Source organism: Python bivittatus, unplaced genomic scaffold (assembly GCF_059951505.1).
Source record: "Python bivittatus isolate LINGU-HERP-01145 unplaced genomic scaffold, Pbiv_v1 ctg000070_np1212, whole genome shotgun sequence".
Lineage (NCBI taxonomy): Eukaryota > Metazoa > Chordata > Lepidosauria > Squamata > Pythonidae > Python > Python bivittatus.
This window is the reverse complement of record NW_028277034.1, coordinates 30,056,166-30,200,344: the sequence shown is the minus strand read 5'-3', so window position 1 is coordinate 30,200,344 and position 144,179 is coordinate 30,056,166. Positions and strand designations below refer to the sequence as shown.

General features: G+C 37.0%; 3 protein-coding genes across 6 annotated transcripts; all 3 read left to right on the top strand.

Moving 5' to 3' along the window:
• Window positions 1-29,879: 29,879 nt before the first annotated feature.
• On the top strand, window positions 29,880-68,655 carry INTU (inturned planar cell polarity protein). Of its 4 annotated transcripts, none has more exons than XM_088132871.1 (16): window positions 29,880-30,077; window positions 36,152-36,738; window positions 40,681-40,766; window positions 41,970-42,170; window positions 48,181-48,299; window positions 50,633-50,722; window positions 51,050-51,127; window positions 52,189-52,366; window positions 54,590-54,643; window positions 57,256-57,318; window positions 60,391-60,609; window positions 63,614-63,904; window positions 64,807-64,904; window positions 66,746-66,935; window positions 67,171-67,319; window positions 67,682-68,655. In XM_088132871.1, the coding sequence occupies exons 1-16, from the start codon at window positions 29,941-29,943 to the stop codon at window positions 67,791-67,793; spliced, it is 2,652 nt and encodes an 883-aa protein (XP_087988997.1). In that variant the 5' UTR covers window positions 29,880-29,940; the 3' UTR covers window positions 67,794-68,655. The 4 variants fall into 4 exon arrangements, with proteins under 4 accessions (XP_087988997.1, XP_087988995.1, XP_087988999.1 ...); XM_088132869.1 differs by having other exon boundaries at window positions 63,611-63,904; XM_088132872.1 differs by lacking the exon at window positions 29,880-30,077 and adding an exon at window positions 30,127-30,435 and having other exon boundaries at window positions 63,611-63,904.
• A 4,573-nt stretch (window positions 68,656-73,228) lies between these two features.
• SLC25A31 (solute carrier family 25 member 31) lies at window positions 73,229-89,105 on the top strand. The gene is made up of 6 exons (XM_088133261.1): window positions 73,229-73,445; window positions 76,644-76,771; window positions 81,571-81,688; window positions 83,232-83,386; window positions 87,617-87,742; window positions 88,905-89,105. The coding sequence occupies exons 1-6, from the start codon at window positions 73,229-73,231 to the stop codon at window positions 89,103-89,105; spliced, it is 945 nt and encodes a 314-aa protein (XP_087989387.1).
• A 10,190-nt stretch (window positions 89,106-99,295) lies between these two features.
• On the top strand, window positions 99,296-142,351 carry HSPA4L (heat shock protein family A (Hsp70) member 4 like). The gene is made up of 19 exons (XM_088132868.1): window positions 99,296-99,538; window positions 102,193-102,250; window positions 102,586-102,726; window positions 102,927-103,049; window positions 103,971-104,070; window positions 105,667-105,800; window positions 106,130-106,374; window positions 106,460-106,536; window positions 108,699-108,850; window positions 109,274-109,380; window positions 111,967-112,100; window positions 121,544-121,743; window positions 125,571-125,672; window positions 126,184-126,321; window positions 126,509-126,634; window positions 128,579-128,686; window positions 131,055-131,174; window positions 135,841-136,002; window positions 136,785-142,351. Exons 1-19 carry the CDS (start codon window positions 99,432-99,434, stop codon window positions 136,968-136,970), a joined length of 2,520 nt encoding a protein of 839 aa, XP_087988994.1. The 5' UTR covers window positions 99,296-99,431; the 3' UTR covers window positions 136,971-142,351.
• The last annotated feature ends 1,828 nt before the right edge of the window (window positions 142,352-144,179 follow it).

The window sequence follows — 144,179 nt, the reverse complement described above, 5'->3', positions numbered from 1 at the left end:
TAAGGATAAATTGATTAAATTATGATAGATTGGGTTGTGCATCAGAATTCTAGTCTCTTCATATTATTCACTGGAAACTTCTGAAATCAAGTACGTTTTGCCATTTTTATTTGGCTTATAAGAATAATTGCAACTAGAAGAATATGGTAGAGTTTAAGAGTTTGTGAACCCTTTTGAATTTTCAATATTTCTGCATAAATATGACCTAAAATTTGATCTGTTCTCCACGCAAGTCCTAAGGCTAGAAAAAGAGAACACAATTAAACAAATGAGTCAAAAATATTATACTTGTTCATTTATTTGTTGAGGAAAATGATCCAAGCTAATGAATTCAAACAACCTTCAGCCCTAATATGAAGTTCTGCCACAAATTATCTGTTAGGAAATTCATGTATAGAACAGGAAAAATCATGTTTATAGCCCAATTCTATACATATTTACTTAAAACTATGTCTTAGTGAATCTCATGAATTAACTTTCAAGTAATTTTTTATGTATTTATTAATTTAACTGGGCATAGCATGTAAAATATTTCTTTTTCTTCAGCTGCCTTTTTGCACACGTACTGTAGGACAAAATCCAATGGATATGATCTAAACATGGGCCATGTTTCTCTACATTTCTCCCTGATTGCAATTACATGGAAGTTTAATATGCTTAGCATCTGCATGTAATAATGACTGAGTGCAAAACAGCTTGATCACCAGCAGTGAAAATATACCTTCATAACAAAAATAACTAAAACTCCTTGGGGAAGTAGTGAATATTCTTCATGTGACATTCCAGAATAAATACAGTTCCTACAGTGTTGCAGTGAGATCAGTGTTTACCTCATACTGAGTTCTCAATCTGTTTTTCCTGGATTTTTATACAAGGCTAAAAGTTTTATTGCTAAAGACATTAAAGTTACTTAAGCTGAACATTCCTTCCCCTACACTTACAAGAATACTGTGAAATAGTTACAATAAGGAGGAAAATTTGATGTAGTCTACACTGGAAGCCTTTCCATTTCTGAAATACCAACTACTCTGTTGATACTTTTGTCAGATATAGTAGCTCCTCAATAGGCCTGCACAAAAGGATGGCATAGTGTATGCCTTGCTTAAAAGATGTTTAGGTGCACAGAAGAATAAACAATATTGCAATTACAGGAAATCATAACTATTGCATATAGCAAAAAGTAGTACGTCAGTGCTTTTGCTATAGATGAAATGATTGTTCATATAATGAAATGCATACACAGCTGTACAACTGCATTGAACTGGAGATGTTATTACAAAATATAAGGTGTCAATAGATATAATGCTATCAAACATGATTCAGCATTATTGTGTTGCTGTGTATAATGCTTATCAACTATCACCAATTTAAAAGAATGATAATGTGGTGCGATGTGCAAGATGACAGGTTTTAATTAAATGAAAATACTCATTCATAGCTGCACTGTGTAGAGACGTACACTGATATGTGGCCTTATTGAGCTACCGGTTGCCCTGTTGCATGTGCAGGCCAACCACTAATTTTGGAAAGCAGGAATGGCTGACAGTGCCCCCATACTCACCTATTGTAAACATAATCTCCGGGGTAGGGTTTTTTTGCTCCACTTATTTTCCTGCTTCTATCAGTTCAGGCACTGCTCTCCAGTTTGCCTGATATGTTTCACTTTCTTACAGGCTAACCCCTACACTTTGAATCTATTTAATAATGGCAGAAATGCTCCCTTACCTCAAGTCTTCTGCAGCTCCTATTACAGCTCTCACTGCAGGTAGTCCTTGCTTAACAACCCTAATTGGGACTGGAATTTCTGTCGCTAAGCAAAGTGGTCATTAGGCAAAACATCACATGACTACACCACTTAGTGACAGCAGTTCTGGTAGTCCTGCTTGCAGTTGTGAGACCTCACAAAGGGCCAGCAGCTGCCTTGGCTGGGCAAGCCTCGTTAGCAGCGGGAGGAAGAAGATGGTGAAGGTCAGCTGTGGGCAGTGGGGGTAGCAGAGTACAGAGCAGCCAAAAGGGCAGATATGGGAGGGGGTGGGGGGAGTTGAAGTGTATGCTCCAGTTGTAAAAGCAGGCAGGCTGCCAAGTTTCCAAATTTTGATCATATGACTGTGGGGGCACTGCAACGGCCATAACTTCGAGGACAGTCGTAACTATCATTCATTCAGCACCATCATAACTTTGGTCACTGAATGAATGGTTGTTAAGTGAAGACTACCTGTAACATAATAGTTATAACACTTGTTTTAACATGAAGAATATCTCTAGTTCAAAACAAGGTTTGGGTTTTTTAATTACTATTTTTCTTTTCTTAAACTATCTACTTTTCAGCTGGGATTTTTTAATAATTCACTGGTGCACCATTTTGTTGTTTTTCTCATCACTTGAAGGACTGGGTAAATGATGAAATTATGTTGTTGTTTAGTCGTTAAGTCGTGTCCGACTCTTCGTGACCCCATGAACCATATTGCGCCAGGCCTTCCTGTCCTTCACTGCCTCCCTGAGTTTGCTCAGTTTCATGCTCATTGGTTCAGTGATGCTATCTAACCATCTCATCCTCTGCCGTCCTCTTCTCCTTTTGCCTTCAATCTTTCCCAGCATCAGGGTCTTCTCCAAAGAGATCTCTCTTCGCATTAGGTGACCAAAGTATCTGAGCTTGAGCTTCATTATCGATCCTTCCAATGAGCAATCAGGATTGATTTCCTTTAAGATTGACTGGTTTGACCTCCTAGCAGTCCAGGGGACTCTCAAGAGTCTTCTCCAGCACCACAGTTCAAAGGCATCAATTCTTCGGCGCTCAGCCTTCTTTATGGTTCAGCTCTCACAGCCATACATTACTACTGGAAAAACCATAGCTTTGACTATGCAGATCTTTGTCAGCAAGGTGACGTCTCTGCTTTTTAATATGCTATCTAGGCTTGCCATAGCTTTCCTCCCAAGGAGCAAGCGTCTTTTAATTTCATGGCTGCAGTCTCCGTCTGCGGTGATCTTGGAGCCCAAATAAATGAAGTCTGTCACTGCTTCCATTTCTACCCCTTCTATTTGCCAGGAATTGATGGGTCCAGATGCCATGATCTTAGTTTTTTTAATGTTGAGTTTCAAGCCAGCTTTCGCACTCTCCTCTTTCACCCTCATCAAGAGGCTCTTTAGTTCTTCTTCACTTTCTGCCATTAGGGTGGTATCGTCTGCATACCTGAGGTTGTTGATGATTCTCCCTGCAATCTTAATTCCAGCTTGTGATTCTTCCAGCCTGGCATTTCTCATGATGTACTCTGCATATAGGTTAAATAAGCAGGGTGACAGTATACAGCCTTGTCGTACACCTTTCCCTATTTTGAACCAATCGGTTGTTCCATGACCGGTTCTAACTGTTGCTTCTTGGCCTGCATACAGATTTCTCAGGAGACAGGTAAGGTGGTCTGGTACTCCCATCTCTTTAAGAATTTGCCACAGTTTGTTGTGATCCACACAATCAAAGGCTTTTGCATAGTCAATGAAGCAGAAGTAGATATTTTTTTGGAACTCTCGTGCTTTCTCCATGATCCAGCGAATGTTGGCGATTTGATCTCTAGTTCCTCTGCCTCTTCGAAACCCAGCTTGTACATCCGGTAGTTCTCGGTTCATGTATTGCTGAAGCCTAGCTTGTAGGATTTTGAGCATAACCTTGCTAGCATGTGAAATGAGTGCAATTGTGCGATAGTTTGAGCATTCTTTGGCATTGCCCTTCTTTGGAATTGGAACGTAAACTGACCTTTTCCAATCCCGTGGCCACTGTTGCATTTTCCAAACTTGCTGGCATATTGAGTGCAGCACTTTAACACCACCGTCTTTTAGTATTTTAAATAACTCAGCTGGATGAAATTATACATCAGTACATTTACAAAATAATACATGCTGCTGGGCGAACTAGCATCAATGGCAATATGGACCATTACACCCAATTAAGATGGCTTATAGCCATAGTTCATGTATGTCAGGCATGTATCAGATCCATTATGCTAGTAAGAAAAAGCTATTGTAGGAGATGTTGCAGCAGACTTTATTCAAGAAATGATGAGGAACTGCAAGAAAGGATTCTTTTATTTTAAAATGGGTTGTTGTTCCTGCATATGTATGCATTTTATTGCCTTAACTTTGTATATAAATATGTATAAAATATATACATATACAGTTCTGTTTTCCAGTTACACACATAGCCACCTTCTGATAACAAACTCAACATATTTATTGCTGTTGTTAATCATTCACTAAAGTAGCACAAAGCATACTGCAAGCTCAATGTTTTCTGCATAGAAAACAGGCACAAGAGTTATTTTAGAAAACAAGTCCAGAGAGAAAAATCTCAAGTTCAGGAAATTCCATTTTCAGTTCAAGGTTCTAGGTACCCCAACGATAGCATACAGGCAGAGTAATAAGTAGGAAATTCAAATGTTACTTGCCGTAGAGATAGTCACAAAAGCATGTAGTTTGGACTGATAAATAGATATTTTTATTTTGATCCAAGACTTGAGATGTAAAAAGAAAAATATTATAAATACAACACCAAACAACAACTTGCGTAAAGGAAATTATAATATTTAAAATAGAGAAGCAGAATTGGACTGAAACTTATGGATCAACCTTTATATCACTTGCAGTGCCATTTGCCACAGAAACAGATTTCAACCACCAAGTAAGTAATGTCTGGATCTGAATCTGTTAAAAGGAGAGTGTAAAATGTGTCTGATCTATCTTGGTAGTTACTTAAAAGAGGTATAAAGTAATGATGGAAAACTTTATAAAGGAACAATATGATCAAATGTGTGACAGACCCTAAAAGGAAGGGACATTGCCTTTCTGAATATCGGACACCTAGAAATCTGCCTTGCATAAATGCAGAAGGTATAGCATTTAGTTGGGATACTAAAGATATGCAGTAGAGAGGTTAATCACTGAAAAGTAAGAAGCCGGTGTGGTGGTTAAAGGTATCCCCCCCCCCCATACACATGTGAGTTGCTTAAAGTGCCCTACCAAACCTATGAGATGCACCTCCGCCCCCCTGCCCAATACATGTGAATTGCTTAAAATGCCCTTGTAGGAAAACATTCACAGCAAGCTGAATTGACCCTAAGTGGTAACAGGGAGAAGAATCAATCAGGAATCTGTGGCCAAGTAAATGAAATTGTTTATATTCACTGACCATATCACAGAGCTGCCATGTTGACCTAGTAGGAAGGGATAAATAATAAGATCACCCAGATGGGTTTATCAAAAACATTTCAATCTCATGCTGTAATTTACACTGCTTTTTTTTTTTTTTGTCTTGCCTTTGCATTGTAGTAGGCCAAGGGTATATAAACTATGGTTCTGCCTTTGCTCAGGGCTGCCCAACAAGCTGCTGATGCTTTGCTGGGAGCCCAGCATATACTGTTTTATTGTTTTCATGCTAATAAAATTATGTTGTATCTTCAAAATAATTTGGTTGCCTTAGGTAAGCCAGGTTTTGCCACAACACCAGGTTGGAGAAATATGATTTGTGGTACCACATGGGTTAACTACTGCAATTAATTCACTTGTATAAAATATAAAATAAAACAAAATTGTGCTGGACTATAGAATAAACAGGTCTACAAAACTCAATATATACTTACCAAATGCAGCTACTTCTATATATAATACCTATTTCAGACTGAGAAAACACAGTGGGACTTTGAAGGCACTATTTACATTTAGCAAGTTGTTTGGGTTTTATGGATCAGAGGTTTTGTAGGTTTCGTATATACAGTCACACATACAAATGTGTACACACACACCCCAATAATTCTTCTGTCCTTCAAGGAGAACTTTTACTAAATATTTTGAAATAAGCAGGAAGCTTACGACAAATTGATATCTGTTTGCAAGCTGTATTCTATGGAAGCTCCACCCTATGTGAAGTTAGTTGAAAAAAGTTGAAAATATTCTTAAAATTATAATGTTACAGATTTATATTCATGAAGCTGAAACCCCAAGATGTGAATTTTAAAATAGTAGGTAAAACACTCATCAGAACCAATTTTAATTTCTTTCTTTCCTGTCCTGCAGCACCACAATGTGATAAAACACGATTGTACTTGCCAAACCTCAACTTCACCAAAGCTTCATTAAGTTTTAAGAGCTGTATATACAGTAAATATTCCAAGGCTAAAGCAGTGGTAGATATATATCCAAGAACTATTCTGAAATCTTTGATTACCATGAATCTGTAAGTTGTGGTAACCCACAGTACAGACTGAATACCTGGCAAGCTGTCGCCAAAGTGTCTCATTCTGGATAGGATTTTCTTAAGACTGGTTAGAATCAAACCAGCATTAGCACAGGACAGAAGCAGTTTAAAAGGCAAGTGCAGACATATCCTTCCTCAGAGAATCCACCATAAAAACAGATTATTTAGTACCGTATGAGGTATCATGAAGACAGCAGATGCAAGACAGCAAGAAGCAAGAAGAAACAGGAATTCAGGAAAGGGAAGACAACATTAAAGCCCAGAAGGCAATTTACAGTTAGCCAGTAGGATGTGTACTATAAAGCAAATGGTTCTTTGCTTTACTGTTGAGCTAAAATGTGTGAATTCAAGTTTTTTCAAAAACTCAGATACTTTAACATCCTCTTGACCTCTTTTTCTGACATGTTCTTTTATGTTATCCTCTTTTCCAAACAAACTTTGCTTTCCCTTGATTTGTGTCCAAATATATTCTGGGTGTTGATCTTTGTCGGCAACAGTCACATTCTGGTGTTATCTTTTTGTGTTGTTTTCTTGAATTTCCTGATTCTTAGTGCATAGGTCTGGGATCAAATAGCTGTGCAGACTTCAGCACCTAAAACCACATGTGGTTCCTGCTGAGATACGGCCACATCCAAGATGGCATTCATCGGGGGGGGGGGGCTGAGCAGTATTTGAGCCCAAATATATTTATTCCAAGCAAACTTCATATACCCTTAATTCTTGCTCCACACTGCTCCCATAGCACAGCCAAGAATAGTGTAGAAATGTGTACTCAAATGTTGAAAGGGAGTTACATAGCTGTAAAGAAAATTGTGTTTAAATAGGGGTTTAAGCAAAGCTTGAGCCACACTGGCACACAATAGTATTATGGCTTCTTCCGATTAGAATATGTGTTATAACTATTCTTTTGACAGAAAATAACACCATCAGCACCAGTGGAATTTTTAAGAAGCCACATTCACACAAGAGTCTCCTTAGTTTCTAAAGAAGACCTGGGATGAAGGCTAAACTCACCCACAATCAATGGTTCCAAACTCACTTGAATCATGATGCATTTATATTAGAGTAAAATTGAAATAGAAGTGCAGCTACACAATCTGTGCTTTATATATCATGCAGATTATTACAAAGAACCTAGAAATTTAGCTAAATAGGCCAATGCATTACTTTCTGCTCCACCTACTGCTTTGAGTATTTGGCTTTTGGGAGACAAGAGGTGTCTCTGACAGGAAATAAAACTTCTAAAATCCTGCAAGAGACTGTATGACTGCATAAAGAATAAGAATAAACAAAGTAGTTGAAAAACCTTTCATTTTCAAAGGAAAAACAAAGTGATTATATTTCATTATAATGACCTTACAAAGCATAAACCAAACAATATATTAGTAACAGAGCTAGGCTATCTTCTCAAGTGCCAGGAAGAGGGAATGTTCTATAGCTGGGAAATTAATCACTGGAAATATTAAGAGATTATGAAAATAGATTAAAAGATTAAAGGGAAAGACAAAAGGAATCTGGATTTATGTATTATGTCCAGATGACAATATATAAGAGCAGGGGATTGGTTTTCTGCACACATAAATCACATGGCTGTACAAGCTGTGTATTAACTATAAAAGTTCTAAGAACACTTAACTAGAAATACAAGTAGCCATCATTCATTTATATGCCTTAATGCAGTTTGAAGCATGAAAGGTACACTGAACTAAGTGGGGAAAGATACAGTTTAACTACTCTCTTATTTACTCTGTGACCTTATTTAAAGGAAGGCAGACTTGGAGGTCCCAAAGACTTTCATCAGCATATCACTGGAAGGAACAGTTTTTTTTTAAATTCAAGGATACAGTCCCAGCCAAAACCATCACATTTCTTCTCCAAAGGTAGGGGGGGAAACCCCAAGTTTTATTTGACACCACTCCAAAGCCCAGAATTTTATCAGGAATGAAACTCTACCAGATTCTGTCTTAAGTGGAGGTGATGGAGAATATAATCCAATACATCATACAATACAATACAAAATACTTTCATGACCAAGTATAAAATATATACAAGGAATTTGTCTTCGGTGACGAACAGCAAGATCAACAGTCCGTTTGGATAGCAACAGAAAAATAATAAACAATAACACTACACAGTAAAATAACTTTTTCAAAGGGAGAAACCACTGTCCAGCACATATCGAGTCATGTAGTGTTTAACAGAGCAATGGCACAAGGGAAAAAACTATTCTGATATCTAGATGTTTTAACATATGGTGCTCTGTAGCGCCGTCCTAAAGGAAGAAGTTGGAGCAGTTTATATCTAGGATGGGAAGAGTCTGCAGATATCCTCTCTGCCCTCCTTTTGACCCTCACAGTATACAGTTCTTCAATAAAAGGCAGGCGGGTTGCAATTATCCTTTCTGCAGACTTAACTATCCGTTGGAGTCTGAGTCTGTCCTGTTTGGCTGCAGAATCAAACCAGACAGTTATAGAGGAAGAATAACAGACTCAATGATTCCCCTGTAAAACTGTACCAAGAGCTCCTGGGATAATTTAAACTTCCTAAGTTGCCACAGGAAGAACATCCTTTGCTGTGCCTTTTTAATTATGATGGCTGTAATGTTAAGCGTCCATTTCAGGTCTTGGGAAAGTATAGAACCCAGGAACTTGAAGGACTCTACCACTGATACTGGGCTGTCAAGTATGGTAAGGGGAGGAGTATTAGAAGGATTCTTCCTAAAGTCCACAATCATCTCCACGGTTTTAAGTGTATTCAATTCCAAGTTGTTATGACTGCACCACAAGACTAGTTGTTGAACCTCCCGTCTATATGCTAACTCATGAGAGCAACACAGCCAATAATTATTTTCCAGCATGTGAACACTGAATATGGATGAGTCAAGGACAAATGTATATTTTTGTCAAAATTATAACATATAAGTACCTTCTAGCAAGCTGTTATTTATGCAAACAGAGTCCTTTTTGCAGTTTGCACAGGAACATTTCCTATTTGGTTATCTTATTAAATATCTCCTTAGAAAAAAGGTCTGTTTATTTAAATGCATGATTTAAGCATACATCTCTTCATACATAAAAATGAATGAGAATGAACCAAAAAGAAGGATTGATTTGATTGTTTATGGTAGAATACTGAGAGAATTTGCAAAGAATACAACCAAGATGAGAAGGGCAGACCATTATCTGATAGTGTCCAAAGTGGATCTTGGGGGAAAAAAGGACATGGAAGAAGTGAAACATATTAGACAAAAGAAGAATGACTACGGGAAGAGAAATCTGCCAGTACAATTAATGCAAAGTAGACCTAAAGAAGATACAGAAACTACTTAGAACAGAAGGAAAAGAATTATGTTTCAGGGTGATACAGAAGGATGTGGAGTTATGCTAATGGAAAGTATTTTATTGTTGTTTTATTTAATAAAATAGAAGAGAGAGAGAGAATAAAATTTTTAAAATAAAAAAGAAGATGAAAAGAAGCAATGTAATTGCAAGGTAAATTGTATACATAACAGCTTCTCATGCATATATAGATCATATACATGATTTTTTTTTTACATAAAAGTTTCAATAAAAGACAACCATGTTTTGTTGCAATTGTCCATGTATCATCTATGATTATAGCAATTCATTTGTAGGAAGCAAGTAATATCAGATCTTCAATCTATTGGATAATTGGGGCCACAAATTTGTATTTCATTTATATATATATATATATATATATATATATATATATATATATAATAATTTTTATTGAAATTTACAGATACAAACATAAAAAACTAATACAAACTAAGGAAAATATAAAAGTAAAAGAAAAAGAAAAAGTGCAGAGAAAAAAATTAAAAGAAAAATAAAAAATTGTAAATTGTAAAGAAAAAAGATGTATAAAGAAATTACCTTTCCCTTCATCAAGACAAGTACAAACAATTTAAAAACTTATCACTTTCTCTAATGTTACAACAAAAGATCTCTTCTTCACATATCTCATATCTATAAACAGAATTTAAAGCCTTGTCATTCAATCCTGATCAGCAAAAGTCCCATTGAGTTGCCAGAAATAACAACATATATATTTTAATCTTAATCAAATAAACCAACTTTGTATTCCTTTACTTTTAACACCATAACTTATCACTTTCTCTGAAAATACAACAACAATCTTTTCTTCCCATATCTTGTTATCTATAAACAAATCTTTAAAACCTTGTCATTCAGTCCTAGTCAAGAAAAATCCATTAATTGCTACCAGAAACAACATATATATCTTAACCTTGATCAAATTTATTCCTCTTACATTTCAAGTTGCAAACTTCTATATACCATGGTCTTTACCAGATAAATATTGAGCTCTGCTGACCATCCTGGTTTTAGTCAATCATGGTTTTCACCTAACACTTTTAGTAAGACAGAAAAGGAACAGACTGTGTTACCAGCCACAATCATATACATGCCACATGTAGCTAATGATAATGATTATATCAGTCAGTTTACAAAAGCTCATCACAAGCCAGTTTTGGGCCAAGTAAGCTTATACTATTCTGTTCAAACTAAGAATTCTAATCTAAACACTACTTTGCATCCAATATACTGCAATCCAACATACCATTTATCTTTTTATAAATGAGTGCTTTGTGACTGGCCATACCCATCATGGATGCCATTCTGAGAGAACATCCACACTATACTCTTAAAATCTGAACTGTACCCACCTTTCCTGAAAGGTCATTTACTCCTTATGTGACTCCTAAAAAGATTTTCACTTTTTTCTGAATCAGAACCACAGATTAGAGAAACTATTCCTAGTTTCTTATGCCTCACAAATGGACAGTGGTACCTCTACTTACGAACTTAATCCGTTCCATGACTCTGATCACAAGTCGAGTTGGTCACAAGTCGAGGTAAATTTTCCCATAAGGTTCAATGTAAATACAGTTAATCCGAATTTGGTCGCACCACGAGGCAAATATCCCCATAAGATTCAATGTAAATACGGCTAATCCGCCCTCCAAATTTGGTCGCAAGTCGAGGCACATTTCCCCCATAAGGTTCAATGTAAATACATACGGTTAAACAGTTCTGAAACATATGCATTTTATTTTTAAACCACAAAAACATGAAAAAAAGCACAGTATGAAGAGGGAGAATGGGGTGGGGAGGCAGTTATTGTTTGGAGGGAGAGTCCCCCTCCAAAGGGACATCCGGGAGATCTCCTTCAGGGGTTTCCTCTCTTCTTTGCCTCTTAGCTGCAGGCTCAGTTCTGGGAAAAAACCTGTCTAAAGTCAGTTGCTTTTTCCTGTGCTGCATAACCCTCCGGAAATGAGAGAACACGTTGTCGTTCATCATGTTCAACGCTCTGTTTGTCACAGTTCTGTTGGGGTGGTGCTTCTCAATGAAATCCTGGCACTCATTCCATTTCTGCATGATGGATTTTATCGCATCACTGCTCACCTCCTCCCCCTCCTCCTCTTCCTCAGTGGAATGCTCCTCGCCAAGTGCTTTCTGTTGCTCACTCTGGAGCTCAGCAAGTTCTTCCGTGGTCAGCTCCTCCTTATGGTCCTCAACAAGCTCCTCTATGTCCGCATCATCCACAACCAGACCCATGCTCTTGCCCATGGACACAATCTCCTCCATTACCTCTGCATCACACCCTTCAAACTCACATTCAGCGACACATTCTGGCCACAGTTTCCTCCAGGCTGAGTTTAAGGTCCGGCAGGTGACATCTTCCCAGGCTTTGTCAATTAGGCTGATGCAGTGGAGAACATTGAAATGTTTTTTCCAAAACTCTTTGAGAGTCAAGGATGTTTCTTCGGTGACATTGAAACACCTGGTGAAGAGCGCCTTTGTGTACAACTTCTTAAAGTTGCAGATCACTTGCTGGTCCATGGGCTGCAGAAGAGGTGTCATGTTGGGGGGGAGGAACTTGACCTTTATGAAGTCGTACTCGGCATCCATGTCATCCATCAAGGCTGGAGGGTGTGCCGGGGCATTGTCCATCAGGAGAAGGCACCTTTCAGGCAGCTGGTTGCCGGACAGGTATTTTTTAACGCTGGGTGTGAACACCTCGTGCAGCCATTCCATGAACAACTGCCTTGTGACCCACGCTCTTGCATTGGCCCTCCACTCCACAAGGCAGTCTAGCCTTGTTCACATTGTGTTCCCTGAATGCACGAGGGGTCTGGGAATGGTACACGAGCAGCAGCTTAATCTTCAGGTTGCCGCTTGCGTTCGCACACAGCAAAAGGGTCAATCTGTCCTTCATGGGCTTGTGCCCTGGCAGTGCCTTTTCCTCCTGTGTGATGTAGGTTCTGTTTGGCATCTTCTTCCAGAAGAGCCCTGTCTCATCACAGGTGAACACCTGCTGAGCGACGTAACCTTCCGCCTTCATGAAGTCCTCAAAGTCTTTCTGGTAGGCTTCTGCAGCAGCCTTGTCAGAACTGGAAGCCTCACCATGTCTTGCCACACTGTGGATGCCACTTCTCTTTCGGAATTTCTCAAACCAGCCTCTGCTGGCTTTAAATTCCTCACTTGCTGTGCTGGTAGAGGGGTTTTCCTGCAGTAAATCACTGTGCAGCTTTCTGTCTTTTTCACAGATGATAGCTTCACTCACACTATCACCTGCCAGCTGTTTCTCATTCAGCCACACCAACAACAGCTTTTCCACCTCTTCCACCACTTGTGTCCTCTTCCTCGTTAAGATCGTTACTCCTTTTGCCACATCAGCTCCTCTGATGGCCTCTTTATTCTTCAAAATAGTCGAGATGGTCGACTTCGCCATCTTGTACTCCGAGGCCAGATCAGTCACACGAATACCACGATCATGCTTTTCTATAATGTCCTTCTTCAGTTCAATCGTCACTTTTTTCTTCAAAGCCTTATTCTTGCCAAGCCTGCTCTGCATTTTCTTTGGAGCCATGCTGACAAGCACACCAAACACCTTCCAAAACCTTCCAAAATGCCACAAAACACACCACAAGCCTCACCGAACGTCTCCTTGCTACCACGATCTTGCCCACAGGAAGCCGCAACCGCGTGGCAGCAGGGAAAATGGCCGCGGATCCGGTTCGTAAGTCAAGGCGAGTTCACAAGTAGAGGTAAATTTTGGGGGCCGGAGCTGGTCATATCTCGAAAAATTCGTAAGTAGGGGCATTCGTAAGTAGAAGTACCACTGTATTTTGTTGAATCAGAAAAAGGAACCCAATTTATAAAATCCAGTACAAGCACATTTAGCAGTAACATACTGGGAATCATGTAAACTGGCAATGTAATCTGGACAAAGAAGAAAACCAATTCCCACTGACATAATCTAGGCAAAAAGTAAAAATAAATATTCAAATTTTTTAATGTTCAAATCCTTATCCTAAAATAATCACTGAAGAGCAAATCCCATTGAGTCTTTGCACCTACGTCCAAACAGTGTGAAAAAGCAGGATGTGATTGTTGTAAATGTGATAATAATACAGTTAAATTATTGTCTGTATTCCTTCAATGCTAGCTAATAATGTACTGAATAGTTATTCCAGGCCGATATATGTAAATTGTTATTTGGCCAGCATCCCAGATTCTAGACAGTTTTTCTTGGTTTACAGAAAAGATATGAATACACAACAAGAAATTGTGAAAGGGTAATATCTCAACTCACTCCATAAAATGCAGTCCATCTTAGGAAGTAATTGGTGCTTATCATCTGATAGGACACCAGACAGTTGTGCTTCATCAATATATTTATATTTAGATAGATGATAAAACATCTTTTAAAAGGTTTTGCTGCTGTAACTCACTTTAGGACAGAAGGAAAAGGAAGTTCTTTGTAGTTTGTGAAAAAAATATGTAATTGTTTTCAGGAGAGATCATCTGATTACTTCCATAAGGTTTTGAAATTTATTATTTAAAAATTAAAAAAATATAATGTGTTGATATCTGATGAGATACTGCTTTATTCCTAAGAAAATAGAAATGAATTAGTTATTTCTCATTTGCTTCTTTATTAATATTTCTGTTTCTACTTTGCTATTTCCTTCTAATTGTCTCCTTCTCTAAGGATTCAAAGGAAATCTTCTGAAGTGGTTTCCTGAGTTGACTATATTTCTAGTCCTGACTCTCAGCACTCTGTCCTCTCTCAGCTGGAACAATTGCTAGCCTGTGGCATATTTCTTGATTTCTGGTTCCTTTACTACTGAAAGTCAATCCTAAGAGACAGAAGCTATCCACTATGTCAATATCTTCATTGTTAATTCTAAGGCTGGTTGCTATAACTGTTGTCATTAGTTTGGCCTTCTTTATATTTAATCTTAACCCTAGTTTGTTTGTTTTTTTAAGTTGCTCCTTGACTTTCATTACTAGAGCTTGCAGATCATTTACATTTTCAACTATCAGAGTAATGTTATCAGCATAGGGCAGGTTATTGACGTTTCTTCCTCCAGTTTTAAAATCATGCTTATCTTTCTCCAGCCTTCCTCAGTATAAATTCAGCATATAGGTTGAATGAATATATAAGGAAAAAGCATACAACTTTGCCTCACTCCTTTGTCAATTTGGAGCATAGCTGGCTGGAGAATTCTGGGAGTTGAAGTCCACACATCTTCAAGTGGCCAAAGTTGAGAAACACTGATCTAATGTATAAATTTCTCATGAGGATAATGAGATGCTCTGGGTTTCCCATTTTCCTAAGGACCTCCACAATCTGACATGGCCAACACAATCAAAGGCCTTTCTATCAATGAAGCACATGCTGTCTTATTTTGGGGATTCTTTGGCTTTCTCAATTATCCAGCATGGATCAGCAATATCTCTTGTTCCTTAGCCTTTTCTAAAACCAGCTTGAACAGCTGGGATAACTCTAACTGTAATAATGGTGGCTTATAACATAAAGTAAAATTGCCATATAATACTTAAAACAATCTGCACTTGCAAAACAAAATTATATCAAATGCTACAACAGGAATATCAACATTCATTGCCCAGTTCACTAACAACATTCCATCTAAGCAACATGCAATTCACATTTAGTATTATTATTATTTATAATTAATGAATAGCAATTTCTTTCTTTTTTTTAGCAATTGAGGGGTGGGGAAACTCTAAGGATCATTCCACTTTTTTAAACAACTGGTTATTTCCATAATTAGAGATATCACACAATATAATTCAAGCAATCACTAGCTCTCAAGTAGATATATTAATCCTATGTCTAATTCATTATTAAGGAAACAATAGACCACTAACTTTTCAGTTATAATGATGAAACCATACAGTAATAAATCTAACTGTACTCCTTTTGCAATCTGGAATCTAAACTTAACTGTTATATTTTCTGTTCCATCACTAGGTGGAGCTGATTCACTTTAAAAATACAGAGAAAACTCACTATGCATTTGTTAAGAGTAATACATTAATACACAAAAGAGTAAATTTCAATTTCCTACATGTGTTTATGATTCTGCAATCAACTTTGCATGGAATTAGAAATACATGACTTTATCCCAAGTCATAGCTGGATAGTGGAAGTATTTCAAATGTGTCGAAATGTGGGTCCAAAGGGGCTTACTTTCTACAAAGTGTGTACTGGGTTGTATCTTTTCATTGTAAAAGTCCCTTTTGAGTTGAGTATTGCTTCAGATATAGTGAAGCAATAATGCTTAGTCCCAGCCAGTGTAAATAAATTGCAGTTTTGGCTCTTCAGAAAAAAAGCAGAGCAAATCTTTTAAATGTGTAGATTAATTGCTTTGGATTTACTTTTAGCACTTTTGAGACATTCATTCTAAATAATATATATTGTTTTAGGAGTCCAGACAGCACATTTCTGCTGAACAGGTAATATTAAAATAACTTCTAATTAAAAAGAAAAATTACCCAAAAAGTCATTTGCTTTGGAAACATATAGGAGGAAAAAATATATATAACTCTTTAATATGCTCTATACTGTACAAAGAGTACTGCCTACATTTAGCAAAAGACAAGTATTTTCTCTTGTGATGCTAATAACTGTAGAAGAGAATTTTTCTTCAGGATCATAGCAAGTCAAAGATTAGACTTTCCCTTTCTTCCTCTGACCTTCCAGTCCCTCCATACAAGCTAATGGGGTCATATAAACTAATGGGATCAGAGCTAGCCTTGACTGATGAAGAAAGAGATCTTGGAATAATGGTAAAAAGTTCAATGAAGGTGTCAGCACAGTGTGCCTCTGCTGTGAAAGAGGTCAACAGCATGTTAGGGATAATAAGAAATGGTACTGAAAATAGAGGTGCCAACATCATAATGGGCTTATATAAATCAATGGTGTGACTGCATCTGGAATATGGTGTGCAGTTCTAGTCACCACACCTCAAAAAGGACATAGTGGGAGAAGATTCAGGGAAGGGCAATTAAGATGATCAAGGAGATGAAGCAGTTTCCTTGTGAAGAAAGGTTGTGACATTTGGAGCTTTTTAATCAAGAAAGGAGACTGAGATGTACAAAAGATGTACTTTTGTACATCTCTATCATGTTCACATGAGAGTGAACATGATAGAGATGTACAAAATTTATCCATGGTGTAGATAAAGTGGGCAATGAGAAGCTATTTTTCCCTTCCTAAAACACTAGAATCGGAAGTCACCCAATGAAACTGAATCTTGGAATGATCAGGACAGACAAAAGGAAATCTTTTTTATACAACGTGTAATTAAATTTTAGAATTTGCTACTATGAGATATGGGGCTGACCACCAACTTGGCTGACTTCCAAAAAGGTTTGGACCAATTCATGGATGTCATGGAGATCAATGGCTATTAGCCTTGATGGCAGTGTGACTGCCTCTGCTGGGAGACTAGTGGGCTTCCATCTGCAGTTGGTTGGCCATTGTGAGAACAGACTGCTGGACCAGACGGTCTTATGTACTTTTTAGCCTTTTTAGCTCAATTGTGGCTTATGTTTTATACAACATACTTGGAATTTGCATTCAGGTAACAGAAGTTATTTGCAGTTTTGCCATGGAAGGGGGGGGGGGAGAGAATGTACCAAAACAGTCAAAGTGGCAGGCACAATCGTGTAATCAAAGCCCTAACTGCAAGTGCCTTCCTGAGTGCCTTGCTCAGCTTAATGTCCTCTACCACACTGATTCAATAGTACTTACTCCTGACAGTGCTGATAAACCCACATGAAGTAGAAAACAAAATTAGATGTTGTCTGTGTTAATATTAAAATGATTTTAAAATCTTGTTATATTAATCTGTAAGCTCCCAGAAAATGCTTATTTTGGGACAGATTTAAAATGTAGCAATAAATAAATCTATCCTGCATTAATTAGGTTCACTCTATTAAAACAGAAGCTCAAAGGCATATATTTATCTTTTGAATATACCTAAACAATATTAGTGTACAGACCCTTCTGTACTTCTGTACTTGTAACATTGCTATTTTTTACCCTGAGTTCACTACCAGGAACTCCAGTTCTACATATTATTACAGTTGGCTGAAACTCTTTCTTGCTTGTTATCTATTTACTTTTTAAGAACCAATTCTGAAAAAAACAGGACTGTCAATCTAGAGTATTTGTTTTCTTTTCCCAATTTTTATAATAATTTTACTTCAGAACTATGTATACATAAATATTTCAGAAGATATGTTTTTATTACATCACATGCTTTAATTTTTCACAGGATTTCTGCAATTCTTTTGGTGATGAATTTTCAATTACTTTTTAATTCTTATACTTGGGCACTTTGTACCAAAGCTGTAGGGAAACCCTTTTCAAATATGTAACATTGAGCTTTAACTTTTCTTCCTGGTACACTTCACTGTATTTAGTGTACAGATAAACACTGAACCAAAACAATGTATTACATAAACCCTGCAGATAGAATTTTTATATATATTTTAATTTTTATTAGGTTGTTTTATTATTACACTAGTTCTATCTACATAAGAGCTTCTGACCAAACTTCTGTAGTATGTTAGAAGATCACCTTAAATGAAAGAATTGCCATTTTACTTTACACTTCCCCAACATAACACTGAATAAGTGTCAAATAAGAAAAAAACAAAACAAAACAATCTGACTAAAGTACCATCTATGGAGTATTTTTTATGCATTTCTGGTACTTCTGCTTATGATTAAATATGAAATATTCCTCCACATTGTGAAAACTACATTTTTTTTCCTAGATAGTTTCTAAGTTCATATTTCCCATGCTGACGTAACTGTTCTTTACTATTTAGTACTGCAGTATAGCTATCATAACTGTGCTACAAAAATCCTGATCACCACTAATTGACAGCACAATGATACAGAAAAGTATAATTTTGCTATAATTTTTACAGCCCAGATATGGTAGCACAAAGTAGCAGCCGATATAAACCTGCTATAGTGGCTTTGGGTACCGCCAAATAAGAATTAATTATTTACTCAAGGATTTTTTTCCCCACACTAGAACACAGTTCTTTTTTTAAAAAAAGTTCATTCAAATGTGTTGCTTTATTGACTCCTAGATATCTTGTCTTAAAAGGTAAGAGAAAGTCCATTAAATTAGATAAAGACATTTATATATTGCAGGATGTATGAACATATAGTAACTCTGATTTCTTATCATTAACAGACACCAATTCAAAACTTTTTTTTTTCAAAATTGGAGCTTGTAGGGCTTTAGCTATAATGATGATAATTTCATCTGCAATGAGCTTTAAGAGATATTCTGCTTCATTTATATTAATACTTTTAATTTCCTTGTTTGGACATAAGGTAATTGCCAAATATTATTCATATATATAGCAATGGTAACCAGGGTCATGCTTTGTTCTTTGTTCTTGTTATTATTACTTTATCTGACTCTACGTTACTGCTGAGTGCATCAGAAAGTTCATATATACACATTCTATAGAATATAGAACCAAATCTATATATGTTTGGAATTTTTAAAAAATTATATATATGGTAGTCCTTCAGGTTCAAAGAAGACACGCTGTCATGCAGTTCATCTGTGGACACGGAGGTGGCTCTACAATCCCAGTCTGGAAGTGCAGAGTCTAGCACAATGGGGGCACTGGAAGTCCATTGTTGTAGTAACTGTGGGTGTTATTCTGTGATGCACTCATGGTTTTCTATCAGTTTTTGGTGGTGCCTGTCTTCAAAGCCGATGGAGGCTTCATAGCACAGGGCTCACCAGCAGGTTCTGTCACCAGCCGCAGCTTCTAGTTCCCTTGGCTGGATGTCACAGTGGCATAGGATTTCCTTCACAGCATCTTCGTAGCTCTTGCATGGATGACCTTGAGGTCTCTTCCCAGTCTCCACTATACCATAGAGCAAGTGGCGAGACATACAGTATTCATCCATTCTGATGACGTGACCCACCCAACGCATCTGGGCTCTGCTAAACAGGGACTCAAAGCTGGTGGATTCCAAGTGATTGAAGACCTCCATGTTGGAGACATGATCTTGCCAATGAATGCCGAGGATGGAGCAGAAAGTGTGCATGTGAAATTTTTCCAGTTGTTTGATGTGCCTTTGGTATAGAGTCCAGGCCTCACATCCATATAGGAGAGAAAGGATAACCACAGCTCTGTAGACTTTCAGCTTTGTGGAAATATGGATGTTGTGTGGATTGAGCACTCTAGTATGCAGCTGCCCCAGTGCCTGTCTGGCCTTGCTGATCCTGGAGTCAATTTCTTTGTCCAAAGACCCATTGCTCGAGATGATGCTTCCCAAGTATTTGAAACTGTTTACATTTTTCAGCTGGGTGCATCCAGTGATTTTTGGTTCTATGGGGTTGGTATTTGGCACAGGCTGAAAGTTCTTCAGTCTTGTTCAGGCTGATAGCCAAGCCAAAGAGCATAGCAGGGTCTGAGAATTTGTTCAGCATCAACGGTAGATCATTGTCTTTGTGTGCCATGAGCACACAGCCATCAGCAAAGAGGGTTTCTTGGATGACTGTATGGAGGTACTTCATCCGTGCATTCAGGTCAAAAAGAGAGCTGTCCAATCAGTGCCTGATGTACACTCCCTTCTTCAGACCCTGGACAGCATGTGACAACATGCAAGCAAAGAACAAATTGAACAAGATTGGGGCTAGCACACAACCCTTCTTCACCCCATTGGAAACCCTAATCATGTTGTAAAGAACCTGTCCTGTCATTCCGTCATGGAGTAGCTGAATCAAATTCATGAATTTCCTTGAGCATCCATAATATCTCAGGATGATCCAGAGAGTCTTCCTGTTTACAGTGTCAAATGCCTTTGTCGTGTCAATGAAGACAGAATAAAGAGGTTTATTCTGCTTGATGCACTTCTCCTGGACTTGTCTCACAGCAAATATCATGTCTGGTGTATTCCATTCTGGCTGAAAGCCACACTGCGCCTCTGTGAAGTTCCTTTCTGAGACAGTGACAAGTCTCTTCAGGAGAATGCTGGCAAAGATCTTGCCTGCAATGGATAGCAGTGAGATACCCCTGTAGTTTTTGCAGTCTGATTTGCTTCTCTTATTTTTGTAGAGAGACACAATGAGAGCATTGCAGAAGTCATCAGGCATCTCCTCTGTGGACCAAATGTCTTCTAAGATGTATTGGAATGCCTGTAAGGCATTTGGGCCTAGTGCTTTGTAGATCTCAGCAGGAATGCCATCCTGTCCTGTTGTTTTATTTGAGTTCATTTGCAAGATCACTTTCTTAATCTCATCAGTAGAGGGAGGCAGGTCTAGGGCATCCAAGACTGGCAGCTAAGGAATCTGCTCTAAGACATCAGGATCAGCTGTGGACAGCCTATTGAGTAGGTTGGAAAAGTGTTCAGCCCAGCGTTTTTTCAGCCCTTCCTGATCTTTGATCAGGCTTGATGCATCAGATGACAGCAGGGGAGAGCATTCTGATTTAGAAATACCATAAACTGACTTTAAGGTGCTGAAGAACTCTCTGGTGACATGCATGACTGCATAGCATGCCACCTGCTCAGACTTTCTCTGCCACCACTTGTCCTGCATTTCTCACAGTTTCATCTGTACTTTGGACTGCAGGTGCTTAAACTTGGGTTTCTTTGAGATAGATGCTGGATCATTCTGCCAGTCTGAATAGGCCTTGTTCTTGGCTTGAGCGCTACTGAAATGGTCTCGTAGTTATCATCAAACCAGTCTTGATGTGCCTAGGTTTTCAGTCCGAGTACAGTTGTTGCAGTCTGTGTGATGACATCTTTAAACTGCACCCATTTTTCAGAACAAGTTCCGACAAATGGTAAATTGCTGGAGAGTTTTTCATTAAGTATACATCTTGGAAATGTTGGACTTGGCCTGGGTCTTGCAGTCTGCTGATGCTGAATGACTTTCTGACAGCCATTGGTTGCTTACTATGTAAAAGGGCTATGTGCAGGTTGAGGACTAACTGGACCTGCCTGTGATCTCTCCAACAATCAGTACTTTGCATGGCTCAGGTGATGGTGACATATTTAAGATTGTGCTGACATACTGTGACATAGTCAAGTAGGTGCCAGTGTTTGAATCTGGGATGCCTCCAGGTAGTTTTGTACTTGTTTGCAAGTCTGAACATTGTGTTAGGGATGCACAGATTGTGCTTGGCATATTTGCTCAGAAGCAGCAGGCCACTGCTATTTAGTTTTCCCACTCCATGTCTCCCAAGGACTCCATCACGGTTGTCACTGTCTGTTCCCACCCAATCGCTGAAGTCACCCAGAACAATGAGTTTGTCACTGGTCAGGGTTCTTCGAATAATCTGGTCCAGGTCCTCATAGAAACTTTCCTTGACTTCATCTGGACTCATAAGAGTTGGTGCATAGGTGCTGACAATGGAGATATGCTGAGACTTGCTGAGAGGAAAGCAGAACTTCATAATGTGTTCTTTTATTCCAGTGGGTAGAATAGAGATGTTCTTCAGCAGAGCAGTTTTGATTGCAAAACCTCCTCCGTGAGTCCTATTGTCAGTCTCTGGTTTCCCTTTCCAAAAGAATGTATATCCACTTGCTGCTTCCTGTAATGAACCAATGAACCCTCATTTCAACTGAGTGCAGCAATGTCAATGCTATAATGGCAAAGTTCAGCTGCTATGAGTGCTGTCCACCTTTCAGGCCTTGACACCTTGTCTCTATCCAGCAAGGTGCGGACATTCCAGGTTCCTTTCTTTTTCTTGATGCTCGACTGGTAAGGAGATAATCTGCCAGCTGCAGTTAGCTAGCCAGATGTTCTGGGGCAGGCAATGTTTAATGTACCTTTTCTAACCCCCTCCCTCATGCAAGGGTGAGCAGTGCTATCTTAGAAGGGCTGCCCAGTTCCCAGTTGCCCTGGATGTGCCAGACAGCTCTGCTGCCCTGGATACTGAGATGAACGACTGCTGGTCCAAGGGCCACCCACGTGCAGGTTTGTGACTACAATTGCCAGTGGTCATCTCCACCTGTTGCTTTGCCGCTCCCCCGTCGCCACAGGCTCAATGAATTAGGTTTGGACTGAGACAATTTGCAAATGAGTTGTAGATAAACATGAATTGTACAACGGAAACCTGTGCATGATGGAGTTTTAAGTGGAACAGGAGTTGCACGGGGTAGTCCCACTCTTTTGGCATAAGAGACTTTAATCCAGTGGCATGGAGAACATTTACAGCTGGAGACTTCTCCTGCTGCAGTGGATGACCAGGACATCTAAGTGTCTTGTGCTCTTAGTGCCCCACAACACCTGCTGGGCCTGCCTTCTTGACCATTGAATTGTTGATCAGTCTACTCTGCTCAATATGCCAGGGCCAGACTTCACATGCTAGGATAGACAAACCCCCTATCTCACCAAGAGCCAAAGACTACCCTTACCTGGTTTGGCCCATTTTCCAAGACTGTTTACTGGGGTGTGGCCGCTGTGCATGTTACAGCTACTTGGAACCACAGGTAAGAGGTGAGCACCAGGTGGAGACCAAAGGTGAATGAGCAGCCCTAGAAAGGGCACAGTGCTACCCCTTCCTGGACACCCCATACACCCCATTTAATATATATATACATATATACCATTTAAGAAATTACCATTCAGTTAAATCTCTCTCTCCCCCATATAGATAGATAGATAGATAGATAGATAGATAGATAGATAGATAGATAGATAGATAGATAGATAGACAGACAGACAGACAGACAGACAGACAGACAGGTCGATCTCCAAAGGGCAGACTGTCAGAAAGAGTGATTGGTAAACTGGGCTAAAATATTTATTTTAGGAATAAACCCAGGTTTCTCTAGATGCACTTTTGACCCTAATTTTAATTGATTAGCTGTTGATTTTGTGTAATTCTTAAAATCTCTGTTTAGTAATGAGATTGCTTTTTAAATAAAGAGAACATCCATAATAAACCAAAGTAATTTTAGATTTTTTCTGCAACTTGGGAATTGAAGCCCTCTCTCATTTGCTCTCACATAGGTAGAAATTATTGAACGAGACTATCCTTAAAAGCCTGGTATAACTCTCCTTAGAAGCAAGTTCTGACAAATGGCTAAACCTGCAGGCTTTACTTTTTGCCAGAACTATGCAGGATGGTTTTCCCTCTACAGACTTCCCTGTAGAGAAAACAAGTGCTTCATTGTCTAGCCGCAGGACAGATCAGAAGTATCTGAAATTGGCAATAGGGACAGAAGAATCTATGCTGGTTTAGTATTTTGTTGGCTCACAGATGGGAAGACAGCCCTTTAACTGGCCCATAGAGAAGACCCCAAAGACTTCCACATGAGTTGGAACCTTCCACCGTGGTGTGGAAGTCTTTGCAGCCAGTTGCACTACATTCATGGAATACAATATTCCTGAAGACCAAGTCTTCATTGCATCAGCAATATGACTTGCATATGAGAGTTAGTATCCCACACTGTTCACATGTACGTTCCTAAATGTGAATGCATCACCTGGATAAGGCTTCTGATGGTATGGAATGTGAGAGGGTTATTTTTAAGAGCAAAAGAAAAAAACCTTGTTGAATTAGAATTTTTAAAAATCTAATCCAGCATATAGTGGCCAACTAGATGCATTCAAAAAGTTTAGAAGCAGGGACAGGAGAGAATGGTACTCCTTGCTCCCTCTCTCAGCTTCCAAGTAGCTGATTCTCAAAGTATGGTGATTAAAGCTGCAAATAATATTCCATATGCAGTGACAATATACATATGTACAGGGGTGTTATCTAGTTGGTTCAGTCTAGTCCATGCAAACCAGTTGTTAAACTTTCACTCCTATTAGAGTTGGTTGTTTCCTAATTTAGATACCTCCCTCCCCATCTATATAAGGACATCAGTATATTGTCAGTTTTATTTTCTGTTCCTTTCTTAATAATTCTAAGCATAACAGGAGGGACCCAGATCCTAGTCTATCTTTAGCCATGGAAACTTGCTGGGTGTCTTTCAGTCCAACCTACCTCACAAGATTATTGTCAAGGAGAAAAATAGAAGAGAGTGATGTGAATACCAGCTGTAGCTCTTGAATGAAAGGTGGAATATTAATGCATACACACATAACATGCATACATTGTGTAAGTGCAAATTAATCAGTAGAGACCATATATTGGTGAAATGTGATTTGCTGAGGATTCCTATTGAACATACACCTACTCCAGTGCATATTGTATGAAACTGTATGAAAACATTCTAAGGATGTATCATGCTAAAATCAATTGTGTTTAAATGATTTGTATCCGACATTAAATAATGCCATGTGAGAGAAGGGTATGTGATTTTCGTAGGCTCCAACACGTTTATTTATAACTAAGTGTCTCCGGGATGGCACTGGCACTCGCTTACCCTACATTGCATCTTTTTCGTATCACCATGAGGATTTTACCCTAATCCCTAACGCACTACCAAGTTTACATGATTTGGGAGGTCTTTAAGACCCAGGAGAATAATGTAAGAAGGAAAGGGCTGAACGGCTCCCACCTGTTTTTCTAGCTAGAGCAATAGGCAGTTTTTATCTGCCGAAGAGTTTCTGCGTTAGCGCAGAAGTTTAGGCTTCTTTCTCGTTTGCAGACAGTCTGACATCTACGGTTCCGATCTTGGAGAAAAAGTCCAAAATCGAGACTTGTTAAGGAGGCGGAGCTCACCAGAGGCTCCATACACCGGAGCGTAGCTTTTCCCCAGCTTTCCCAGCTCGGGCTGTGAAGCATTATAGCTTTCGACTTCCCTATCACTCTTTCCCTTAGCTGGTGTTTTGTTTTTGCCTAGGCAAGCAATCCGCAAGGTCCTACATGAAACCCAATGGATTCTGCGGACGCCGTTTTGGATGCGGGCAATGAGGAGACGCTTTCTTCTTCGGCACCATGTTCCGCGCTAGGAAGCAGAGAATCCCCGGGCCCGTCACTAGGAACTTGGAAGATCTAGATTCGGTTCAGAGCATCCTGCTGCACAGGTAAAGGTGAAAATTTGTGAGGCGAGGAGACTCCCGGTGAAAGGAGAAATGCACTCCGGATTTCTTCAGTTGTAATCTGCATTAGCTCCTCTCAGATGTATGGGATAACAACTCCCTAAGTAAATGATGAGAATCTTTCAGTGCCTCATTAGGGAAAGTTGATGTACATAGAGGTTTTGTCTTTCCAGTTTGCAATTGGGGTGATTTACATTATACATCATAACTTGCTTATTGCTGCACTAATTCCAGAAGGGCTCTTCCTTTTTTAGTTCTACACAAAATTGATGTGGCAAATCTTAAACTGTTGACTACCTTTCCTACATGGAATTCTTCCATAGAAAGGACTTTTACCTTTGTGATGGTGAAAAAGATAATGCTTTATTGACTAAATATCACATAATATTGTTTGGCAGGCAGGTTTTGGAATGTTAATTTTGTCCTGATACAGCATATTGTAAGATGACACTTGTATACATTCATGCCTACATGTAACACAATATGTACCTGTGAGCACTGTGGAGAGGCTTCTGAATGTATACTTTAAAAAGCAATTTAAGTGGAGATTGATTGATTGATTGTTTGATTGACAAGGCTTATATGCTGCTCTAATCAAAGCCAGGTCTGAGCTGCTAGTTGCATAAATAAAGTTAAAAGTACAAAGTCTAAATGTAAATAACCATGCAAAACAAAATACAGTGCCAGAGGAGAAAAAACAACACCACAGCTCCTAATTCTTTCTGTGTCAGGGGATAGTTGCTAAAGAATAGTCCCAAATAAAATATGATTTAATGTATGGAATTCTTTTTTAAATCCTTGGATAGTAGGTATCACATTCTTATCTGCACTTGTTTTTCAGCTGCTAAATATTAAATGATCGCAAATTATATTTTAACATTTCTGAAATCACCTTTTAAAAAAAGTATTAGCTGCTTCCTTCTTCTTTTGAGAAAAAGGGAATATTTTCTTTATTTCTAGAGTCTTAATTCAGAGCATGAGATGATGTAAAAATATAATAGTATAGTACTGACCATTCTCAAAATGAACAAGATCAGAGTTCCCACTTCCAAGTCCTTTGCCAACAGTTGCCTTCTTCATTTTCAGCTTGTTAAGAGAATAAAACATTATATAGCTCTGAGCTTCCTTCCTAGCTACTTAATACTGTATCAGTAACTGGAGGTGGGAGGTAGGTGAAGTAAGCGGAGAACAGACTGAAGGGAGGATGGCTCAGTTAAGGTGAGGATTTCACCAAAAGTCTTTTTGATTGCACTACCACAGAAGGCCTGACTGCATGAGATACCCACAAAATCTTCTGTTTGGAATCTGGCTAAAAGTGATTTAAAACTTTCTGTGGGTGACTGTTTACTGTGCTAACCAGTGTTTTGTGGGTGATCCTGCAAAACAAAACTCAAAATGTGAAAATAAAGTATACACCAAGAAATCAATTGGGTGCAGCTTCTCAGACTATGGATATTTTGAGGTCAGGATCTATTCTTCATATTTTGCATTGCACATGTGTCAGTAGAACATTGATGTAATCAGCCTTCTCCAACCTGATGCCATGCTGGTATGTTGGGAATATATCTGTTAGCATTTCTGGATAGTATGGCATGACCATAATGGCTGGGAATGGTGGTAATCGTAATCACCTGGAAGGCACCAGCTTTGATAACAGTTGCTGGATTCACAGGAAGCATTGTTACTTTGTCAAGCACGTTTATTTTCCTATATTAGCTCTTCTACTTTATCACATACAAAAATTCATTTAATATTTACTGGGCTGATTGAGTTACACACACTGTATTGTGTTCCTTAATCAGTGTGAGAAATAAAAGTGTATAATAACTTGCTTTTAATTCCTGATCTAGATAACTTGAAAATAACATTCAGAAATAACTCTTTAGTGAGCTTTTTTACACACAGTACAATAAAACATAATATTTTGTTTTTGTATTGTTTAATTTATAGACCAGCTTTGCTAGATATGCTGAAGGAATAGGAGATACCTAGTATTGTTTACATAAGTAGTAATTCAATGTAGCTGTTGGTAGGGATTAACTTGACCATAAAATGTAAAGCCAGGAATTGCAGTTGATAAAATTATTAGTTACAATCTATATTACTATTGAAATTAGTTACAATCTATATTACTATTTTGAGATCGATCCAGAAGACCAATGAACCAAACAGTTATTTAACATTTAGAAAAATAAAATATTGGCAGGGGATTGCTCTCTCAGTATATGAAAGTGTGCAAAATATGCTTATAAGGCAAAGCTTGATTAATACCACTGCACTCTGGGGCATATATGAACTGTTAGACTGTTAGTCTCATTCAGGTATCAGCCAGCCACTCATGCCTTATTGTAAGATAATGTAGTAAAGACTACATTAAGTCAAGCTTAATTTCTGGTAACTACATAGAAGTATCCATATAATGCTCTTTTCTTGGGAACACTATGGGAGTGGTATTATCATTTTCTGTCCCTCCCCCCTGCATTTTTCTCATCTAGACTCTAACCCTGGGAAACCACTAGGGAAGTGGCTGGGTCAGATCGGAACTTACTTTGATTTTTTGAGATCAGCAAAGATCAGCTGTGACTTTTTGCAACATATTCCCTTCTTCCACTAGTACAAACACTGGTCAATCAAGATTTCATAGCCACAGAGTATGTTCCATTCTCATTCAGTTATTTTGGAGGATTCTTGACCTGTAAAGGGTTTTTTTGTTCGTCTGTATGTTTTGTCTGAAATTCTTTTGAATGTTTGTAAATTTGGGGTTTTTGCTAAACCTGTGATGCTTCCCTCTTGTGCTTGGATGCACAATAGGGCAATAGCAAAGGGACAGATAGAATAGTAGAGATATTATGAAAGAGAAAGAAGCTACTTTGTCCTTTTTCTACTTCTGTCTGTAAAACTTGTTATAAAATATTTTTAAAAATATCATTTTAAAAAATGAAAGAGAAAGAAGCTCAGAGAAGGAAGAAACAGAATGGGGTGCTAGGGAATGAGATGCCGGGAAAATAACAGCATGTCAGAGACATAATAAAAACCATGCACACATGCATGGCACAGAGAGGAAGATGGAGTGGATGTATTTGATAAAACTATTACTTTAAGTTTGCACTTTTTAAAATAGGATTCCCCCCACCCCCAACTCCCATCAGATCATATCTTTACAGGTTGAACCATAGAAATCATGTGTCTGGTACTTCCTAATTTATTGAAAGAACAAAACATGGATTAAAACAATCTATTTTCATGATTTCTACAAAGAATCCTCCCAAACCACCAGTAAATCTTAAATCACCTCTGTATCTGTGTTTGCTTTCACATTTGATGCTCCTTGCCCTAGAACCATGTTAAAAAAATAATGAAGATGCTTGGCTTCTTGGTTTGCTCCAATCTGTTATTTTCATTGTGCCATTCATGATATTAATGTAGATTTGAGCCTGATGGCAGTTTAATGGAAACTGTGTAAAAATAAATTCCAAAGAATCTAATTTAATTTTGTGGGATCCTATGTTTACCCTATCTATATAAAGGTACTTTCTCTCTTTGAGAAAACCTACCAAGAGCATAGAGGAGTAGGGAGGTTAGCAGCTTATAGCGTGTTTCTAAAATTCCTCATGTTCACATGGAGCCAAAAAGGTTGGAACCCCTGGATAGAAAATGTGAATAATAAATAGAAAATAGAATGGAGGTCAGCAAGATATTTAAGAGTCAAGACTGACTCGAAGATACCAAAAAAAAAAGCAGAGAAGTTGATTTACTGAGGCACTGATTTAAGCCAGTAAAATGTTGTCTGCAACTTCACTTAATCTATTTGTAAATCCCTTAAAAATAAACTGATTCCTTGGGACTACTTCTGAGTTAACATGCATATTCTTGAACAGCAGTTCCTTGCGGGGGGAAGTATCAAGAGCAGGGTGGCTTTTGAGGAAAGGGTTAAAATAAATAATCTTTGCTCTTAAAAGCAAATGCTGCCATGGTCACCAGGACGGCAGTATTGCGATTTGTAGGCAATTTCTTTTATCAGGCTGAATGCTTACAAACCAGTGTGCAAACTTTGGAGACTCCAAGAATTCTTTACCAAGCAAACTGATTAAAAACCCAGATCAAATGCAAACGGAGGGGGGAGAATAAAGGCTGCTGGTGTATAATCTCCGTCTGCATTAGGAGTTTTAGGGATATTTTTGGAGAGGGGCGGGGGGCATTCGCTCAGGTCTCCTAGCGCTTCTCTGGTCGCCATGGTTTCCACAGCCTTTGCCAATCAAGACGCGGGAGAGGATGACGTGATCCCTTTTCGGGTTTCAGCGTCATGGCGGCCGAGGGTTCTAGGGATCTCGGAGGAAACTGACTTTTCCTCGTTATGGAGAAAACAGCGCTGCCTCGCCGGCCTTTTGAGATTCCCCGAGAGCCGTCGGCTGAGGATTATGACGAGCCTGAGGGCGGTGGCTCGACACAGGGCGGCGACTCCTACTCTGCGTCTTTGTCCGGCAGTTCTGAGTAAGGAGAGAGCGTCTTTCCCGCTCTTGTGACCGATTAAGGCCTGCTGTCTACGCATATGCTCATTCCCGAAGGGTGGGGGGTTCAGTTAGAAACACATTATTGACAGCGCTGTTCTTTGTTGCTTTTAGAAACAGAGTTCGCGCAAAGTATGGAAGTGTAACTTCCCGAACGAAACGTTTTTCATTGGGCTCCATCTAGGAACTGCAGTAATTATCTCTTAGGCTCTTTTATTCCCTGGCCCTTTTCTTCCCAATGAACAGCTTGGCATGTCAGCATAGGACATAGATAATGGTGTCGTTTTCGGGGTCTCTGTTTGGAAAGCCTTCATGCTGTCTAGCCTATTGTGTCTGAAAGGGTGAGTGGGAATTTACCCCTTCTATGTTTGTTCTGAATGGATGGGGAAGTGTCCTGGCTAATTAGCTGGGAAGAGTATTCACTGTTAAGCCCAAGCCAATAGTTAAACACTAAATAAAAATTCTGCATGCTTCCTTCCTTCCTAGATCACAGGTTTTGCTCTCCTTTTATCAATTGTCCACCTTGAAACTTTGCTGATAGAGGGCAGGGGATAAATACACAAAGTGGAAACATTTCATCCAAGGATAAGTCAGAAGCAATAACCCTATACCTTCAGATCCCAATCCAGTCCAGTTTCTAACAAATGCACACACAAACCCAGTTCACAAATCCACAATGTTTGATCTGATCTGTTCCAGCAAAAGAGCGCTACATCTCTCAGACAATTATTAGCAATCTGCGTAAGATTAACAATGTTTCCTGTATTATATCATATGGAATATTTAAAACTGAATTCACTATAATATATTGGATTATAAGGAAAGCTAGCCTCAGTCTGCTAATGACCTGTTAGAAGAATAAAATAAGGTCCCATCTGAGTAAAGCTCAACTTCTAGACATGTCTGTAGTTTGCTTGGCAACAGCATAAAAGTGGTAGATTTCACATCCTAGTGGTAACTTTGGAAGAGAGAGCTCTTTCCCTGAAGGAACAGGCCTAGATCTAGATCTTATTGGATGAGCAAAAACTTGAGAGTCCTTCTAGACTTGTGGCTACTACTGAAAAGACAGGTGGAGGCTGTGCCTGGAGTGGCCTTTGTCCAGATTTGGTTGGCATGTCAGTTGCAGCATTTCCTGGAGAAGGAAGTCGTGGCAGTGTGACCCACGCCTTGTCACCTCCCATAGAGATTACTGCAATGAGGCTTCCTTTCAAAACTATTTGGAAGCTGCATTTAGTCCAAAATTCAGCAGCCCATCTGTTGGTGGGTAAGAGATTCCAGGTACAATTAAAAGTGCTGGTAGCCACCTTGAAAACCTGATATGGTTTGGGACCTGGATATATGTGGGATCACCTTCAACCAGTGGTTTTTGTCTTGCAATAAGATGTAGTAGGGAAGGTTCCTTCAAGTTTCATCTGTGAAGCGCTGTTGCCATTAGGGAACACAAGGGTTTGCCTTTTCTGTTGCTGTTTCCTCCTTTGGTCAGTACCAACCTGCTGGCATTTGGAAAAGCTGCTAAGACCTGGTTGTCTTGGGAAGTGTTTACAGATTGGTAATATGTTGAATTCCTAATTTGCAAAAGGAGATTGTTATTACTGAGAATGCTTTTCTTGTATGTGATGATGAATATGAACATTTTGTTATCATTGTGGTTTTCTAGTTTGTGCTATAATTTTTAAGTTTTTTCTGTTGTGTTCTCTGTACCATTAATATAAGTTTGGAGTCTACCTCCAGTACATGAATCTCAGACTGGGATAGTGAATAATCAGATCATTTAAAAAAAAAAAAAAGTTATGAAAGGGTTAGTTAGTTTTAAGGATTATAATTTCTGCCTTATTTCTGTTTTATTGTTACAATTATTTTTTTTATTGTACACTGGGGTGGTATATAAATTAAATAAATAATTAAATTTTAGGGATGCAGTTAATGGCATCCCATCAGTAGAATTCCCCTTCATGGATCACTGCCTTGTCGTGGCGAAGGGGCTTGCGTAACTCAGTGAAGCCATGAGCTATACCGTGCAAGGCCACCCAAGACGGACAGGTCATGACAGAGAGTTCTGACAAAATGTGGTCCACTGGAGAAGGAAATGGCAACCCACTCCAGTATCCTTGCCAAGAAAACCCCATGGACAATGTTAAAAGGCTAAAAGATATGATGCCGGAAGATGAGCCCCTCAGGTCGGAAGGTGTCCAATATGCTACTGGGGAAGAGCGGAGGGCAATTCCAAGTAGCTCCAGAAAGAGTGAAGCGGCTGGGCCAAAGCCGAAAGGACGTTCAGCTGTGGATGTATCTGGAAGCGAAAAGAAGGTCCGATGCTGTAAAGAACAATATTGTATAGGTACCTGGAATGTAAGATCTATGAACCAAGGCAAGCTGGATGTGGTCAAACATGAGATGACAAGATTGAACGTCGACATCTTGGGAATCAGCGAACTGAAATGGACGGGAATGGGTGAATTTAATTCGGGTGACCATTATATCTACTACTGTGGGCAAGAAACCCTTAGAAGAAATGGAGTTGCACTCATAGTCAATAAGAGAGTGGGAAAGGCAGTAATGGGGTACAACCTCAAAAACGACAGAATGATCTCAGTGCGTATCCAAGGCAAACCATTCAATATCACAGTCATCCAAGTCTATGCCCCAACCGCTGATGCTGAAGAAGCTGAAGTTGACCGCTTCTATGAAGACCTACAACACCTTCTAGAACTAGCACCAAAAAAAGATGTCCTTTTCATCATAGGGGATTGGAATGCTAAAGTAGGAAGTCAAGGAGTAATCGGAATAACAGGCAAATTTGGCCTTGGAGTACAAAATGAAGCAGGGCAAAGGCTAATAGAGTTCTGTCAAGAGAACAAGCTAGTCATAGCAAACACTCTTTTCCAACAACACAAGAGACGACTCTACACATGGACATCACCAGATGGTCAATACCGAAACCAGATTGATTATATACTTTGCAGCCAAAGATGGAGAAGCTCTATACAGACAGCAAAAACAAGACCAGGAGCTGACTGTGGCTCAGATCATGAGCTTCTTACTGCAAAATTTAGGCTTAAATTGAAGAATGTAGGGAAAACCACTAGACCACTCAGGTATGACTTAGATCATATTCCTTGTGAGTACACAGTGAAGGTGATGAATAGATTTAGAGGATTAGATTTGGTAGACAGAGTGCCTGAAGAACTATGGACGGAGGTCCGTAACATTGTACAGGAGGCAGCAACTAAAACCATCCCAAAGAAAAAGAAATGCAAGAAAGCAAAATGGCTGTCTGATGAGGCTTTACAAATAGCTGTGGAAAGAAGGAATGCGAAAAGCAAGGGTGAAAGGGAAAGATATAAGCAACTGAATGCAGATTTCCAGAGAATAGCAAGGAGAGATAAGAAGGCTTTCTTAAATGAACAATGCAAAGAAATTGAGGAAAACAATAGAATGGGGAAGACTAGAGATCTCTACAAGAAAATTGGAGATATGAAAGGAACGTTTAGTGCAAAGATGGGCATGATAAAGGACAAAAAAGGCAGGGACCTAACAGAAGTAGAAGAGATTAAGAAGAGGTGGCAAGAATACACAGAAGAACTATACAAGAAAGATCTTAATGTCCCTGATGTCCACACTGGTGTGATCACTGACCTTGAGCCAGACATCCTAGAGAGTGAAGTCAAGTGGGCCTTAGGAAGCATTGCTAACAACAAAGCTAGTGGAGATGACAGTATTCCAGCTGAGTTATTTAAAATACTAAAAGATGATGGTGTTAAAGTGCTGCACTCAATATGCCAGCAAGTTTGGAAAACGCAACAGTGGCCACGGGATTGGAAAAGGTCAGTTTACGTTCCAATTCCAAAGAAGGGCAACGCCAAAGAATGCTCAAACTATCGCACAATTGCACTCATTTCACATGCTAGCAAGGTTATGCTCAAAATCCTACAAGCTAGGCTTCAGCAATACATGAACTGAGAACTACCGGATGTACAAGCTGGGTTTCGAAGAGGCAGAGGAACTAGAGATCAAATCGCCAACATTCACTGGATCATGGAGAAAGCACAAGAGTTTCAGAAAAATATCTACTTCTGCTTCATTGACTATGCAAAAGCCTTTGATTGTGTGGATCACAACAAACTGTGGCAAATTCTTAAAGAGATGGGAGTACCAGACCACCTTACCTGTCTCCTGAGAAATCTGTATGCGGGCCAAGAAGCAACAGTTAGAACCGGTCATGGAACAACCGATTGGTTCAAAATAGGGAAAGGTGTACGACAAGGCTGTATACTGTCACCCTGCTTATTTAACCTATATGCAGAGTACATCATGAGAAATGCCAGGCTGGAAGAATCACAAGCCGGAATCAAGATTGCAGGGAGAATCATCAACAACCTCAGATATGCAGACGATACCACCCTAATGGCAGAAAGTGAAGAAGAACTAAAGAGCCTCTTGATGAGGGTGAAAGAGGAGAGTGCAAAAGCTGGCTTGAAACTCAACATTAAAAAAACTAAGATCATGGCATCTGGACCCATCAATTCCTGGCAAATAGAAGGGGTAGAAATGGAAGCAGTGACAGACTTCATTTATTTGGGCTCCAAGATCACCGCAGACGGAGACTGCAGCCATGAAATTAAAAGACGCTTGCTCCTTGGGAGGAAAGCTATGGCAAGCCTAGATAGCATATTAAAAAGCAGAGACGTCACCTTGCCGACAAAGATCCGCATAGTCAAAGCTATGGTTTTTCCAGTAGTAATGTATGGCTGTGAGAGCTGGACCATAAAAGGCCGAGCGCCGAAAAATTGATGCCTTTGAACTGTGGTGCTGGAGAAGACTCTTGAGAGTCCCCTGGACTGCTAGGAGGTCAAACCAGTCAATCTTAAAGGAAATCAACCCTGATTGCTCATTGGAAGGATCGATAATGAAGCTCAAGCTCAGATATTTTGGTCACCTAATGCGAAGAGAGATCTCTTTGGAGAAGACCCTGATGCTGGGAAAGATTGAAGGCAAAAGGAGAAGAGGACGGCAGAGGATGAGATGGTTAGATAGCATCACTGAAGCAATGAGCATGAAACTGAGCAAACTCAGGGAGGCAGTGAAGGACAGGAAGGCCTGGCGCAATATGGTTCATGGGGTCACGAAGAGTCGGACACGACTTAACGACTAAACAACAAATCAGTAGAATTTCCCATTTTATGCTTATTGGGTGTTTTCCAATTTAAAATCCTGTTACAAAGTATATTGGTATTATGTGGATTATCTTTAGGTTGGTATCATGTAGATTTGTGTAATTTAAATGGCATATTTAAGTACTGTAAATAAAAAAAAAATGTTTCATTTTTGAGAACATCAGCATGGGACCCAGAGATCTTAATATGTTTCTATCATGTCTTCTTGGTACTGCTCAGACTCTGTCCTACCTGTTTTTTTAAATACTTTTTTTTTCATAATTTGTTTAGTTTTCCCATTTTTTAAAATGGGAAAATCAAGCACTACTTCTAGCATCATCTTTATTTTGAAGACTGTCTATGACCACAAATGGCCCCAAAAAGTTTTCTTAAAAAATAAAAACGAGGGTCAGCTGGAGCCCATTACCCACATTCCCAGAAAAGCAGTGATAGATATCTCCTCTTCCCCAGGGTGGCATTTTCTGAGAACACTCATAACAGTTTCCTAGAATTCCAAAAGCATCTGCTAGCCTGAAAAATGTAGGGGCCTCTGTTCTACTTCAAGAGTAAAGAACAGATTTGGAAGGAGAATTTCACTAAAGTAGACAACATAGATTAATATACTGCCCAGTGCTACAGAATAGATACGACTCTCCCAATCTCACATACACACACATACACTTTTTATACATTAAAAATCATGAGCAGTGTTCAAAACCATTATTGTCATGACTAATCTAGCTTTTTATATGTTGCACCAAAAATGTCAGTTTCAATATCCAATGCTTTTGAAGCATCTAAATAGTAAATCTATTGAACTTGGTCCCCTCTTGCACTTTGTAAGAGTTTTTATGTTAATTATGAACTAAATATACCATTGTCATCTTGTTTTTGTGTTATATAGTGACATTGAACCTGAGTGGTTGGATAGTGTACAGAAAAATGGAGAATTATTCTACTTAGAACTAAGTGACGATGAGGAGGAAACCATTCTTCACAACAGTCCTCTTGCTAGATCTATGATGAACCATGTCAGATTTAGTGAAAATGAAGCTGAGGTTATTCATGAGAAAGCTCTAAAAGACAGAAAGAGTGAACATAGATTGCAACAGTTTACTAAATTATTAAAGAATAAAAGTCTCCTACTGAAGCAGTCTGAAAAGAAGAAAGCAAGTCGTAAAGATTGTGTCCATAGTTATGGCCCAGCATCCATATTGAAACACCATTCTTGTCATAAGATGGGAGATGTTGACCAACAGCTGTACAAAGAAGTCTACATTTATGTAAATCCAAAGAGAGTCTCAAATGCTGCAACAGGGGACCAACTAGAGCTTCTAGAATCCTTAATAGGAATTGTCCACCAATCACCATGGACCACAGCTGAAAAATATAGTCGTGGTACTGAGTCTAGAAGCGCTAATGAAGAGAAAATCATAGTACATGGTTTGATCCCAGGAAGCTCAGCAATAAAGTCTGGACAGATCTTAATTGGTAAGTTCAGTATTTTACACACTTCTGACAAGACCACTATTGTGGAAGATGGAGTGACTTATTTCAATTCTGGTAATGGTTTTCTGATTAAGGAACATGTCATGGATTGAGAGATCTTAGTCTTATTTGAACAGTAGAACTTTTCATATGTTATACATAATAGAACAGGAACATATTATTAGGAAGTCAAATCACATCATGAACATTTTTTGACACATGTGACAGATGATCTTTCTGGGCCTTCATAAAAATATTTTTTTTCTCTGATCAGAAGTTTGCTGGTAACTCTCAGCTCCTAGCGTACATGGAACCAATGTAATTGCAATAGATATTAGGAGCAGGAGAATATAAAGTACATCGTATGCTGGCCAATATTGTTTTCTATGTTTGTTAGTAATATGAAGTATGCTATTTAAACCAAGAGTGATTTGGTTATTGCTTTCATTCATTGTAACCTTATGTCATCTGTACATGTGAAGTCTTATTATACAGTATTTTTAAGGATTATACAATAAACTGGGACTCCACAAAATCATAAAGCCTACTAAAAGGAATAGGTAGAGAGTTCAGAAAACATTGAACCCAAATATTGCCAGGATATAACTATTATAAAGACCCATATACAGTGTAATATTGCAAAGCTAGACATAGGTATTATATATAGCATAGCAGGAAGAAAGGAAAATTCCTATGTGTTTTCTTTGGAAAAATGAAAGAGAATATATAGTTGAAAATATTTTGAATAGGTACAGTATGTTATCCTATACTTTGTAAGGATGCAGTATCTCTTTTGGCATATAGGCTTACTGTTGATTGCTAGCTAGAATTAAATCAATTCTTAAAGCCACTGGGATATAAAATTAAAATATATATATTATTGACAGTGAACTATACTTTTATAGAAAGTTCATAGAGATAAGACAACTTAGAAAATGAGTAGTGGAGGATTTTTTAAAATAACTAATTTTGTTTAAATCCAGATTAGCATTTTGGAAAGCATGCTATTTTACTCTTAAGACAGCAGTTGCTCTTTTATATGCCAGTATGTTTTTGCTTCTACTTTAGCAAGGTCCTTTTGGCTTCAAATTGACAAGTGAGCTACATCTTTTAGAGCCAAATGTTTGAATTATAGAAAAGTCTAGTTGTAATTGGGTTCTCTTGCATTTGGCAGAAATAACTTATAATCAAGCCCAAATGCATCACTTCTTAGTTAAATAAAGTAAAATATAAGTTAGCACAGTATATTTAAAACAAGAAGAATAAATTCAGCAAGTTGTACATTGTGATTTAAAAATGAATACTTATATTTAGCTTTAAGCAATTTATGTGACACAAGATTTTGTGTGAACTTACATTAAGAGTAAGTTGGAAATAGACATGCCTATGTAAGAGAGAATCATTTAAGGAGCTTATGCTCTGCTCATTCATGCTGCTTCAGCTCTCAATAAAGCAGATAGGATTTTCTATGTCTCTGTGCTAACACCTCAATATATCCTAGTGGATTTTATATCCTTGGAAGGGTTATGCCTGTTGTAAAAGATCCTTTGGCCATGATGCAATTAGTTAGTTTTCTATTGAAAGAGTGGTATTTTGGTTAAGAGTAACTTAGCTGGCTTCAGACTTACATTGTTCTCATCACTTAAGCAACAGAGGGAAAATCCAAAGTACCCATAAATATCTTGGCTATTGCATCTAAACAAGAGTGTAATCATTGTATCATCTCAATTATAATTTCATGAAGTACTGCACACCTTCACCAGAGCCAGCTTTAAGAGGCATTACTTGCTAAGTACTATAAATTATTGTAGTATCCCTGTTGATAAGCTTTTGTTTGCAAATCAATAGATATTGTTACTTAATATAATTTAAACTATTTTTTTCACAAAGTATTTTCATCTGAAGAATGGTTGACTTTTTCTGTTGAGCACCGTATTTTAAATCCTCTTTCTGTATTTTAATGATTAAGCATTTTTATTTGCCCAGCTTCATATATGAGCCTACACAGTTATTCTAGCTGCTTCTAAAATACATTAGGAAATTTAAAGCTTGTTCCTCACTTCATATTTACTGCCTGGAAACTGACACATGTTCCCCCATTAAATTTTCTGTATACTATGTAAAATGCCTGTCCTTTTAATAGAAAGTGGTTATAAAGAATTGAGCTTGCATCTAGTAGAAGCTGACATTGCTTATATTTGCACCATCTATTTCTTCATAATACTGTACACTGAAAAAGATTCTTTGAGGCTAATAACCTATTTTTCTGTAAAGGTTATAACTGATGTTCCTGTTATATTTTAGATACACGGTTTCTGCGCAACCATAATGAAAGATTTTAATGTTACAGTTAAAGGCATATTAAAAATAAATTCCCACTGCTAATGTTAGCAGCAGAAAGTATCTACAGCTATCCACAATGTCAAAAGGACAAAATATGCATTGTGACATCACAGTGCAAGCTTAGACCTACTTGTCTAAGATATTATGACACAAATACTAAAGGTACTGAATTTGTGTTGTGACATCACATTTGCTGCCTCCATTTCTGTTGATGCCCATGGCTAGTGGGGAAGTAGCAATCCTTTCCAAGTGAGTATGACTCCCAGCCCACAAAAAAGAAAAAGAAAAAAAAAAAGAAACTGCAATTCAGGGTTATATTGAGAGAAAATTAGAAGATTTTGTGGTTGAAAGAAAAACCTCTTATTAGACCTAAAACGATATGGTTTGAATTGATGGCTGCTCATATCATGTTATACAAGCAAACACATTGAAGGAAACAGAACAGATAACTGCATGTATAAGGGTCTCAGATGACTATTCAAACAATTCTATAATGTAACAGCATACCATGTCCATTTTGGGACACTATTCTTCAAAGTTTCAGACAAATGGGAACAGGTTCAGAGAAAGGCAACAGGATGGGAACACATTTATGAACAGTGTTTCAATGGAAGCTAAATAGCCATCTATCAGAGATGCTTTAATTTGGATCCCCACACTGAGCAGGAAGTTAGACTAAGTGACCTAATCACTTCTTCCAACAATGACTTAAATATCCCCTATGATACTGGCTCTAGATGCAGTCAGTCAGTAAGTTTAAGGTCATATTATCAGACAGGTGCATATTAAAAGATGGTTGTGTATATGTTGGAATGAAATAAAAATACACAAACTAGAAATTGATATATTGGATAAGAACATTACTTATTATTTTTTTAATGAGGGGAGGGGACAAAGATCAGTGTGATATAGCTGTTAATGGTATTGGTTTGGGACTAGGGTGATCCAGATTGAAGTCCATTCTTATCCATGGAAAGTCATTGGGTGATTTTGGACCAATCACATTCACTCAGCCCAACCTATGTCATAGGTTTGCTATTATAAGAATAAAATGGAAACAGATTTCCATATAAGCTATCCTGAGGTCCTGTAGGAAAGGAAAGATAAATCTAAATAACAACAATAATGGTGACAAGACTAATTTTTCCTTCCTAATATTAGCCCCATGCTACTTTTAAAGATTATGATGGGGTGTTTTGCTTACTTTAGAGGACTATCATTTATGTAGATATGGGATTGCAAAATGAATCAAATTGGAGTAAACATCTGCTATATAAGCAGGATAGGAGTATTCTTTCTGCTGGGAAAACAGAATGAATAGTTTTTATACTGTGACTTCTGTCATTTACTGTACAGTATTTTTGCCAATAAAATTTTAGTCTCTTTTGTGCAACTGTATTTGGATTCCATTGATCTAATTTAGTACCATTTGCTTAGCCATTATATAATACAGTGAAATATAATAATCCAATGAGGTAACTGAAATATATATTAATCTTCAATGCATGCCAGTAAATCAATCAATCTTAAGAAACATCCCACCCATTGTTTAGGATTTTATTTTGTCTGCTTCCTTAATGTTGCTTTTCCTTCTGCTTTCAGGCGATGTCCTTGTTGCTGTAAATGATGTTGATGTAAACTCTGAAAATATAGAAAGGATTTTGTCTTGTATTTCTGGTCCTATGCAGGTATACTTCAGTTGATTTTATTTAGACAAGTGTACAAACATGAGGTTTTTTATACTAGCTTTCTATAAGAATCATACCTGAAACACAACTTTCTTTGTAGCCCTCGTCAAAAGAAAGTAAGTTGTTGCCAGGGCAGAGATGTACAGAAGTGAGCACATATTTCAATTCCTAAGTAGGATGCTTCTCTCAGGCTCTTCTCTAGTCATGTTCCTTTAACTAAAAAGGATAGAATGTGGATGATCTTGCAAATAAAATACATACTCCATCACACTGTTGTTGTTTTCCCCAAGGGATGTATGCTTAGAACAATGTTTGCATTCTGCTCCAACTAGTCCTGTCTATCTATCTACGGCAAGAAATAGATTAAAGTAGAATGTAATAAGGCAGGAATAAGGTCAGGAAAAGGCATTAAAATTTCTAGCACCAAGCAGAAAGATTCGACAGTCAGATTGTTGCCTGAGCAATTAAGATATAATCCTTTCCCTTTCCTTTATTTCACCCTCCCAAACTAGAGGTGGCTTTTTTTGCCATTTGGATAGCTTTGTTTTCACTTTGTGACATACTTCCATAATCAGATGTGATTAACTATATGACAGTCTGTTCTTTGATTGGGTGATGTAGACCCTTAAAAACTTTAATGGCCCTGAAGATTTGAAAAGCAGGCATGACAAAATAGGGACAAATGTGAAAAATGCACAGAATAATAGGAATGGGTGGGGCATGGACATTGATGGCCAACTTTTATTTTAAAAAATCAAACCATAAATTTAATGAAGCAATAATAGTTACTTTAAGTGATATTCACTGCAAAATATGAAGCAAATATGAAGCAAAAATATGAAGCAAAAAAGACATTCTACAACAATTCACAATACTGAATACCATTTGGTATTTCAAATACAACAAATACATTTATTAACTTACTTAAAACATTTCTACACTGCTTTTAAACTTTAAAAAAAAATCTGAAAGCAGCTTACATGTAAATTATATAACTTCTGATTTGTGTGTATTACAAGTCTTTGCTATCACAGGTTTTATCTTTGCAGTTGTTAATAGTGAACAGTTTGGTGTAATTACTTCATTATATTTATGAAAACCACGGCTTACTGAACTTAGCTGTTGTGTACATTTAAACCTACTAGAAATCATTTATAAAGATCCAAATTATACCATGTGAAATATTATTAAATCTTCTAACAGGTGAAATTTACATTTGAAATACCAGTATTTGAACCAACAGGAGCATCTCAGCCAAAGAGTAAACAGACAGAATCCTCCGAAAGCAACATGGTGAAGCTGCTGTGGAGAGACCATAATAATGATCCACAGTTCTCTCTCCAAAGTATGCCACATATTATTATGTACCTCTCACTTAACTTGGAATCTGATTCATCTGATGAGGTAGGAATACATTCCTAAAATAGTGCAGAATGCAGTTATATATTTCTGGAGTATATATATCCTGTCTTTCCACAGGAAAGGTGGCTAACAATAAGGCAAACACAAATATAACACAATGAAAATAAAAATCTTACAAAATTGTGAGAACTAGGAAAGAGAAAGGATAGTATATAACTTTCTGGAACATGATTATGCTGTCGTGTTCTGGTTTATATTTTTTTTAAACAAATGTTATAATCCTTACTGTAGTACAAATATTCTTGAAAAAAATGGGATATTGATTTTCTTCAGAAACTAGAGGAACTGAGTCTTAATGCTCAGATTTTTGCAGATTGGAGGAAAGGTCTTTCGCAAAGTTCATTGCTTTGGAAATGAAAATAATAGAATAAAAATATTTATCAAATTAGTTAATAGGACAGCACTCTTTTCGGTATTAGTGTTTCTACAACTGCAGTTTTGTTTTGTTTTTTAGTTATAAAATTTATTATATCAAGCTTTTATACCCATTCAACCAAGTTAGTCCTTTCAGCTTGCTTTGAAAGGGCTAATTTTGTGCAATGATACACATTAAATCTTACCAACACATAAATAATTAACTGGTGCTAGGAATTTTGCTGTATTTTTTTCTTCTACTTTCCTTGGGAAAAGATATAAATACTTCACAAATAAACATTATTTTGTTCATAAAATGAGATCTTTTTCTTCTAGTTCATGCAATGTCGTAAATACAATAAATGCCCATTTTCTCTCTCCCTTGATATAACCGACTGATGTGTAAAATTCTTGTTAGATGGATGTTTTTAAAGCAGGTAATTAGAGTTGTAAGTGAATATAAGTGGCACAAATTTGCCAGTTTTCTTCACGGTGACATTCAAAGTTCTTTTCAGTCTGATGGAAAAGAAAAATTCCCCCAAAGGATTTTGGCACTGCCAGATGAAGCAAAGTTCAGGACGTAAGAGGGATGAAAATGGCTGTAGTGCTATTCAGCTTACTTGAAAGTGAGTCCTGTTGCAAGTCTGAAATGCCCTGGTTTTGAGTTTTGTGTTTTAAAAGAATGTTTAGATAATAGTACAGTTTTACGAGTGTTATTTTTCTTCGAGGGTGCTAAAAACAAACAAAAATAGTTTAAAAAAATGCCATCCATCTTGTGGTAACCCTTCATGAAACATCAGTGATCATGAATATAAAGGTGGCAAATAATATGCATATTTGTTAAGAAATTAGGAAGCAAGTGGTGTCTGCCCCTGTGGCTTCTAGGCAATTGAAGATATGGGTTTTGTTTTTTATACTGCAACTTTTATAGGGCTCTACATGACACCTTAATCTCCCTTCTCCTAAACAATTTGCCAGGTAGAGAAGATGAGGAAAAGATTCCACTTCTATTGTCAGACCTCCAGACCCATGTTATCCGCTTAGTAGCTAAATTTTGTTCCACCACTAAAAAAAACTGCTCTGAACTGACATCCAGTGCACTGGAATGCTTGCCCAAACTATAACATCCTCTAGACTATCACTTGCCTGGTTTTGTTCCAGTTATAATAACCAAATATAAAGTTAGCAATTTTTGGTTACATCGATGTGTCTAAGCATGCTTCTGATGCTGATACTTTATTTTGTTTTATATTAACAAAATATAAATTGTTAAAAATAAATTATTTTGTTTATATTCTATTAATAAAAATTTGATTTGATTTGGAGCCTTAGGCAGATGATATATTTTAGAATGAATCCTCATATTTTCTAGTTTAATAATGTGTATTTTGTTTGTTGCATTGTCTGTCTAGTGTTTATGTGTTTCTGTTTGTCACATTGACTGGTACCATTAATAATAACTGTAGTAATAATAGTAATAGTAGTAGTTCTGTGATTTTCTAAAAATTTGGGCAAACTTCAAAGATTTATACATGCTTAGAGTTTGGTTTTCCATGCAGTAGTTCTTCATACTACTTAGTGTGTAATTTTTTAATTTCAGGAGAAATTTATAAATAACTTGAGGATCTATAATTTAAAAGAGAAAAATTACAAAGTTGGCTTTAAGTTGGCTTAAAATTCTTGACTTAAAATACTCAGAGGATTTTGGGGGAACTCTTCTATATCTTGTAATACCAATACAATGAAACCTCAACATGTAACACAACAAAGTGTATAATTATATCGTTTCACAAGTGATAGGTATGATATCATTTGTATTGATTTACATAATTTGTGTAATGTAATTTGGGGAGTTTGGGGAATAGCAGACACCTATTTAATCCATTAAAATGAAGTTTTGTTGTATTAGAACTTGGATTCAATAAAATAATGTATAGTCTCTTGATTTTCACAAAAGTTATATTTTTAAAGTGGCTTGCAATTAAAAATATTTTTAATTGCAAGCCACTTTATTATAAAAATTAAAAATTGGTGCAAATTGGCTAATAATATACATATAAAATCAGCAGTAATGAAATGCACTAGCAAATTATGTATACAAATTTCCCAAGGAATACAACCTTTAATCTTGAATTTGAGGTTTTTACATGCCAAATAGATTTCTCTGATGAGGATTTTTAGAGAAATTCAAGATAGATCCGTTTTAATTATGGATCTGGTTACTGAGTTTACATTTCTTCAGCTGTATATTTTTATTTTTATGATTGGTTGCACTGTCAGCCAGATGTTTACACTGGATTTGGCATTTTTATCCACCTATTGAGTCTTTACCAAGGACCTGGGATAGGCAGATGTTGTTTGATGGTGTAAAAAGTATTGTCGCAGGATATAAGCTATTCCAAGTAAAACTGCCTTTTGCAATTGACTTATGGTGATTTTGTCAATGCCGATGGTGTTCAAGTGGTGTTCCAGATGTTTTGGGATTGCATCTAAGGCACCTATAACTATTGGTACTATCTTTGCTTTCTTTTGCCATAGTCGTTCTAATTCTATTTGCAGGTCTTTATATTTTGTGATTTTCTCCAGTTCTTCTCTTCTATTCTGCTGTCTCCAGGTATTGCAATGTCCACTATCCAGACTTTTTTGTCTTTCTTATCAACAATTGTTAAGTCTGGGGTGTTGTGTGGCAGGTGCTTGTCCATTTGAATTCTAAAGTCCCAGAGCGCTTTAGCTTCTTCATTTTCTATTACTTTGTTCAGTTCTTGCTTGCGGGCAAATGGTATTTCTTGTAGATATTCCAGTGCATTATTGTTACTTCTTTATTATGCTGCTGTTTGTAGTTGGTCTGTGCAATCTTCTTGCAGCAGCTAACTAGGTGGTCTGCTGTTTCTTCAGCTTCTTTGCAGAGGCGGCATTTGCTGTCTGTTGCTGTCTTCTCAATTCTGGCTTTATATGCATTTGTTCTTAAAGCGGTCTAGCACAGCCAGAATTAGCCCCCCCACCCCGCCGCAACTTTCCTGCTCTTGGCCGTTGCCAGGTCTTGTTGTTATCTGCTTTGCCTGCTATTTTTTTCATGTACTGGCCATGTAATACTTTGCCTTGCCATGTCTCTTTTCTATTCTTCATTTGGTCTTTCTTAAAGGCCAGTTTGGTTTTTTTGGTATTCAGTAAACCTTCATAGGGTACTAGCTTCAGTGCATCTTCTTCACTGTTCTTCAGACATCCTTCCAATGCCCTTTTTTCTTCTTCAACTGTCTGGTGTACTTGTTACATTCCACACCCACCTATGCTCCTTGCTAAGTAGAGTCTGTAATTAACACTGCGTAGATGAAGGGCATGATTCATTGTCATTATTTGTTTGATCTTCCTATCCAGGGCTTTTAGTTCAGCTTGAGTCCAGTCTACTATTCCAGCTGTATATCTAACAACTAGAATTGCCCAGGTGTTAATTGCCTTGATGGTATTTCCATCACTTAGTTTGGACTTTAAGATCTTCTTCACTCTTCTGATGTATTCTCTACTAACCTTCGCCTTGACTTCAGTGTGCTTGATGTTGTCAGCTTGAAGGATGTCCAGGTATTTTAGTGATCTTCTTCATCCAGACTGTTGATGTTATTTCCATTAGGCATCTTGATTTCTTCAGTTTTCACTATTTTTCCCCTGTTGATGGTAAGGGTGGCACATTTGTCCAGTCCAAACTCATTTGTCCAGTCATTGCAATATCTTGGCTGTATATTTGGTCAGTGTTGAGCAGCGATTCCATTTCAGATGGTGTTTTTCCCTAAAGCTTCAGATCGACCATGTAAAGGAGGTGGGATAACCTGGCAGATGTTTTTGATGTTTGACAGCCATGGCCTGACTTGTTCAGTATTGTTGACAGAGGAATCAATGCAATGACAAACAGTAGTGGTGATACTGAATTTCCTTGAAAGATTCGTCTCTTGATGTTAACTTCTTCCAGTCTATCACCATTGACCAGCAGCTGTGTTTTCCATTGTGCCATTGATCTTTGCACAAAGTTTCTGATGTTTCTACTGACTCATGCTATTTCTAGGCACTTGATTATCCAGTCATGTGGCTGGAAGTTGAATGCCTTCTTGTAATCAATCCCAGCTACATTCAGGTTGGTCTTCCTTCTCTTATAGTTTTCCAAAATCATTTTGTCAGTTAGGAGCTGATCTTTTGTCCCTCTCCTGTTTGGGCCATTTCCTTTCTGCTTGTTTTCAACTTGATGCTGTTGGACTGCATCAGCTACCACACCAGTTAGCAATTTGAAAGTTGTTGGGAAGCAGGGAATTGGCCTGTAGTTGCCTGGTGCTGCCTCTTTTGCTTGATCTTTCATTATCAGGTAGGTTTTGCCAGATGTTAACCAATCTTCAATTTCACCTTGTTGCAGCATGTTGTTAAACTGCTTGGCAGTGAGTGCGTGCAGAGCAGTCAAATGTTTCAACAAAAAACAATGCAGTTCATCTTCACCTGGTGCTGAGCAATTCTTGATCTTCCTTGTCCTTTTCTCCTACTTGATCAGGTATTCTTTGGTCTTTTTGTTCTTCACCTTCTTTTCTTTCATCTGTTCTAGTTTGCTTGCATCTGATCTTAGCACGCTGATCTTATTTTCCAACCCGATCTTCCATTTTGGCGGTGCACTGTTTGGCTTTTTTTCTTGTTTGTTGATTTTGCATCCACGGTATTCAGTTATAATTGCAGCCTTGCCGTACATCAGTTGGTTTGTTTCTTGCAGTGAGCTGGTGCTTATATTTGATATTACAGTATTGGCATTGTTTAATACTTGTGCTAGCTGTTTCTTTGTAACAAGCTTCAATGCAGGCAACCTTATTGTGTTATTTTTGTGCTGTTCTAGATGCTTAGTTATTCTTTATTTCAGTTCCTCTTATTTTTTTGTTAGAGGGCTTGGTTCTTTCTGAGGAGAAGGCTCTACTGTCTGAGCTACTATTGGCAAGGCTTCGATTTCCTTGCCCTGGGTAGATCTTTGCAGTTCTTTCAATTCTACTTCTCTGAATACTTTATTTCATGTTATAAATTGCCATTGATCTGCTAGCTTCTGTTCTGTTGTTTCTAATTCTGGATGTTGTTCTTTCCAGAACTGGTACATTATTTTCAGATAACCTCTTCTCATTGGACTTGGTTTTTAATAGCAGGTCATTATTTCTTTGTTTTCAGTCTTCGTATATTTGTGATGGGTAAACAACTTTTCTTCCAGTAGTCCTGCAGTTGCTGGCCCTGGTTGCTCAGTCAATGGTCCTGAGTCCTGTAGCCCACTTGTCACCAGATGTCCAGGAACTAGAACACCTAGCACAGTCCTTGTTGACCTGGGTGATGTCCGATCCAGTATGGGTTTCTGTAAATTATGTCTCACCATACTGTTTATGGGGGAGACACGCTTTGTCTGGCTCCTCTGATGAGATTGTCCAGTATGGCTGAACCTCTGGCATACTCTCATCCTCCTTGGAGCATGCAAGCCCCACAGCCATGTCAAGGTAGTGACTCACTGGGGAATTATTATTATTTCCAAGTGTAAACTCTGATTTTTTAAAAATATTAAATATCCCTGCTTTAATGAAAGACAAATTTTCAGTAATTTTCTTAACTGATACACAAACTGACATTTCTTTGACAGCAAGAAATTCTTTATCAATATCCCATATCAGAAGTATCCCAAAAAATAAAAAGTGTAAGAGGAATATTTCTCACACTGTGTGACATACTGGAAAACATGACTGGAACACATATAATCAGGCAAGTGTGGTTCTTGTTTATCATTTTTGCGCCACCACCATATTTCTGATATTTTTTCTTTAGAATTTAATCATTTTATACCTTTGGTTTAATTTGTTGTCCCTGATCCCTCATGAACCATGATTGTTGAAAACGATTATATATTTTGATGCAAAATAGATAAAGAATGTACTGTATGCCCTAAAATAGGGATATTACAGTTTTTTAAAATAACTTCCAAATCCAGCCTTCTGATCCATGGTGAGTGATTTTGTTGAATGTTGTTGAATAATTATGAATGGGCTGCCAAGTTATTCTTATTTATATTTATTGCTTATTTTTGTATTTTAACGATTAGTATAAACCATCTAGGGTCATATGAGCTGGGTAATTATTGTAAGTTGGGTAAGTATTGTAAAATAAATAATAAGTGTAACACGGTCCCATCCTCCTAGAATTGGAAATGCAACTGGCTACCAAAAGTTGCCCAACACTGTATTATATGACAAATGATAAGCGCAAATCATGGAGGAGTACTGGTTTGGTATCAGTTATGTTGACTTATTTACATAGGCAAAGCTGCCTATTAAGATAATATACACATAAAAGAATAATACAAAGCTGATGGGAAGAATTCTAGCAATTAACTGTATTACCAAAAAGTTAAAATTGGAAAGAAACTGAGTTTTTATGAATGGTGCTGACTGGCACCCAGTCATACAGTGGGGCAAAAAAGTATTTAGTCAGCCACCAATTGTGCAAGTTCTCCCACTTAGAAAGATGAGAAAGGCCTGTAATTTTCATCATAGGTATACCTCAACTATGAGAGACAAAATGGGGGGGAAAATCCAGAAAATCACATTGTCTGATTTTTAAAGAATTTATTTGCAAATCATGGTGGAAAATAAATATTTGGTCACCTACAAACAAGCAAGATGTCTGGCTCTCACAGACCTGTAACTACTTCTTTAAGAGGCTCCTCTGTCCTCCACTCGTTACCTGTAGTAATGGCACCTGTTTGACCTTGTTATCAGTATAAAAGACACCTGTCCACAACTTCAAACAGTCACACTCCAAACTCCACTATGGCCAAGACCAAAGAGCTGTTGAAGGACACCAGAAACAAAATTGTAGACCTGCACCAGGCTGGGAAGACTGAATCTGCAATAGGCAAGCAGCTTGGTGTGAAGAAATCAACTGTGGGAGCAATAATTAGAAAATGGAAAACATACAAGACCACTGATAATCTCCCTCGATCTGGGGCTCCATGCAAGATCTCCCCCGTGGGGTCAAAATGATCACAAGAACGGTGAGCAAAAATCCCAAAACCACACGGGGGGACCTAGTGAATGACCTGCAGAGAGCTGGGACCAAAGTAACAAAGGCTACCATCAGTAACACACTATGCCGCCAGGGACTCAAATCCTACAGTGCCAGATGTGTCTCCCTGCTTAAGCCAGTACATGTCCGGGCCCGTCTGAAGTTTGCTAGAGAGCATTTGGATGATCCAGAAGAGGATTGGGAGAATGTCATATGGTCTAAACTCAACTTGTCGTGTTTGGAGGAGAGAGAATGCTGAGTTGCATCCAAAGAACACCATACCTACTGTGAAGCATGGGGGTGGAAACATCATGCTTTGGGGCTGTTTTTCTGCAAAGGGACCAGGACGACTGATCCGTGTAAAGGAAAGAATGAATGGGGCCATGTATTGTGAGATTTTGAGTGAACACCTCCTTCCATCAGCAAGGGCATTGAAGATGAAACGTGGCTGGGTCTTTCAGCATGACAGTGATCCCAAACACACTACCCGGGCAATGAAGGAGTGGCTTCGTAAGATTTCAAGGTCCTGGAGTGGCCTACCCAATCTCCAGATCTCAACCCCATGGAAAACCTTTGGAGGGAGTTGAAAGTCCGTGTTGCCCAGTGACAGCCCCAAAACATCACTGCTCTAGAGGAGATCTGCATGGAGGAATGGGCCAAAATACCAGCAACAGTGTGTGAAAACCTTGTGAAGACTTACAGAAAACGTTTGACCTCTGGTATTGCCAACAAAGATATATAACAAAGTATTGAGATGAACTTTTGATATTGACCAAATACTTATTTTCCACCATGATTTGCAAATAAATTCTTTAAAAATCAGACAATGTGATTCTCTGGATTTTTTTCCCCATTTTGTCTCTCATAGTTGAGGTATACCTATGATGAAAATTACAGGCCTTTCTCATCTTTTTAAGTGGGAGAACTTGCACAATTGGTGGCTGACTAAATACTTTTTTGCCCCACTGTATATTTTGGTAATGATATGATTACGTGACCATTTTTTCCTTGATTATTTTGTTGACATTTTATAGTTCATCTATGTTTTTATGTGGGAAATTGATCCATGTAGCTTACTGGAAGAAGGTTGACAAGTTGCTCATAATTGGCCTTCCGGCTGAAAGGTAAATTTCCATATTTTTCCTTTTTTAAACTTTGTTGCTAGATAAATAGATCTCTAAAATTATTCATAAATATTTTCTAAAATACCATCTTTCTGAAATGGTTGTTATAAAACATAGCCAGTCTCTTACATTGTGTAACAAAGTTATTATTGGATTAGAATATTTTAAATATAGAACTCCCAGAATTAATCCAGTCCTTTTCATTTGCTTTCAATGACACTGGATTGCTTGCTTTTCCTGGACTTTGCACACTTTTTTTCCCCATCTCCTGTTATATGCATTTATTTTGTTAGTGAAATTCTCTAAAGGATTATTCTGGTTTTCTAGTGTACCTCTCTCTCAGCTAAGGAACATGATTGCAGATGTTGTCAGAATGTTGACATTCATGTATAGTTCCCTGGATAGGTAAGCATTCCAGTTCTTGTCTATAGTAAGTAAGCCTACTGCATCTTGGATTTGGTTGCAAAATTCCATTGCTTAAAATTTACTTATAGGATTTTATTTTGGTGGACAGATCCAATTTTCAAATTTTGAATTGTAGTTAAAGATTCTGTCAGTTTCATATGTAATTTACTATTCAGAATGGGAAACTGTTTGAGAAAATCCAGTTCAAATTATTTAGACTTTCATGTCATAATGTGTAGCTTTGTTTGCTAAAATGTACTTCTGTTTTAAATAGCAGCATAAAGGTTAAGCTCTGTATATACCAAATAAAATACTTTGTTTTACTTTCCCAATGTTTCATAATAAAGCAGGTGGTCAAAGAGGCATTTTCTTTGTTCAAGTGTTTTTTCCCTATATATTCTTTAAAGATCAGTTTCCCATAGGAATCTCAAACTGCTTCAGAAGCTCCATTTAGAATCTGAAATGATTTAATATGCCACTTAAGGAACTGTTGTTTGAAAAGCAAAGATCAGGTATTCATGCAAAGGGTAAGAGGACTAGGGGTTTGCTCTTGCACATTTTGACCTGTATGTAGAATGTAGAATCTTTTTCTCAACCAAGAGCTTTTTCTAACCCCCAGCTTGGTTTAGTAGATTTCACTGATGTGTTGAATAGATCCCTTTGTACCATGGCCCCTAACTGAAGTCTGAACGACGTAAAAGTGGAGGCATCTTGAAAATCGTGTATATTTTCTCATATTAGGAAATATTATCCAATAGAAGAGCTTGTATTTGTCTTGCTTATAAAGATTGTACCTTTACCAGAACAGCAGTAATTTAAGCATTTCACATAGGAGAATACCTAAGTTTAAAATAACTTGTATTGATTTCTAAAACATCTATAACTGAATTTTCCTTCCTTTGTTTCTTTTTCATACTGTCTCATCCAGTACCCCTCACTTTTTTGGTGAGCGGGTACTGTCTTCCTGTATCAAGTTGTAAAATATCTTCTGCTAGATAGACAGGTTATACAAAGAGCTAGCATATTTCCCATTTGTTTCAATTTTTGGTTTGCTTGTTCAGTGCTTTTTGTCAGGCAGGAAACATTTCTCGATTGGATCACTTCTTCAGCCTGTTCTTCCAGCAAGCACTTCAGCATACCAGACTCAACTCAGATGCCAACCACTATGATAATAACAGCTCATTACTTTTCCACAACTTTCCAGGGGTACGATGGCTGTTGCTGCCCCAAGATATTAAAGTAAGTCTGACTACATATTTTTAGAAATTGGACATTAGTGTAGCTGAAGTTGCCAAGATACACATAGATATTTTCATGTGTGTGCCCAAATATTCTGACTCAATACTGTTTTATCCTCAGTCTGCCTAGCTAGCATATATATGGATTACCATAGCAAATTCAGATAGTCATGATATACTGGAGCACAAGTGCTTAATTGTAACTCTAAGTAGCATGTGCTCAGACGTTTGAGGTTCTGAATATTTAGCTGAGTAAAGTGCAAAGTTCATGCCTTGCCTAATAGTAATTCATGGGACAGTTACAAGGCAGCAGCTACTGCTCATTAAGAAGAACATTAATGTTAATCTCAAGTTTGACAAATAGCACCTGGATGGCCCTCCAGATTTCTGGAGGAATGACCTATGGACAGATGAATCAAAACTGAAAATGTTGGGGCTACATGGGTATTGCTGTGTTTTGCAAGCACTGCATTCCACAATAAGACCTTCATATTAGCTGTCAAGCATGAAGCTGATGGTGTCATGGTTTAGGGGTGCTTTGCTGCCTCAGGACCTAGATGATTTCCGATCTTTGAAGAAATCATGAATTCTGCTTTTTATCAGAAAATTCACAGGAGAATATCAGTACCTCTGTCAGTTGAAGCTGAACTGCCAGTGGGTCATGCAACAAGGCAATGTGCCCAAGCATTCAAGAAAGTCTACAAGAGAATGGATGAAGAAGAACAAAATACATGTTTTGGAATAGCGAAGTCACAACACAATGGAAATGTTGTAGCAGGATCTGAAAGAATAAGTTGATGCAAGTAAACCCCCAAATATTACTGAGTCAAAGCAATTTGTTATGAAAGAATGGGTCAGAATTTTCATATAGTGATGTGAGAAATTGCTCACCGATTAGAGGGAGTATTTGGTTGCAGTTACTGCAGCTAAAAGTAGTTAATCAGTTACAGATTCAAAGGGGCAATTATTTTTTCATGCTGGCTCATCCCATGTTGCATGACTTCGTTTATGAAAGAAATGAAACAACTACCAAATGTTGGTGCTATTTGTTTACTTGGACTCCTTTTATATAGAATCCGCATGAAACTATGATAGCATTCAATGGCAAAGATATGCAAAAAATCAGAAAAAGGGTGCTTTTTCACAGAACCATACATGAACCCTATAATATTTTTTAAAACTTTGTTTTTAAACCTATAATTTTGTAATGCAATGTGTGTGTGTATAAATGTATGTCTACATAGGAATTAGCATATAAATCCTACTCTTGAAGCGGATGATGTTTTCGCTATTCATTCAAGACTGTGGGACAGTTTTAAAATGTTATTTAAAGCTTCTCCTGGCCTTATACTTTTCTGAGTGAACGCGTTGTGGTATGACATTTCAAATGTTTGGTTATTTGGTTTTTAAAAAAACAGTAGATCGTGCCAGAAAAGTGACTTATTCTATTTTAAAATGGTAGGATATATCTATAATTAAAATTAAGAAAAAGTGACTTCCCATTGTAGGGCAGACATTTATTTTCCATTGCAGATAGAAAAGAACAGAGAAACTGAATGATCTGAACACCAGCTCTGTGGCTAACAATTCTGGCAATATTGGTTAAGAACTACTGTTTCTCACTTAGACTACTCTACAGGGAGTGCCTCTGCTTTCTGGCAAACTTTAAAATGGAGAACATTTTTAGTTTACATTTGGGAGGATCCTTACTAGGTTATATAAATAAAAGTTATTTCTTGTAAAATTAAATGTAACCAACTAGATGCTGAAATGTACATGTTTAATGTTTCTTAGGCAGAATGAAGATATTGTGTGAGAATGTTTTGGAAACATGTTTTCCATAGAAACAAAAGCTAAATCCTGAGTGAAAAAGATTTTTATAATAACTCATTTGGGTACTGTGCCACATTTCAAGGGAACTTTGTGCCGTATTGTAATTCATTAGAGTGAGAGTGACATGTCATATATTAAGCACTGCATTGAGGCTTAAAAAGTTGAGTCTTTTTGCTTCATCTATAAAAGGAGTGTGTAACTACTGTATACTTTTCTCTTGATCCAGCTTATAGCAGTTTCCAAGACCTTGTTGATACTTAATTTGTTCATTATTCTGGATTGACACGTGCAGTTTTATACAGTGGCACATTGTTCCGTACTGAGAAGCTTTTTGAAGACTGGGAGCAAATGTCATGCTTATATATAATTGTTTTCTGCTAACACATTTTAGGTAGAAATTGATGCAGCTCTGAGTGAGTTGGAGGCAGCAGAATTTGCAGAACTGGTAAAAATTTTATTTTTAATTGGATGTTTTGTGTATTCATGTCAATTCTTCCAGAGTTCATCTTTTTAGTAGAGAAATTGGTTTATAGTTGCTTATTTCAGTGATATATCAGTTATTATGTAGGAACCAAAATTGGGTTGATATCACTGGGAGCTCATTCGTGCTACAGTGGAGGCTGTGTTCCTATTGCTGTGCTCCTCTTATTGCTCTGGCTTTTGTCATGTGGCTCAAAGGGAAAGTATGAATTCAATAGTGAGAGGAGCATGCAAAAAAAAGTCTCATCTTCCTCCTCTTAGATCCAACTTCACTTAGTTGCTGCTGCTTCTTACTGTCATGTCCTTATTCTTTTCATAGGAGAGGTGAAAAGTAAGATCAGTAAATTGTAGCATGCTAAATAAGAATTGGACCTATAGGAGAACGGAGTTGGAGACAAAAATAACAAGGTGAATTACTGCAAGAAAAGATGAGATAGCCCAAATAGGCTGACTGTCTTAAAATATGGAACACCACTCATTCATGTTTTGGCTGAAGAAATGAAAGTGAACTACTTTTTAAACATTTCAGTATTTATTTCTAACATATGTATGAAATTTCTACTTGCAAATTTTGCTGTTCACTTCAGGGACATGCAGTAGCAACTATTAGGTCTATATAACACTGATAAATTCAGTTTTGAATTTATAGGGTCATGATAAATTCATTTTAATCCCCCAGTTTAGTAACTTTAAATCTCTGTTGCAAATACTGATTAGCAAGAGTCTTCCCTAATTTAGGAGGGAGTGAGGCATCTTTATATATGTTTGTTTATCTATAATTTTGAATCAAGTTCCGCAAGAAGAAAATATTTTTTTTAGATGAGGTATAAATATTTTTATGAAATTATTGTTGGAGATATTCTTGGTAAGTATTGTAAGGCTGTACTACGAAATACCCTGCTATAAGCAATTAAATAAAGGATTGCTTATAAACCATTAAATCAATGGTTTTCTAGGTTCAATCACTGACCTCTCTAGTTGTGGCAGGAAAAACACTCATCTGAAGCAACTGTAATAGCCTTTACAGTAGTGATGGACTCAGTTGGAGTCATAATCTGACAATATAAGTTAGCTTTCTATTCTGCTACTTTTGTTAATTTCAGGCCTATTGATGCTTACTAAGTAATTTCTGTCTTGTAATATATCAAAATTTCAAAGATCACCATTCAAATGCAACAAAGCAAGCTGTTTTGATGGAAGTGGCCTGTGGACTATGTCCATAATTAAGTAAACATCAATCCACTAAACTAAAGGGATTTACCATTCTTCTCCTTCCTATCTCACTTGCCATGACCTTATTCTATTCTGGAAAGTAACCTAGCTCTCTGGAACATGTTTGGGGATGTACATCTGGGACAGAGCAGAATTAAAAATCCTTTCCACTGGCAGATTTTTATCGTTGCACGCAAAAGTTTAGACACTCTTGGTCAAATTATATCTTTTATTAATTTATTTATATTCATTAAGATTTTTTTTCATAGAATAAAAGACAAATCAAAAGAAAAAAAGGAAAGAAAGAAAGAAAGAAATAAGAAAGTGAAAGAAACAAGAGAAAGGAAAACCACTAAAGTTAAGAAATATATGAATGACTTTCGAACTTCTTTTCATCAGATAGTTAGAATCTTATTGTCCCTGCTCCCTCTTTGATACCATATAGTTCCTTCAGCCCCTCATTTAATCCAAGTCTGTCTTAATCTTCAAATCCATAAATCATTGTTTCATTTTTTTCTTCTTTCAGCAAAAAGTCCATATAAAGTTTCCGGTCTTTCAGAAAAGTTTTTGTTGTTTTTTCACTGACCAAACAGTTCAGTTTTGCCATTTCTGCGAATTCTGACATTTTCACAATCCAGTCCTTTACTGTGAGGATTTCATTATTGTTCCATCGTTGTGCATACAATAATCTTGCTGCAGATACCATCAAATTATATGTTTCAATGACTCTTTAAATGAACAGAAACTGGTATGCGTTCTATATGGTATGATATATACGTGTGTGCACACGTGTGCATACACACACATATAATACATATAACTACATAATATGTATATACATATATATGTATACTTTCTGTTCAACAGAATATACTTTGCAGAATAATTGCAATAGTTTCACTCCTATCAATCTCTTTAGGCTTCTATTACACAAAAGTACTATCACTATGAATATCATGATCTATATTGCAAGAAATCACTTTAATGGTGAGGACAGTGGTCAGACAGTTACATTGTACAATGTTAATACAAAGGATTCTATAAAGCCATATTGCTTTTGATAATGAAATTTGAATTGCTTATTGACAGTATCAATTATATGCAGCATGGGTGGGTAGTTGGAGATTTGTAAATTTTTAGCTTCTAGTTGTTGACTTGTTTTGTTGTATTGTTTTAATCTTCTTACTGTAAGAAGGGAATATAAGCCACCCAGAGTCCTGTTGGAGATTTAGACAAGCAATTTATAAGATGCCTGAATCTGGGCATCTTACAAATAAAAATTAAAAATTAGACTATTCTAAGACTACATAAACGTTGGATCAGCTAAAATCCAAAAGTTTTACATCATTATCTTTCTTTTTACAGTCTGAAGATTACTATGATGTGAGACGAATGTATACATTTTTAGGCTCTTGTCTCTTCTACAAGGTAAGCTTTTGCAAATTTTACTGCTCTGAATGATTATATTCAAACAACAGAACCAACTTTAATAGAACAGTATACACAGTGTTAATCAAGGAAAAAAGGATTTATAAATTACAATAACTATAATAAGATGTTACTGGTTTTTTTCCTTTTTTTTTTTTTTAATAAATTTTTTTTATTCTTTACAACAAACACAAAACATACATAAACAAACAAGAACATACAAAGGCATAAAAAAAAACATCTTCCATTTTATACCGTGTGTCAACCAGTTACCAAATCGTTGGCGCCCCTTTCATAATCTTCACTCATTTATATAAATTCTCATATCATCTATTCAAAATATACTTGTATACTTATCAATTATCAATTATTAATCATTTGTAGCTAGTCTATAAAATCATTTATTACAAGAAATTTTAGCTTTCATTATAGGATTAGTAATACATTTTTATCCATCGATTATATATGTATATATATATAGTAATTAATATCAAATTTCTATTATAAAATTTCCTAATCCATTACATTACTATATTTTCTCAACCAACCATTAATAAAACAAATCCCATGTCATATAAAATTGCTTATCTTCTTACTCTAATTTCAAATATCAATTTAACTCATCTCTGCACATTCCATAATTTTCAATAACTTCCTCCTGCATAGGTACTTTTTCATTCTTCCAATTCTTAAAAATTACAGTTCTAACCACTATCAAAACATACTTCATTCTTCACTACATGTTTCAACAAGGATACCTCTAGTTTAAAATCTATATGTTACTATGTCCAACCATGTATGAATTTTAGTCTAATATCTTAAAACATTTACAATCAAATACAATTCTTTACTATATATCTCAGTTTTATACCTTATTCAAACGCTTGCATAGTTTTAAGATCACCCTTTTCATTCAATATCCCAAAATATCTAGCTGTTTATTCCTTTTTCTATATTATTGGATAAGAGAAAGCAATAATAAATGTCCTTTCAAACATTCTGCTTTTTGAAGCTTCTGTCAGTTCCATCATTGTTGTATTCCCCTAGTTTTTTCTTTAGGCATCTGGAGTAGTTTCTTTCAATATTGTTTTACTTCTTTTTAAGTATTCTCTTAGTACAATTTTCCATTATAATCTTGTATAATCTTTTTCTCACCCTCATTACCAAGAACAAGTCTGTCCCTCTTCATTTATCAATTGATTAACCCTTTTTGATTCTCAGTTTATAAGCCTCAAAATAGTTCTGTTTATCAATTGTTTATCAATTGATTAACCCTTTTTGATTCTCAGTTTATAAGCCTCAAAATAGTTCTGTTTAGTGTTTCTGATTTCTTGTGCTATTTCTTCCTTTTCCATTGATCCCGTTTTATGTTTAATTAAGTCCATTTTAGCTTTGATGTCTTTTTTTTTTTCTTGCGGGAATTTCTGCAGCTCTTCTTCCAGTTTTTTATAGTCATCCTCGATAGTTTAAAAATCTTTTTCTGCATTGTATTTCTCGTATAGTCTATTATCAAACCCCTTGTATAGACCTTCATTAAGTCAAAGGATTCTTTATCTTTGTTCTTGCCAAGAAAAAGAAAAAAAAAAAGAGAAAAAAAAAAGAAGAGGAGGGGAAAGGCTAGGTCTCTTTAAAAGTCCAACTGGGGGGGGGAATAGAGAGCAAAGCAAAGCTTCTACCAGAAAGAAGAGCTACTGCCACTAAACAAGGCTCTTGTGACTAACTCAAATTTTCCATCTTGAATATTTTCAAAATCGCTTTCAACTCTGCTTTCTTATTTATAGTTATTTGGATGGCACCTGTATAAACATGCACATCCCACTATCTTTTTAGAAAGCCCAAAGTCCTTGAGTATACGTCACAATGAAAAAAAAAACACTATATCAAGCCTCTAGATGGCAGTGCAACTTTCTTTCATTTACTTTCTCTTAACTCCACTTTCCCCATTTCCAAAACAAAAAATATAGGTTTCTTATAACAATAAAAAAAATCTTAATCAAAAAAGAAGCTTGAGATAAAAGATTATTGAGTATTGAAAAGAAAAAGCCAGTCCAGTTAAGAATGTATTTTTTAAAAGAAAAACATCTTGCCAATTCCACTAAAAAGGGAAAGTTAAAAAACAAAGATTTTTTCCCCCTTTTTTTTTATAAGGCTCAATCTCGCCGCTTAATCCACTTTTCTTCACTTTTAAAAATCTCTTTAAGTTACTTAAGGTGTTCTCTAAGAATAGTTGAATAGTAAAGGTCCATCTCACCCGGTTGACACCCCTCTCCTTCTTCTTCCTTTGGAGCTGTCCCGGCTTTCGCAGTCATTAAATGGCTGCCTCTCCTCCGCCGGCTTCAAGAGCTTCTCCTGGGATCAATCTGGGACTTGTGGTGTCCCTGAGATCCGCAGGACGCGCCCTTTGCAATCACCGTCTCTACGGGACGGCTTAGGTCCATCGGGACCATCTGGGGGGGGAGATATCGGCTGCGATCCTGGGAGCCCAGGATCGCCCGCCGTACCACCGCGACGCCAGCTCCGCCCTCTCCTGGTTTTTTTCCTAAGGTGGGTTTGGGGGTTTATCGCTTGTTTTATTGTTTTATTCTGTGTATGTACTCTCAGCCCTATTGTCTTTCTGGGATATCTAGGTTACTGAAGAATAATCTCTAATTTGTACAACCCAATTCATCTGATGATGGCAGGTGGTTATACTTTAGGTTCATATAAATTTACCAACATTATCAGTAAAAATGACAACTCTTATTTAAATATTTTATGATTATATTTTGCTAAGCAATATATATAAAAAGTAGAGAGGGCAGGGGATTATTTTCTGTGCAAGAGAAAAATCTCTACTATGTCCTTTCTTTCTCCTAAAAACTTTATGAAAATCATGTACTAAAAAATATTTTGTAGATTTTAAGATGAAAGCTAAGAATTAGACATATATATATCTTGAGTTTTGTGAGAATATGTAGTAATTGTTTCTTTGTTTTTTTTTAAATATGAACTAAGACCTACAATGTAAAAAGCTCTAAAAAACCAGTGTGTGTGGCCTTATAATAATGTATTGTCTCTGTGTTTTTATTTTAGGGATATTTAATTAGTAGTCACTTGCCAAAGGAGGACCTCATTGATATTGCATTATATAGCAGACATTATTGTCTCTTGCCCTTAGCAGCAGAACAACGAATTGGTCAGTTAGTAATATGGAGAGAAGTATTTCCACAACATCATCTTCAGGGTTGTCAGACTTCATATGAGGGATTCCAAGAACCCCTAGCAAGATACTTCTTACTCATAGTTGGCTTGGTAGGTTTTTAAAGCATGAATATTGCTTTGTGCGGTCTTTGCTATTCCTAATTGATAAAAAACAGCTTGCAGTGAGAATATGTTAAGTTTCTATCTACATAATCGTGTGCAAAGCTTTTCAAGCAACTATGTAATACTGTGCAGAGCATTTCAAAAGGATGTACAGTATTTCAAAAGCAAGCAGGGTACCACTCCTCAAAGCATTAAAGCATCTGTGTCCTTTAGAAGGCTCACTACAGCTTCTCTTATTGCTCTATGAGTGAAGTGGCTTTGCATGTACAGGTAGTCTCGCTTAATGACCATAATTGGGACTGACAACTCCATTACTAAGTGACATGGTCATTAAGTGAGACATCACATGACTGCAAATTGCAATTTTACTACTGGCTTCACCATTGACTCTGCTTGTCAGAAGCCAGCTGTGAAGTGCAGAAATGGCATTCACGTGACCACGGGATGCTGCAATGGTCATAAACGCCTGCCAGTTGTGAAGCACCAAAATTTTGATCATGTGACCACGGGGATGCTGCAACGGTCATAAATGCAAGGACTGGTCATAAGTTACTTTTTCAGCACCATAATAACTTTGAATGGTCGCTAAAAAGGGCAGTCGTTAAGCGAGGACTACCTGTACACACATGCAAGAACTGGAAAAAGCCTTTAAAGTAGGTGTGCTGTAGGAGGAATGTAGCTGCTTTAATACTTCAAGAAGGGGCTCTTCATTCATGCCAGGACATGTTGTGATCTACCCCTGTCAAATGCTTTGTACAAAGAATAGCATTACTTGTCTATTTATACTAGTTCAAGTATCTTTTACAGGTAGTCCTTGTTTAGCAACTTACTCATTTAGCAACTGTTAGCAGTTATGACAGTGATGAAAAAGTAACTTTGCGATCAGTCCTCACATTTAAGACCTTTGCAGGCCTGTAAAGCAGAGGAAAGCTGAAGTAAGAACATAAGTTCAGTTGCAGTTTCATTTAGTGACCGCTTTGCTTAACGACCGAGTTGCTGGTCCTAATTGTGACTGCTAAATGAGGACTATCTGTATAATGTTGACAAAGGGAGAGGTTATATCAGCTATCCCATGAGCACAAATGCATTTCATATTCTGCTTCAGAAATGAGGTGTATGGAGAATGGGATACAGACCATTTCATTTGTCTCTAGAATACTGTATCCCAAAAAGTTGTTTCATCCCCAACCCTATTTTTTAATTTTCTTTCCTCTCAAGTGTTTTCTTGATTGCTGATTTTTAGTTTTAGAGTTTGCTTCTTTTACGTAACCTATTTTGTGCAATGAATCTCTGAAAGGTGGAGCATACAGTGCATTTGAAAAGTATTCAGACCCCCTTCACTTTTTTCAATTTTGTTATGTTGCAGCCTGATACCACAATCGTTCAAATTCATTTTTTTTCTCATTAATCTACACTCAGTATCCCATAATGACAAAGTGAAAACAGAATTTTAGGAAAGTCTGTACATTTATTAAAAAGAAAAAACAAATATCACATTGGCATAAGTATTCAGACCCTTTGCAGCAATGCTTGAAATTTAGCTCAGGTGCCTCCCATTCCTCTTGATCATTGCTGAGCTGTTCCTACACCTTGATTGGAGTCCACCAATAATCAAATTAAATTGATTGGACATGATTTGGAAAGGCACACACCTCTCTATAGAAGTCCTCACAGCTGACAATGCCTACTGTACCAGAGCAAAAGCCATGAGGTCAAAGGAACTGCCTGCAGAGCTCAGAGACAGGATTATTACAAGGCACAGATCTGGGGAAGGCTACAAAAAAAATTCTGCACTGAAGGTTCCCAAGAGCACAGTGGCCTCCATAATTCTCAAATGGAAGACGTTTGGCACAACCAAGACTCTTCCAAGAGCTGGTCCCCTGGCCAAACTGAGAAACTGGGGGAGAAGAACCTCAGTAAGAGAGGTGACCAAGAACCCGATGGTCACTCTGACTGAGCTCCAGAGATCCTGTGTGGAAATGGGACAAAGTTCCAGAAGGACAACCATCACTGCAGCCCTCCACCGATTTAGACTTTATGGCAGAGTGGCTAGATGGAAGCCTCTCCGCAGTGCAAAACACATGACTGCCTACCTGGAGTTTGCAAAACACCAGAAGGACTCTCAGACTGTGAGGAGCAAGATTCTCTGGTCTGATGAAACTAAGGTTGAACTGTTTGGCCTCAATTTTAAACATTATGTCTAGAGGAAACCAGGCACTGCTCATCATCTGCCCAATACCATCTCAACAGTGAAGCATGGTGGTGGCAGCATCATGCTGTGGGGGTGTTTTTCAGCAGCAGGGACTGGGAGACTGGTCAGGGTTGAGGGAAAGCTGAATGGAGCAAAGTACAGAGATATCCTCAATGAAAACCTGTTCCACAGCGCTCAGGACCTCAGACTGGGCCAAAGGTTCACCTTCCAACATGACCACAATCCTAAGCACACAGCCAAGACAACACGGGAATAGCTTAGGGACAACTCTGAATGTCCTAGAGTGGCCCAGCCAGAGCCCTGATTTGAACCCTATTGAACATCTCTGGAGAGACCTGAAAATGGCTGTCCGCCAACGGTCCCCATCCAACCTGATTGAGCTTGAGAGGATTTGCAAATAAGAATGGCAGAAAATCCCCCAATTCAGGTTTCCAAAGCTTGTCGCATCATACCAAAAAAGACTCGAGGCTGTAATGGCTGCCGAAGGTGCTTCAACTAAGTACTGAGTAAAGGGTCTGAATACTTATGCCAATGTGATATTTCAGTTTTTCCTTTTTAATAAATTTACAGACATTTTTAAAATTCTGTTTTCACTTTGTCGTTATGGGGTACTGAGTGTAGATTAATGAGGAAAAAAATGAATTTGTACAATTGTAGTATCAGGCTGCAACATAACAAAATTGAAAAAGTGAAGGGGGTTTGAATACTTTCTGAATGCACTATACATATTAAAATAAATGAGCTGGCAGAAATAGTCTTCTTTTCTGTTTCTTTTAGAAGCATTTTATACTGAGCGTATTGCTGGAAGCAGGAGGTTGTTCTTCCAAAGCCACTGGAAATCCTGGACCAGACTGCATATATGTTGACCAGGTCAAAGCAACTATCCTTCAGTTGGATGGAATAGATCTCAGCATAGATGAGAGATTAGAAACAGCCTCTGATCCATCAGTGTGTTGTGTAGATTGGTTCTTCCCTTCATTACATGACAGATTGGAGAGCTTTTCCAATTTATCTGTTCTCAGCAAACTACATCATATGTCAAGCACCGTACCTTCTCCAGCAAACAAAAAAGTAAGTTCTGGCGATTCTGCTTTAAGGACACATAGGTTTAATCCCTTGAAGAATAGTGAGTATCCTGTCAGTGACACTTCTGAAAGAAGAAATGGAATTTAATCCATATCCTACACAATCGAAAAGTCCTGGTGGATTTATTTATTATTTAAATAATGGTTTATTTAAGGTACTGCTGCATTTAATGATGCCCATAAGTAATGTAATTTACATTCTGTTTTAACAGAAAAGAAGTTGCAGGGATACTAAGTAGAAGGAAAAGAGAAAATTGTTCATGCCCATGATGTATCTTTTCAGTATTTCTCTGTTTCATTAAACTTCTATACTATTTCCCACATGAAAGTGCAACCTACAGCAAATAAGATTTGTCAAAATTAACCTGTAGTAAGAATGTGCTAATAGAAAGACTTTGATATAGCTATGTAATTCTGTTTCTGGAATGCACTGACTGTCAACATTGCAAGATGAGGTCATTATTTTTTGCCATTTCTTCCCACATTCAAGGCAATTCTGTTGTGGTCCTTTCTCCTACAAGAATGAGCATTTTGTATTTCAGACTTGAGCAACTAAAATAAATTATAAAAGTTGAATGCACTCGGCATATTTTATTAATCATACAGATTAAGACTTTGGGTGAACTCTCTATATTTCCAAAGTACAAATCATTTAGTAAATAACAGTTTTATTCAAATGTTAGTTTTCTAAAAACACATTTCAATAAATGTGCAGTTTTTCATAACTAACATAACATGTCCATTAACACTTAACAACTCAGCATCATTCACAAAACACACAGATTGTTTTATCACCTTAATATATTTTGAAAACACAACCATTTGGCATCTGTGAATTCTGAGGGTTGCTTATTCTCTTACTATAAGGTTCTTCTGTTTGTTTTTCAGATCACTAAAAAGAAGCATGTTCTTACAAACCCATTTACTTTTGGAACCCTGAAAAAGAATCTCTCAGATAAGGAAGCTGAATTATATCATGCTATGAAGTAAGGAATTTATTTATTTCTAATATGTATTTATTGAAACAGTTTTCTGATAATATTAATACTATGTTAGAGAATGTGTGCAGATGGATTAAAACATAAGATTTGGTTGCTGATTTTTAGAAATCCTTTTTATTTTTTTAAACAAAGGTATATTTTCAAAAAAGGTATTATCTTTGAATGGACAAATAATTACTGAAGTTACACAATTAATGCTCAATATAACATTAATAAAAAAAAACCCAAGCAGAATACATTTAAGTTTTTTCATGATATAAAAAAGAAGTAAAAATGTTTGAGCTTAATGCCAAAATCTCCACTATATTATTATTAGTTTAACAGAAACTTAACTAAATGTAAGCAAGAATGCTTCCATATTTCCTGGTTTTGCCATTGCTGCATATTCTTTAAGTTTAAGTTTCCAATCAGATATTGTTGATAGTATGTCTTTTTAAGGTTTTACTGCTGCTGATTTGACAAGTGTGTATGAACAATTGGTTAAGTTAAAAATGTTATGCAGGTGGCAGTCCATCTTTGTTTTCATATTAAGGTGTTTCATGATAATACACTGTGTGCATTTCCACAAACAAGTCCTCAGAACATGTTGGGCGTGTATGCTGCATAACGACGTTTTACTAACTTTTCCTCCTATAGGTATCAGTCTGTCTTTCAAGGTTGAATCAAGAGATAAACTTACACTGTAATGGAATGAGGGGTCTGGAGCTAGATGGTGATCCTTAGGGATAGATCCTGATGGCTAGTAGCAGCTCTAAATACTTTATAACTCTGAAGCCACTGTCCTCTTCATATGGGTGGTAGGGATTGGCATTTGGAGGGGAGGAGTGAACCATTTATTATACCTCATCAATTGTTGGTGCTGGAGATCCTCACAGATGTAACAAAATTAAGAGGCGGTCCTGGAATGCAGGCCCAGTGCCCCAGAATCTCAGCAGAACTGGAACCAGTAAGGTAAAGTTGGAGAAAAGTATAAGTAGACATGTTAGGTACAGTAGTTCTTTTCAGGGCTACTCTGTTCATTTACATATGCACCCATTCTCTGTCTCTTTGTTTGCCCCATTTATAGGACCTTGCTAGTTTTGGTATGCAGATTTCAGCCTCAAATAACTTGGTGAAGCTAACCTTTTTTTTTAGTTCTTTATTACCTTATTAAAATGAGAAGTCTTTATTCATTGTTGTACCGGTGTTGGGTTTGAACTACCACCACATATTGCAAAGCTGCTTGGGCTTGGTAAACCTGTAAAAATAAAAAATGTAATCAATATTTGTCCTAGTATGTGGAAATAGATTCTAGTGTTTACTATTCCTATATTATATAAATATAATATAATATAACTGCTAATATAACTTAAATTATTTTCAAATTTATTCAGTCCTGCTATATTTCACAACAGTATAGCAAATATGTATCTTAAACCTGACTAGTATATGGAAGTAAGCTACACTGATTATTAAAGCTGGTTTATTAATTTCTTACCTGTATTAGTTATTAAAGAATGTAATAGACTTATTTCCTGAAGATAAGTACTTTTTGGAGAGTTGGAAAGTACTTTCAAGCATATGCATTGTAATAAGATATATAATTTTTTTATGCAGTATACTAATTTTCGGATATGGTATATTAGATGACCTACTGAACTTCATTAGAATTCTCTCTATATATTTTAATGGATTTGCTATGGACCATGTTACTAAAATACAGAATAATCATATGTTTCCTATTATATTGTATAGAAACAAACTAAGTCCTGATAGTATTTTTCTTTTTGTATCATTTTTTATTACTGATAATATTAATAGTCAGCTGTTTTCTTTTGTTCTTGAAGGTTGACATCGGGTCCTGAAAATACCCTCTTCCACTATATTTGTTTAGAAACAATGCATGGAATTTTTATTACCCCAACACATGCTGAAGTAGCACAACTCAGTGGAACTATCCATCCTCAACTCATCAAGAACTTCCATCGCTGTTGTCTTTCCATCCGTTCCATTTTTCAACAAACTATGCTGAGAGAAGTATAAGGCCTTATCTTTTGGGGAAAGGGCAGAGGGGAGTTCTTTTGTTACAAACAACATTCTAGATACAGCTGATTAGACATCTATTTCTTAAGACAAATTTCTACATGTAAAAACTCCCTCTTCACCAAATATTTCAGGATTATCACACACAATAAGACATGTTTTCTATTACTTCTCCATACTGCCAATTTAGACATTAATCATTAATTTTGGTGCCCTTGTTTTACTGCAGACTAAAAAGTCTGGGAAAAGATCAAAATCCCAAAAAGCAAATTCTGACCTATATCAAGTGAAAGAACATGGTGTATTGTTTGAATGTGCTCCTGACAACTGGACTGATCAAAAGAAACCTGAATCAACTGTAATGTATTGGGTAGTAGGGTACGTAATACTTTTTTTCTTAATTTACTCTAAATACTTGTTGCACAGTGTCCAGATTCTCAGAACATCTTTGTTTAATAAAAACAACCATTGCCATGGTCTTTTAGGCTCTTCCCTAATCCAACAATTTTTAGTAGAAAATGTATTGTACTAAAAATGCAGCAAAGGTTGAATTTACTACATGAATACACATCGAACATTTCAAGAATTTCAACTGAGAAATTCAGTTGAATTTTAATTTTAAAATATGAATTTTATCTAATTTTGATAGATCTGTTTTAATCCTTCAGTAAACCCTTGCAAAAATATTGAGTTTGAAATATATTAAAAATGTGCTGACACTGAGTTCTGTTTTTCTGCAGGAGACTCTTCCTAGATCCAAAGCCTCGAGAGTTTTATGTCTGTTTTCATGACTCAGTCACAGAGGTTGCTGTTGAATTGGCTTTTAAATTATCATTTGGCTTAGCTGTATAGATAAACACATCTGCATTTACTCACTTTCCATGACACATAGAACACAAAAATATTAATTACGTTATGGTTTTGTTTGGGGTGCTATTTAAAATATTCTCTAAAATCAGTTATTTAATAGAATAAATTTCAAACATTTATAACACTATTTATGAAAGTCACTCCTTTCAGAAGACTGACTTTTTAAGCTACTTTTAAACTGGATGAGTTATGATATCCTATATTTTTATATATTATATGTAAATGTTACATATAGAAGCAATTATCAAGATATACACCCACATTTTTTTTCTTAAAGCTATTGTCCTTGGAAGATGCTTCTTTAGAACCTGCAAACAATTTCATTCATTGTGAAGTTAGGACAAAGAACTCTATTTTGTGTGCACCCTTTTGGACTTCATTTAAAAGTACTTTGTAATACTTGGCATATTATGTCAGAGGTAGGGAACTTTGTTATTTCTGTTTTGTATGGGGTTAAGGAGCAAAATATATGGCTACCAAATCTGGGGTTCAAAAATCCAGATGATCACATTGATTTCATCAGAGATATAGGAAAAAATCTTAGTTTTTGCTATTATTTAGTGGTTGTCCAGATTATACAGTCCACATCTGGTAGCCCTAGCAAAATGGGTCCCTTAAGTCTTGCAGAAAATTTATATGCAAATCCTTAAGGGATTTAGATTACCTTACATTAAATGGATATAGTATTTTGTGATACAAAAAGAAGTTACATTAGTGTTTAAAAATTACTTGTTATAAAGTAAAATTGAACTTTTTCTGGTACTTTGAGACAAATGGAGGAATTGTCCATTTCATTTCAGAAAATGTTATATTGCTGTTTTTTTACAATAAAGAAATATTCTTGTCTTCATATAATCTTGCATATAATTTAATTATTTTTAATTAAAATGATATGTCTTTGTATACGTTCATTATATTCCTGATGGGTACAGACATGTTTTTAAAAATGTTATAGTAAAATGTTCAGAACTGTCATGTTACATATTCATATCAATTATTGAACATATAAACATATGTTAGAGAGCTATACTTAGCTCTAGCTTTTTGAAACTAAGGCCCAAACTAGATGAACATCACAAATAACAATCATGTGGCTGGGTTCACACAGTACACTAAGCCATAAATCATGGTTTACCCACTATAGTGGCTAAGCCAGAGGCGGCATACAACATGTTCAGTATGATATGCAGACCAGCCAATATAGGCTTCTTAACAGTAAATGGCTTTTAAATTTGCACTCTGTGCTTTTCCTCACTGCAGTCCCAATTCAGGACAGTTTTCATGCTTAGCATTTCCACTGGAAAAATAGTTTCTTCTGATGTAAATCAGGGACTTTCTTGCAATGCCAACAGCAATAACAAGTCAAATGAGACTACAAGAAACAAAATGTAAATTTATTCCTATTACTAATTTTATGAACAGCATCTTATCTAGCTTGGTCCTCAGAAGATTTTTCCAGCCAGATTGAGAGAGAGAAAACAAATGTGAGTGGTTAGATGTAAAACTAACAATTACTGTAAATGAGCCCATTTTCAGACTGAGAAAGGACATCACTAACATTTTAATGGTATTTACGTTCTCTGTTTTACATTACAGTTGTAAATTTCATATCCTCCTTGGCACCCATTAGATTCTGTTCCCTCATTTAAATTTTTTAATCTAAAAAGCAAGTAGGTAATTGATATGATATAAAGCACCATGCTGTAGCATCCTTCCTTCCTTCCGGAAGAAATATCTCTAGGTTCCACATAAACCCTACAGGCCTCATTAGAAAATCAAAACTGACCCCATTAGAGATAGAAACATAGAATGGAAATGGAAATTTTTAAAAAAATAATGTGTGAATGCATCCCAGTTGTTTTTTGAAAGTGCACACTTGCCTGGAAAAGATACTAGAGGTATAATCCTGTAGGTGGCTCTCTAAAATGATGTCTCACTTTTTTTATATTCTACTTTTCAGATTCTCACCAGATAAAAATCAGAAATTGATTTTTAATATGTGACAATTGCACAAATCACCCTCTTCCATAAAAATGTATCTCTTTAAGCAGTGGCATGTTTACAAGATTCTTTGTGAAGAAAATCATTTGCAGAATCTGAGGATAGGGTTCTCTGTAGCACAAGCTCTGCCACCTGGAGGCTACATCTGTTCTATATGTGGCTCCTTAGGATAGTTGGTGGTAGTGGATATATCTGGGAGTGATTAATGTGTCTGGGAAAAGTATTGATACTGCCTAGAAGTTTGTCTGATCATGAAGAGGCTGCTTCTTGATCCAGCATATGACAACTTCTGCCCAGTCTTCAGTTTTTCTTTTGTGAGGATGATTTTGGAGATGGTGTGGCATCAAACAGAGGATCAACCAGGATTCATATGTGAGTATGGGACCAGAATGTGATCAGTCACTCTGGCAGATGGTCTTCATTGCGACCTGGATAGAGGGAATGTTTCCTGGTCATACTTCAGGGTAGCATTTAGTATCACCAACCACAGTATTCTTCTAGATGATGGGGTTCACTGTTTCATGAGTGGCAGTTCTAGTTGATAGTTATAGCAGAGGAGTGGTAAAGTCCATGGTTGCTCAAGCCCACAGTTAATCAATGTGGGATGCCTCTGGTCTCAGCATTCTTCCACATGTTATTTAACATCTATATGAAATCAGTTGGAGAGGTTATCTGATGGTTCAGGATGAGGTTATTAGAATGCTGAAAGACAGACATTGCCACCCCAGGCCCAAGTGGTAATGCATAGGAGTCCTTACCTGGTATCTGGAGCTGTGAGGAAATGGATGAGGGAAAAAAAGCCTTAAATAAAATCTTTGCAAGAAGAAACTCTTGTTCGTACTTAAATATTCTGGCTACATTCTGGTACCTATGTGTGCAGCTGGGCAAGCTCAAGGAAGTAAGTTCTACATAAATTTCAGTAAGATATCTTCAATGCTTAGTAAATGATTCAAAGAAGATCAAACAGATGGAAGGAATATACTGAAATTCTGTACAGTAGAAATGTAAACATCCAAGATACCTGAGAAGGTACTCCCAATTTACAACCTCTAGTACTATTAGATTAAGTTAGACCAGCACTCTAGTCATTACCAAGTTAGAAACTCACAGCAAATGATGGAATATCTACAGAAATAGGGCAAGCAAAAGAAGAAGAATTGGTAAAGGTTTTGATTTAATTATGCCAACAAATCTGGAAAAAAACAGTGTGTCCAACAGATTGAAAAAGGTCAGTCTGCATACCAATGCCAAAGAAAGGAGACTTAGCCATCATACAACATCCTTAATTTCACATGCTGACAAAAAAATGCTTAGAAACATCCAACACAGGGTAGAGCCATACGTGGAAAGGGAGTTGCCAGATGTTCAAGCTGCTTTGAGAAAAGGTCAAGGAACAGGAGACGTTACTGCATGCTGGATAATTGAGAAAGTCGAAGTAATATATGCTTCATTGATTATAGAAATGATGTGTCAACCATGTCAAGCTATGGAATGTCCTTGGGAAAATGAGAATCCCAGAACATCTCTTTGTCCTCATGTGAAAGCAATTCACATGGCAGGAAGTCACAGTCCAGACGGAACATGGCAAAACAGACTGGCTCCCAATCAGCAAAGGAATGAGACAAGGCTATACTCTCCTTATTTATTCAGCCTATATACTGAATATTTATTAAGGGAAGCTGGATTGGAAGAAAATGAGTGTCATTTTAAAACTCTAGAAATAACCTGTACTGTGCTGATCACACTACCCTAATAGATAATAAATATAAAGATCAAACTAGTGAAATGGGTACAATCTTGATTTTTTAATTTCTACTCTCCTTTTCTTAGTCTCCCCACAGACTTTCACACTATGTTGGGTAAAGATGGGATCACATTATCTCTGAAGAAATAGGCCCATGACTTATGAGTTATCCTGAACTCATGGCTCCTGCTTGAGCAGGAGGTAGAAGCTATTGCCAGCTTGGGTTGGTGCACCAGCTGCATCCTTTAATGATCCAGGAAATTCTTCAAAACAGAGACTCATGTTTTTGTTGCCATACAATTAAACAATTATAATGCACACTACTTGGGGCTGCCTTTGAAGATAACTCAGAAACTGCTGTTCATTTAGAATGCAACGGTCTGGATGCTGGTAGGTGAGAGACACTCGTACAACATAAACCTACAGTTGCTGCATTGGTTGCCAATAGTTCCCAGGTCTAATTCAAAGTGCCAATGTTAATCTAGAAATCTTACATGGTTCACCTCCTTGTTACCTTTGGACCATTTACTCTGAATAGAATCTGTCCGTCCTGTGCAGTCATCCCAGGTATGGATGCTTAGGGTCCCCGTTCCACAAGAAGAAAATAGGGGTGCAGAGCCTGATTTTGGCAGCAAATCCAACATCATGGAATCATTTAACCTCTCAGGTGCAGTTAGTCCCCATGCTACTGGCTTTTTGTAAATGTGTAAAAATAGTCTTGTTGAAATGGGTGTTTGAACATTAGTGGTGATATTGAGCTGCCTCTTTTGTTCCCTTTTGCCTTATTTTGGAATTAGGTTTTTTAAATTATTATTTCTGTTTATATGTTTCTTGTGACTGGATGATATGCAAATGATTATATTCAGTCACTCACTAAAATCTTTAGCTGTATTTACCTACAGGTACTTGCTTTAGCTATTTATCTTTCCTTAATCTTCTGAGCATTAAAAAGGCAATACGATTTAGGTCTGCAGGGTGCTAATTGTAGTAAAGCTGGCCTATTGGTAAGCTTTTATTCTAGTTATTTGTATTTTGTTTTGGAGAGAGGGAGGGAGGGAGGGGGAGAGAGAGAATTTTCTTCTTTTATTATGCTGTAAATTGCCTTGAGTCCTTTGGAATTGGCAATATACAAATGTCTCTATTAATACATTTTGATATTACACACTATCATCAAATGGCCCTCTAATGAATGCAAGTATCGGTGTAAGAGGGAACTGGAGTGCTCTTCAAATATTTTCTTCCTGAAATTAATGTTATAAGTCCCCAAGTGCTTTTTTCTCAGCCAAACTTATATTTTTAATGGGAAATGAGGATGAATGTTTAAACCCCTCTTAACTGTTGGTTGCCCCAACTAAGGGCAAAGTCTTTCTTGAGTCAAGTCCTCTATTGCAGAGTTTCTTCCTTCTTCTTAGGCCTTAGCTCTCTATACTGAACTTACCTCCACCTTCAAAAACCCAGAACTTTCCTTTAAAGGGAAAGACGGAGTCAGTCGCTGTGATTGGGCGCTCCTGCATCATGTGGCTTGAGAATGAATGTATCACATCTAGCTGGGGGAGGGGAACTCCATTAGCTCTTTCTGAGCAGTGACAGTTAGAATTGTTGCCTGGTGCCAGGTGATGCTGCTTGCAGGCCCTAGTTCCACTAACACCTTTCTTTCCACCCAACTGCCATCATGCAGGCTGCTGAGGGGCAGCAGCTGTTTGATCCTGTCTCTTTTGGGAAGGACCTCATGATAGGTGGGGTGGCAGCTGCTGTTTCCAAAACAACAGTAGCACCCATTGAACGTGTGAAGCTCCTGCTCCAGGTTCAGGCCTCATCCAAACAGATCCGTGCTGACCAGCAATACAAAGGCATGATAGATTGCTTTATACGCATTCCTCGGGAGCAAGGTATGTTATCCCTAGAAACTGGGTCTCCTTTCACAGTTCTTGTTGCCAAGATCCCTATTCTTTAAATCTTTCTCTGCCATGAACACAATAAGCTAGGGATTTTTAGTTTTTCTTTAGATATTTTGAACCACAGCTTAGCAGAATCCTTGACTACTGGCTATGTGAGTTGGGATTTACAGGCATTATAGTCTCAAATTTGTCGACAGCACTTAGTTGCCTAACTACAATACTGTAGGTGCCCTAGATGGTTGGCATTACGGTGTCTTTTATACAACACCCAATCTGTGATCAGAGATGGTGAGAATTATAGTTAAAACATCCAGCGAACACTAGGTTGCATACACTTACTTGCCTTAATTTCATTTCTCCAAACTGCAGTATAATAATCCTAGTCTAGTGTTTATGGATTATTTTGAATGTATATGAACTCTTTAAACATCAATCATGCTTATCAAAAGCAATTCTAAATATATCCTAAGTTTACCTGCCAGTTTTGAATTGAATCTTTGCCATAAAGATTGCTGGCCTGTACTGTAGTGTAAATGCAGCAGCTATTGATGAAATTGTACATAGTTACCTATTTAATTCTACAATTAAGATACATATAAAATTCCCATTGCTATGTCCATATAGCCTGATGCCATTACTATTAGTAAATAAGGCGCACTGAGTGCAGTAAAATTTACTGCTAAATAAGTACATGGGATTGTAATCTTTTTTATTATTCAACAATTCTAGCCCTGAATTAAAAAACAAACAAACCAACAACTGTGTTTTTCTCCCTTCTAGATTAAATAGTTTAATCCTGATCACTGGTTAATTTTTCCAAATAATCAGCATTATGGACAGAATTAGTGGAATGTGAATTTATTCATTTGTACATATATTGTTTAGTATATTTTTGCCTTTTTTTCATTATGGAACTCAAGCAGAATACGTGGTTTTCTCAAGTAAAATCCCATCCATGTTGTTTGACTCTGCACGATGGTAACATCTTTTGCCCTGAGGCTCTTTTTGTGACATTCTGCCATGTGTGTGTCCATGTATGTGTGTCTGTCTGTATATCTGTATGTATGTCTACCTATTTATGATCATATATATTCATATTCTTAATGTGACTTGTCTTTATGGTTTCATATTACAGTGCTGATTTAAAATAATAAATCTAAAGATCTAGTAAATAATATCATCTAATATGCCATTAGCATGGTTGGAACATACTGAATTTGAAACTAATAATAATGCTTCCTTTCCATGTCTAAGTCAATAAACTCTCCCCCCCCCCCCCAATTACTTGGAATCTTGATCTAATAATTCAAATTCTGAATATTTTAGGCTGTAGCCTTAATTTAGTGTGCCAACAGAATCAACCAGACTAGGATTGAGCTGCTGCTGTTTGGGAGTAATTTGTGGCAGAACAAATCCAGTAACATTTATTATGGGGTAATAAATCCTGGGGTACTGTACAGAAGTATATAGTTTAGAGGTTTTAAAAATTCTGGCAACCAGGACTTGGAATATGTTATATGACAGACATTGTTGTTCTGGTGATTGATCCTCTTCTGTTTGTTGAATATAGTACTTTTTGAAAGCGGTCAAACTTAGTTGGGTGAGAGCTGCTGTTTTTTTTTTAGCTGAAGGAGATAGTGAATTATTAAGCATTCAAACATGTAATATGTAATTATATAATTTCAATAAATATTAATAACATATTTAATGAACACTGTTGCATATTAAATTCTATCAAATGCTTTTAAAAGGTTTGTAATTTTGCAGTGTAAGATGCAGCTATAATAAAGCAAATATGAATCACCTCCTTTTTACACATCTGCAGAATCAACTGCCCACAAGGAGGATTTGCCCATGAACTTCAAATCCAAAATACTTATCTGTACCAAAATGGTACATGGATTTTAATACCCACTAGTTTACAACTATTCTTCTCATAGTTTAATGCATTTGTCTTGTCAGGCATGAAGTGGAAAAGCTCAGAACCAATATTTTATCACTTTCAAATCAAAAGGATTCATATGGTTTCATATGGTTCATTCATATGGTCTGCCTCTGTATATTACAGTAGATTTTTAATTTTTTAAAAAGCTAAAAGCAGGAGCAGGGGATTTTTTGCCCCTTATCAGAAATGTATCTCTATTGTATTTGGCTCTTTATCTCTGGTGTAACTCTCAGTTTCTGTTCATAATAGGAGGAAAGTATCCACTGGTGCCAATATTTATCTTCCACTGTGAATGCTTGTGGAAATGGGCTGGCACAAAATGGACTGGCACATGAGCAAATGGGCATTCTGCTGCTCTCAGTTTAATAAAATCAGCTATACTAATGCAAACCACATGAATGACATCTCATAAAACTGGCCTCAATATAAATATTTAATTCTTTATTGTGTCCAGGCCTTTGCCAAATTTGTGCTCATATTTAAATGCGTTTAGGGGCTTCCTAATCTTGATAGCTATCACGGAACCCCTTGATGGATATATAGTATAAAGTATAAAGTGAACTGCAGTGGTCGAAACTAGTACTCCAGAAATCTTTCATATTTTGGAAATAGTACAGAAATTAATGTTGGTAGTGTCATTATCATTAGGTCATATGGATCAAGTTTTTTTTTTTTCCATTTCTACTGTCAATTTCCCTTGCATGTTATAAAACCCTCCCTGACTGGATTTTAGAAAGGCCATCACAGGCTGTTATTTTTTTTTCAGCAGGCCTTTTGAGAAGATACATTAAGAACAATTCCATCTTGTAATGAGAGGTTTTGCTGAAAATGAAATGAATCTTAAGTATAAAACTCTTAAGCTGTATTGTAATGCTATTATGTAATTGATGTTTATATTTTAATACTGTACTTACATATCTTGAAAGGAATAGGCATGGAATGGTTCTGAGCAACACCATAGAATAAATCTCAATAAATTATCAATAAATTTTGTTGCCATTTCTGTTCTCACTCTAGACCTAAACTTTCACTGTACAGTTATCAAATAATTAATATTGGAATAATCTATAATTCTAAAGCTAACTATTGACTTTGGAAACAACTGATAAGTTTTCTTACACCAGTACAGTAAAAGTGTAGTTGAAATACTTGAAATAAATTGAAAAAGTTTCGATACTACAGTCATGCAATAAAAACTATTTAAAATGAGGGAGCCTATACATTTTAAAATCTTCTATCTGTAGGATTTCTCAGTTTCTGGCGTGGCAATTTTGCCAATGTTATCCGATATTTCCCAACTCAAGCCCTAAACTTTGCCTTTAAGGACAAATACAAGCAGATTTTTATGTCTGGAGTTGATAAAGATAAACAGGTAAGTCTGATTTAATAAACGTTTATTCCAAACTTTTTCCCTTGTTTCAATCTTAAGAAGTAAGTTAATGTGGGTAGTCTTTTGGATGATTACAGGCATTGTATAGAAGACGTTGGATGAGATTTGTTGTTGGCTGTTACTGGTGAAAGCATTTCCTGAGTTGACTTACACTTATGAGTCATGGTCACCAGGAGATATTTATTTATTTATACGTACGTACATACATACGTACATACATACAATTTATATGGCCTGATTGTCCTTTCCTACAGCCCTTTGTGCCAGCCAAAGATCTTTGTTGAAGAATCTTCTGAAACTATAGGGAAGGGTCATCGTTGGAAAGGAGAATCATTGAAAATTAGTTTTATTCCTATTGCCAGCAGAATCTTCCACTGGATTTGGCCCTATGTTCCATTTGTGGAATCCTGTTTAGGATCCAAGCCATTGACTTTTTCATTAAGATGTACATTTAATAAAGGATTAATTCAGTGGTTATGTGGGGGAAATGATGATTCTTATTACTTGTAATGCCTCCACTTAAAACCCAATATTATGTTGGTTTATTTTTTCAGTGTTCTACTACTTAACCTGTTGTATTAAGGCAGCCATACTCAGCTTAATACTTTCTAGATGTGTTGGAGTGTCAACAGTCTAGAAATCCCAAATAGTATGTTTGCTGACTACTTGAAAATGAATGAAGTATATGAGAGAGTGTGTGGACATGAATATTCAGCAAAAAAGGGGTCAGAACTTCAGTTAGTCTTATGACTCCTATCATCCCAGCCCAACATGCTGGATGGAAATTCTAACAACTGTAATCCAAATGTACCTGGAAAGCATTAGGTTATATCAAGCAAACAGATTTCAGCATTATTTCTCATTGCTTTATAGAGTTGTTTGAAAGATGACTTGGAATGTGTGGAGGCATTTGAAAATAATTTCTCTCTTTTGACATAGATTACTGGCTGCTGCTTCCCCAACAATGCCTTTTCAATCTGTAAATATTTAAACGAATGTATTTCCAAAAGGCACTTAAGTATTAACGCCATCTCACTCACTGGGAAGTAATCATAAAAAGACTTAATTTTTAAAATCTAATTAAAAATTAGATTAATTTTTTAAATATTTTTTTATTTTTACAACAAACACAAAACATACATGAACAAACAAAACCATAAAAAGGCATTAAAAAAAGCATCTTCCATTTTATAGCGTGTGTCAACCAGTTACCAACTCGTTGGTGCCCCTTTCATAATCTTAAATTCTCATATCATCTATTCAAAATATACTTGTATACTTATCAATTAACAATTATTAATCATTCATAGCTAATCTATAGAATCATTTATTACAAGAAATTTTAACTTTCAATAGGATTAGTAATACATTTCCATCTATCGATTATATGTGTATATATATAATAATTAATATCAAATTTCTATTATAAAGTTTCCTAATCCATTACATTACTATATTTTCTCATCCAATCATTAATAAAAACAAGTTACTTATCTTCTTACTCTAATTTCAAATCTCAATTTAACTCATCTCTGCACATTTCATAATTTTCAATAACTTCCTCCTGCATAAGTAATTTTTAATTTTTCCAATTCTTAAAAGTTACAGTTCTAACCAGTATCAGTTACAATATCAGTTACAGTTCTAACCGGGTTACAGTTCTAACCAGATTCTTCACTACATGTTTCAACAAAAATATCTCTAGTTTAAAATCTATATGTTTATATTCAACCATGTATAAATGTCTAATCTCTTAAAACATTTAGAATCAAATACAATTTTTAACTATATATCTCAGATTTATACTTTATTCCAGTGCTTGCATAATTTTGAGTTCACCCTTTTCATTCAATATCCCAAAATATCTAGCTGTTTATTCCTTTTTCTATATTATTGGATAAGAGAAAGCAATAACAAATGTCCTTTCAAACATTCTGCTTTTGAAGCTTCTGTCAGTTCCATCATTGTTGTATTCCCTTGTTTTTCTTTAAACATCTGAAGTAGTTTCTTTCAATATTGTTTTACTTCTTCTTTTTGTGCATTCTCTTAGTACGATTTTCCATTATAATCTTGTATAATCTTTTTCTCACCCTCAGTGCCAAGAACAAGTCTGTCCCTCTTCATTTATCAGTTGATTAACCCTTTTAATTCTCAGTTTATAAGCCTCACAATAATTCTGTTTAATGTTTCTGATTTCTTGTACTATTTCTTCCTTTTCCATTGATCCCGTTTTATGTTTAATTAAGTCCATTTTAGCTTCAATATCTTTTTTTCTTTTTTTTTTTGCGGAAATTTCTGCAGCTCTTCTTCCAGTTTTTTATAGTCATCCTCAATAGTTTAAAGATCTTTTTCTGCATTGTGTTTCTCGTATAGTTTATTGTATTGATAAACCTTCATTGAGTTAAAGGATTCTTTATCTTTGTTCTTGCCAAAAATAAAGAAAAAAGAAAAAAAGAAAAAAGGAGAGGAAGGGAAAGACTAAATCTCTTTAAAAAAATCCAACTGAGGGGGGAATGGAGAGCAAAGCAGAGCTTCTAGCAGAAAGAAGAGCTACTGCCACTAAACAGGGCTCTTGTGACTAGCTCAAACTTTCCATCTTGATATTTTCAAAATCGCTTTCAACTCTGCTTTCTTGTTTATAGTTACGGATGGCACCTGTATAAACATGCACATCCCACTATCTTTTTAGAAAGCACAGAGTCCTTGAGCATGCGTCACAATAGAAGAAAAAGAGCACTATGTCGAGCCTCTAGATGGCAGTGTAACTTTCTTTCATTTACTTTCTCTTAACTCCACTTTCCCCGTTTCAAAATCAAAAAGTATAAATTTCTTACAACAATAAAGAAATCTTAGTCAAAAAAAAGGCTTAAGATAAAGAGTTATTGAGTATCAAAAAGAAAAAGCCAATCCAGTTAAAAAAAATTTTTTTTTAAGAGAAAAACATCTTGCCAATTCCACTAAAAAGGGAAAGTTGAAAAGAAAAAAAAATTTTCCCCCCTTTTTTTATAAGGCTCGATCTCGCCGCTTAATCCACTTTTCTTCACTTTTAAAAATCTCTTTAAGTTACTTAAGGTGTTCTCTAAGAATAGTTGAATAGTAAAAGTCCATCTCACCCAGTTGACACCCTTCTCTTCCTTCTTCCTTTGGAGCTGTCCCGGCTTTCGCAGCCATTTTGGCTGGCTCTCCTCCGCCGGCTTCAAGAGCTTCTCCCGGGATCAATCTGGGACTTGCGGCGTCCCTGAGATCCGCGGGACGTGCCCTTTACGATCGCCATCTCTACAAGACGGCTTAGGTCCATCGGGACCGTCCGGGGGAGGAGATATCGGCTGCCATCCTGGGAGCCCAGGATCGCCCGCCGTATCGCCGCGACGCCAGCTCTGCCCTCCAAAAAAAAAAATTAGATTAATTTTTAATCTACTGTATAATTGTACAATATAATAGTGGAAGGTAATTTGCTCTCCAAATATTTTAGATTTCATATTTCATTTTAATTATATATACTGTTGTAAACCACTGGGAATCTTGATTAAATTATGGTGGTATATAAATAAATAAACTTTTGTTTATATTTGAGAAGTTATATGATAGAGAATAGATAGAAAGCATACAAATTTTTGTATCTATTGTGCTTGTCAATCTTTGAGGAAAATATTTTTTTAAAAAAAACTTCATCATGTTTATTTACATATGTGCCTTGAATATGTGAATAAGATTAATATCATTAATCATCCCCAGTAGGTAATTTGTCTACATTTATTTTAATATATTTTGAATTATCAAATACATATTTCACATTTAATGCTCTTTTATTTATGAGCACTTACAAATGACCTTATGTAGTCTTTAATATTTTGTATTACATGTTTATCTTCTGTTAACCTGAGACAAATTAATTCTTAAACTATTATTCTAGAAAATGTGACATTTTTCTTAAAATACCTTGTGGCAAAGTCTCTTTTAAGCTAAACACAATTCTTAATGACTATATGAACATGCCCATGCCATTTTCTTGGCAACAACACAGAAACAATTTACCATTGACTTCTCACAAAATGCTTTTCTGATTTCTGGGCTGGTCTACAGCCCTTAGATTTCTTCTAGATCTCAGATTTAAGTACAAACAGGACCTACACTGTTTAGCTTTCTGAGATCAGCCAAGCTCAGTAAATGTCATTTAGTGTGTGATATAAGAATGAAAGCTGAAATAACTAATCTTCAGTGCATAAATAAAAACCATTGAATGCTGTATTTTAACAAAAGGTATGTATAATTGCAAAACTAGCACACTGATTTGAATTAAATAACAGCTGCCTTTTTTAACTGCATAAAAGAAACATAAATTTGAATCTAAAATTGTAAATGCCAATACTTTTCAAAAATTTAAATCCAAAATATCTTTTATCTCAAAACAGCCTTAACTAGATTACTCACACATTAACACATAAAGTTGGGGATGGTTTCTTATAAGACAAAAGCTGTGTTACCCACGATCAAAATGATTTTGGGATACCATTTTCTATTTACAACAATTGACATAGGTTGAAATGGGAGGATATTGTGGGTATGTATAATTAGAAAATCAGGTTTTTAGTCCAGGAATGTGCATTTTGCCATCAAACTCCAAAACCCCTAAAATACTGGTCATTTGCTTTTATTTGAATTTGATCATAGACAAAATCAATTTCATCTCAACATTTGCTTATAATAGTTTAGATATTCATCAGGAAAAAAGAGGTTTGTGTACAACTTTGATTTTGAACTGAGCACACTTTATATTACAGTTTGTCAGATGGTTCGTTTCAAATCTGGCTTCTGGTGGAGCAGCTGGGGCTACTTCACTGTGTGTAGTATATCCACTAGACTTTGCACGAACTCGATTGGGTGCTGACATTGGCAAAGGTAAGGTGCTATATATTAAAAATATTTTAAAGATGTGCTTACCTGGCTATTTTAGTTTCTATATGCTTTGCTATCAATACTTGAGGAAAAATCAAGACTTGACATTTTAAACTTTCAATTGCAGGTACAGAAAGCTTATAACATAAAGTACATCTAGCGTTTTCTTTCTTCAACAGCCAATAGATGCCTCTAAGAAGTTCACAACTATGCCCCTTGTTTAATATGCTTCCCCACTATTAGGTGTTCTGTAGCAAATTGTTCTGAATTTGGAGATTCCATGGAGCATTCCTATTTACTGTATATTTGAATGATTAAGTGCCGGTCACTTTGAAAATGAAAGATACTATCCAAATATAAATAAGTTGCCTCATTTACACAACATGTAAAAATATCAAAGGTATTTGTTTTTAGTTTACCATGGTGTGTAAACTTATTCTAAGAAAGAAAAAAAAACTTGATTAACTTGGAGGTAGCAAACCATGGTTTGAATTTGTTTTATGAATTGTTTTCATCTTGGCTTGTTATACCTGAACAAACAATAGGATTGAGTGGTTGTGGATAGAGTGATTATGGAGCCCCTGTTGGTTTGGTTTGGTTTAAGGCTGGGGATTGTTCTTCCAGTCACCAGTGTTCTCTTTTTATATACAGTGGTACCTCGGTTCACGAACTTAATTCGTACCGCGACTCTGGTCGCAACCCAAATTGGTCGCGACCCGAATCAAATTTTCCCATAAGGTTCAATGTAAATATGATTAATCCATTCTGACTCCTCCGAATTTGGTCGCGACCCGATTTTTGGTCATGTCCCGAATCAAATTTCCCCATAAGGTTCAATGTAATTACAGTTAATCCGTTCTGAACCATATGGTTTTTTTTTTAAACCGCAAAAATATGAAACAAAATACAGTACGAAGAGAGAGAACGCTAACCTTGCTCGACGCGACTTCTGGCATGGAGGACAGGAAGGCGGGTGGGGAGGCGGTTATTGCTTGGAGGGAGAGTCCCCCTCCCTACAGGAAGCCGCAACCACGTGTCACGGGAGGGAAAATGGCCGCAGATCCTGTTCGTCACCCAATCCGGCATTCGCGAACGGAGGCAAAATTTTGCGACCGGAGCTGTTCGTGAACCGAATTGTTCGTGAACAGAAGCGTTCGTGAACCGAGGTACCACTGTATATTCTTTTTTCTTTTATCTGTAAGTCACCCAGAAGTTGGGTGGTCTCAAAATTGGATTAAATAAATAAATAAATTCTGATTTACCTTTGATTTGGTTTTCTGCTGTATATGTTCCTTCTGGGAATTGGCAGAACAAGTGGAATAAACAAACCACAAATTGGCCAAACAAGGTATATTTACTTGGTTCATCTACAAAATTGACTCTGATTTTTCAGCAAATTTGACAATCTGTCCAGACAGAGACAGAGACATCTACTGATTGAGGAGCTTCTTTATAAAATGAGTATTACGGGTCTTTTGTTTTTATTTATGTTTCTAATATTTTAACATGATTTTGAAAGTTTGCTTTTATCTATTTTACTTTTAAGGCCCCTCAGAGAGACAATTCTCAGGTCTTGCTGACTGTATTGTCAAAATTGCCAAAAAAGATGGAGTTACTGGTCTGTACCAAGGATTTAGCGTTTCAGTACAGGGAATTATTGTATATCGGGCATCTTATTTTGGATGTTATGACACCATAAAAGTAAGTTTTCTGAGCAAACTAACGTTTTTCAAAAACACTGAGTATTGATAAGCTATTTTTATTATGCATGTTTTTATATTATGATACTTTATGTATAATATTTTATATTATACAGTTTTTAGCTCACATGCTACTGTACCTCCCTGTTAGCTGTGGCATAATTAACCTTATTCATAAAGAACTGAGAATTAGAAAAAAAAAGATACCTACTGGTTGATGCAGTCTTTCTTAACTAATAGCTTCTATGTACTTCTTGCATCCCAGTCCACTTGTTATTGCATCCAAAATTCTAATGCAGTATAAAACACCTCACCACACTTCTATTTGGTGGTGTTCATCTGAGGAAACAAGTATATATTGCGTCGCATATGGACATTTATTGCACTATTAATGAGATGCAGAAGCCCTACACTCAACATTGCCGACTGTGCGCTGGAGATTAGTATCTTGATGTGTGTAGATAAAGTGTACTATGCTAATTAATTCCTTAATGTAAGTAACAGAGAGCGGAATCCTATCTATCTTTAATTAAAAATCTCTTCCATTCAGTAAAATTTACTCCTGAGTAATTAGGACTGTAGCTATAATCAAAGCAATTCTATGCCTAGGATTTATAGATTATTCTAAATCATAACGTACTTTGTTTCACTTATCATGACTGTGATTCCATTTATTTTTTATTTATTTATTTATTTAGCATATTTATATAGCTGCCCATCTCACAAACACACGACTCTGACTTGTGGCTCATTTATCAAGCCATGGTTTAAACAAATTGTCTTGTACAATGAACTCATTCAGTGAGTTAAGGGAAAAACAGGTCTTCCAAAATTTAGACCAATAATTCAGCCACAAGACTAAGAATAGTAATTTTCTATAAGACTCTGGGGCTATTATGTCCTCAGAATTAGAATAAACTCCACTCATCTCTATGCATTTTATAGATTTAAAACAGTAACATGATGGTATAAAAGACTAAAATAGGGAAATAAATTTTCTTAACACTGCACTATTCTTGACTGATTAATTGACCTTTTCCTTCTATCTTCAACTTGGTCCTTCAGCTCCTCCAACAGTGCATCCATTCCTGCTATAATCAAGTCCATTCACCTTGCTGCTGGTCATCCTTTTCTTCTCTACCTTTACCACCATTATCAACTTCTCAAGAGAGCTAGATCTTTGCACATGTCCAAAATATAAATCGAGTCTGGTTGTTTGTCCCTTGATTGAGAACTCTGAATTGATCTGTTTGATGATCCATTAGTTTGTTTTCTTGGTTATCCCTAGAATTTTCAAGAGTCTACTCCAACACCAAAGTTCAAAAGCCCGAAAGATTGCCTGAATGATTCTTTTTTTGGGGGGGGGGCTAATATTTTTATTAGAGATTACATTATGCAGATAAAACTAATACAAACTATAAATAAAAAAGTGATAAAAGATAAAAAGTTCAGGAAAGAAAAAGAAAAAATTAAAAAAAGAAAAAAAGAAGTAACTTCCCGTCGGACCCAGCAAGTATAAACAATTTAAACAACTTAGCCCCATCTCTTGAAATATAACAATCTTATCAAATATGAGACCCCATATCTCACCTCATTCTCTATAAACAAATCTTTAAAGCCTCATCATCCATCCTAATAAGCAAAAGTCCATTGTTACCAGAAATAATCACATACTGTATCTATTACAAACTTAATCTAATAAATTGACTTGAATTCCATCCCTTTACATTTATATCTCATTTTCTATTTTTTAAACAAATCCTCAAACTTCATCATTCAAATATAATCAGTAAAAATCCAGTAAAAGTTACCAGGGATAATAGCGTAACTATTTTAGCCTTAATCAAATAGATTTAAAATGTAACAAATAACCTCTTTCCCATATAACTCTTATCTATAAAACAAAACCTTAAAACATCATCTACAAACTTGTCATTCCAGAAGTTCTCAATATTTAAAAAGCAATAAAAAAATTAATTCCAAAGTGATTAAGAAATGAGGATCGGCTGAATTTGAGTCCAAAAAGGCTACATTATGACTATGTGCTTAAATGGAATTTTCCCTTGACTCCTAGCTGCTCTACTCATTAGCCAACTGCAAAAACATCAGTTCCTGCAGTTTACTCGCGAGGAGTAATTGTCCAGAGTATGTGTGGGCAATCTCAAGATTTCTCCTTTCTCCGGAGACATTTTGGTGGCCCAGATCCTGCATCCAGCTGCAAGTTTCAGCTGTAATGTCCCCATTTTTCGGGGACATCTTTAGTTTGCCATACCTCATTGGAAGTTCCTCATCACCTGAATGGTTCTGATCTTTGTAGATATAGACATCATGGCATCAGATGATCTCTTCTAAGGCCTTCATTGTTATCCTATCAAGTAGTAGTCTACAGCATATTTCTTGACTGCTGGTTCCTTTAGTCTGGTAGTCAATCCTAAAGGAGAGAAACTATCCACCACTTCAGTGACTTCACTGTCAGTTCTAAGACTGATAGTTGTACTTGTTATTATAAGTTTGGTCTTCTTTATATTTAATCTTAGTCCCATTTTTTCACTGTGTTCCTTGACTTTCATGACTAGAGCTAGCAGATTATTTTCAACTATCAGAGTAATGTCATTAGCATAGCACAGGTTATTGATATTTCTTCCTCCAATTTTAAAACCATACCATCTTCTTCTAATCCAGACTCCCTCAAATATGTTTTGTATGTAAACTGAATAAATGAGGAGTGACTATGTAGCCTTGTTTCATTCGTTTGCCAACCTGGAGCCAATCTGTTCCATCTGGGCTGTAGCTTCGTGTCCTGTGTATAAGTTCTACATTAAATGTTCTAGGATTCCCTTTTTCCTAAGAGCATTCAATAGCTTGATATGGTTGGCACAACTGAAGGCCTTTCTATAAACAATTATTCACATCTTGACTTCTTTTTTTATTTTATTTGACTTCTTCAGTTATCCAGGGTACACCAGCAATAATGTCTCATGTTCCTTAGTCTTTTCTAATACCAGCTTGAATTTTTGACGTTTCCCTTTGTATGTAAGATTCTAAACTACATTAAACGATCCTAAGCATTATTTTGCTAACATGTAAAATTAAGGATAGTATGCGAAGGTTTGCAGACTTTATTAAATCTCCTTTCTTTGGTATTGGTATGTAGACTAACCTCTTCCAATCCCTTAGTCTCTGTATTGTTGTCCATATTTGCTGGCATAGTTTGGTTAAAAACTGGATTGATTCTTCTTCTGCTGCTTGCCATGTTTCTGCAGATATTCCATCAATTCCTGTAGCCTTCCGACTTGATAATGACTGGAGTGCTGATCTAACTTCTTCTGTACTAGAGGTTCTTGTAAATAGGGAATATCCATTATTTGGCACTGTATCATCAATCACTTTTTCTTGTCCATACATGTGATTTTCTTGGTAAAATATAGGAGTGATTTACTATTGCCTTCTTCCATGCAGTATGAAATGATACCTTTATCATTGTCACTAAAATTATTATCCACCTTTAGCATCTCCTATATCTCGGCTGCCCAAATAGGTGCCTGCTTGCTTTGCTAGGCAGGTGTGATGACCTTTATGCTTTGGGTGACCCTACTTGTAGTATATATTTCTGGTGTACACTCACTGGGTTCTTCAGTTATTTCTCCTACCACCATGAAGCAGAACAGCAGGACCTTTTGGGGGAGGGTGGAAGGAGGGCGGGCACTATTCTTACTTCAGATAAAATCAGAATGGTTGCTGACCTGGGGTTCAGTTCTCTATTAGCGTTCCCAGTACATTTTCCCTCTATGTACCTCTTTAAAAGAAGCCTTAGTTATTACTGAAAGATCTTCAGAAAGCACAAAGGCAATGAAATATAAATGTAATTGATTTAAACTTTAAAATGAGTCTTGCATTTTGATGAATACTTATTTTTGTACCTAGACTAAAATTGCATTTGGATAAATGTGATTTGTGATTCTGGTCTCACCTGTGGGCCACAGTTTACCATCTTGACATTCACCTATATTGCATCTCATTTCATATTAAATATTCCTCCTGTTTAATTTGTCTGACACTCTAAAACATAAGATGAAAAATATTTTAAATTACTTCAAGAATGTAAAATGATTCATTCAAAATACTCTGAACAAATAGAAATTTGTACAGTAGTAGTATGATTTCACTTCATTAATGTTACATTAAATGTTTGAAGACAACCCAATGACTTATTTCTCTTTTCCCTTCTTAGGGACTGCTACCAAATCCAAAAGAAACTCCATTCCTTGTATCTTTTGCAATTGCTCAAGTGGTGACAGTATTTTCTGGGATACTCTCGTATCCATTTGACACTGTCAGAAGACGCATGATGATGCAGGTAAGTAGTACATTTAGAAAACTTTTGTCCTTGTGAGTGTCTGGGCTACAGCATTCTGTTTTGATGCTACTTATTCTGTATCTCTCCTCCTTAATTGGAAAACGTGATATTAGAATATTACACTGAAGGGTCTGTCTAACCCTATATTGTCTATTTATTTGTGCAACAGCTCTTCAGAATCTCAGATAGGAATCTTTTCTACTCCTACAGAGATTCTGGAACCTTCTGCATGCAGAACAAGTATTCTGTTACTAAGTAGCCTTTGTATAAGACATATGCATTGGCCTATACACTGCATGCACTTAGATTTAAGATAGGGAAATTGATGCTTTTGACTTAGCTATAATTTGCACACAACTTTGACATAGCTAACATTGGAATTGTGAAAGAAAATAAAATATGGTGTTCTGTTACAGCTATCCAATCATTTTGGCAGTTATTAGGTTCTCTATCACCAGTATAGAAATGAAAGCAACAGGAGTAAATATTAACAAATAATACATTTTTATTGTATTGGTAAATTCCACCCTCCTCAATATTTTGTGTATATGTTTGAGATGTTTGAAGGGAAACCATGGCTGGCATGCAGGAGAACCAAATTAAGGTTATGTATGTATGTGTATTCTGTGCTACTGATTCACAGTGCATAAATTTAGATTAAATCTGTGTTTTCTTAAAAAAAAGAATCCCCCCATCCTCTTTTTCAGTTTATTTTATTTACCATTGATCTAACACTTAGAAAATCTAATCTAAAACATCTTCTTTTCATTTGCATCCCCTCTCAATAGAAATTTAGGAAAATCTAAAAATCAATCAATCTCAGATTGAAACATCAGAGTGAAAATTAACTGAAGAACAATGTAACAAAAACAGACATTATGTAAGAACTAGCAGTCTTTAAAATATCCTAGGAAGTGTCCTTATTTGAGTCTGAAGTTTACAAGAAACCTTATGGGAAAATCATGGACATTTTAAATTTAGCAGCAGAGACCTACATCAGGAAAATATTTACTTGTTAAGTTCTTAGCAGTGGCAACATTTTGAGATAGGTATACCTAGCATTTACTATGAAAAACTAATACCATAAAAAAATTATTTACTATATTTCAAGTGTATATGGTTTGCATTAACTCTGATTATATTTGAATGTCTTTGAATGCAGAGTGGAGAGACTGAACGTCAGTATAAAGGAACCATTGACTGCTTTATCAAGATATATGGCCAGGAAGGAATAAATGCCTTCTTTCGTGGGGCATTTTCAAATATTCTTCGTGGGACAGGGGGTGCCTTGGTGCTAGTCCTTTATGACAAAATCAAGGAGTTTCTTAATATTGATCCTTCATTAGGCCGATCATCTGAGTAAAGGCACAGATGACCTATTTTACCTGCATTGCACACGTAGAGATAAAACTCATATTGTTTTGAATATTGGTTTATTAATTACTATTCCACTTTGTAACAAGTCAACAGTATTTACTGTTATGATTTTAAAGCAATTTAAAAGCATGTGTTTTTTTCATAAAAGGTTATGCTTACTTATTTGTTGCTGTCAAATACCTCCTGCCTTTTGTTTCCTTTTCCAGTCTTTTCCTTGTGTCATTATCTTTAATGTCAAAATCAAGATTCTTGGATTTCATCTTGAAGATAAGCAACTAAAAGAGGGAAAGAGAAACAATGAATGGCCTAGCCATGATAGTTGATGGATGAGCTTGGGTTGGAATCCAGTTTTCTCAGAGCCAAGCCCAGTAGTGTTCAATTAAGTTTAACTTCTTTCTATTAGCAAGAAATCAGAGCTTTTCCAAGCAAGGCTAAAGAATGAATAGGCAGAATATAACCCCTGTTAGTGCGAATTTATTCAGATTATTTTGTTCAATAGTTTGAATTAAGGGTGGCTTGGAATGAATGTACTGTAGCGTGCTACAGCAAAGTAATAATAGGAGTCCTTGCTAGGAGATTATGTTTTCCTTAATCTTTTCCAGTATCACAGAAGAAAAAGGGGTATGTATGTGAAGCAAAAGCTGGGGATGTTCAGGTAAAGGAATCCAATACTATCTGGGAGTCTCAGTCATGCCTTTCCAAAGTAATAAATTAACTTTGTGTAGTAAAAGTCATCAGTGTAAAACAGCTAGTAAAGATTATAATCTCTAAATCTTTTATTTTACAATGATACTGTTAATAGGATATAACTTGTAGAAATGGAAGGAAAGCCTCAGTGTGGCCTTTTGTCAGATACCCTCAAGGTGATTTACAACAGAAAACATTAAAATGCAATAAATAGAGTAAAAGACAGTAAATCAGAACAAGAGAGAGAAAGAAAATATTAAAACCTCAAAGATCACATGAAAGGAGATTAAAGGAATACACAATGTTAAGAATCTGCTAGTAAATCTGTAAGGCTACTGCAAAAGAATGTATTTTACCAATATTGGAAAGGTTTCTGAGCAGATACAAAGAAGTCTGCAGAGAAAGCACGATGTTTGTATCACCATAGTCATCTTTCCAATAGACTCCTGCTTAATGTCCATTGATACTGGTCTCAGAAAAAGGGCTTCAGAAGAACTTACAAAAATAATAAAGAACATGATTGCTTAGATAGTCTCAACTAGGCTTTAAAACCAAAACCACCATTTAAATTGACCCCCATAAACTAGGAGCCAATAAAAATCTGTTGATGATACCCTTACTGTTATCTTCTGCATCAGATTTTTCAAAAGCAAATATCTGGGGGGAAAAAATAGCCCAGATGTTAATAGAATATTAACCAGAGTTGACCAGACAATTGTTAGAAAATATCCCTTAAATTCTTAGCCACATATTAGGAAACAACATTTATTTGGTCATTTTCATCTACATATTTTTTAGTAATCTTTGTACCGTAGAGTTTCATGATAAGGAAAATTATATAGATCCAAATAATCAGGATAAGAATCACCATTATGACAAACAGAATAATACTGCAGGGCTCAGTCAAATCAGGCTAGGTTGTTTTTTCCTAAATTTAGTATGAAAAATTATATATCATTGCAACTGCAATGGTTGATTTCTTAATTCCAACATCAAATAGGATGGTAATGAGAAAAGAACATTTCGGTTGTTCAGTAGATGGTGGTAAGAAAAGTCATATGCCAGTTCACAAACTTACAGTAAAATCTTTTTTCTCTTCATGCATCACTTGCATTCTCACAGATCAAATGTCTGTGGTAGTAACATGCTCAGTTAGCTGCACCCTGAAAGTATGTTTAAGGAAGGATTGTAGGGGAAATCTTATCAACCCCAACAGCTGAAGAGTGCTTTGAAGTTGCTTTTTTGGGACTGTGGCCATAGGGTGTTCTCTCTCAGAAAAGACAAAGTTTGCATGCAAGCAATTTTTTATTAAGATGGTTACAGACAGCATCTTCCTGAATACCATATTAGAAACAAACATCATTGTCAAATAGTAATTGGTTGATTTGAAAAAAATAACATATTCACCTTTAACTAGGCACAGTTTATCACAAACTTGATGTTAAAACGTATTCACGAATAAAACAATTGGCTTGATTTGCACAATATTTTTAATTATTATATTCCATGGATTATAGGTTACAGTGCCTGCATTTACACAATATGCTAAACCAGAAAATATGTGGTTTTAGCTTATTGTGTGTAACTCTGTGAACCTCTTGCTGCCAAAACCATTTTGAATTATAACTGGAAACTAAGGTTGGGTACACACATTGCATTAAGTCATGATTTGTTGAATAAAACACAGTTGTCTACTTTTGTGCTACATGTTTTTATATTACAGAGAAGGGCTGCATTCATATATGCTGAGATACTCTTTTTTACTCCAAAGTTTTTTGAAAGAAACAATTGACTGGCTTCATATAGAGTAGTCCTCACTTAGCGACAGTAATTGGGACCAGTATTTCTGTTGCTAACCTATGCAGTCATATACCACAATATCACATGACCGCTCTGCTCTGCTTAGTGATGGCAGTTCCGGCAGTCCTCAATTACCATGGTTAAGCGAGGACCATGTGGGTCATTAAGCAAGAACCTCATGTGACTTCCTGACTTCCCAACTTCCTACCAGCTTCCCCATTGATTTTGCTTATGGAAAGCCAGCAGGGAAGGTGGCAAATTAGAATCACGTGACTGCAGGACACTGCAACAGTCAGAACTTTGAGGACCAGCCGTAACTACCACTCATTCAGTGCCGCTGCAAGTTCAAATGGTTGCTGAACAAGTGGTCATTAAACAAGCACCACCTGTATGGCAAGCCAGGAAAAGTTGTATCGTTTCTGCCTGATGTTGCTACTATTAAAGAAACAAGTGCCCTTCTACATGTTTTCATTTGAAAAGTGGTGAGCTACAACATGAGTTATAATTAACACAGACATGAAACAAGGCTTACTAACTATATTAATCTAATTATAAAACAGCTATAAATTAATAAGCAATCATTGTTTAATCAACCAATATTGATGATGACTGAAATCTTTAACTACTTTCAAAGTTATCCTACTGAAATTATTGTAATGAAGCTTGGGCAAAGAATCACAGTCATGACAGTTGATATAATGTAAAAATAATCTACAGTATGAACAAATTTTCCCAATCTGAAAATCATATGTGGAAAGTATTACTAAGGATTAAACATTAAACAACCAAACAACCAGGATTAAACAACTGCATATATAGGTAGTCCTTGTTTAGCGACCACAATTGGGATTGGCAACTCGGTCATTAAGCAAAGCGGTTGTTAAGTGAAACTGCAACTGTGCTTACAATCTTACTTCAGCTTTCCTTTGCTTTACAGACCTGTGAAGATTGTAAATGTGAGGAATGGTGGCAAAGTTACTTTTTCATCACCACTGTAACTATGAATGGTTGCTAAACGAGGCAGTTGGTAAACAAGGACTACCTGTATGATTTTTTTAGAAGTAGATCCTTTGCATGCATAAAGAGAGGGACAATTTGCACTAGAAATCTCATGTTACTCCATGAATATTTCTAGATAAGAGTTAATTGTTGGCTAACAGAAGGGATTAACTGCAATCCAGAGAGAATTCATTTTCTTAAATGTGAAAGAAAATAATGGGACAAGTTATGAATTATTATTAGTCTATTTATAGTCTGGCTTTCTGTCCATAGGGCGCTCACAGCAATTAACTTCCCAAAATAAAATATAAATAATTAAAAATAGCTAAGGACAGCTAAAATTATTCTTAGTATTTCCACTAATAGTTAGCTGAACTGTTAAATCAATTGTACCATTGATATTTTCTTAAAACTCTTTGATTTCAGCATGTTAAACATTTTACTGCTATAATTAATTAAGAGTAAGCTCTCTTAAAAGTGAACCTCCAGTTCTAGGCTGCAGATGACAAATAAATGGCCAAAGAGCAGCAAAGAGTTAGGTAGGATTTTCTGTATCTCTTTGTGGCTCAGAAGTGATAGCCCCAATAAGGAGGAGCTTATTTCCTAGTAAACACAGATTGGAGTGTATGGATCCAATATGATGTACACTTACTTGGCATATGTTCCACTAAGGTCCATTTTTTTATGGATCAAGGCTTTTGACTAAACCTTGACTCCTCCAATTAGGGTTATTCTTACTATTCCTTCAAGTGGAAGCAACATTTTTTCTGATGTTCAGTATGTTATATAATACAATTGAACAAAACAAACCAGAGTTTAGATTTAACAGAATATGAAACTGTATTCTAAACCTAAACTGGCAAGAATTAGCACTTGAAGGAAATCAAAAAGTTGGATTCAGAGCAAAATACACAAAATGCTCAGCTGGATACATACAAAAATAATTTCCATTTAAGAAAAACATCTAGTGCAAAGCATCAGAAAAACAGAATCTGAAACAACAAAACATATTAGCTACAGCTGTAGGTTGTCAGCAAAGTCCCACAGCCTTCTGCCTGTCTTGTTGCTGTTACCCATTTTCTGGTTGCTACTGCCTGTTCACTTGATACTACTTGAGAGGACAAGGACATTATTTATTTATTCATTTATTCATTCATTCAATTTGTATGGCCACCCATCTCAACAAGTGACTCTGGGCAGCAAACAATAGTTAAACAAATTAAAAACAAATTGCCATTATAATACAAAAATTAAAATGCAGGCAGCAGCCAAGAAGAATGTTACAATCCATGGTTGTTAACACAATCAGGAGACGAGACCTTTCACATATTCAGGGCCTCAGGTCCAGACACATAACGAGATCTTTAGAGCCTTACGAAAGGCCAGCAGAGTTGGGGCCATCCTGATCTCTGGAGGGAGGATGTTCCATAGGGCATGTGCTACAGCACAGAAGGCACACTTCCTGGACATGAAGTCTTCATTTATACTCTCCTCTCCCTGAAAAGAAAAAGGGCCGGCCAGCAGGCAATTGTCATTGCATAGAGGGACCACACAAGGAAAAGATGACTGAAGAATATTGTACTTTTGTACATAGTAGCTCAAGTAATGGGAGTCACACCAATTGCAGAAACCTAGGGCACATTAGAATAGTGCAGACCATGGTAGTACCTATGACACTCTATGGAAGCAAAAGTTGAATTTTGAAGAAGCAGAATAGGGAAAAGCAAAGGGTCTCTGAGCCCAGGGCCTGCCTCCTTTGTGTATCCTTTGTCTGGAAGAGGCATTGTTAGCTTGACACGTGAGACATGCCTGTGCCACCTTTTCGGCCTCCATGTAGACCCCTGGGGCGTACCATATCCTTCTGACAGTGTCCACAATGGCCTGAGTCCCGCAATGGCCCTTTGAGTGGACCTGTTGGCAAAGGAGGCGTAGTAGTCGTCTGGGGCTAAGGGTCTGCCATCTGGCACCCTCCAAAATCCATCAGAAAAAGTTGTTTCATACTTTGCCTGCCACTGTTCCACCTCCCCCCTCTCAACGAAATCATCGTATGGAATAGATGACTGAAGGTGAAACTCTGCTACTGCAACGGAGAGAGGAAGAAGCTGCAGGGCGGCCCATTTAGCTGCAGCATCCGCAAAAGCATTTCCCATAGTGACCAGGGAGTTGTCTCGTTGATGCGCTGGGCAGTGCACCACAGCGAGGGCCTTAGGGAGCATAACGGCTTCCAAGAGCGAAGCTACCAAAGCGGCATGAGCAATGGGGGAGCCAGAAGAAGTAAGGAAGCCCCGCTGTTTCCATAGGGCCCCGGTGGCATGACATACTCCAAATGCATATCTCGAATCTGTATAAACAGTGACACGAAGGGTGCAGGCAGCCCGGCAAGCCTCGGTAAGGGCAATAAGTTCTGCAGCCTGGGCACTATGGGAGGGAGAAAGCAGAGAGGCCCAGATAATGTCATACAACGAAACCACTGCTGCTCCAGAGACACGGATGCCCTCGTGGAGGAAGGAGGAACCGTCAGTGAAATATTCACAGTCAGGGTTCATGAGGGGCTGGTCAGTGAGGTCAGACCGGGGGTTTTCAGCATCCTGGATGACCTGAAGGCAGTCATGGAGGGGTGAAGAAGCATCAGATTCAGGTAGCAGTGTAGCGGGGTTTAGCGTAGAACACCTTTCAAAAGAAATATGGTTAGAGATAAAAGGTTCAGCCTCAGCCTCATATTGAGCAAGGCGCTGATGAGCGAAAGCCTGCGTTTGACCCATTAGTAGTGCATTTGATAGTGGCCCCAAGTTAACAGAGTAAATCGCGACCAAAAAGGGAAACAGGAGATTCAGAACAAATGGTAAAAGCATGTTCAATAGTAAGGGGACCCACTTCAACCTTTAAGGGATCGGTAATGTTTACAGGGATAACCCTACCCCCAACCTCAACAATATGGTCAGAAACACCAGAAAAAACAGAGGAAGAAGGAGGGTGGGTTAGTAGGGATGCTGTGGCCCCGGTATCAACCAAGCAGTGATACTGTTGGCCATCCATAGTCAGAGACAGAAAGGGTTCCCCCCCCCCAGGTCCGGACTGCAGAAGTAAGGCGAGTGCACTCAAGGGCTTCGGTTCTTGGGTGTCCCCAAGATCCCGTCATTGCGTAGAAAATCCGGGCTGTGCCGGAGAATCTGTGGAAGGAAGAACAGGATATGAGCAAACCCGGGAAGGAAGGGGAGGAGGTGGAGCCGGAGTGTGGGAATGAGGAAGCAGTATGGGTTGTTGCTGGGGAAGAAAAGGGTTCCCGCTTCTCCCCCGCCGTTCCTCCATCTGCCTGGCATCCGCCTGACGGGTCCTGAAATGCCCCTCTCTGGCAATAGTAGCAGAGGGGGCGGGTCAGTGGAATCCCAGACCTGGGTCTCACGTGTTGTGGTCGGCTGCGATGATCTGTTTGGAAAGCAGCAAACATTTTTAGGTCTTCACAGTGGTCAGCGTGGTGCCGTTTATCCTTCTCCTCCTCCCCTTTTCGCTTACGGTGATCAAAAACAAAATTGGCAATGCGATGGAGCTCAGCAACTTCTAAACCTTGCCAGTTAGAGACCATGGTTTGGAAATGGTTCTTAATATCAGCAGCCGCTTGCTCCACAAAGGCAGAGTGGAGAAGCCTATTGTCTTTGTCATTTTCAGTATCCAAATGGGCGTGAGTGACCCCTGCCTCAGATAAACGGACCCAGAAAGCGTCTGGGGTTTCATCAGGTCTCTGAATTGTGTTATTAAATTCAGACCATTTCAAAGGCTTTTTCCCCATTTCCCGAAGGGCTTCAATAAGATTTTCCTTAGCCCTGTTATAGTCAGTTCAATGGTTGACATTGTTATAGTCCCATGCAGGCTCATGAATTTCAAGACCTCATCCCTGGTTAATAACATATTAAGGAGCTCCATCATATCTGCCCATGGAGGGTTATGACTTCGAATGACTGCCTCTAAGTGTCTTATGACAGCCAATGGGTCTTTTCAGAAGGAAGGAGTATTGGAGCGCCACACTGCCAAGTCCGTTGGTGAAAAGGGAGTGGGATGTCTCAGAAATACTATATTCCCAGCTGTAGCCGGTTGCCCATCTGTGGCAGGTGTGAGAGGTAGAGGTACCGGGTTTAATAACAGAGGTGCCATTATTTTGCCGGAAGGCAAAGTGCCTTCATGCCCTTGTTCCAAACAAGTGGAGTCGGGAGCGCTGGCAAGAGGGGGTAAATCGGCAAGTTAATTCCAACAGTGCCAATAAGACAAGTGCCCTGGACAATTCTGTTTCAATTGGAGCTCAAGAAGCTTCAGTTTCTCACAGTGGAATGTACCCATTGGAGGCCAAATTGCATTACCACTTGTGTCTAGATACTGAGTACATTCAATACATAGTTCACGTGCATGTCTTTTCCTCATTCCTGGCTGGGTGGGCAAAATCCCCTTATCCCGAGCCTGTAGCAACCTCCCCAAAGGGGAAGATGGGGGTACTGTCGACTGAGTATTCCCCATACCCTCTCGTGTCCCTAAGCGTGGCACCAGTGCCCGTCGGATTTGGGGTGTGTCTAAACACCCAGAGACTCCCTATTAGAGTACCGACCCTCTGCATGCTTCCAAAGTCCTGATCACTTATCAATTTTGCAATTTCTAGCACACAAGCGGTAATCGCCCAGTTATAGTATCAGCCACTCATTCAAGCACAACCGTAGCCTCAGCTACTTATGCAAGCACAACCTGCCCGGGCACGCGGATCGCCCTGGTCCCACTTGCTATCCGGGTTGCTCTGGTCATCACCCAACAAGAGCTAGCAGAGGCCCGGGGGCGTCTTGAACCAGTTTGACACACAGTCTTGGTCTGCAGTCGGGTTTTATAAAAGGGATCAAACACACATCCCCAGGTTCAGCTCATGGTCATTCACTCACACACTCTCTGCCTGTTGAGGCATGTGGATCTTGTCAGCCCCCCTTGCTTTCTACCTGGGTTTTCCAGATAGGTGCGGCTGGAGCAGACAGACACACAGCCCTAGTCAATAGCGGGGAAATAATTGGGGAAACACACAAATCTCTCACAACCAAACACTGGGGCACAACAAATTACACACAAACGCTGGGCTAATAAAAAGAAAAAATTGTTTGGTACTCACCCACTGTGACGTTGTCCTAAATTCATGCAATCGGTTGGCACAAAACCAAAGTTCCTTTTACTACCTTCAGGGCAATCCCGTAGGAAAACCACAAACCCTCCGGGCAAATGGCCCAGTGCCGGCAGGGCATGTTATCCTCCCGGGACCCAGCCCATTAGGTTAGCCCAGTCCCATCTGGGGTGCCAAATGTTGGAAGAAAAAGTTATTTTACCAAGTCCGTTTCTGAGCCGGGAGTAAAGACACTGACGAATTGCATGAAGTTAGGAGCTTTATTCTTCACCCAAGTGCAGAAGCAATGACAGCAAGCAGTTAGGTGGGTGGCCCCACTGGACCCCCGCCACACAGCATATTATATACCTTTCGTTACATTCAGACCTACATTAAGATGTCATGACCCTCTGATCCAATCAAAGCCAGTTACCTTGATCCATACTCCTCCCTTTACCCAGGACCCCTTTCTCTGGTCCTGATTAAGATTCTCCCTTCTTGTATGTAAACTAATTTCTATCACCTTGATTGTTTACAGCCATATGTAAAGCATCCTTTATCACTCTGCTTGTTCCTGAGTGCTGTCCTGATCTACATCCCTAAGAAACAAGGTCAGGACCGCTTATCTCTCTTTGTGAAGGGTCATCTGAACACTTTTGATAATTTAAATAAGGTCAATTACTGTGAGGTCAACCATACATACAGGAAAGGGAATATTGGCATATTGCTGGGCCTGCTTTTACTTCATGTTACACAAGCAGGTAAAGGCAAGTGTTTAAAACATCTAAATGTCCAAATATCCAAAATGTCTACAAATATCTAAAATGTGTATATATATATATATATATAATGCCTATATGTCCCAACCTTCTAACACTAATTATCAACTGGAGTACACATTCTGTACTCCTGTCTTATATATACTCATTTACAATATACTGAGATAATTTTCTGTCCTTGGTTTCACTGTTCTGTTTTTATTCTTTGTATATATAGTTTTAGTCTTTGATTGTAAGGCACCCAGAGTTTGGTTTTAAGATGGGAATGTTTAAATAAAATAAATAAATATCCCAATTACTTATATTTTTTATTTCCTATTTTGACACATGTACTGTTTATCTTCGTTAACTGTCTATTTATTATTTTGATGCTATTTGAAATTTCCTTCCTGAGTTCTATTCCATCCGGGAACCGGGAATGTAAAATGCGAAGAAAATAAAATATTTGTAAGATGTTAACAGATTTTGTTCATATGTAACTGCAAACTGCCCGTAATCACATTTGGTGCTTCTCTCGGTTTGGCCTCTCGTTTCATATCAATATTTTTCCAGGTCCTCCGACGGCGAACGCTCAGCAGCCGCAATTCCGAACTCTGGCCCTTAGATGGCGACCGAGACAAGGCCTTTTCCCACTCTTCTCACCCTGTTTCCAGATCTTTCTCGAACTCCGGGAGGCCACCCGAGGACGCGCGGAAACTGCCGAAGCCCCAGCCGGAGTTTCGCGGTGTCCTCGTATGGCGACCAGCCGCGCCTGCGCAGAGTAGAGGAAGTGCCGGTTGGCGGCTGTTGCTCCGCAGTGAGAGAACGAGCGAGCGACGCGCCGAGGCGCCGTCTCCCCGCCGCGAGCACTGTCCCGCGAGGGCCCGCCACAGCAACGCGGAGGGAGGGGTGAGGAAGAAAGCGGACCGCACCCGCCGCAGCCATGTCTGTGGTGGGCATCGACCTGGGCTTCCAGAACTGCTACATCGCGGTGGCGCGGAGCGGCGGCATCGAGACCATCGCCAACGAGTACAGCGACCGCTGCACCCCGTGAGTCCTAGCCTTCTAACCGTCATTTGGGCAACAGCCTCCGCTCCGAAGAAATGAACAGCTGCTCGCGCTCTTTCCGTTGGCTTCCTCCCCGGCAGCCTCCGCCTCATGAAACCTTTTAAGGAGCCTTCCCCCGACCGGTGTTGGGCTACGTTTCAGCTCCACCTACCTGGAAATTACTAGGTTGGAGAAGGGCCAGTTGGAATTAAGGCTTCTCTCTCTTCTAGTCAAGTCTTCTGAGCCCGCCCTTCCAGGCTCGTCATGTTGCCCTCTTGGTGGGCTGTTTATGGATTTACTGAATTTAGATATCACCACATCTTATTCTTGATGGTTAACCTTGCTTTCCTACATCACCATGGGGTTTTATTTTCGTGTTGTATTAAGACGTGATTTCTTAACTCTAGTTTGTTGAATAATTGGAGGTAGCTGATTTTGCCCAGGATTCTGAGCTATTACCATGGTTTACAAAAAACAGTAGGTGGGTTCACACAGCATCCTAAATCATGGCTCAATGTGGTGTATGAACTTAGAAGCTGCTGTGTATCAGTATGGATCATGGATCCTGTACTGAGTGAATTCGGTGTTGTCAAATTAGCCATTTCTCAACTTGTGCTAGCTGTGTTTATTGAACTCCTCCTCATTCTTAACTGGTCCTACTAGGTAGGACAATGAGGATTATAGCCAGCAAATATGGAGGATAATTAGATTGAGATAAGACTAACTTTTCCAGAAGTGTCTTAAGCAGTCTTACCTGGAAAAACCAGGAATTTTGTTGGCACCATTTTTCACACAAAATGCGCGGTGATACTGAATTTTCTGTCTTAATCAGTGCCTGAGGTTATCCAGATGTGTTAGAATGCCAACTTGCAGAATCAGATAGAGTTTTGGAGGACTTTGGGTTGGAGAACTAGGATTTCTCTCTTTTTAGAAAGATTTTTCTTCTTTTCACTTTAATTAATAAGCTTGGGTTTAGCAGTAATCTTCAGCCTTGGTAGATTTAGAACTAATTCACCATGAGCTTTGGCCTTCATGAGAGGAGCCCACTTAAACATTTTTTCTTATTTATTTAAATGCATACAACTATTGTCATGTTATTTTTGTTCTTATTTTCCCTTCTCATTCTCTTGTCTGATTCTTTTTTTAAAAAAAAATAGAATTACACACCTAAAATATTGTAGCTCTGCTGGTTTTGTGTAAGCCCTGTTATAACTTATAATAACCCCTATTCTGAAGATTATGACAACTAATAATCTCACAACAATTTTTCCACTTTTGCCTGTTGCCGTTTTCTATCACAATAACATTGAAACTTTCAGTTTTTGCAAATAGTTTCATGATTTAGCATTTCTTTCTGACCCTTAAAATAATTGTAATGCATCTCTTCAGCAGCCAAAAATATTATAGTTGAGGGCAATTCAGGTCATAGTAGTATGCAGCATTTTTTCAAGTTCAACCTCTGAAATAAGCATGCTGCAGCTTATTTAGATGAAAGGAAAAAGCTAGATAGATAGGGTAAAGGAAGTTGGCAAAGTTTTTCATCTTTTCTGTTTTGCAGCATTCTTCCCTTTTGCCTGACTTGTTACTACTTGTTCTGTTGCCTTACCTAAACTATCAGACATGGAGGGTGGTACCCAGGAAGAGATGATGTACTGTATAGATAATTACAGAGTATTGCAGGAGTAGGTAGAAATTGTTCACTCTTCTTTGTTTCCGTGGGTTACAGCAGGAGTTGTAAATGAGCACCATCTCTTTGCAGATTTAGTGAAATAGAAAATTTGCATAATCAAAAGCACGCAATTTTTTGTTCTGTGTTCTTTGTCCCTTTGAAAAACAATATTTGTCCTAGCAAAGACTTCAGCTATCATTTTCCTTAGTTAAATTTAGCAAACAGTTAATGGTGATAATGAACTGGATATGTGAAAGCATGGAATGCTGTGTGTGTGTATGATTATGAATGAATGTATTTGCTGGATCAGGCCAAAGATCCATCTGCTCCTTGCATTCCAAAACTCAGAAACAGGACTTGAAAATAATAGGCTTTCTTCTGTTTGGCCTTACCAATCTTACTGCTAGGAAGATGCTACCTTGCTATATCTGTAGGTTGATAGCTGTTATATGCTCCTGGAGTTTACAGTGTTATATAAAGAAATAAGAAATACTTCCTTAAGAACTTAACTTGTTGCTTTGGATTTTATGATCTTGAATAATTTGCAAACATTGTAAAATTCAGTAGTTCATGGTTATCCTTAAATCCAGATCAATTACAAGTGTCTTACATTGCTGATTCTCTTACAAATCCTTGTAAATTCCTCTTTCATTATCTTCATTTTTGATTTTCTGAAATGAAATAAAATATTTGTGAGATAAGATTTGCCTTTGCAAGGGGCTGCTTATGCTTCTTGGTTGGGTTCTTTGCTCTGTAGAATCAGGTTAGTTTCTTTACCACCTTCCATTATTAAACCGTATATTTGTTTTCTGTTGACTCCCTTGAGTCAAGGTCAAACTTCTGTGGACAAGTCTAGTTTATAGCACTGGGATTTATATATATATCTATGCTTAATGTATACAGGGGTTTCAAATTCCTTTGTTCTATTCGCAATAAGTAACAATTTGATTTTTTCATGCACGTTTATAGAATATCTGTTGTATTTCAGAGCTTGTATATCTTTGGGATCCAAATCCCGGACTATTGGAAATGCAGCAAAAAGCCAGGTAAACATTTATAGTTATTTCAGTGAAAGTTACCATTTTACTCAGAAGCAGTTCTTAAATTTTCATTGGAATATTCTATTCATTCCAAAAAATCTTTCTTAATCATAAGCACTGATAGCATTACTACTAATGGACACTATGAACTTAGGTATTTGTGTCTTGCATAAAACAAAACAAAATCTTTCTTACAATGGTAAGGAATTAGAAATGCTTAATAAGAATGGAGTATATCAGTCTTTACTACTGATAAATTAATAAAAGTATTGGAAAACTGTAAGATGAAAGGAGATTTAACATGAACATGCAGAATTAATATCTTAATATTATTTTGACAGATAATCACAAATATTAAGAATACATTACATGGATTTAAAAAGCTGCATGGGAGAGCATTTGATGATCCTTTTATAAAGGCTGAGAGACACAAACTGCCATATGAACTTCAGAAATTACCTAATGGGAGTGTAGGTGTGAAGGTGAGCGTGGTGCTTTCTGTTATGATACCTGCTGTCAGGATATGCAAAACAGAAATGTTAAGATCTCTTTCTAATTTACCTCACTAGAGATTGCTAATGGGATAAATAATAAAACAAATGCAACATCTCTGCCAACATGAGTGCCTACTATAGATTCTAGTTTGTTTATTAATTTATTTGGAGTTTTTTTAATACTCTAGGTACGCTATTTGGATGAAGAGAGATTATTTGCTATTGAACAAGTTACTGGAATGCTGTTGGTTAAGCTTAAGGAGACATCAGAAAGTGCACTTAAAAAGCCTGTAGCAGATTGTGTCATTTCAGTAAGTTTTCATAATGATATAGATACTTAGAAAGTAGTAATGTTATACTTCATGGAATGATTAGAATGTAATATATTCCTGAAAAGACAGCACTATAAGCTAATAAAGTTTTGTTTTCTAGAATATTCTTGTCTGTTTTCTCAGTTACTGATAATGCTTGCAGAAATGTGTAAACAGTAGATAGTTGTATATATGGTAGACACTCAATAAGCTGAAGTCTGCCCAATTTCAGAGATACAGGTTTAGGATGTTCATGACAAATGCTTAAGAAATGTGCTAAAAATTGGTTGCTTTGGGGCAAAATGGGTGGTTATGGGGAACAATTAGCATTGCCCCTCCCACTCATTGTTTTGTAGCTAGTATTTCAGGAAACTCATACGTATTGTTGATAGCATTATTTTGCAAGAAACTTACATAATTACCAAATAATACATCAAGTTTTATGCCTAAGTTGCTTAATTAGATATCAGCTTACATTTGTTGCAGGTAGAGGTTCCTCAAAACATTATGTCTAAAGGGCTATTCATGAACCATTTCCTTGAGATTAAAATGTAGACTGTTATTCAGCTCCCCTTCTCTTCCCATTGTGGCATTTTGTGGAGAAGCAAAAGCTGAAAATAGGAAACATGTACAGGCAGGATATATGTCTTTCTGCAGCACTGAGATCTAATTTGGTTCAGGACCTCATAGACCCATAGTATTAATCCAAACCAATCTAGTGCAAACATTTGTAATCTAATACATTTTAATTAGCCTATTAATACTGAAACATTGGATTAATTGGAATAAATATATTTAAATTGCATACTTCAGGATTACAATTAAGTTTTTGTAATAGGACATAAGCCATATATCTTGTAGAAACTTGTTAGGAAGATGAATATGGTGAAATTAATTTAATAGAATAACATTTTTCTATAGATCCCAAGTTTTTTTACTGATGCTGAGAGAAGGTCTGTGATAGCAGCAGTGCAAGTGGCAGGTTTAAATTGCTTGAGACTAATGAACGAAACTACAGCAGGTAAATTTGTTTTAATTGTTATATAGCAGTTTTGGTTTTTAATCAAATTCAAATCAGAGTCAAAGTAGACAACACAACCACCTAGCAAGATTATATGGTATACAGCTAAATACTGGGGTACCTTATTCACAAGTAAACTGTCCTCCAGTATAGGTGGTTTCTACTAAAATACATATTGTAAATTCTTGGAGCAACATTAATGTATATCTGCTTGGAAATCTACTCAAAATAATAAGTTCAATAGGACTAATACCACAATAAATATTTCTAGGATAGCAGTTGATAAATTTATATAATGCTTTGGATTCCAATCTTGAAAGTTGGTTCTAATTATTTTATGTAATTGGAGACATTAATAGTGTACCACAAATCATTTGGCTTACATATACACACTGTTATTTGCTCAACATTTTTATAAAGAAAGACTGCAACAGAGAAAGTTTTTAAAGTTATTTTAAAATGTTTCAGTGATTAGTGACAATGTTACCACAGAGGAGTTCCCTTCAAAAACAACATTATATACATTTTTAAAAATAATGATTTTACTCCTATGTTTTAAGTTGTATGACCAGGGCAAATTCTTCAAATTATGCCAATTTGTTTTTTAATTGCAAGTAATTTCAATGTGTTGTAATGAATATTGTTAGAACATATGTAAGAGAAATGAACATTCTGGAATAGCTTATAATTTGGCAATGTTAACAGAAAAAATAAATGGCATTTTGAACATTTTGAATCAGCCCTTACGTGTGAAAGTTCCTACAAACTGTGTTAATAGAATATTGTATCTGATTGTAATTTAGCAAATATGCTGTCCATATATAAGGAATCAGGCAATTTGAATCTGAAGGTTGGAGAAAGTTGATAAAAATAGGAGTCTTCCTCAGTACCATCATTTTCATTGCACAAACCCTGATACACAATTTGAAGGCAACATACAGTTGTTTTCTGTTGACTTGACAATGCTGAGAACATGTAGTGGAAGTACTATGAGCCATCACCATCTTATGGCAACAAAAAACTCTCACACACATTCCATGCTAAATGGAAGTAAATAAACTATCTGCAAACTCTCTACATGTATATCCTTACTTCATGTTGCATTTATTTGCCTGGCTTGTGGGGAGGGAGGACTGGCATAAAAATCATTAAACCATTTTCTTTAAAAAGACATGGTTATATCAAAGTATATTTTAAAATGGTAAAACAGTATTGTTTTCCTAAAACTGATAGATTTCATTTAGAAAATATTTAGATACACAGTATTAAATTACAAAGATATGCAAAACTCTGTTCCATCATGGAATGTTTCAGTCTTCCCCATTCCATTTTTCTCCAAGTATATGAAATGACAGTAATTCTCCAATTGGTTCATCATGTTCCAAAGTAAACTAGTCAATACATAGTTTTGCACATAACTAGTTACAATGCAACAGATATTTTGACGCTAATTGGTTCTGATGTTAGAAAAGTAGATTGCATTGAAGAACCTGGAAAAAATGAATGCTTTCATAATCTCCCTTGGCTTTTCATAATTGTATAAGTTATTTTTAAAACTTTTCTATTCCATATAATTTATTCTTTAAATTCTTGCAGTTGCTTTAGCCTATGGAATTTATAAACAAGATCTACCAAACCTAGAGGAGAGACCAAGAAATGTGGTTTTTGTGGACATGGGACACTCTGCATACCAGATTTCTGTTTGTGCTTTTAACAAAGGAAAATTGAAGGTAAATTGTTAAAGCAACATATAATTTAGAAAAATAAAACAGGATAAAGAATCAGCTCAATCCCAAAATAAATAATATGAGCAATAGCCTATCAGGAAAAAAGCCTGTAATTTGTTGCCTCATAGCTATGCTTGGAACTTTTTCTGATTTTTGCCATTAAAAAAATGATGATGATAATGGGGTGCCAGTACAGTTACACAGTAGATTCTTCTTGCACGGGCACTGCCTTAGACTTCTATATGAATTATCTAACCACAAGCATTTTTTTTCTATCTTGCTACATTCTATCTTGTTTGTTACATTCCTTATCATTGTGCTTAACTTCATAGGTACTTGCTACTACGTTTGATCCCTTTTTGGGTGGTAGAAACTTTGATGATGCTTTGGTAGATTACTTCTGCGAAGAGTTCAGGATCAAGTATAAACTTAATGTTAAGGACAATGCTCGAGCATTGCTGCGATTATATCAGGAGTGTGAAAAACTGAAGAAGCTGATGAGTGCAAATGCTTCTGATCTTCCATTAAATATAGAATGCTTTATGAATGACATTGATGTCTCTAGCAAAATGAACAGGTATCATATTCAGTTGTATAAAGTGTAAATTATGAGATAACCATATATGCCCAAAATATTTAATATACTTTTCTCCTTAAAATAGGGCTCAGTTTGAACAATTGTGTGCATCTCTTCTGGCCAGAGTAGAACCTCCTCTGAGAGCAGTGATGGAACAAGCTAGTAAGTAAAAGCTGCAACAGCTTATTTTGGATGCTTATATTTAATAACTAGGCTTCTGCTTGCTACTCTAGGCCATGCCTATCACATTGAATATTCTTTAAGTCTTTAATATCTCTGGAATTTGAAAAAATAATATTTTGGTATTAGTGTTCTTAAAAGTTGGATATGAGTGGTTCTGTGAAGTACAAAAAAGATGCTAAGAAGGTAAGGGAAGAAAATTATGCCTAGATACGAATAATAGAAAAATGGCATCTACTATAATAGGAAAGAACACAAACAAGGTAGGAAAAGCATGCAAAGTATGGCTTCTAGATTTCTTTTTATCCCCTAATTTTGCTCTGTGTCATGTGACAAGGAGGAAGGGAAGGTTCTTAGACTGTAGCAGTTGGCAATATGCTGAGCTGCTGTCCAACTGCCTCTTCAGTAAGGATGCATTTGGGGACAGTTTGTGGATTTTTTTTCTTTTGTAGTCCCTGGTCTGAACTGGCCTGTTTTCAAATTTGATCTTTCTTTTGTTCACTTCTTTACCACACCAAATTTAATCCTGTTACATTTAGTTTTTAGACAATTATGCTGATGGACAAGCAGATGGACTGAGTTCTAACCCATTTACATAATTTTGTTCCAATATTCCATTGGTTTGGGAAGAATAAAAAGGAGTAGAAAGTGTGCTGGAAGGAAAATTAGATAGATGAATGGAAAAACAGAGCTAGACAGTAGGCATATGGATTCATATCTACCCTGAATAAGCAACCAAAATCATGAGGCACAAGAAAAGGGTCTTAGGATTAAATAACAGGTTCTTGGGATTCATACACTTGGTAGATATCAGGAAGGTATAATCAAGTAGCAGTGCAAAATGTACAGTAGAAGATGACCTTATAATGGATGAAAACAACCAAAACTAAGAAAGAAAGAAAAGAAAAAAACCCTCTACCTTATATTTTATACTTATCAATAGTTGCTGGTTTACTATAGTTCATTCACTGAATGAGACTTCTCTCTAACTGTATTGGGCCATCACTTTGAAATATTGTACCATGCACCAGTAGAGCACGGTGCTTTGAACTGAATTTCTGATTGTATTGTGCAAGTGCAGTGTAGAACACTTACATATCCAGCCTCCAGATGGCCACAAAGCTCATCTGAGATACTGATAATTCTTCTTTTGACTGATAATGGATTAACTGTAGAGTATCTGGATGAACGCAAGCATTTTATCATAAATCTTTCTTTCTTTTTTTTCTATTCCAATGGCCAACCATAATAAAAGTGAAAATAGAGCAAAACAATTGAAGCCTGCATCAAAATGTTGCAGTATGAAATGTTTGCTCTTCAGGATTCTAGTTCCATTATAGTCTTCATCTTGCTGAAACAGTCACTGAGTATATTTTACTTCTGTTGAACTGTTTTTGAGGCCCCTTCCTATGGTTGTTTTATTTTTGTTAAGATATTTCCATTTCTACAGAAGTTGGGGTTCCCATAAGCCTTCTTAGACTTTTCTTTTATTGGAATATCAGTTTTGATTTCAGGAACATGAACATTTGTAACCTGAACATCAGAAATCCCAAGAACTTGGGGTCTGTGGCTGAAAAACAAAAGTTAGTATCAGAGAGAAGAGAATTCAATATACCTGCTTACCTTCCTTTTGGTTGGTGCTTTTCTTTAGACAGCAAAGGCAGGTGTCTAACCATTTTATTTTTTGTTTTTGTTTTTATGAAATTGAAGAGAAAGAGGCAAATGGCCTTTTGCCAGCTGCTACTCCTCACTGTCAAGTACTGTACACTATACCATATTTATTTTTGTTATTTATTTATTTAAGTTATTTATTCACTTCTGCTAGGCTTTGGGACCCAGCAGATAGCTTCCTATGTTATATGTATATTAACTTCTCATTGTATTTGTTTTGGCATGCTTATTTAATACTTAGATTTAGAGCTCTATTACCTGTAAGAGTGGAAAGTATGTTTTTTGAAATATAGAATTTCCACAAGTATTCAGAAAGGAAGGGTAGGTTTTCATGTTAACAGAAGAGACATACTAATGTGTAGTAGAGAAACTTCTTCCATCCTTGCAGTCTCTCTACCAAGTACATCCATACTGTCTAAAACTAACTATATTTTTCATCTATAAAAACAAATTATCTCCTGTTTGTCTCCTAGAACTACAGTGTGAAGATATATACAGTATAGAAATAGTAGGTGGAGCAACTCGTATCCCAGCTGTGAAGGAGCAGATTTGCAAATTTTTCTGTAAAGATATAAGTACCACACTAAATGCAGATGAAGCTGTTGCAAGGGGTTGTGCATTACAGGTGTGTTAATTGTTTTCAGTATTACTGCTTAAATTTCTTGGTCTTGTAAATTTATCAAAAGAAGCATGCTATAATTACATTAATCTTCACATTAAGGCCTTCAAGGTAACACAGCTACTTTACTTAACCAATTTAACTGAAATTAAACCATATGTATTTTTAATTATTATTTTGACTAATCCTGAGTCCCTTCTCTGAAACAGCTGAGCTCTGTTTGTGAACAATGTCACATCTCTTGTATGATTTTTCTGATCAGGGGAAAAAACTTACTAGTCTTCTCCAAGTGCATTGCATTTTGCTACAACAAATTTTCTTAGGCTTCATAATTGTGAAATTAAAATGTAGTTGACTAGTACCTCATAAGCAACATAAAATAAATGTGTACCAGTCACATGTCTGAGTGATACTCCATTTCTTTTCTAGTGTGCAATTCTGTCCCCAGCATTTAAAGTCCGTGAATTTTCCATCACAGATGTTGTTCCTTACTCAATTACTCTGAGGTGGCAATCATCTTATGAGGAAGGAACAGGGTAAGAGTTTTGAGATAAAAAAATATGAAAGAACTAAGTAGATAGTGTATCTATAAATACAAGGTAGGTTAGATTTGCCATTTGTTGTATGGTTAACTTTGTATAGGTAATTATTTGGATGAATTATAAACAAGTCCACTGATTTCACCATGAAAAAACTATTACATAATTTCTTGATCTTATAAAGAAACAGAATTCTTTATACGTTTCTATTTTCCCTGGAAGAGCAGAGTCCCACAATCCTTTTGCTATTCACATTGTGATAAGCATTCTTCTCTCTTCCCTTCTAGTGACCCCTTCCAAAATTCATTTGGGAAAAGACAAGGCTTTCTCATCCCATGTTTCCTGCAAGTGTGAAATTCATGCTCATTGTGGGATAAGACAGCAATACAACTATAGTGTGCATTGGGGGCTAGAATATTTTTTGAAGCTTAATTTAAAAAGCTTTTTTGAAGCTTTTGAAGCTATATGCTTGTTCTTCTCAGTTCTCAGAAAGGGATACCTTCTTGTTTCTGATTTTGTGCTGGACTTGAGAGTCAACTCAGTGTTAATTGTAATTCAGAAAAATGAGTTTCTTCCCCCAAGGCACTTTTTCACATTACTGATTTTAAGGTCATGAAAGTACAGTGAATTGTTTATTTTGTAAAAGCCTTTGCTTCCAGAAAGAGAAACTTCCAGTACATTTTATCTTGTGCTCCAAAATACCATAGCCAGTCTTGCATACTATGCATGTTGGGAAAACAGATTGCTCTTCTGTCTCAAGCAACCGTATACCTTGGGCTAATCCTGCTGATTGCACCTTTCCCTCTCCCACTCACCTTTCCCTTCTCACCACCCAGGTAGTGAGGACAATAACTACACTACTCTTTCATCAGTACCTCTTCTTTCTCCCTGAGTACTCTAGAAATGCAAGAGAAATAAGGGAATATATTGGGCTTATCCTCATGTCTTACTAACTGTGCCATGAAGATACTTCGCTAAGCATTTTTAGAGAACATATCTTCACGACATTGCCTTCAGTTAATCCCCAACACACTGCAGAAGCAACTTAAAGTTAGATTTGAATTTAAAGTAGGGTTTCCATCATCTGGCACAAGTCTGGCCATACAATCTGTGATACCTCATTGGTGATATTACTGATGACTGGGATCTGCGAAGCTCCTATTGGCTGTTGTAGTCATGTTGTCTGCATTGCTGAGCCCTGCCCTTGGTGGCCATTTTGGGTTGGGCTGCTGGAGAAGTCAAAGACATGGCTTCTGCAGTTGCATCTGTTCTTATAAGACATGATTAAGTATTACCTAGCTTCCTTACATACCCACACTTAATGATCTTTTGACAGAGCACTTGACCTGCCTTTAAGAAAAAGGACTGGTGCTCCTATCAGTCTAAATGAGCAACAAAGGTCATATGCTGCCATCTGTTTGTTGCAGAGTCTATTCACAAAAATCTGTGCACTGTAGATTTTCTGCTGCTTTTCCTGATGTGTGGCCATACTTTTTTTTTTCCTTGAAGGACGGGTGCCATTTTGCCTATTCCAGTACTATTTTGCATGCTTCACAGGCTGATTCCTGCCATGAGCACTTGCTGCTAGAATTGCATTTTCCTTTTGGTACTGAGTGGTAGGTCAGCAGTGTGGAAAATGTCTACACCAGCAACCTGTCATTTGGTCAGCTATAGCCTCTGTCATATGTACCAGCTTACAGTTGTCCAAGCCTGCTGTATCATACAATAAGGACAACGGTAGTTGTTTTTCTTGCCAGCGGGTGATACTGGCAAAATGGAAGAATTCCGAACTAGGGGAATTCTCCAATCAGTATTGTTAAATTATCATTATTCTTAAATTATCCCACATTAAAACTGTAAGGATTGCACTAATCACTGAACTCATCACTAAGGCAGAGCTATGTCATTGGTGCAATGCATATTATGCCACTATACTTTTGTGCCAGCTCAAGGACTGGAGGAATGCACAATAATATGCCCATGAAGGAGATAGCACATTACAGTAAAAATAGTAAAAATGACTCCTACACTCTGGGTTTGTGTGTGTGTGTGTGTGTGTGTGTGCGCACTGCTTGTTCTTAGTTGCAAGAACTTGTAAGTTATTCTGCATTGTCTATGAAGGTGGAGGTCATCTACATTTAATTTTTAAATGAGCTCCTCTTATCTTCCCTATAGACTGAAGTGCTTGTCTCAGTCAAGTTATGCTTATCCTAGCTTGTTATCTTTAAAGAGGTTGCAATTATAAAGTTAGAGTTCTTCAGCATGCTGTATGTTTATGTAGGAGCATTTTTTCCCCAAATGAATGTTTCACTAAATTAAAATTAAATGAATGTTCTGCAATGGTGACTTCCTCTCAAAATGTTTTTGTGAAAATGTCTAAGACTGGTTTATTATGAACGATTGACTATACACATTTGTAATATGGAAGTAATACATGGTTTTAAGTTTTGGCCTCTAATTCTCTGGCCTCAGGTAATTATTTAATATCACAGGATATATTGTGACTCCTTATCCTTCTCATTATTTGTAGTTTAATTATCAGTTCTTTTGCGTGTTAATTATAAGCATTCTTGTTTTCTATAGTGAATGTGAAGTCTTCAGCAAAAATCATGCTACTCCATTCTCAAAAGTTATTACCTTCCATAAAAAAGAGCCTTTTGAACTGGAAGCATTTTATACACATCCTCATGATGTTCCTTATCCTGATACAAGAATAGGTAAATTTTTTTGTTACTTGCTGAGCATGACAATATGCCTTTTTTAAAATTTGTTTCAAATAATGTGAATATTCATCTTATAGATTTAGGAAATAACTTTGTGCTAATCACTGATTCCTTGTTTTCTGTGGACAGAGCTTTTAGTTTTCTCTTGTCCTTGAATACATTTTGTATTTTTCTGCTTGACTTTAAGACATACTTCTCTATTTGACTTCTTTTACAAAGCTTTTGGTCATCATGGTAGATGGTTTTTCATTTCTCTGTTCCTCACTTTACTAGCAATGATACCACTTTATTTTGGGGGCAGTTGGGCTTTTCTCTGTATCTGTTTCACTTTCCTAGCACATATCTTTAGTTATATAGGTGGTCCTCTGTAGACCTCTTGTTCAGCGACCAAAGTTGTGACAGCGTTGAATGAGTGGTAGTTACGACTGGTCCTCTAAGTTCTGGCTGGTGCAGCACACCTACAGTCATGGATCACGATCCAGGGGCTCGCAACTGGGTTTTCAAAAATGGCAGTGTCCTGCAGTCAAGTGATCACAATTCGTGACCTTCCCTGGCAGCTTCCCACAAGCAAAGTCAATGGGGAAGCCAGCAGGAAGTTGGAAGTTGTGATCATGCGCAGTCCTCATTTAACAATGGTAACCAGGGACTGCCATTGCCAAGCAGCACATTCACGTGATGTCACACTTTACAATTGTATTGCATAGCTGTGGGAATTCTGGTTCTGATTACCGTCGCTAACTGACAACTACCTGTATTCTCTTTTACTTAGTAGTTGATGATTACAGGTATACAAAATATTTTGGATTCAAAACATCCTGCTTGGAGTTCAGAACAGCTGTTGTGCCCTTACTGAAACAGTTCAACTAAAGAGCCCTGTTTTGAGCTCTTAATGTCTGTTTCAGTCTGTCCTGTCTCAAGTCACGCACTCAAACACATCGAAAGGTTTACAAACTTTACTAGGAAGTTTTCAAGCAAATAAACAAGCAGCAAAGAAAATGTGTGTGCAAACATGAACACACACACACACACAGGAGACATCAAGTCCCCCAGAAGTCCAGCAAGCTTGCCTTGAGAGAGAGTCCAGACCTAAAACAGCAGGCACAAGATTGGTCAGGCAAAGTCCAAGGGTCCAAATGTAGCAGTGTCGTCAACCAGTCCAGGTCCAGAATCACAGTCACAAGATTTCAAATTGAAAGGCAAGGCACATGGAGTCTAGGTCAACGAACGGTTGTCTCCAATGGAGAGGCTTGAGCTTGTTGCTCTTCTTAAATAGAAGCAACCCCAGCGTTGCTCATTTGGAAGTGTGAGGTTCCTTTCTGATGAGCCTTGCAGAGCACCTTTGTTCTGCTCTCCTCTCTGCATGGCAACCCCTTGCACTGGGAGGAGGTGGCAGCTCACATTCCTCATCTTACGAGACTAGCGGCAGCTGTGTCCTCTGGTTGCCAGGTGGCGCAGCTACCTCTGCCTGCAATTCCTCAGGTAGCAGTTCATCCAGCAAGTCAGGAACTGACTGTTCATTGTTGGTTTCCTCATCAGATTCTGTTCTGGCCATGACGCTGTCTCAAAAAGGGATGTTTTAAGCTCAGAACACTTAGGCTATGGCTGGAGCATTTCCAAGAAGATTGAAACAGCCAGTGTTGACGCCTGGCAACTGCCTGGACAAGTTTTTGCAAGTCTTGCAATTCTTGGCAAGATTTTGGAATTGGTTTGTCATTGCCTTCTTCCTAGGGTTGAGAGAGAGTCACTGGCCCGAGGTCACTCAGGTGGCTTTGTGCCTGAGGCAGGACTAGAACTCCAAGTCTCCCAATGTGTAGCCTGGTACCATAACCACTACACCAAACCAGCTCTTGCAAAACATTTTAGATTTTAATTATTTTTACATCACTCATTTGGATGACCTTGACTAAATCCAGAAGCTAGACAGGGTCAGGCCTAGTTAATTCTTGGATTGGAGACCACCAAGGAATTTCAAAGCTATATGCTAGACTGGTTGGAAAAGCATCCTGGAAAAAAACAGTAGCAAACCACATCTGATTTGTTGACAAAACACCTACATCAGCATATTCACAAACTCATCAAAGGAGTTCTAACCATTGATTATCCCAATCTGAGATGGAGATAAATTGAGAGTATTTTTCCTGATATTTCTGTGATTGCTTACCCTTTTGTTACACAATTATAGTGTTATCTTGATTTTATTTTAAAGCATAGCTTTCCTATTATATGATATACTTGTGCAAGAAATAAAATGCATTCTGAAACTAATGTGTGGTTGCTAGCTACAAGTTATAGTACCAGACAGTTCCTCATTGATCTCTACAGATCCCCAAAATGGTTTTTATGCAGGGCAGTTCCTGGGATCTTTGGTCTGCTAGGAGCTGAGCAGGAGGATGGTAGTCATTTCTCATTGCCCCAATGCTCAGAGTTGGTCTAGTGACAAAAAGTAGTTCATATTACCCAGATATTGCTGGGTGGGGAAGAACTATAGTTTCAGATAATTAGCTTATTGTATAACTGCTATGGCACAGATCTGTTCAATAAGTTCTAATTAATCAAATAAAGGGACCTTTGAGCTTATCTCCTGATGACTACATATATAGAACCATGGAAATGATTTACAAGTGTTTTTATAATCCTAGTAGGCTGCTGTCAATATTGAACAAATAAATTAGGTCACTTTATTTCAGCCAGTGACAAGTTTATAAATATACATATGCAAATGTAAGTAAATATCAGACATCTGATGGAACCACTTGGATCCCAGAGGACACTTGGGGAATTTTCTGAGGCCCCCTGGAATGAGAGGCTGGCTGCAGCTTTGGATAGAATTACACCTGAGCTGTTTCTCCCTACTGACTGATCCAAGGAAGCTCCTCAGTATATTGAGGAGTTCCAGAGATGAAATGTCAGAAGAGATGCCTAGAGGACCACTAATGGAAAATAAAAAATTACTCAGATTAGACATGAATTGTAGTACATGTTCACCATGGTGATAAGAGTGGCAAAATAGCAATACTTCTTTGTTCTTACTGCATCCACAGATTGCCACCCAGTAACCCTGTTTAAGGTGACCCAGACCCTACTTGGAAAAGATGGGTTGGAAGAACTGTTACAGGGTTGCAGTGATGAGTATTCTAGGCATCTAGAGGATGAAATTGCTTAGATCCATTCAGAGTTGGATGCCAGCTGGGCTATTCCTGTAGAGGTGATTCAGTTAAGTCTTGTGATGTTACCTGGGATGAGTTGAGCTGGACAGGGATCTGACTGGCATCAGCATGGCCATCTGTAATCTGGATCCCTGTCCTTCCTTGTTGGTGAGAATCCTCAGAGATGTAACAAGTGACTGGGTTGGGGGTTGGTGAATGGGTCAGGGAAAGATGCTGCCTGCTTTAAAAGAGTCAATGGTATCTCTCCTCTTCAAGAAACCACTGCTGAACCCAACAATGCTGGGGAAATGTTTACATGTCCCTGACCTCTCCTTTCTGGAGAAGGTTATAGAGAGATAATAGGATACAGTTGCATAGAACCCTGGAGGAAACTGATTATCTGTACTCTTTTCAATTAGGCTTTAGAGCTGGGCTCAGTACTGAGACTGTTGTGTTTATTGATTACCTTTGGTGAGACTGGGATAAGAGGAATATGACCTCCTTGACTTCTTGGTAACTTCTGATTGTTGTTCAGTCGTTAAGTCGTGTCCGACTCTTCGTGACCCCATGAACCATATTGCGCCAGGCCTTCCTGTCCTTCACTGCCTCCCTGAGTTTGCTCAGTTTCATGCTCATTGCTTCAGTGATGCTATCTAACCATCTCATCCTCTGCCGTCCTCTTCTCCTTTTGCCTTCAATCTTTCCCAGCATCAGGGTCTTTTCCAAAGACTCCTCTCTTCGCATTAGGTGACCAAAGTATCTGAGCTTGAGCTTCATTATCAGTCCTTCCAATGAACAATCAAGGTTGATTTCCTTTAAGATTGACTGGTTTGACCTCCTAGCAGTCCAGGGGACTCTTAAGAGTCTTCTCCAGCACCACAGTTCAAAGGCATCAATTCTTCGGCACTCAGCCTTCTTGATGGTCCAGCTCTCACAGCCATACATTACTACTGGAAAAACCATAGCTTTGACTATGTGGATCTTTGTCGGCAAGGTGACGTCTCTGCTTTTTAATATGCTATCTAGGTTTGCCATAGCTTTCCTCCCAAGGAGCAAGCATCTTTTAATTTCATGGCTGCAATCTCCGTCTGCGGTGATCTTGGAGCCCAAATAAATGAAGTCTGTTACTGCTTCCATTTCTACTCCTTCTATTTGCCAGGAATTGATGGGTCCAGATGCCATGATCTTAGTTTTTTTAATGTTGAGTTTCAAGCCAGCTTTCGCACTCTCCTCTTTCACCCTCATCAAGAGGCTCTTTAATTCTTCTTCACTTTCTGCCATTAGGGTGGTATCGTCTGCATATCTTAGGTTATTGATGATTCTCCCTGCAATCTTAATTCCGGCTTGTGATTCTTCCAGCCTGGCATTTCTCATGATGTGCTCTGCATATAGGTTAAATAATCAGGGTGACAGTATACAGCCTTGTCGTACTCCTTTCCCTATTTTGAACCAATCGGTTGTTCCGTGACCAGTTCTAACTGTTGCTTCTTGGCCCGCATACAGATTTCTCAGGAGACAGGTAAGATTGTCTGGTACCCCCATCTCTTTAAGAATTTGCCACAGTTTGTTGTGATCCACACAATCAAAGGCTTTTGCATAGTCAATGAAGCAGAAGTAGATATTTTTCTGAAACTCTTGTGCTTTCTCCATGATCCAGCGAATGTTGGCGATTTGATCTCTAGTTCCTCTGCCTCTTCGAAACCCAGCTTGTACATCCGGTAGTTCTCGGTTCATGTATTGCTGAAGCCTAGCTTGTAGGATTTTGAGCATAACCTTGCTAGCATGTGAAATGAGTGCAATTGTGCGATAGTTTGAGCATTCTTTGGCATTGCCCTTCTTTGGAATTGGAACGTAAACTGACCTTTTCCAATCCCGTGGCCACTGTTGCGTTTTCCAAACTTGCTGGCATATTGAGTGCAGCACTTTAACAGCATCATCTTTTAGTATTTTAAATAACTCAGCTGGAATACTGTCATCTCCACTAGCTTTGTTGTTAGCAATGCTTCCTAAGGCCCACTTGACTTCACTTTCTAGGATGTCTGGCTCAAGGTCAGTGACCACACCAGCGTGGACATCAGGGACATTAAGATCTTTCTTGTATAGTTCTTCTGTGTATTCTTGCCACTTCTTCTTAATCTCTTCTGCTTCTGTTAGGTCCCTGCCTTTTTTGTCCTTTATCATGCCCATCTTTGCACTAAACGTTCCTTTGATATCTCCAATTTTCTTGAAGAGGTCTCTAGTCTTCCCCATTCTATTGTTTTCCTCGATTTCTTTGCATTGTTCATTTAAGAAGGCCTTCTTATCTCTCCTTGCTATTCTCTGGAAATCTGCATTCAGTTGCTTATATCTTTCCCTTTCACCCTTGCTTTTCACATTCCTTCTTTCCACAGCTATTTGTAATGCCTCATCAGACAGCCATTTTGCTTTCTTGCATTTCTTTTTCCTTGGGATGGTTTCAGTTGCTGCCTCCTGTACAATGTTACAGACCTCCGTCCATAGTTCTTCAGGCACTCTGTCTACCAAATCTAATCCTCTAAATCTATTCATCACCTTCACTGTGTACTCACAAGGAATATGATGTAAGTCATACCTGAGTGGTCTAGTGGTTTTCCCTACATTCTTCAATTTAAGCCTAAATTTTGCAGTAAGAAGCTCATGATTTGAGCCACAGTCAGCTCCTGGTCTTGTTTTTGCTATCTGTATAGAGCGTCTCCATCTTTGGCTGCAAAGTATGTAATCAATCTGGTTTCGGTATTGACCATCTGGTGATGTCCATGTGTAGAGTCGTCTCTTGTGTTGTTGGAAAAGAGTGTTTGCTATGACTAGCTTGTTCTCTTGACAGAACTCTATTAGCCTTTGCCCTGCTTCATTTTGTGCTCCAATGCCAAACTTGCCTGTTATTCCGATTACTCCTTGACTTCCTACTTTAGCATTCCAATCCCCTATGATGAAAAGGACATCTTTTTTTGGTGCTAGTTCTAGAAGGTGTTGTAGGTCTTCATAGAACCGGTCAACTTCAGCTTCTTCGGCATCAGTGGTTGGGGCATAGACTTGGATTACTGTGATGTTGAATGGTTTGCCTTGGATACGCACTGAGATCATTCTGTCGTTTTTGAGGTTGTACCCCATTACTGCCTTTCCCACTCTCTTATTGACTATGAGTGCAACTCCATTTCTTCTAAGGGTTTCTTGGCCACAGTAGTAGATATAATGGTCACTTGAATTAAATTCACCCATTCCCGTCCATTTCAATTCGCTGATTCCCAAGATGTCAACATTCAATCTTGTCATCTCATGTTTGACCACATCCAGCTTGCCTTGGTTCATAGATCTTACATTCCAGGTACCTATACAATATTGTTCTTTACAGCATCGGACCTTCTTTTCGCTTCCAGATACATCCACAGCTGAACGTCCTTTCGGCTTTGGCCCAGCCGCTTCACTCTTTCTGGAGCTACTTGGAAATGCCCTCCGCTCTTCCCCAGTAGCATATTGGATACCTTCCGACCTGAGGGGCTCATCTTCCGGCGTCATATCTTTTAGCCTTTTGACATTGTCCATGGGGTTTTCTTGGCAAGGATACTGGAGTGGGTTGCCATTTCCTTCTCCAGTGGACCACATTTTGTCAGAACTCTCTGTCATGACCTGTCCGTCTTGGGTGGCCCTGCACGGTATAGCTCATGGCTTCACTGAGTTACGCAAGCCCCTTTGCCACGACAAGGCAGTGATCCATGAAGGGGAAGTTTTGATACCATCAACCATAATATCCTCCTTGACTGTCCCCAAGGGTTAGGAGTCGGGGCACTGTATTGCAGTTGTTCTCCTGAGGGGGCAGTCTGGTTGGTGGTGGCAAGAGCAAAGTCAAACCAGTCCTTTTGAGTATTGGGTGTCAGAGGCCTCAATATTTTCTCCGCTCCTCATCAACAGCTACATGAAATCTCTAGGGTACATAACATTTTAACATAAGGGTAGGTATTGTTAGTATTCTGATGCTCAGCAGCTTTATATCTTAACTATAGTTCACACAGATGATGCTGTCAGACTTCTTCCCAGGAGTTTATTAGGATGAGGAAAAACAAGCTTAGCCTCAATCCCAGCAAGAGGGTATATCTTCAGGGGAGGAAGCCATCTAATTCCAGAGATATTTCATCCTTAGTTCTGGATGGAATCATGTTCCTCTGTGTTAAATTGGCTCATAACTTGGGGTCCTTGACACTCAGCTCCTGCTTGAGGAGCAGGTTACAACTGTGGCAAGGAGAGTTTTTTAACAACTGTTATCTGGTGCAATAGTTACCACTCTCTCTGGAATAGTCCCACCTGCCTTAGTCATCTCTCATTTGGGTACTGCAATATGCTCTACATGGCATTGTCTGTGAAGACCGCTTGGAAGCTACAGCTTGTCCAGAATGCAACTGTTCAAGTAGCGAGTATATTTCAAGTATATTATATATACTTGAAGTATAGCTCAAGTATATAATGATCTGCCAATGTGTCGTTGATATCTGTTGGCTTTGTGTACAATTCAAGGTGCTGGTTGTCACCTTAAAGCCCTTCGTGCTACATGACCTGGACATCTTCAGGAATGCCTTCTCCTAATTGTTTCTGCCCAATTCAATAAGATTATATACAAGGGGCTGTTTTCAGGTCCCTTCACTCAGAGACTCCATTATTGGGGCCTCAGGGGTGGGTCTTTTCATTTGCTGCTCCCCCTTTCAAACAGCATTCCTCCTCAGATTGGGTGGGTATGAGAGGGAGTGTTGCAGCGCTATGACCGCGCAGCTGGGCATGCATGTGCTGCAGATGTGGGCTGGGGCTCTGGGTGGACAAGCACTACAGAGTGGGATCCCATACTCTGTAGTGGGAGAAAAAGCAGCAGGAGCAACTTATAGGAGTGAGTTGTGACCTGCTGCTGGCTTCCCTGTGACTTTGCTTGTGGGAAGCCAGCAGGGAAGGTTGTAGATGGCAATCACCGGTTGCCAAGTGCTCAAATTTTGATCATGTGACCATGGGGGGTGCTGTGATGCCCAGAACTTTGAGGACCGGTCATAAGTACCACTTGTTTGGAGCTGCACAACTTTGAACAATTGCTGAATGAATGGTTGTTAATTTGAGGACTACCTGTACAATGAAACTTTGGGAAAGGTAAATTTATTGTAACAATATACTAAAAGGTTATCCCCCAGACTCTGACTGTAACTTCCCAAGGGAGAGGTACACTCACAGTTTGGGAAACCCTGTTGTAGTCTTTGTGTGACTTACAGATAATCAGTATCATCAACCCAAACAGGAATGGGGAACTCATGGCCCACCAGATTTTGCTGAACTACAACTCCAGCAATATCAAGTGGACTGTGTATTTCCCACCCATGTCACAAACATGGTAAGAACAAGCAGGAGGTTTTTTCTGGTAAAAAAGACGTGTTGTTCTACATATATGAATTAGAATTCATTTATAAAATTCAGCTGTTCATTCTTGCAGGTAACTTGCAGTTTGACACTTTTTTTAAAAAAAATCTCTCTCTCTTTTTTTTTTTAATATCTGCAGATTCCATCACCACCAATCTTCCAAGAACATGCAGGCATTTTTTCCTAGTCTACCTCATGTAATTTTTGACTGCTACATGTAAAATCTCTATAAACAAACTGCAAGCTTAACATAACAAAAACTTTTCTTAGGCAGCTAAAAAGAATAAGGGAACCTGCCTTTTGCTAATCAAAAGGACAACAAATTCATGAAGGGCTCCAAACAAACCTCATCTTTTCTGGGACTTTTCCTTGCTTACCTTCTTATACCTTGTAAATCTGTTCCAGAACATCTCTTAACACTTGTATGTAGTCTTGGGAGGACTCAGGACATACCTGTACTATTTCAATGGTGGATACCAGATGGACATAACTAGATAAACCAGTGACTTACCATAATAACTACAAATTATCAGTACTACAGTATATCTTTTGGGATGCATCTATAGAGATATATGTGTAGCTTTTTAAAAAATGTTCAGGAAGATCCTACTTTGCAAAATTGCTTACTGGCAAATCATCTGTGACTGTTTTGCCCCTGCCTCTCCACTTTTATTCCTTCTTAATGGAAAGAAGTGTGTATCTGGCTGTTAATAGCAGTAGTAGTTAGCAGCATTAGCAGCCGTTTGAGGAAGTTGCCCATCAATGACCCATGCATAGTTTTTTTTTTTTTTAATGAGCTGTATATGAGTTTATAAATGTTTTTGTAACATGTTTGATATAAATAAGTGAATCTACTAACCAGTGCCATATTGCTGTATTGTTTAGGCCATTTTGTTATTCAAAATGTTGGTCCACAACACGATGGTGATAATTCAAAAGTTAAAGTTAAAGTGCGAGTTAATATCCATGGAATCTTCAGTGTGGCTAATGCATCTGTTATAGAGAAGCAAAATTTGGATAATGATCCTAATGATATTCCAATGGACACAGAATTGTCATGTAAGAATCAAAGCAAAGATGAACTGGTATGTAAAAACTATAAGTAGAATTTAATTCTTAAATTCTGATATGTACTGTGGTAAATAGTTGGGTTTTTTTTACTTACAATCTTTGTAATTGAGAATGTATTTGTCATGTTTTGAAAATCTGCTCATTTCAATAACTTAACTTTTTTTTTCCAAACTTGTGAAATTTATTAATCCTAGTGCTTTCAGTTATTTTCTCCTAGCCCATGTTAATTTGCTTTCTACCTTCTCTTTAGTCTTTTTTATTTTATTTTTATTTTTTTTTTATCCGCACTTAATCGTTACCCATTCTGCGGTGACTGCCTGGATGAGTCCCTGCAGTTTTCAAGGCAAGGTGTTTCGGAAGTGGTTTGCCATTGCCTCCTTCCTAGAGCCCAGCTGGCGAGCGCAGGAGGCGGGGTTTCCGTTGCTTCGCACCTTTTTCGGGCGTGCACGGTTTTCCGCGCTACCGGCAACTACTCCTGTCTCCTTTTGCAAGGCGCCGCCAGCATTTTTCCTCCCACCGGAGTGAGAGTACCCATTTATCTACTCACATAAGTTTTCGAGCTGCTGGGTTGACAGGAGCTGGGGAGGAAGCAGGAGCTCACTCTGCTGCGTGAAGCTGGGCTCAAACCTCTGAAGTGTCGACCATTTCAGCATCATTAAGCCGCTGCGCCACCGCATCCCCTTTTATTTTCCTTGCTTTTATAAAAATGCATACTTGTTCACTCTTTCCCTGTACTAATACAGGCTATGTCTTTGACAATGTATTAAATAAGACATTGTTTCTTATAAAACATTCTAAAATTTAAAAAGATACTTAATTGTCACTTGTAAATCTCAGTGATGTCTCCTTAACTTTCATAGAACATTTAAAAAATGTTAATTGAAACAAATTATTTATGGCATGTCTCTTAGAACCATGCCAATAATAATAGAAAATATGGTTGTAAACTTGAATATTGCTCATGGAAATGTCAGTTAAGATGTAGAAAAAGAGTTCAGAGGATAATAATTAGTGTCCTAAATACAAAAGTAGCCGTATTAATGTTTAAGCCATATTTTCCCATCAAATACATGCTAATTATTTTCTGTTTACTATGAAGAGCATTGACACTTACCTTTTCATAATTGAAGATGAAACCCTTAACTCTGAGGTTGATGTTTGTTAAATATATAGTTTTCAGTAGCCCCAATTTTATTTAATTATTATATAAACTCATTAGTCTCTTATTTAAGTAATTCTACATTCCACCCCCCTAAATTAGCTCAAAGACATATTAACTTATTATTGTATGCTGATGATGCAGTAATTCTATCATTAACCTCTATTGGCTTTAAGAGAGTTTTGAACTCACTTATAGATTATTGTATCGAGGAGGAATTAATAATAAATTATACCAAGACTAAGATCCTTACTTTTTCTAAACGCCCTAAACAAAGAAGTTGGAATTTAGGCGGACAGTCCATTAAGCAGGTTAAAGTCTTCAAATATCTAGGGATTGTTTTCCAAGCCTCAGGAAATAGAAATGCCCATCTGGGCTATGTAACTCGTAATGCCCAGAGGTCTGCCTTAGCCATCCAAACCTATTACTTTTCCAGAGGAGCGCAGTTTATTCCTGCTGCAATTAAGTTGTTTGCAGCCAAAGCTTGAGCACAACTGTTATATGGGGCCCAGTTAGGACCATACAACAACATGATTACCTTGGAAAGAGTTCAAACAAAATTTCTAAGAAACATCTTCCAGGTACCCAACTGTGTTCCAAATGCAGTACTCTGATGGGAAGCAGGAGTCAGTACACTTGAAACCAATCTATGGATTAATATCTTTACCCACTGGCTAAAATTACACCATAACCCCAGTGGACTGACCCATCTAATACTGGCAGATAACTTTGAGACGACCTGGAAAACAGCTATCCAAAAGAAACTGAGTCTCTATGGGTTTTCCAACGATGCCATTTTGACTTTAGAGTTTGACTGAGCCAGGTCACTACTAAGGCAAAGGATCTTAGATACAGAAGGCCAAGCAGAAACTGCTGTTTTTACCCACAATATAATTGCAAATAACCAAATTCTAGTGAGCAAACCAGTCTCATACTTACTTGTATCATATTACAGTCCCAAAATTCAGGAGAGCTTTATCCTTAGCTCGATTTAATGCTCTCCCTACAGCTGTTTTAGAAGGAAAATACAGGAAAATCCCTTATGATATTCGATACTGCCCCTGTGGTACAGGTGCCATTGAAACCACAGTCCATGTTCTTTTGTATTGTCGGTATTATAGGGACATTCGCTTTCAGCTGATTACCCCTCTTTTATTTAAATTCCCCGGGCATTCCGATAATTTTTACTTGCATTATTTGTTAAATAATCAAGACAGATCTGTTTCTTTAAAAGTTGCAAAATTTTGCTACATAATGTGTAAGCTTCGCCCACAAATGGTTGCTAGTAGTTATTGATGAAAGGGGTAATATTGTTGTCTGTTTTATTGTATCTATTTTTATTGGTCAATGACCGAAATAAATATGATGATGATGATGATCGTTTTCAGTAGGCAAAAGATAGCAAAGATTCTTTCTCTAAATTTTGGTTTCTCTTTTAAAGCGTATAAAGAGAGTGATTGTAAGAATTTTGTAATAGCTGTGCTTTTCAAAAGTAAAGCTTTCATACAGTTATTAATGTGATATATCTAAATATTAAGACCTTGTGCTTTGGATTTGAAGCAAACAAAAAAAAAAATTCAAAGCATGTAGGAGTACTCATGTAGCACATGTTGGCAACTTTGTAAAGCAGCAGTGCCTTTTCTGGGATCATTCTGCTATCTTCTATACTGTATAACCCTTCAAAAAAAATATAAATTATTTGGTACTTTATAATCATAGCAAAAAATGCTTCCAGTTCAGAGGTTGGCTAGGAATTAAGCATGTTAATAGTGCCTGTATAGATTAAAAAAATAAACTATTCAAAAATATTAGAATAATTTTCTGACTTAAATGCCAGAAGCATCATATATAAAGGATAAATGGTGTTCTGTCTCAAGCTTGTGGATTCCTATAGTAACAAAGTACTAATTTTTAGGGTTATTTTCAGTTTTTCTGCTGTTGTCCTGCTTACTGTCTTGATTTCATTTAAGTCTTCACATTCTTTTTCTCAGCTGCTTCTTTTAAATTGACAAAGGAAACCTTCACTACTTGTAGACCATTTGAAAGTGTTCTTTGATATTAATGCAATTATATTTTGTTTGAAGTGGTCACTTTACTTTTAATATGTAATTAGTATTGTGATCTAATTAATGTGTAATTAGAATCGTATTATATATACAATTAAATGCAATGCAGTATAGGAAGATATTGGATGTTAATTATTACCTTCCTTTGTTGTTGGTTATGTTATTTTGTCTATTTACTTGGGGCAGGGGGTTCCAATATTTCACAGACATAATTATTTATCAATCATGGACACTTCCTTGCAGTAACCATGTTAAAGGAATTAGGGCTTGAGTAATCTTTCAGCCCTAGGAAGAAGGCAGTAACTACTTCCAAAAGTGTTGCCAAGAAAACCGCATGGACTTGTAGTTGCCAGAAGTCATGAATGATTCAAAGACGCACCTGTTCCCACCCAAAAAAAAAAAAAAACCTCAATATTTTTTTTTCTAAAAGTCATGGAGGTAGAGGAATGGGGTATCTCAAGAACAGAAATAAAATTGAGTAGCAGTGTTTTGATTTGTATTCTAAAATTATTTTTAGTGGCTTACCTTGTTTGATTGTGAAACGCTATTGCATAGTTGACAAGAATAAGAAACCTTTCTATAAAGTTTAGTGTGGAGTTAAAACTTCTATTTATAGGCTAAAATGCAGATTGATCAAGATGATGGTAATCACAAGAGCCAAATGGAACAACAGAGTCAAGCAGATGAGGAAGCTGATCATATAGGGACTGAAGGAAAGGTTAGTATGAAATTATGATAAAGTCAGGTTCAAATTTTAGAATAGGGCTGACTGCTTTTGATGGTGCTAAGAAATATTTAAAAATAGTATTCTGAGAATAGTCCGCCATAAGTGGCCTAAAATGCTTTGACACCTTGGCATTTTCACTATAGGTTAAAAGGCTTCATGTTTACCTAGAACTAGGATGGATTATATTTGGTATATATAAATCGTAAAGAAATTGATGTGTTAACAGGTCTTTGGCTGCTATTCTAAGCATTTCTGAGTGGAGTTTATTTTCAAGTAATGCTGGAAAACAGAATCACTGTGCTTTCCAAATCTTACATTTTAACATTCACAAGAAATTGAAATTCAGAAATTGCAGGATAGTGGCTATTTAAAATGGCGGCATATTAGGATATAGCTATCTGCTAAAATTATACAGATACATTTTTTTCATCAGATTGTTATGTTATGTGTAATGGGAACAAATGTTATGAATGGTGACATAATTTAATCTCTTACCCTACAGACTGCTTCAGGAGACAAGATTGATATAAATCAATCAGGCAAAACTAAAACAAAGATCAAGAGTATTGATCTACCTATCCATGTTAATTTATACAGACAGGTTGGACAGGATCTTATTAATTGCTACATTGAAAATGAGGTAAGCGGTGGTAGAAATCTGGATCCATGCATGTGAAATAATTACAATTGTCTCAGTGCAAAACTAAGAAAAATTAACTCTAATTATTGTAAATCCAGTGATTTAGGGTGGATGAATATAGATAGCTGTGTTTCAAAAAATCAACCATGTTTTATATTTGTGATTGACTTATCTGAATTTCTTACAGGGGAAGATGATGATGCAAGATAAGCTGGAGAAGGAGAAAAATGATGCCAAAAATGCTGTTGAAGAATACGTGTATGATTTGAGAGATAAGCTTTGTGGTGTCTATGAAAAATTCATAACTGAAGATGTAAGAATTCTCATGAAAGGATTAACACAATGAAATCCTTCAAAATAACATTAGCGTTAAAATGGCTATATCTGTAATAGGAGCATTCCAGTGACTTCGTTCTTGTTTAGCTATATTTTTAATAACGCCTTTAAACTCAGTGGGATAAATTAATCAAGATAAATTTGAGCTTCTGCTGATTACAACTTCTCTACTTTAAAAATGAGCTCAAACTCCCCTAAACTTTACTGTATTTCTTTATAGGTTGGGCATAAGTTCCTAAGAGCCTGTGAATTTCAAGGTCTTTTTGGATATGGAGGGTTGTTAAATTTCTCCATTTTATTACTTTAAATTTCTAACTCCCTTCAAGTTTTTCTCCTCACTGACACATCAAGGCAGACAGAGGCTGTGGATGAATCTCCATTGGGCTTAAAGAGCTACATTAAGTACTATTTAAGAGGAAAATCAGGATAAAGATACTGTTTTAATGAATAAAGTATAAAGGAGGCCTTCAGGATGGTTATCACCTTCCTTAATGCCAGGCGTACAAGACCAGAAAGAAGAATTAATCCTTCCCTGCCTGTCCCTTAGTAGCACCTTTTCCATTGTATTGTGCCAGAATAACTTACTGAAATGTTCCATTCTACAGTAGTAGTAGTAGTAATAGTAGGAGCATCAGCAGCAATCAGAAGAAGAAAAAGCAGGTGGGAAGGAAAGAAGGAAAACAGTAATCCATCTCACTATAGTTGAATTCAGCTCACTTCTACATGAATTACTGGTGAGACAGTGGGCAGGATTTCCCTTGGTTACAGTCTTCATTCTCTCAGTAAATGCTGAACTTTTACTCTAAGCAGAGCACACTCATATATGTAGGTGTAGGCAGATAGGCATAATACACCTATAGGTAGGCATATTCAATATTATATGAGGACATAAGTTGTATATTCTAATTAGTGGTGGCAAATGATCTGAGAAGTATGACCTCTCCTGAGAAGATGCTTACTAGCAATTGACCTTACTAACTTTGCTCTGAAGGAGAGATACTTTTTTCCTCAACAAGAATTCATGACAAGTAAAATTGTTTTTTAATCTCTACTATTATTGTTACAGTAACACAGTAAACCAAAACCTCAGAAAATAGATTAGTATGCTTTTAATTTTCAATCCTATCAGTTTAAAATTGTCTCTGCCCATTTAAGCATTCAACCAAAGCCCCCATCTTGTTTTAATGTCTATTTCAGTTATTTTTAAATTCTATGTTCTAATAGTTCTGTGTGTTACAATATGTAAGTATCTTCAGAAACACAAACAGTGGTATTACATTTGTTAAAATCACTTTCTGCACACTCCGGCAAGTAAAGTACACTAGAGTGTATTCTGAATACAGATTTAAATATACAGTACTAAATTTAAGATGTACTGCCATAATTAAGTGTAGGCTAAACTAGTTAGATACTTCTGTGAGAAAATCTTAAGTGGAATTATGGCCTACCTGTGTTGCTGACTAACTAGCCATTAGATTTAAATTACTTAGTTTTATGCCTTGCTTCATAATTCAGTCTTTTGCTGAACTGTTAACATTGACTATAAGCTTTGATGCAGAAAGTATGTGGGAAGGACTTGAAGCTAAAATATGGTATTCCTGAAATAACTGAAACCAAGTAGCTCCATTTATACTATCTACTTGTAGGAAATACATAATTTGCTTCTGAGTTTACTTTTTTAATAATTGGTGAGAATTGCATGAAGCCCTATTTTTGACATTCCAGTTACTTTCATTCGTTTTTTTTTTTAATGAACTGGGTAGAAATCAGAATTGGTTACAGTAGATGCCTTGGTTATAATTTTATTACTATATATCAGTATAAGTAGTGAAATATATTATCATGGAGCTGCTTTGTTCACTAATTTAAAATTATAAAGATTGGTGGGCTACTGTTGTATGTTGTACTGTTTTCCCCCTAGGATTCAAGAAAGATAACATTAATGTTAGAGGATACAGAAAACTGGCTTTATGAAGATGGAGAGGACCAACCAAAACATGTATATGTGGAAAAACTTCAGGAAATGAAAGTAAGGTCTCTATTGCTAGAAATAAAGTGCTTGAATTTGTTCTCTGAGGTGTCTTTAACTATAAACTTCTATCTCTCGAAATCTAATACTTTTAAGTTACTGAAATAGTATCAGAGACTGCAAGATTTGTAAATAAATATTATTCAAATAAATTAAATGGACTAGCAACAAGTTATCTGGCTTCAGGCTATCTTGAGAATTGCTACCAGAACTTCCAGTGGATTTCCCTGGCTAAAATGAGTTTACACCAACACCGTTTGCTTTGCTTTCCAGTACCTTTCTCTATACCTTGTTTCTACCATGTCTATCACTGCTTTATACATTTGTTTTGAGTTTTTAAACTTTTCACTTCTATTTTGGAGACTCTCACCAATTCTATCCAACAACAACTTTCTCAATCTTCCCCCTTTTTATCCCATTCACTCTTCCTTTATATATTTGTTTGCAGTTTGGTTTTCATTCATTTTCTCTATATGACCAAACCACCTAAATATATTTCTTCAGTACTGGTCATTCACTTTTGTATTCAGTCCACATTAATTATTGTCCCCCTATCTCTATTATAGCACAAACATTTTAAGTTAATTATTTTCATATTTCCATATAACTAAGTGGGCAGAAACATGCTCTTACATACAATCATTTTTGTTTCTTCTAACAATTATACATTTCTCAGAACAAACCCATAGTTTTGCTGCCTTTCCACTTGTATAGGCAACAGTTTCAGTTCTTCCAATCATTGGGTTCTTCACACAAGTTTAAACCAGTCATACAGCCACTCCATAAGCCTAGCACATTGCTATGTCAACATTTCTCCAGTTACATCATCTACACTGTAGTCTTAATGTTTTCAATATTCTCATGGCCTGTATTTCTTTTTTTTTCCATTATAAAATGTATTTTTAAATTTAATATCTTTATTATTTTGTAACAAAACAATCTTTAATATTAAGGAAAAAATATTTTTAAAAAAGTATGAACTAAAAATACAAACTCATAAGATTTTTTTCTTTTATTTCTTTTCCTTCTATTTTATACCTATCAATAGTCACTGGTTTAACAATGAATTCACTACTATAAATAATACAAGATATTGTAAAATATCACAGAATCTCTGCCATATTAACACATATTGCTGCATTCTTTGGTTAATAGAAAATATATTTTACAAAACAGGTAGTTCACACATTCCGACCACCATTCCTTGACATCTGGAATAATATTACTTTTCCAGTTTTTTCATATAATTTTTTTTGCCACCCCCTATGCTCAATACAATAATTCCTGATAAACTGTCAAATTTCAAAGCTTTGGTATATACTGTAATTCAAGATTACATTAACATCTTTAACATTTGAAGATTTTCCCATAAATCTATTGATATATATTAATATAGTATCCCCAAAAGATATCAAATGATCACATGCCTATGTCATATGGATCAGTGAGCCTTCAATTTTTTTTACACCTCCAGCACAAAAAATCTGATGTCCATCCTTTCAGATACTTTTTTTGAAGAGTCCAATATACCCTAAATGCATTTTTTGGTGAATCAACTTTAATCTCAAATCCATAGATACAATTTCACCATTTTAAGAACATGAAGCCATTGATGTGGCTTTATCAGAAATTCCAGTTCTTTAGTTCATGTTTGAAATATCCCAGAAATGTCCACTTTAAATAATATTCCTGAGCTTTTGATAGAGATATGTTATAGGTTTTATTCTGTCATGGATTCCATCAAATAAGAAAGCAACTCAGGTACCAGCCGTATTGGTCCATATTGATCGATTAGAACATGCTTAAACTGAAGATACGTGACCTGTATTTCCATCAAAACTCTATGCATTTTCTCCTCCTCTTAACTATTCTTTGCTCTGTTTGAAACACTCTTTTCTTCCTATACATTATACAGTATTTTCTCTTTACTTACCAGGCAGCTTCTATCATCATCCCACCCTACAGTCTGCTTGAGCTTCAGATTTCTTGCTAAGTTCCAGATACTTTTCTTTTTAGATCTTTTTTTGTGTTTGTTTCATTTGTATCCTGCTCTTCTACCAGAGGATTGGGTGGCAGCTCTTCCAAACTATAGTTGATAGTGGGGTGTATGAGGGAGATGTGTTGGATTTCCTGCATTAAGCAAGGAATTAGAGTACCTGCCAATGGCAACTCTAGTATTCTCAACAAAATTGAGATACAGGCTTATTGACTGTCATATGTGATCCACTTTCCTGATTTCCTTCATACTGTAACTAGTCATTTATAAGTAGTTCTCAATTACTAAAAAACATTTTATCTTCATCTAAATTTTTTCTACATTTTAATGAGCACTTCTACAATATTTCTATTTTTTTTTTAATGTTTCTAGAAATTTGGTGGCCCTATTCATGATAGATATAAGGAACATGAAGAAAGACCAAAAGCTTTACTTGATTTGGAAAACAAACTCCAGCTGTTTATGAAAGCTCTAGAAGGATATGAAAATAAGGTAGGACTTAGTGTGTGTTTCTAACAGCAATTTTTTATATATCTGTTCAGAAATAATTTACCTTACATGGGACTTATTTTCAGATAAATGTATATAAAATTGAAACCTAATTTTCAAGATTAAATATATAAGATAAATTGGATAAATAAAGTCCAACATCCATTCTGATTTTGCAGTGCAAAAATGTTAATGTTTTCCTTTTTGTTTGTTTCATCTTTATTAACATAACTCTATTTCCAGCTTATGTTTTTCCATGCTTATGCAAATGTAGCCAAAACAACATGACTTGCAGGTAAAGAGATGTAATACCAAATTCAGGCTCCAATTGCACTGGGTTTTTTCTTTGTTTGTTGGGGGTGTGGGGGACAAACCTCCAAAAACAGTCCAATGAGGTCTTTGGAATAATTAGTTGCGTACAAATTGTTGTAGTGTATATGTGCTACAATAAGAGAATGGAGAAACAGACAGCTATATTGAAAGGAACATTAATCATATCAATGAAGTAGATAGGTCACATCTTTTTAAGAAGCTATTTCCAAATAATCTCAAAGTGGGAGCATGAGTTGCCAATGAGAAGTAGAGTCATGCAGGATTTTAATGTCACTGGAAAAGGACCATAAGTATATCCACCCTGCTCAAAATACAGAAATAGGTTTCTCTTTAAAAATTCAATGAGGATTGAGCACATTCAGCAGATCTAAAATGTTGACTGGTTGAAGGCAGGAAAAAGGAAGACTTGGTAAGGTGGGACATGGAAGAAGATCTGAAGTCTTGAATAAAGCATTTCAGATTGCATCATTTTTATAGAGAGCCTCTTATATAATAAACAGTGATATATTCCTGCCACTCTACTTTCAATTCAGTGATTATTCAAACTGGAATAATTTAAGATATTCCCTAAATAACCCTGTAAATGGTTGTAAATGGTTGCAAAGTCAATATGATTGTCTGTAGGAGAAAAGACTGTATGTATATGATAATGTATATACTGGTTTTTATGTGAGCCAGGGCCTACCTGGAAGCCAATTCAGCTGCTTACATTGGAGCAGTGTTGGTGAAGGGTTTTTTTTTCCTCCCAGCCACTGAAGATGGAGCTGACAGGAAAGGATAAATTCAACCTTGTCTAGTCAGAAATCAGGCTTAAGTAACCTGTGGAGGTAGCCATTCCCAACTCAGTCTTAGATGTGCCTTCTAGTAAAGAAGAAGGGCTTTCCTTTTTTCCTCAGTTTCATCTGGGCCCAGAGGCAGTGGTCAGCATACATTTGACAAAGAATTGAGATCTGAGAACTAAAAAGGAAAATAGCAACAAAGCAGCAGAATGTGTTCTTTCTGTGTAGGCTCTAAAGCAGCAGAATGTGTTCTTTCTCCTTAGTAGGCTGTAAAGGAGACTAATATTTTTCCTTTTACTCATTTTGTTCTCCTTTGCCTGGTTGATTCCATTTTCCAAAAAAAGGTTTGTGGATATCTCTGTCTTTCTGTCTATCTACAGTATCTATTTGAGCATGCTAAACATGTATTTCTGCTAACAGAATGTAATCTCTCTCTGACTCCTTTGGGAGATATAAGGGATGAGGCCCAACACTAAGTGCTTCAGATGGACTGTTCAAAGATGTATGTACTTGCTGTGTTCTGTTAGAAAAATGCATCTGTTGAATCAAATAAAATTAGGAGCTGCTGTTTTTAAAGATATTGATGTTGCCTTTTCATTATTTTTGTGTTAAATTCCCTGAATTGATATGTATGTGAGTCTAATATTGTTGCTATCTACATTTAGAATAGAAACCACATGGCTCACTATGAACTGTAGAGTTCAAGATCAAGTAGTTCATAGTTTTGAAGCTAACATCAAAAAGATTCTGATATACATGAACATAATTCTGACAGAACCATATGAAGAAATTGTGAACATTTCTTGTAACTCCAGGTGCACTCAGATTAGCCTTACAGCTGCTCATGTGACTAGCTTATCTAAAGACTTTGAAATGCAGGCCATGTCTTGGCACAAGATAGAAATATCATTGGGCATACATATTAGAAAGATTTGAGAAGTATGGATTTGAGTGTCCAAATTGTCAGGCATGTAGATTTTCCTTATTTTGAAGCATAAATAAATTAGCACTTTTACAACATGGATAAAATCTTTAAAGCATGTACAGTCTTTGAGCTTATCAGGTTCACAGAGTATTTAAAAGCAACTGTTGCTTTGACAAAAGTTAAACTTGATTTTCTTCGTTCAAGGCCTTTCCCAGTGGTGGAATGTATCACTGTATTTTAACTTACATGCTTATTTTATCATCTCCTTTCATAGCTAACAAACTGTACCCACTGCTATGAGATCATGGATTGGTTTGGATTTGCATAGATCGATGAACTGTGGCATTTTTTTACAGGCCATTCAGAACATATGGCAGACAGGGCATTGAAAATAGTTAATAAAGCTTTATTCCTGAAAGTTAGAGCCTTGGTGTAGATATCTGTTGGATCAAGAGCTCTGATATACTAGGCTTGCAAGATATGCCTTTAGATGTCAGGAAGCTAAAGGAAATCTTTAGTATATGTTTCAAGGTAGCAGAGTTGTTGATATTATTACCTTGGGCACTCTACAGTTTGCAGTTTTCTCTATGGCAGCAGGGGTAGCTGCTCATCAAGGGCCATGGCTCAGGCAGTAGTTGGCCAATTACCAGTCCAGGGCCAGTCTAACACTCAAGCCTTTTATAGGCATGTGTGGTGAGTGTCAGCCCTTCGAGGTAGACTACATCAGGAAACAAACATCTCATGAATTACTGGAATTCTACTTTACTGTTATAGAGTATAACAACAGAATCTTGAAAGGCTGACAGACTGTGTCTCTCTGCTCTGCTCTAAAAGAATCAGGGTGGACAATTTTGAGGTTGTCCTCATTCCCTCCTATATATCCACGCTAAACTAATGTTTACATAATGGTCATTGAATTTCTTCTTCAATGAAGAAGAATTCAAGGTCATCTCTGTACTCCTCTAGAGTGCATCTATTGACATTAGTACAGGAAAATGGAGAACTTAAGATGAAATCAAGAGAACAATTAACTCCAGAGGGATTTAGTTTTCAGTAGTTTTCATATGCACAACTAAGAAAGATTCAATATAGATAAAAAAGCGCCAGAAATAGAACATCATAAAGTGGAATTTCAAAATGAATTATGTACAAATGAACATGTGATTGCAAAGATGTATAAACTTTTGTTAAAATTTGAAACTGAAAAAGAGCAAGTTAAAGAATGTATGATAAAGTGGGCTAAGAACTTTGGTTACTATATTCAAATGGAGCAATGAGATTAAATTAAATTTAAATTAAAGTGATTAAAAGGTTTGAAATTCACATTGTCTTAGAATTTAAAAGAGAACTTTTTTATGGTAACTGCAGCAAGGCTATTCTATGCACAAAGATGGAAGAATACAGAAATACCAATAATGGAGGAATGGATCATGAAGACAGCAGAGCTTGCAGAAATGACTAAATTCACTTGTTTAAGGAGGGAACAATTACTTTTATAAGAGACTGGAAACCCTTTATGGACTTTTTGCTGAAAATGAATAAAAATGAATTGCTGATGTAATTTGGAAGGGTGGAGATGGTAATCACTAGGTTTGTAACTGCTGCAAAGTTCGGAAGTCGCTTCCTTAGATATCTTTCTCTCGTTCTCTTTTGTTATTGTTCACTTTTTCTTTTACCTCCTTTTTTCTACTTTTCCTTTTATGTTTCTGTAGTTTTTTAATCTTACCTTTTTCTCACATAAGTTTGGAAGTGTTAGGAAGCAAGCCTTTAGGTCTTCTATTAATAAATGGATCAGAGAATGCATTGTTTTGGCATATTCTGCCAGCAGTGTACAGGAAAGTACTGTATCATGGCCCATTTTGTAAGAGGAATAGCAACTTCCACAGCACTGGCATAAGTTTTAGAAGAAATCTTCCAAGTAGCAACTCGGTTTGAGGTGTCTTCATTGTGCAGAATTGATAAATTTTGCTTTTGCACATATGGAGGCACAGAAGTATTACGCTGATGCATCCAGGACATTTGCTTTAATATATTCCTTTCCTGTCCAGAATGTGAGGTGCCATTCTGGTCATCAGAAGATTGACCTGATAGATTCCATCCCTGGAGATTCCTAGAGAGTGAAGAATTTACTTAATATGAATGGGATATGAATTTGTCATTTCTGAGTATGTTTTCTTCATTGTGCTTCAAAGTTACTGGTTGATGTATATACGTATTAAACTGGTTCTTCCAGCTGAAGTCAGTAGGTAACTGAGTTGGAAGGGGTTGCCTCTATAAGATGCAGAAGTCTTATCCCTGCCTTCTGATTGGAAGAGGTAGAGTTTATCCTTTACTGTCAGGCTCCTCTTCTAGGGGACAGAATGGCACTTACAGTAAGTCCAGATGCTCTTTGATGCACTTGTAATGCCAGCATTCCAGCTCCATACCACTTGAACAGGAATTTCTGTAGCCAAACAATAAATAAAGCTGTATTTTCAAAATTTCACATTCTTTTAAATGTATAATTATCTGGCTCTATCAAAATGTTTTTAAGTAACAAATCATTATGAAATCAACTATTCTATAATCCATTATGGGATAAGCCTATGTGTTTGTTACTTGCTGAATGTTGAACTTAATATTTTCTCTGTAGGATGAAAAATACAATCACATTGATCCTGTTGATATGGAAAAGGTTGAGAAATATGCCAGTGAAGCTATGCGCTGGTTGAGCTCGAAGATGCATGTACAGCATAGACTGAGTTTGACACAGGATCCTATTATTAAAGTGGCAGAAATAATAGCGAAATCTAAGGTAAATTAACTTTAGAATTGAATTAAGTTAATGGAAAAATAAACTTGAATTGGCCTAGGAATATTTTTATTTATTTATTTATATTTCAAATTTAGATACCACCCATCTCACAAGAAAGTGATGAGCTTAGTATTGCAAATGATATCAGAAAACAAAATATATTTCTGCAAAAGTTAAGAGAATTTCAGCAAATAGATATTTCTTCAGTTTCCATAAAAATAGATAAGGCATAGCTCATGTTTATGTGTGAACAGGGTTCTAGATGATGATGATGATATCCCACCTTTTTTTATATAGGTGAACATACTTAATCCTCCTGCCTATTTTCCCCACAACAACAACCCTGTGAGTGGGTTGGGCTGAGAGAGACTGGCCCAAAGTCACCCAGCCAGCTTTCATGTCTAAGAGAGGCCTAGAACTCAGTCTCCTGGTTTGTAGGCCAGTACCTTAACCCCTACTCCAAACTGGCTCTCAATGTTATATTCAGGTGATAGCATGCAAACACATTTAAGTCAGAATGAGAATATGGTTTGAATCATGAGTTTTTAATTCCATGACTGGAAGATGTTTCTATTGTTAATTTATTAGAGGTAACATTTTTCATCCTCATATATGTGCTTTTGCTGCTGAGAGAAAAAGCAATAAGATTATACTTCTGATTATGGGCAGATTTTATCATTTATTTATTACTAAGCTTATCTCCTGTATTTTACATTGCAAACAATTTCATAGGCCATTGTGTTGTTTCCATGGTAGTTACAGTAATTATTTTTTCCTAATAGGAACTGGACAGTTTATGTAATCCAATTATTTACAAACCTAAGCCAAAGGCGGAACCACTGTCTGAAGATCAAGGAAAATCTAATAGTGAACACAATGGGCCAATGAATGGACAAAGCAGTGCTGATGCTAAATCAGAGGAGAGTTGCCAGCAGCCTAAATCATCTGAAGAAATGGATGTGGACTAAGTTTTACATTTCTCTGAGTTCATTAAAAACAGTGCAAGTAATCAGAGGGTCCATTTTTCTTTTGTCTAACACACCACGTATGTTCAGTTATTTAGAAAACTTTCTGTCCTTTGTTCTTTTCAATAGGTTTGCAAGTGTTCTTCTATTGAGTGCATTCCCATTGTTAATTCCATTGATGCAGCTTATTGTGAAGCTTTAGTTGAATGTAGATTGTAATCAGTTTAAGCTTTTATGATATATTTTATATCAAAGAGGCAGAATTGATATATAAATGACAACAATCTACCTTATTTAAAGCTTTTATCGTGGGTAAGCCGCTACTCCTTTATTCAGGAAAGGCCACTGTATTGCACTTTCGATGCTGAAGTGTAGATTTTTGCATCTTTATTTTAGAAGATACTCAGTTTGATGTGGCTTGAACATTGCCACCAGAAGCACTGACCTTTTTCTAATTGTTGTACTGTTCTAATTTAAATATTAAAATAGAGGTTAGTTGGCAAACTAGTTCATCTTGTTGATGTACCATGAAAACCTGTAAGAACTTTGTTGACCAACATCTAAAGCTTAAAAGGAACTCACACCAGCAGCATTCTTTGTCATCAAACTAGTAACATGATTCAAAATAAAACTCATGGTCCCCGTGTTCACACAATCCTGTATCATATTTTGTGTTGATGCTGAGACATTCTTGAAATTGTAATAGTATGGAATTGGAAGACTGTAACCATACTTTCATTTCTCTTAATTACCTGTGACCTAACTGGTTTGGGTTCATTCAGAATGCTGCCTTTGCCTGTTTTTACAAAATGCCTTCCTTGGAATTAAAAGTAGAAAATACACCCAGAATATTGTCATAAATTAATATTACTTACACAGCATTCCTTATCTGAAATATTTCTCCTGTTTTACTTGGCAAAATAATACTCTTGTTTTAGAGTTTGTGCCTAGAAAAAGTTCACAGTAGTAATAGTTTTTTAGCAATTGTCCCAAGTATTTGCAGAATAACATTTGATACGTTTTTAACAAATAAATATAACAAGCTACTAACATTTAAGCTTAATATTATCAGTACAGATAAATCTAAAAAATCTTAAAACATACACTTTCTGAGTAGCAGTTAAGTTTTTTGTCAAAGTAATTATGTGGAGATTGAGAATTCTTCATTGCTTTCTCCATTTCTTGGCTGAAAAATTATCTTATAAATGAAAATGTACCTATGCTTTTGAAAAAATCTTGTAAGTAATTCAGATTTCTGTTCTTTTAACTTCAATAGTGAACGTATAGGTTGATTAGCTAAGTTATTAAGTTTTAAACTTAACAAACTGGATTCTAAAGAAGGAATCTATTTTCTGCTTAGCCTCCTCCCCCCCCCCAAAAAAAGGACTTGTTCTTCGGAAAACACAGAGACATTATTCTGGCCTAAAGAAGATTTATTTTGTATGTTCTTCTGATTCTAGCATATTTTTCAGTATATCCTATTCATATTGGTGTGGTATGATAGACAGTGCCTTCCCATCTGGCCCAATTTGTTAAAGAGGAGAGTAACATAAAAGCAACATTTCAACAGTAGTATTTTGTATAACTGTGAATTATTTGGAATTGATATTCCTGACTTTCCCACTATTTTTCAGTCAGCTCATCATGCTGACCAGGGGATTATAAACCAATTGCTTTGGAACATACCATACATAACAAAAAGAGGATAGTTTATGATGAGAACCCATTACATAAAGCATTAAGGATGTGTTTACATTATTTAGGCTTACATTTCTGCTGTTTATGCAATCAGTTTTGTATAAGCAGTAATTATAGTAATCTTTTCAGGTACTATTTAAGCCTGTAGTAAACTTTGAATATGTATATGCTACTATATATTAATTCAGTATATGGTACTACAACAGGTCTAAATTTATGATTTATACTAAACCCTCTGGTTTAGGATATGATAGGTCTGCATAATGCTTTATTCTTCCCACTGTTAGCTATGATTTAGTTGACTTTTTGATGGATCAGGGACCTTTATAGGGAAAGAAATGTGTCACCTTTCTATATGAGTACTAACTGGACATTAGACTGGAGAATTAAGTTAGAATGCAATATAAAAATGTCTATGGTGGGATATTAATATAAAGAAAACATGACAGTACACAAAACGTGTATATATTGAGAAAAAACTGTCTACTTATGAGCATGGCACTTATAAAAATATATAAGAAGGAGTTGCTCAAGTATTAAGTTAAAGAATAAATAAAGGAAGATAAACTACAAAAGGTTTTGTGACATACTGAAGAATAACTAACCTGTAATCACACATGTTTTTATGGGATGGAGTCCTCTTCATTTGCATGAAGTGCTATCCTTACAAGGATATTCACAGGGACAGGTAAAGTGAAGTTAGATATCAATGTCATGAAAAAGTTGCAGTCTGTGACACTTCCATTGTAGGGAAACTAGTTACCATAACAGTAATAGATGCTAACAAAAAATCCTTAAGAGAGTGAAGAAATCCTAAAGTAATACTTTAGGCCCACCAGGGTCATTTATCCAGCCCGCCCGCCTGATTGGCCACCACTGCTGTCTGTCAGAAGTGGAAGTGTCGGTGCTGTGTCGGGAGCTGCAGGCGATGCATGAGGAGGGAGATTGCAGAGCCGGACTATTCTACATGACAGGTATGCCGGGTCCAGCGGCTCTCCTCCTCTCCTCATACTCAGCAGAAGGGACCCTCATGTTTTTTTCAAACTATAGTACGGCCCCCCAACATTCTGAGGGACCGTGAACTGGCCCCCTGTTTAAAAAGTTTGAGGACCCTGGTGTTAGCAGTTTCATATGATTTCCCTCCCCCCACCTTTTAAAAACTGGTATTCTTATCCTACATTGTGTTAAACTTAACAAGGAAAAATATGTTAACAATTGAGATTTCCTATTGATTAAGGCATAACTAATCTGAATACACACTCATACCCAAGAACAGAACTACCTTGCAAAGCCTTATTGGTACTATCTGTCTACTATTATATAAGAATTCCAGGATTCTTATCTAAACCCACCAATAATTGGTTAATATTTCACCTGTGGAATTAATTCTACTCTCTACTCAACCCTGGTATTGATAAATATGAACTTCAGTGATTTTTTTTTAACAAAGCCTTGATACTACCTGGTTTTATTCCCCTGTGACCGTTCCCTCAGAACAGAAAATTAATATATAAACTTAAATCACATTGGCTAATTTTGATCAGTACCTATTGTTTAGCTCAGTCATCCCTAACTTCCCCCACTCCCCCCCCTTTACCTAGTATCAATAATTCTTTGTTTGAGAAATGTCTTCTTTACCCTATTACAGTAATAAGACATACTAATTTCTCTCTAAAATAACTGCTTGGAAAATTTAGTCCATTTTAGTGAAGTTTTCAAACTACTCTCAAACTAATTTGGACCAAAACTCAAAAATATTTTTGTGAGAATAAAATGAAGTTGGTTGTAAGGAAGGAGAGAACCATGAATATTGTCTAGGGCTAGTGGAGGACAGTAGAAACATGCTTGCTTTTCCTGTCTTGTACACAACCATAACATTATACATTTCTCAAAGCTTTTTCTATTTCCAGGCTTGATAAGAAAAAGTTTTACACAGCAGCTTGGATGCACTGTGTATCAGCTGCTATTGACTTGTTCTGGAGGGTAGAAGCTTGCTAAATTACAATGGCTAATTAGAAAGCATATTTTAATATTTAAGTCAGTATGAACTATGGGAAGTGATCACATACATAGTTCCTGCCAGTATAAGATCCTGTCTGATGATGTGCTGTTTTTCTAAAGTAAGATCTAAATGTTACATGCTCCTCATGATTGTATTGAACACCCAGAGCAGGGGCAGGGGGAGATAAAAACACCCAGGTTGGGAGAAATACTTCAGTACTAGCTGAAGTTAAGTCACCTGTCATTGCAAAGGTGGTCAGTTCAACAGATATTTGTATTATGTAGTTACGTATTCTTATGTAAGTATTGCCCCAGTGGGACAGAGGAGTGTTTTCAACTTGCATAAATCTATAGCAGTGTTGCAAAATGTTTCCTATGTAAGTAAACAGATGGAATCCTTCATAGTGACATGCACAAATTGACAAATATGTCAAATGAATTCTAAGTAGCAATGCAGATTGCTAGAAGTTGTATGTAATATATTTATAATAAACATTTAAATTTACTTCTTAAACCACAAATAATGGTTACTTAAAGCACTTTTATTGCCATTGGTTTCAACTCTTTACAATTGTGATTTTTCTTAATTGGATTACCACTGATGGGACTAATATTCCTAGAGACTAGGATGATCTGTTATAGCCATTCAAGTTCTTCATACACTAAAAACAATGCAAACAATTTTATCTGTTATCCACAAAATTAGTGCAGTCTAAGAAACTATTACAGCAAACATTCATCTGTAATGAATCATTCAACTCTTTTATCAATTATAGATTGTTAATACCCAGGCTAAACTTACACAGTAGAAGAGAGTGATAAAGAATTTATAAACCTTGCTTATTGTATAGTTTTGAATGCTTTGATCCGAAATATGAAATATCTATTTTAAAAATCAGATAATATCTTAAATCATGACAGAATAAAACCTAAATAGTAGGGAATAGATCCAAATTAAGTTTCAGTTGCCACTATAATATGTGGAGAAACCACAAGCTTAAGTGTGTCTCATTCAAGAACAATGATAAGTTACTTAGTTTTTCTTTATAAATTGCAGTATGTTTCATCACACTGCAAGATTCTTATAGGTATGTACCTGTACAGTACAGGTAGTCCCCAGTTTAAGAATGAGTTCCTTTCCCAAAGTCTTTCCTTAAGTCGAATTTGTATGTAAGCCAGAACAATATTACTGTATAATACTGTATAAGTAGTATTGTATAATTAACTCGAAACATTGTGTATTTAACTCAAATCATTGTGTATTGGTAATTTTTATCTTACAGAATAACAGAATGATAAGCGCTTTTGTAAAGAAAATATTTTCAGAACCAATTCCACTAGAAAGCAAGGTATAACATGCAACGGATCTGCTATTAAAAAGTAAAGCACAAAATGCAGGTAGAATCATTTAAAGCTGCAGAAGATCAGTTGATTGCTATGTGTGTGGTAGCACATAGCTATCTTGAAAGTGAAACAAGATTGGCCAGCCAGGATTGGCTCTGAATAGAGGAATCTGCAGGGGAAATCTAATACTTCCCTGTTAGTGCCAAGAAAACTACATGAATCAATCTCCAGAGTCCTACCACCATTATCCCAACATTTCAACCCTGATGTGTAGCTACAAATGTTCTCCACTATTGCAAATTTGCCTTGTGTATGTGTGTATATTGCATATATTAAATTACTCTGAAGGTTACATTTACTTGTTAATTGATTCAACGGAGCTGCTTTACTAGAATAGCAATTTTTTTAACCATTATAACTGTTGGCAAGAGTTACACATCACACTAAACCATGCTTCAGTATAAACATGATTTATATTGCAACTGACTCAGTTAACACATGTCAAGGTATCATTTATAAGTCACAATAGCCAAATTCATCCAATGCAGTAAGAAAAAAAAATCAATTCATATAATAGTTTAACATAACATATAAATCCAGTCATTGGTCTACTATAATGTACAATATACAAATCCAGCCAATGCTGAGCCCTGATTTAATTTAAAGCTTACAGTAACTACCTTCTCATAGTAGATTCAGAACTGATAATTTCGTTGTCACAGTTGAACTGAACTGCAATTTTCTTAAAGTTCTTGCTGGAAAACACTTTGTACACATGGATAAAAACTGTTACTTTCAGGAATGAATAGCACTTCAATGCCAGCTTTTTAATGTTCACTAGTCCCATTTGTTTTTGGATTATGATAGCAGCATGTTTGAGGTGCTATTTATCTATAAGCTGTTCAAGGCTTGGGACCACAATTTTAGAAAGAATGTCTCTTTCCATATGTTGCTAAAATGTACCCTAAGATTATCTTTGGAAGGTCTCCCATAATGAGGTTTTATGTGTATCTTTGTTGCTACCTAGTAGTCATCCAGCCAATTATTATTCTGGACAAATATGGATGTATCTGAAAGCACACCACAGCTGTACACCTTCCACACATACCACCATCACCCTCTTTTTGAACTACAACATAGCTCCAAGAACACTTATGCAGCAATTGCACTTCAGCTACAGAAAACCAAGTAACTGTTATGTTGTATTTAAGAGAGACAAAATCCTTGCTTCTGTTTACTGGTCATTAGGTTGACAGTCCAGAAAAAGCAACTGGCAGAAAAATGGATTGGACAGAGGCACCTGAATTTTACAAGCATGCCTCACACATTCCCTACTACAGTTGAGAACAGCTTTTCTATCAATTGGTGATGTCTGAGTTTTAGCCAAGAAAACCACCATTCACTGCCCTTACAAAGATTGCACAGAGGACCTGTATGGCCCTCAGCACAGCATGGCTATTCCAGATTCATGTCACAGACATGCTGTTGGGGCATTATATATTGTTCAGTCGTTAAGTCGTGTCCGACTGTTCGTGACCCCATGAACCATATCGCGCCAGGCCTTCCTGTCCTTCACTGCCTCCCTGAGTTTGCTCAGTCTCATGCTCATTGCTTCAGTGATGCTATCTAACCATCTCATCCTCTGCCGTCCTCTTCTCCTTTTGCCTTCAATCTTTCCCAGCATCAGGGTCTTTTCCAAAGAGTCCTCTCTTCGCATTAGGTGACCAAAGTATCTGAGCTTGAGCTTGAGCTTCATTATCAAGGGACATTAAATATACTGACATGATTTTTCTCCCAGCTCCAGTACAGGAGAAAAGTATGGCAAAGTGGCTGTGTGGATGAGCTCAAAATATGGTATGGCTTTAGTGCATTATGCAAAGCCAGCCAATTGTGCCTTTTGCTGAACGAACACAGTTAAGCAAACACTAGATTAGCAAGCTATATGAGCCATGCTGGGTTCACACACTGTAATAACAATAGTTTGTTGACAAAGCTACAATGTCTGGAGCATTATATTCTCCAATTTTATCCTCATAACACATATCTGAGATAGATCTCAGTCTGAGATCTTAGTCTGAGAGATATATTGATTGGGGTCAATACAAAAGGTAAAATTTTATGCACTAGCATGTTGTGTATATAGTATGCCATAGTTCAACGTACCTTGGT

Bases quoted from the DNA above. Each gene is read 5' to 3' on its own strand.
- INTU (XM_088132869.1), top strand. From the start codon at position 29,941: ATGGAGAAAACAGCGCTGCCTCGCCGGCCTTTTGAGATTCCCCGAGAG. The intron at 50,723-51,049 runs GTAAATTTCCAT...CTGGTTTTCTAG, and splicing joins ATTGGCCTTCCGGCTGAAAG to TGTACCTCTCTCTCAGCTAA. The intron at 51,128-52,188 runs GTAAGCATTCCA...TTGCTTGTTCAG, and splicing joins ATGTATAGTTCCCTGGATAG to TGCTTTTTGTCAGGCAGGAA.
- SLC25A31 (XM_088133261.1), top strand. From the start codon at position 73,229: ATGCAGGCTGCTGAGGGGCAGCAGCTGTTTGATCCTGTCTCTTTTGGG. The intron at 83,387-87,616 runs GTAAGTTTTCTG...TTCCCTTCTTAG, and splicing joins GATGTTATGACACCATAAAA to GGACTGCTACCAAATCCAAA. The intron at 87,743-88,904 runs GTAAGTAGTACA...CTTTGAATGCAG, and splicing joins GAAGACGCATGATGATGCAG to AGTGGAGAGACTGAACGTCA.
- HSPA4L (XM_088132868.1), top strand. From the start codon at position 99,432: ATGTCTGTGGTGGGCATCGACCTGGGCTTCCAGAACTGCTACATCGCG. The intron at 126,635-128,578 runs GTAAGAATTCTC...TTTTCCCCCTAG, and splicing joins AAAAATTCATAACTGAAGAT to GATTCAAGAAAGATAACATT. The intron at 136,003-136,784 runs GTAAATTAACTT...TTTTCCTAATAG, and splicing joins AAATAATAGCGAAATCTAAG to GAACTGGACAGTTTATGTAA.